The 121,896-nt window shown below is 43.1% G+C and overlaps 6 protein-coding genes across 11 annotated transcripts in view; 2 read left to right on the forward strand and 4 right to left on the reverse strand.

The window, feature by feature from the left end:
• fscn2a (fascin actin-bundling protein 2a, retinal) overlaps window positions 1-2,066 on the forward strand; it is a gene marked incomplete at both ends in the record, with an annotated part of 4,653 nt that extends 2,587 nt beyond the window's left edge. Inside the window, 4 exons of the mRNA XM_079282605.1 lie at window positions 1,073-1,229; window positions 1,317-1,438; window positions 1,545-1,712; window positions 1,861-2,066. Of these exons, the coding sequence (XP_079138731.1) occupies window positions 1,073-1,229; window positions 1,317-1,438; window positions 1,545-1,712; window positions 1,861-2,066 (653 nt within the window). The remainder of the gene's footprint in view (window positions 1-1,072; window positions 1,230-1,316; window positions 1,439-1,544; window positions 1,713-1,860) is intronic.
• An 8,804-nt stretch (window positions 2,067-10,870) lies between these two features.
• On the forward strand, window positions 10,871-16,487 carry LOC306786582 (transmembrane protein 235; the record flags this gene model as incomplete). The annotated part of the gene is made up of 4 exons (XM_079281395.1): window positions 10,871-11,042; window positions 11,994-12,071; window positions 13,117-13,254; window positions 16,243-16,487. The coding sequence occupies 4 exons, from the start codon at window positions 10,871-10,873 to the stop codon at window positions 16,485-16,487; spliced, it is 633 nt and encodes a 210-aa protein (XP_079137521.1).
• A 29,771-nt stretch (window positions 16,488-46,258) lies between these two features.
• On the reverse strand, window positions 46,259-48,900 carry socs3a (suppressor of cytokine signaling 3a). Its single transcript, XM_079281516.1, has 2 exons — window positions 48,731-48,900; window positions 46,259-48,190 (listed from the first exon to the last, which is right to left on the reverse strand). Exon 2 carries the CDS (start codon window positions 48,060-48,062, stop codon window positions 47,445-47,447), a length of 618 nt encoding a protein of 205 aa, XP_079137642.1. The 5' UTR covers window positions 48,063-48,190; window positions 48,731-48,900; the 3' UTR covers window positions 46,259-47,444.
• Window positions 48,901-60,445: 11,545 nt separating this feature from the next.
• Window positions 60,446-95,429, reverse strand: cyth1a (cytohesin 1a). 4 transcript variants are annotated; one of them, XM_079282642.1, is made up of 13 exons: window positions 95,322-95,429; window positions 72,694-72,776; window positions 70,788-70,852; window positions 69,773-69,839; window positions 69,554-69,672; window positions 68,152-68,232; window positions 67,842-67,954; window positions 66,975-67,123; window positions 66,757-66,869; window positions 63,337-63,415; window positions 63,180-63,248; window positions 62,773-62,927; window positions 60,446-62,390 (listed from the first exon to the last, which is right to left on the reverse strand). In XM_079282642.1, the coding sequence occupies exons 1-13, from the start codon at window positions 95,338-95,340 to the stop codon at window positions 62,312-62,314; spliced, it is 1,191 nt and encodes a 396-aa protein (XP_079138768.1). In that variant the 5' UTR covers window positions 95,341-95,429; the 3' UTR covers window positions 60,446-62,311. The 4 variants fall into 4 exon arrangements, with proteins under 4 accessions (XP_079138768.1, XP_079138766.1, XP_079138767.1 ...); XM_079282640.1 differs by lacking the exon at window positions 95,322-95,429 and adding an exon at window positions 90,536-90,795 and having other exon boundaries at window positions 63,337-63,413; window positions 66,758-66,869; XM_079282641.1 differs by lacking the exon at window positions 95,322-95,429 and adding an exon at window positions 84,021-84,264 and having other exon boundaries at window positions 63,337-63,413; window positions 66,758-66,869.
• Window positions 95,430-97,329: 1,900 nt separating this feature from the next.
• On the reverse strand, window positions 97,330-110,723 carry usp36 (ubiquitin specific peptidase 36). Of its 3 annotated transcripts, none has more exons than XM_079281171.1 (20): window positions 110,638-110,723; window positions 107,348-107,613; window positions 106,956-107,177; window positions 106,491-106,601; window positions 104,989-105,091; window positions 104,743-104,810; window positions 103,993-104,063; window positions 103,819-103,901; window positions 103,620-103,731; window positions 103,384-103,524; window positions 103,009-103,109; window positions 102,779-102,917; window positions 102,329-102,691; window positions 101,920-102,144; window positions 101,346-101,470; window positions 100,586-101,254; window positions 100,161-100,384; window positions 99,788-99,976; window positions 99,574-99,689; window positions 97,330-99,487 (listed from the first exon to the last, which is right to left on the reverse strand). In XM_079281171.1, the coding sequence occupies exons 2-20, from the start codon at window positions 107,598-107,600 to the stop codon at window positions 99,356-99,358; spliced, it is 3,447 nt and encodes a 1,148-aa protein (XP_079137297.1). In that variant the 5' UTR covers window positions 107,601-107,613; window positions 110,638-110,723; the 3' UTR covers window positions 97,330-99,355. The 3 variants fall into 3 exon arrangements, with proteins under 3 accessions (XP_079137297.1, XP_079137296.1, XP_079137295.1); XM_079281170.1 differs by having other exon boundaries at window positions 107,321-107,613; XM_079281169.1 differs by having other exon boundaries at window positions 102,329-102,917.
• A 992-nt stretch (window positions 110,724-111,715) lies between these two features.
• timp2b (TIMP metallopeptidase inhibitor 2b) lies at window positions 111,716-119,253 on the reverse strand. Its single transcript, XM_079281503.1, has 5 exons — window positions 118,907-119,253; window positions 113,574-113,674; window positions 113,383-113,488; window positions 113,159-113,283; window positions 111,716-113,069 (listed from the first exon to the last, which is right to left on the reverse strand). Exons 1-5 carry the CDS (start codon window positions 119,034-119,036, stop codon window positions 112,872-112,874), a joined length of 660 nt encoding a protein of 219 aa, XP_079137629.1. The 5' UTR covers window positions 119,037-119,253; the 3' UTR covers window positions 111,716-112,871.
• Between the last annotated feature and the right edge of the window lie 2,643 nt (window positions 119,254-121,896).

A 121,896-nucleotide genomic window follows, 5' to 3' on the forward strand; every position in this document is an offset into this window, starting at 1 on the left:
AAGAGTGGAGGGGTGGCTGTGGGGGATTAGAGTTGTAACAGGCTTAAGAGAAAGGTTGAAGGACATTTCTGTGGCATCTCATTTGAATTTACAGCAGACAGTTCAGTTATAGGCTACACGTCCGAGTATTCTCCACCGCCTGACACACCCCACCAGTCAGAGTTAATACATGTGGATTAAGTGTATAACACTAGATTGGCTGGTTGTGATTGAAGTTAGGCACTTGACTGAATAGTGCACCGACGCACCCAAGTGAAAAGATGGGCACACTTTTATGCAAATGTTGTGTTAGGTGAAGCTTAGACACTTGCTTTTGTATGCAATGAGTTGATCACATGAAATTTGTTGATGAGCAAAAGTTCATAAAGTGAGGCATGGGAACATCCAACGCTCACAGATGGCCAGAAAGCAGTTTAACGTGATCCTCTGCACAAACTCTATGAAACACTCCCACAATCTTGAGAGGTGAACATATTCTGATATGCACATTATTTCAGACTTTTTTGAAATCATCACCTTTAAAGTGTCGAAGGAGTCAATGTTTTACAGGCTACTTAAGAGACGGATTTTCAGAAGACAATTTTTCATAAAATGATTAATGTCGAAAGATTAGAAGGTTAGCAGACATTGCAATCTCCAAATGTGTTTGAAACTCCACTACTTTTCACAGAGCATGATGTAATGAGTCTGATTAAACGCCATAAATGCATGAAGGTGACTGAGAATTTGGTCAATGTGTCATCCAATATGTTGACATTTGCTATTGCACTTGGACACGCCCTTAAATTATGAGAGGCTAATCTGTGCAGGAGCAGCCTTGAAGCAACACCTTGCCGAAGCATCATGCATTTGTGTACGGCACCTTCAGGGAGGTGAAATATGTCACTGGACACCAAAATTGCTATCAACCAAGAAATGCATGGATGACATTAAATGTTGTATTAATATTGTATCATGCACACACGTCTCTTTGGCAATGCCCGAGAGAGGAAATTACATTTGAAAGGATGCAACATTGTAATCGATTGAACAAAGACATAATTATTGCCGTCTTTTCTTCCCTTATCACCAGGAGTGAGTATTTCAGCCAATCAGGACGTGGAGACAGACATGGAGACCTTCCAGATGGAGATTGATAAGGAGAGCAAAAGGTCTACGTTCAGGACCAATGGTGGATCCTACTGGACTCTAGTGACTCACGGAGAGATCCAATCCACCGCCACAGAAGTGTAAGTAGCCCATAGCTTTCAAAGAGGAGCTTTTCCTCCATGTTGTAACTTACCTCTCACTAACTTCTCCGTGCTTTTTATTCCCAGCAAGGTCAACACAATGTTTGACATTGAGTGGCGAGGGCGGAGAGTGGCACTCAAAGCAAGTAATGGCAAGTACGTTTCTACGAAGAAGAACGGGCAGCTGTCAGCAGTCAGCGATACAGTGGGTAAGAGCCTTCAGGCAAGCCACCTGAGATTCAAAGTTGTGCCACAGGTAACGCTTCGCTGACCCACGCAAAAGAAAAAAAGAACAGCATTTGTCCCTCATTGCAGGCGATGACGAATTATTCCTGATGAAACTCATCAACCGCCCTATGCTGATCCTTCGTGGAGAGACTGGCTTTGTGTGTCACCACAAGAACTCCAACACTCTGAACGCAAATCGATCCGTCTATGACATTTTCTCATTGATCTTCAATGACGGCGCCTACAATATTAAAAGTCAGTGTTTTATGTGTGCACGTCACAACATACATTTCTGCAGAACACAATCAACATATATCTGTATCCTATTTTCATAGATATGAAGCGTCTACGAAATCAATGCAAACAAATAGCCAACATATAATCCACTGGTATCCTTCTGCAGGTGTGAATGGAAAGTTCTGGTATGTCTCAAGCAGTGGCCTGGTGTGCTCAGATGGAGAAAAGCCAGAGGACTTCTTCCTTGAGTTCCTGGAGCAGGGACGCGTCGCCATCAAAGGCTCTGATGGCAAGTACCTTCGTGGAGACCAGGGAGGTACGCTTATGGGTGACGGTACAACTATTGATGTATCTTCTCTGTGGGAGTATTGATCAGGGTCCTCAAAGAAGAAGAAAGCAAGTGAGGTGCAGGACCCTCTTCTAGCAGCTCAAATGAAGAGGACTGAACGGGTAACATTTTCCTCAATGTTTTTATACTAGCTGCCAGGTGCCCAATACCATGTTTTTTTGATGTTTTTTAATTGGGAAGAAGTGAACATATTTGGAAAGTATGTGTGGTGTTTACTGTAAATGTTTTGTCTCTCAAATGACAATGCCATCACCAAACAACAGATACTGTGAAAATATGTAATTTCACAAATACAGAACATTATGGCTGTCCCAATTCCATCAGACACACTTTGTTCAATAGAGGTACAGTGACAACCAAATATCTGTGAAGGCGGCCATACTGATCAGTCCATGCACAAAGAGAAATTCAACAACTGCGATGGGATCACACCAGCTGTAATGTATAATTGGGCCAGAGGCATAAATTGGGGAGGCACATCCATATTCAACTCTGCCTCCATTTTGATCTCAACTACACACATGTAAGCTTTCGTTACTGCATGTTGTACGGTTGCTGTGCTATCACGGTCACAAAATGTGTACACAGAAATATAAACACCTGCCAAAGTACTCAAAACCGTCACTCTGGTAGTTCCCGCTACAGCAGGTGTATCAATGACCACATTTTTCCATTATGACTCACACAGACTTTAAAAGGTGAAAATACTATCAGTGTCGCTAGTGCAGCTTGTAAAGAGTGACGCCGCCTAACTCGGTACATTAGACACATTTAGTAATTGTGCTCCTGTTGAATTCCTCTGGCTAAATTGAATAAATAGCTCCAAACACTGAAGAAAATGTTGACGATTTCGCTGTCTATCAAAACTGATTATATATATATATATATATATATATATATATATATATATATATATATATATATATATATATATATATATATATATATATATATATATATATATATATACAATTAAAAAGATAAGGATCGATCAGTGTGGCGGCATTCTTATGTTTACTTATAGAAAACAAACAGCTGCACTTATTTCTAGACAGAAAATAAACTCACCGTAACTTGGTTAAGGTGACTAGACCATAATCGACCATGTTTATCAGGATACTTCTATAACCTCTATCCTACTACCGAGCCTACTGGGTTTGTTTACAGATTTCCAATGATTTCAATACTTTGACATGTTCCATTCGTGGGATCATTGACGTCACTCGAAGCAAAGGTAATGCACCACTGTCTTTGAGGACAGCGGATGGCTGGTGCCAATGATGTTTTCCCACTTTTAGACCATTTACAGCTTACATAAAAGCACCATATGAAGTAAATGAAGTGGACTGGAGCAAATAGACTGCACTGTCTCAGGCACCTCTGCAATTCGGAGCAATATCCAAAGAGGATATTAGAGGATACTTAACTCAGCATCACTGCAAAAACTGAAATATGTTGTTGTGTAACACATAGAATTACAGAGACAGAGTTCAGAGACACAGGATATCAGTAGAAATGTCATGTATCCACATCAGGGCACATTTGATGGACTATACATCCTTTTAATGTACCAGGTATGAACTCAGAAAGTGCTTCTGTGGTGTTCTGCCTAGGGGCCTTAAACAATAATGCACTCTATATCCCTTTATAGACTGTTCAGAGTTGGGTGGTGAGATTAGAAAATATCTAAAAATATATTTTCATCCATTTGCCCAAAGTCAGATGAGAAATTGTAGAGAATTTCGATTGTGAAGCGAGTGCTCTGTACACTTTGTGGTGTTCGTCAAAGCCATATCCAATGTAGCAGCAAAATGCTACTTCAGACAGATTTGGAAAACATGTTATGTTTCACTGTTTACAAAGCTGGGATATCCGTCTTCCCTCTGCACCCATTCTTTGTGCATGGCTAGGCCAAGAACATCCCACTGAAACAGATATGAATCTTCTCATCTAACTCTGGAGAAGACCGCAAACAAATGTATTTCACAAAATGCTGGAGTGTTCCTGTCAGCAATCTACCAAACACTGCTTTTGTAAAATGAGATCAGTAGCCTCTAGTTGACCCTTAGCCAGCACAGCCCTTTTAAGGAAGACGTTTTTTGTATTTTGGTCTCACAGGACTCACTGAATTAATTACATTCTCCTGACACCCATCAATGGCACAAGCTGCCCAGACTTTATTGGCACAGATGTTGGTGTGCAGCAAATAGGACAACCTGAACCTTCATACAATTTATCCTGTAGATTTTTGTCAGTTATTAACCAGGATGAGATCAAATCTGCAATAGTTCACGTGTAATGTCTAAACCAGTGGTTTTGTGATGTGTGCAATTGATGGAGAGACATTTTAGAGAGCAGGGTGTAAAATGCTTGGTCACCTGTGCATCCTGTAACAGCCCCCAGCCAGATTTTAGAATCTATTTGATAGAGATGTTTTTTTGTTTTATCATATGAATTTTGAAAATGTTGATGACAATAAAAACGTGACAATATCTTTGTTGACTTTGGGACTACAATTGTATGCCAAGCTAAGAAAATACGAGTGGACTTTGTGACTCAGCAGTTCAGATGGTAGAGGAGGTTGAGCAATGGTTGGAACCCCGGGTCCAGCTGTGTAAAGCGTCCCCAGAATCGGCAGTTTAAACAAAAGTGTCTGACAATTTATTGTAAGGTAATGTCCAGAACATTTGATTTCTGTGACTAAGAATGTAAAGCATGATGAATTCGGTTTATCATCATCAATTACCTTTTTTATAGCAGACATTTTGACTTTTCATCGCAGGGACGGCAAACGGTAAATGGACAACACCTTTTTATCTGAACAGTCAAAGCACTTAACATTATGCAAATCATTCACTCATTCATTCATTCATTCATTCATTCATTCCACACAGACTCACGCCAGCGGTGACAGAGCTGCCATGCAAGGCTGACCTGCCCATTGAAAGCAACGTCAGGTTCAATGTCTTGCTCAAGGACACTTTGTCATGAGGACAAAAAAAAAAATACCGTTGAGCAAATTACTCATGTCGTACTGTACATGGCGCATGCAATTTGTCACTCAAGCTGAAGAAATTAATCAAAATCAAAAGTATTATCACTTTTGTTTTTCTTGCGGTGTTGGAAAAAGGCCTTTTACAGTTCATAATTTGACAGTAAATGTCATCAAAATATAACGGCCACCGGCCTCATCCGGCACGGCGATGAGTCTGCATACAGCCGGGAGGTTGAACGGCTGGCCCTCTGGTGTGGTCAGAACGCTCTTAAAACTGTGGAGATGACAGTTGACTTCAGTTGTCACCATTCTGAACAACAGTCTGTTGTGGAAACCTTCCGGTTTCTAGGATCCATCTTCTGCCAGTACCTTGAGTAGAATTACAAAATGGACATCTTTAGGAAAAAGGCCCAGCAGAGACTGAACTTTCTGCCCCAGCTCAGGAAGTTCAACCTGCCTCCAAACTGGACAGGAACACACTACAACAGACAGACAAAAAATAAAATCATTGGTGCCAGCCTGTCCTCCATCCAGGACTTACTGTCAGGAGTCAGGAAACGGGCAGGAAGCATCACTGTAGACTCCTCGTACCCTGGACATAACCTGTTTTAGCTTCCCCCCTCTGGGAGGCGCCACAGAGCACTGGACACCAAAACAATCAGACACAAGAACATTATCTTCCCGCAGGCCGTCACTCTGATGAACACTTAACATCAGTCATACACTGTCAATAACCCTCAACACCAAAACAACCACTGTTGCCATTACAGATTATCATTTTGCAGTTTTTAATGCAACTTTTTATACATGTAAAAATCATCCGTCACTGTCATGATGAATCATACAAGTTGTATATACAGTATAGTGACAATTTAACATGTATATACTGTACATAGTCATCCAGTCTATCTCAATCCAGTATTTATTTCTTTGCACTACTTGTATAATTTACAACTTCCAGAACACTCGACTTGAATATGAACGTTTATTTTATTTCACGGTTAGTTATCGAGTGCGATGCAAAATAGTCTCATTCAAATTCCCTGTAAAACGTGTGTACATGTACTTATGCAATAAAGCCAATTCTGATTCAAGACTTTCCCAACAGGGCAAATTTTGGCTGAGTAGGAAAGGCATGGTAATTAATAACGGATGACTAAATCCTGACTGTTATTCAATCTAGATGTGCCGGCTCCAGGCTCCTGATATTGTGCATGCCGGCTCTTTGGGGGACATTTAAATGGAACAGAGATACCATTCATTGCTTTTATTGCGACAATACGATGAGTCATAATACCCAGTAACTGGTTCTGTATGTGGCCTTTACTTCGTCAACAAAAATAATTAAAAAATGATGGTAACAATTAAACCAAATTGCTGAAATATAGTCTTGGCAGCTATTTCCCCAACCACAACACAATCCAAACAAGTGCTGTGAAAGTAACATTTCCTGCTGCAATCACAACAAGCACAACACCTGTTAGCAATCCCCCACACTGAAACCGACCTGACATCTGTTGGCACACTTTCGGCAACTCTGCGTTTTTAACTGGAACTGGCATCAGCTTTCACTTGCAGTACACAACACCTATATGAGTTAAGGAGAACAAGACATGATTTTTGCATAATTTACAGGAACTCTTTCAGGTTCCTGATCATCACCGTCTCCATAACAAATATAGCATTTCTTTCCCGGAATTTCAGTTGACTCTCTTAAAAAAAAAAGAAAAACAATTATTTTAACAATTATTCTCAGTTTTCCAATTTAACTGGATGGATTATAAATAATAAATCAATAAATGTTCTCTCATTTCAAGTAAAATAATGGCGCCATCTAAAAATAAAAGGGTGAGGGTCAACCCTCACCCTTTTACACATCATTTCTGTAGTTAAACTGTTAAAATATACGGCTGTGAAAATACATAACTATAAAGATAGCTACCTAAATACAGTAAATCATCTGAATCTTGGTATAATACTGGCTGCGTTTATTGGAGGTTGTTTTAAATGTCTGTTAGATCAAATGTATTAAGGCATAGTATGTGTAAATAGCATTTGGACAAGTTATTCTGCATCCTTAAAACAACCAACTGCAAAAAACCTCAACATAATGCCATCAGCCAAAGTCAGACTGCCAAATTATCGAACAACAAACCACACCTTCACCCTTCAGACGTCCCTGGTCTCCATCTGTTAGGAAAACTCAAATAATGACTTCTGTTTGCAGAGGACCGAATAATGCAGCCAAACAACAGCTGCCTTTTGACAGATATTCTGCCAGAACTGGGCCTTGGCCGTGAATCTGGAAAGGAGCAAGAAATTGATTTTCAAGAAAAAGCCCAAATGTCAGTGTAATCCCAACAGGGTTTTACATAAAACATTAAAAAAAAAAATCTAAAGGGAGGGAGGTCATTTCTTTTTTTGAACGAAGACAAAAGAAGGAGGACATTCTATGCCACAAAACAATCTGGCCACCTACCTATCCAAGACCAACCTGAACCTGGCTATAAATATTAAACTATATCATCATTTTGCTATAGAAGTAGGGATGTGTGGGAACACCCTAACAAAACAAAGAGTCCACAGAAACACAACACACAATCGAAGCCAAGCTGAAATAGACCATGTGCCACTTTTTAATTAGGATACAAAAAAAATAAAGAGCAACAAAAAACAGCTTAAAGCCAATGAACCCATCGGCTCCAACATGACAGGAATGCTGCTTATGAGGCTCAGCTCATCTACAGTGCACAGACCTCACACACACTAGACCAGCCAACTTATAGCCAAAGAGATCAAACACTGGAGATTTAATATAAACCTTGAAGTAAACGTAAATGTTACTGAGTACATCTAATACATAGGAAGAGTATCTGGTCACTGTGAGCAACAGAAAAAGACATGAATGATCACAATCTGGCCATTGAAACTGGTGGACACACAGACCTGTCAACCCAGAGTTAGTTTTCCTACCTTCTGATGCTGTGTTGGTTCATCACGCTGCTCTTGCATCTTCATACTGCCTCTCACAGTTTAATGTCATGCGGCTGAGTCTCTTCCTCTTGCATTCTTGTAATGAATCTGCAAAAACAGAGCAGATTTAGTGAGTTGGTGTCATATTCATTGCATTAGGTTAACTGTGCAAACTGTTGCAGCACAACATGCAAACAGAAAAGCAGAATGCCAACACGACAAACCTCAAACAAACATGTCCACCGGCTCAACCGTACTGTAAGTGCACATGTAATAGGTGTATAACATATACGGGGATTGTGGAAAAATTGGGCGAAAACTTAAATGTCAGAAAGTTGGCTGTTGTGACAGAGCAGAGGTGAACCGTGAACTGAGTTGCATGTTATTTCACACGAGGCAAAAGCCAAAGCAATCCCTCTGAAGAGATTATTAGCAATAAATTGTGGTTCAAATTTAAAGAGACGTGGCAATTCATCTTGCCAACAATATAAGCCAGCTGTTATGCTGCTTACATCAAGCATGAATCATTGTGGCTGTAATATTATATGATTAAAAATGGAATGCAAAAAGTGTGGCTGAGGTTTTAGGCGAATTTCACAGATGTTCTGGGTGAAAATACTCACGAGCAAATCAAAAGATTACATAATTGATGAAAGATGAAAGAATATGCAAATGTGCACGTGTTTACAAGTGCAGTGAAGATACAAGTCTACTGTACATATGTTGAATGGTTGTGTTTGTTGGGCAATTAAATGGCTTCAGACAGACATAAAATAATTCTCACAAAGAGAGAATGTGCATGAAGACATATGATGACAGAATTAAATTGATTATACTTTAATGCACGTTTTAATTATTGCAGTGTACCCTTCTGATTTACCTACATGTCACCGCAGATTCATCTGTGGAAACTGAAATGCAATTCAACTGCAAATAGGCTGCCGGGTTTTGATGCATCACAAGATCACAGTGATCCAGAGGAGCCCATCCATTTCCCATCCAACACCTGACAAATCTTCCTGTCTCCTTATTGTCTGATGCAAATGTATAAAATAAGACTTTTTATTAAAACGGACACAACTGGGTACAGAATCCACCATGCCAGAACGAACTTGAACTTTGTCTCCCCTGTTTCTGAGTACAAACAGCAACCTGTTTGAAAGAAAGCTTGCTTATGACCTGCTTTGTTTTGACTGAGAACAGTCATTTGTGAGCCGTCGTTTAGGAAAAGGCAAATCATACTTTATTTGTGATGCAGAGTACACAAAAGTAAGAATTTACGAGGACTATGCAGCACATTGTTTCAAATAACAGTGTGTAGATGTACTTTTTTTTTTTTTTAAACCAATGTGTGCTAGAACCTTTATACTGGCACCACATCCTCTTCCAATAACATCACACTGCTGTACTCAAACATAGCAAGCACTGTATGTCACTGTTTGTCAGAGATGTTATCCTGCTGTGTCCAGTTGCATCGTTGACTCTCAAATTGTATGATGATTGCAGGGATGCCTTCTATACAGCATCAAAACAATCAGCCAACTCAACGCATCCACTTAAATTAGGAACTGACAAAAGTGAATGCCATTTACAAGACAACCTGCAACCGGTTCCTATCACACTGCAGTTGTAAGTAGAAAGACTTTAGAGGGGTACATGATGCTATGTTAATAATGTACATGATGCTATGTTAATAATTTGATAGTTTTGCTTAATTTATACCAATTTCTTTACATTTTAGAAATAAAACAGTTCTTTCGTGGGTCAGGGAAAAAAATAAAGCTTACGGGCACCTACAAGCGTTCAAGCGTAAAACAGCTTCCCTCAGAGAGTGACGCGAAAGTTCGTTCAACAGGTCAACCAGTGGATCTCTCCGCAGTTTCCGCTGTTGTTCCTCATACAACCGCAACGAGCCCACTCTTCTTTTCAACTTAGCAAACGTCCCTGTCGGTTTGCAAAGCTACCAGCACAATAGATGGTATTTTGTCTTTCATTGATTTGGGCTCAGGTGTGCTGATAAACGGACTGTTCATCTCAGCTGCCCCACCCACAGCACCTTTAGGCGTCTCTAAATGCCTGGTCAACAGCTGAGTCATTTTCAATGATTGTGTGTTGTAACCACGATGCAATGCCACCCAACTTCTTAAATGTGATGATCTTATAAGCCAGGTGCTTTTGTATTTTCTTATTTTGAGTAGGTAGGTACACGCAATTAACCTTAAATGTTGTTTTAATTTGTTATGTCAGTTTTGTTTCATGTTGTTTTTGTAATTGACGAGTGTATCTTTAGTGACAAAAGGGTGGGCTCGGTACAAATTACGCGTATCTAGTTAGAGCAGCAACCACTCTGAAAACAGTCTCCAATTAAGTTACGGTAAGAGTCAAGTAAATATCAGATAACTGAACTGTGACCGGATGGAGACTAGTTTGTGTCCAAAAATAAATGTCAAGCACCTCCACCAATGATGTTTCGCGATCGGGGTTTTATTTTGGAATTCCTTACCGCACGTGTGGTGTTTTATTTCCTTAACTGGACATTATGGATCAACCCAGCGCGCTGTACCTTTATGCTCGTCAGTGTGTTCTAAACTGGTGGCGAGCTCGATATGTACCGGTCTTCTTTTATTTTTTCTTCCTTTTTTTCCTCTTAAAGTAAACAATTACGGGATTACGCTTTGCTCAGTTTCCATCCTAAATTGCGTTTTTAGGGTCGTGAATGCAATAGAGAACAGCACTACGGGGAGGGGAGAGCTTTTACGCATCGCACATCTTTGAGCGTCGATACAGGATACAGTAAAACATAATATAGAAACTGCACCGACTTTTAGAGTAACTGCGCTGTGCGTTGTGGACTGTATAATGAGGTACGGATTGGTAATTGTCACTGCTGGGTTTACAGGTTTGCTCAGCTTCAGCCTCCTCGCAGTGGCTATTGGAACTGATTACTGGTACATTATCGATGTGAATAAACCCAACTGCACAGGTTCAGACGACCTGAGTTCACATTCTGGACTATGGAGAATTAATGAAGGTATATCATCATCTCAAGCCAACATATGTCAGTATGTAGTTTGCATGAGCGTTTAGTCAGAGGGTGTCATTTACTCCAGGATGGTGCGTGTGCTGTAATTAGATCGGATGCAGACCTTATTTTTCCAGCATAACTTTTGCGCTGTTTCTTACGTGGGGTCATTTTGAGAAGCCATTGTCATGTGGCAGTAACCCTGTTGTGAGTAAAAGGCTTATTCTCTCATGCAATATCCATTATTTGCCGTCTCTTATGTTGACAGTGAAAGAAAAAAGAAAATCGATCTGCTGTGGAGTGAATGTGATCCCGTTGAGATGTATTATTGTTCATTCATTGGTCATTGACCAAGGGTTTCTCTCTCATTCTGCTACCATGTTCAGTTACAGCTGCTACAGTTATATTCACTGCAATTCATTCATCACTGATTGCAGTAAATCATATAGTTGTGTGACTCTAAAGCACAGGATCAGTGAAATGCCAGTGATTTTATCTTGGATAAATAAATGACACAGACTGTGCTGAATTATTAACTCCTCATACGTTTCAGTTTGAGGTCCCAGATCCACTGTGTTGCTGGTGCCGCCCACAGTTCACAGTAAATGCCATATAATGAGACAACATAATGTATAAAGCTCTTCAGGCAGTGCACCTGTGACCTAAAGGTGGAACATGCACCAACACAATTGTTGCTATGTCCTCTACTACTGCACTGGCTGAGCTCACAGAAGCAGCAACTTGAGCTTTATTCTGCGCAGAGGTGCACACCTCTCGCACATGCAGAGCTGAGAATATCTGTCGAGAGGTCTTTCATTGGTTTGATTAGTTGAATTTCTAAATATATTGAATATTTGTACGAATGTGTTTAAAAAGTGACACTGTTAGTCGTCATTTTCCAGTCTTACAGCTCTGTCCACGCATCTCGTCGTGTGTAACCTTTTCTCTTGACATTTTCAGGAGCAAACATGAGCTCAGTCATCCCTTCGTTCACAGCAAATATGTCCAGCCTGTCAGAAGTGGAAAGGCACCTCCTTGGTGAGTGGTTTTGTTTATCAGTCAGTGATTTCTGACTCAAAGAATGTATCGGTGTAGTTGGCTGCTGAAGAAATGACATTCACATGTAACAGTTTGCCGTCAGAAAACCCCATCCACAATACATCAAACAAACATGAACATTTTTGCTATGGATGGTGTTTTCTGAAACATTCCCTGTTTGTAATGAAGTACAGTAATACACTGCTTGTGATAGAAGCTCTCTTAAGCAAGTCTCAACACGATTTTCATACCCAATTGACAATAAAACTGGAAAATAGTGCCTCCTTGGATGGTAGAAATCAATCTAAATGTCTTAACTGCTTTTGCAAATGGTTGCAAACTCAGCGGTATATCCAGCTGACTTGTCGTTACAGGGATAGCTCGGGCGTTTTGAAGTAGGTTTGTGTGAGGTATTTATCCATAGTCGCTGCATTATTTTGACACATTTCCCCTTGGGGATGAATAAAGTACTTTTCTATTCTATTCACACCCCCTGTTTGGAGAAAATGAGTACCAGCATGGGAGAAAAGCAATGCTGTGGACTGGGGCAGCAGAGAACATAATTTGAGACACCTAAAAAAAAAAAAAGCAGACAGCGCTAGAAATGAAGGGATGGTGTCCGCACAGCTCTTTGGCTGTGCTTGGCCTGACAGAATTATTTAGGTATGCTAAAATGGAGGGCGGATGATGTAGAACAGAAGATTTCCAAATGTAAAGTATCGTTGTTAAAGATCTTTTCAATAATTGCAGAATTGTAATTGTCACCCATAAAGTAGGTGACTAATACAGTAGGTAGCTATGACACCAACCCTGTAGATGCTTCAGTCAAATTAGCGATTCAATCATCCTCGTCTTCTATGATTGTGCCCCAATGCTGTGACATATTCTCTTTTAACCCGCCTTGTTTCCAATGAGGAGACTGTGTTTCTTGGCAAGGACCGCCCTGTTTAGCTGGTTGAGGCAGAGACGATTGGTTAGGGTCGGGATAGCGCATTGGTGAGGGCATAGGACCTGAAACACTGTGTGTTTGTGAATGTGTTTGCAGGCTTGCACAAGGTGGTGGTCATCATGTTGCCTCTCAGCCTGGTGCTGCTGGTGTTCGGCTGGATCTTTGGACTCGTCAGCTCGCTGGCCTACAGTCCCAACTTGCTGGCTGGAACAGCATCCTATGTTCTCTTCTGCAGTGAGTCCACACAGATTGTTTTGTTTTCTGTGCTTGTGGCAATTCCGCATGTTTTGCGTCTGGGCTGTTCTGTAGCAAACCCTTTGCTTTGTCATGTCAGTGATGTATGGTTAGGGCTGGGCAGTATGGCCAACATCAAAAACGGCATGAGAAAAGCCTGTGTGGGCTGCACATTTTATACATGCAGGTGCCTTAACTACACATAGAAAACCATGAAAAGATAATGTCAAGTGCTGTCTTTTACTTCTGACCTTAAGGCAACTGCTAAAATCTCATTTGTACTTTCTTACACTGAGGGCCAATAACAAACCTGCAATTAGAATGAATATTATATCTTGCAGTTGACTGGAGCAGACGGTTATCCACAGAATCCGCAGCTACATAATACATATCTGACATTCAAAATCCCATTTGACTTGAGTCGCGTTAGGTAATGATCTTTTTGATTACACTGTTAATAGAAGTGCGGAAATTGGGATTTTATAAGGAAATAATAGACACTTTTAAACTGGTTAGAGCTTACTGTGCCAGACTTCTGTCTTTCCATTTAATCAGTTTTTCACATTTTGTGAATAGACAAAGCATGAGTGATTCAAGATTCTCAGATGCAATTATAGTAGCACAATCATCTGTGACAGATTGGACCCCCATATGCTAAATCACAGTTTTGACACCAATTACCAAACACTTCAATGCTGTAGAACAGTGTGAATTACAACAGCTGGTTGTATGATCTACTGACAATATTTCCATGGTAAGCAAACATTTAGTCTGTTTTAACAGAACTCTTGTGCGGTTCAACTCTTGGTGCAGTTAGTTCGGACAGTTGAGACGTAGTAATTGACTTTGGTGTGGACCAAAACAACCGATACGAGTCCGCTGGTAAGAGGTGGTGCCGGACCGCTTCTAAGGGAACCAAACCGACATCACATCGCCAAATATTCACCCGTTGGAAAAGGATACAAATAACGGCATTGATCGCAACATGTGGAGTTGATTGCTCATTATGATAAAGTGGCACAAGATAGCAGAAGAGCTTGTTCTTGATTGAAAGATTCAGAGACACTTTCCCCTGCGATCGTCATTGCATGCTCTCTGAAGTCGTTCTTTTTCAAATGGCATCCCTGTAAAATATCAACAAAATGTAATGTACTTTGTTTCATTGAATACATTGTGTCTTATCCCGGCAATCATGGGCAGTCACATCATGAACTACATCTTCCTTGCATGTAATTATATGATAATATGAGACATAGCCCTTACATTTGATGTACTACAGAGGTTGTGTGTTGGTGAGATCGGTCCAATACTTTGCTCCAGGATGCAATGTTTCAACTATTGTTCCCATGACATTTTTGTAAACGCATTTAGGTTCCCCTCGGGATGAATTGTAATAACTTTGGTGAGCATGCTAATTTTAGCATTTATCTCAAAGCACTGCCTCACAGACAATTGCTGTAGACTGAAAATTATAATTGCTAATCTGCATATTTGCCAAAATGATGGTCTCAAAAATAACATGAACTTTTCCTACACTGTGAAGGGTTCAGAAGTAGAGGGTCTTATTACCGTTTCTATTTTACCATCTCTGCTGACAGGCCCAGCCTCCCAGACAGCTAATGTCATGCTTTGCACCAAATGGCCTGTCCACGTCTCTACACCGAAGACCTGCAAGCATCCGCTCCTCCACTTTCAAAAGCACCTCTTATACTCGGTGGATTAGGCACCGGCACTGGCCCAGTGTTGAGATGCATCCACACTAGTGAGAGTTCACGCTTAGTGTGAGTTCAGTATCGGGTTGCATACACCGTATTACAATTCACAGTTATAAACGTGCACATTTGCTTATCTGTGGTATTGAAATAAACTGAAAAGTGAGTTTGTGTGAGAGTTTCTGAGTCTGGCTGCACTGTCGCGCACCTAAAGTACATGTTAATTGATTAATTAATTGATACTTCAATTCAAATTGCCACTTCATCGAAAGAGTGCACCTTGACCTTTTAGCCTCTTGGCTCATAAATCTGCTGCGCAGAGGATTGTAGGTCGGAATAGCTAGAAAAGCATGCTGCTTTGCATACTGCAAAAATTGACAGGATGTAACAACAGCAAAACTATATCATCTGTTACTAAACTCTCACGAGTTGTACGTCAATGTGAAAAGGACTTTCTACATCCCTCTATGAAACAGAAGTCTGCATAACCCGCTGTGCCGCCTCGCACTGTTCATGACATTCGTACTTGCTAACCTTTTTTTCTCACTATACTGTACTTACGTACCAACTCGGCAAATTACGTGGTAGACGATGATTAGTAGTTAACTGGGTCGACCTGCAAACATTTGCACAGTTTGTTGGTTCTGCCTTCCATGGCAATTCAGACCTTCCACACTAAAGGTCGGTCTGAATTGCGCAGTGGGGATTACTGGGTATTTAAAGTGTTTTAGGGTTGACATTTAGTGTATTTTATTCTTGTCAGCACACCTCTGCAGTCATTTTTATGACTCTCTAGTTGTCGGTTTAGGAAATCAAAAACTAAAAATACAAAGCACAAACTCACAGGTTCCTCCTGTAAATGATTGGAATAGATTTGGAAGCACCTTGCTGGAATACTTGGTATTTGAATGAGAAATGTTTTTTGTTCTCGAAACGGCTTTAAATCGTTAATGCTTTAAGATAACACTAATTGTTTCTCGTTAATGTATTAAGTCTGTATTATCTAATGTCATCCATTGAGTTAAGTGATGACGATTCCATTGGAAAATGATTATTTGCCTCTGAATACATTATCACCTGAATGACCTCATTGTAAGAACTGGTTAACACATCATGGTGATTACGGTGTTTGATTAGGCAGCACAAGGATCTCATTCAAAGAGAATTTATTCAAATTCCTCAGGATGGATCATCCATGTTTCAGGTACAAAGGCAATCTGTACGTAAGGTTTTGTTTTTCTAATGGTGCCATGTGTTGCTTTCTGTGCACTAACAGGTCTTTTTACCCTCTCGGGGGTCAGCATCTACATCAAATACTCAAACCTAGCCATGGAGGAGTTCCAGCGGATCGTGCCCCCAGAGAACCTCGCCCACGTGGACGTGTCCTTCGGCTGGTCCTTAGCCGCAGCCTGGCTCTCCTACAGCCTGGAGGTGGTCAGTGGCCTGCTGCTCCTGCTGGCTGCCAGAATAAGTCAGATGAAGGGACGCTATGACTCTGGTGTAGCCATCACCATGTTATAGATTGATGTTATATGATGCCCAAGTGCATCCAAAGGCTCCCACAGGCCAGTATTGTGTTGCTGTTAGTATTTATTTAACATGACAAGGTCCAAAGCAACAACATGCAGATGAGAGCTGGATTTACGAAACTGTAACCATAGATACATAGATGCTGAATGAGTAAATCAATGTTGAAGGGCCTTGAACACCAGCTGCCTTTCATCCTCTCTGTATAGTTTTCTTTCCATCGTCGTAGCCCATAAATATGACCACACAAACAGAAGAACCATTCATAGTGCAATTTGTGTAATTTAGTTAGTAGTTGTTCAGTCCTTTGATGCCATATTCCGTCCATATGTGCAGAGTGTATAGCTGAGAACATTGACCGCATTTGATTCAGCCGTAGCTGTGTCTTTAAGAATGCTTGTGCAAATTCACTGCGATGTGAACGCAAGCAAAACAAGACGTGAAGCTGTATGGGATCATTTCCTTTTGACACGTGCCATGTTAAATATTTTAAGGGGGACTTCTGCACCTCCTCTTTGTATTGCATTTTAATATTTTCCAAATCAGGGGACCAGAGTATTTCATTCAAGTGAAAACATTGCTGATTCTGCAGCAGATAGCCACCGGGCAATGGAGCCACCTAGAGTCCAGCACACAGTCAGGACTGGTATAGAATCTCGTATTTCATGATCGAATATCTGCTGCGTTGTTGATCCATGTGTTTGAGAAAATGTGCATTTCAGAGCTATTGAAAAGCAACATTGGCAGGTGTAGAAGTTGAGGCAATGTTGGCTGGTGACCTTAAGACAAAATGTTGGTTCAAACTTGCTATACCCACCTTATTGGGAAAAGCATTTATCAATGAAACAAGGATGAAGATAAATGCGCTCTTGGGGATCCTGCAAGTTGTTTTCAGTAAAACAGAATATGTGCACATGTTGCTGCATGCTTTGCTGTAGTTAGAGGTTGGATATTGTAATATTTGTATGTGCTGTCTACTTCTAGGAATGAAGCTTCTCCGCTCTGTATACTGGAATTAAAAAAGGCCAAATACAACATTTTGCACATTTCATAACTGCTAAAATGTATTGTGTTGTTGTTCGTAACAAACCTTACTAATGCTTTCATAACTGAACTGCTTTACTTTATATTGTTAACTGTGGCAGAAATGCAATCACACATACAGTGAGTAGGCAACAGAAAAAATGTCTGTTTAATATTTAAATGTCTGTGACAAACTGGAATAAAAATGTATTGAAAATGTATCGAAGATGTTTGTGTTGTGAGACAATAAGATCATCTGAAACATCCCGTTTCTGTTCTCACTCATGCTTTGTTGTTGACGTGTTCTGTACATGAGACGAGTGTCGTCCACCTACCCACAGTGCCTTTAGGTCAAATTGGGACTGCCTGCCTCTGAATGTAAATGAAGCTCATTAAGAGTCAGACCAGAGGGAAGAGCACCTGTGTTAAGAATTACAAAAGACTGCCCGTCAATTCAGAAACGTCTGACCAATATGTAGCAGCATGTGGTCCTATGTCGCGGAGTGCTGTAAAACCCCTTATTGAAACGCATATTCCAAATGCGCTTTATATATGTCCAAAGAATGCTCATAAAGCCCAAATAATCGACATATCCCACATGTCTAAATAAGAACATTTGGATATAAGGCGCAATTCAGAATATCCAAAGGGAATATGATGTTTAGATGTGCCATGTCAAATTTGGAATATTGTCATATTCCGAATAACAGTGGAATATGAGTGTTCATAAGCCATGAAGCTATAGAACAGTGGGTTCATAACATTTAGGGCGTTACTACCTTTTATTACCACCTGGGTGATATTCTGTAAAAAGTGTGAATGTGCCGACACATAAGAGGTGACAAAAGAGAAGCGAGGCAATGTAAATAATTCAGGTTACAAAGATTCCAAAATAGGTTTTGGAAATGTTTTATTTGTTGGAAATAAAAGATGTGTTTAAAAGGGGACTGTGCTTGAAATAGTTAGAAATATGGAATGTACAAAGAAGCAGAATCTGCCAAACTGCTCTGCACTGATGGCGAAAAGTAGTTCAAAGTATTTGCCAAGGATGAGCATGGCAAAGATAGACGCTGCACCTTTAGTAGGGGTGCTTATTGGTGCGCTTTTTTATGCCCGAATGTGATTTGCAACGTGATTTAACGTGACGCAGCCAGAGAATCAAAATCCAAACCGTGAGACATTGTGTCCACTCAGCTGTTTGTTGGCAGCGTCCTTCCCGGTAATCCTGTCTCGGATGGAACAGAGAGCAGAGCATAAATGAGGGACCAAAGCACAGCGGCTCAAGCAGCCCTCCTTTTATATATTAAGCCAGCTGAAATCCCATTCAACTTTTATGGAACACAATAACTCAATCCACTCTGGCAGAAGAACACCAAACTTGGTCCTGAGCCATAACTCTTCGGTTCGTGCCCTCGGCCTTGACAAAGTGCAGTCATTTTGACTTGGACAACCTCTAGACTCCTGGTTTTAAGAATTTATCGAAGAAACACAACCCGTTTTCATCGGAACTATACTTCCCTCGCTCAAAATCTCTCCTTGGGCAATTTCCAACTCATGTTTAAATCAATCCTCTTTGTTTTGTGAGATGGCTTTTCAGTTGCGTTTGTTAAATTTATCTTTTTCAAAACAGGGTTTCAAACTGTCTGTGTAACTGAGATAAATTGGGCTTCATGCTTCCCTGTGTGATTGCTCCAACACGTGGATTCATCGTACCTTATCCTCGCCTCAACAACCGTCTATGGGCGTTAAACTCAAGCTTTTTCTCCATTTGTTGCCATCAGGGGGGGTTGACATCATATGTTACGCATCCTTACACGCATTGTGAGAGCTCATCGAGTAAATTGGACCCCAATGTGTTCATATGTCTATTATAAGTCCATATACAACATTCACAGTACATCATATATTATGTTATTATGTCAAAGTTATTATGTAAGTCGTAGAGCACAAGCCAAACAGCCTCAGCTGTTGAGTTTGTTGCATGAAACAAGTGTGTTGTACAACTGCAGTAAATACCAGCGGATTTTTCTTTCAAAACCACTCACTCAGATGTTACAGAAAGAACAATCTCTCCTTCTGAATGTAAGACTGATGGAGGAGGAGTTTGCCCTTGTGGTATAGAGAGCCATGTATTGATGGAGTTTCCTTCATTGAAAGCACATTCAAGAACGACACAATGAAAACGATTCATTTCATTCAGTGAAGGAGGATTTTAGATGAATTGGTTCATTTTAAGTTTGAAGGTTTTTTTAAATCAGAAAATATCACTTCATGTTTGATGAGCAAATAAGGGATGTGAACTTACATCAACATTAACTGTGTTTAGTACATTTTGATTTCACATGAAATGCTACAAAATATATTCAGCTGCTACAATCGATGCTATTCAGGAGTTCACTGAGATTGCAATACGACCATGTTTCATGTGCAACTCTGAACCAAGACTATTCTATATATAAACTGCAATTATTACATGAAAGGCTCTAAACGGTGGAGTACACTTTCGTGGAAATCATTGTACAATAACTGACACCTGAGTAGAGAACTAAAGGAAAGCTACTGAGCATTTATGACTCACGGATTAACCTCAAATATATGCTGTATGTTGCATATTCAGCTGGAAATTAAGAATGAGTGTGTAACCTGGCAGATCCTTCTAATTCCTTTTTCATACCATATCATTCCAAGCAGGGTTTCAAGAGTCCAACCCTCTAACACTTTCATCTCCATGTTCTGATTCAAACAATCGTTCTTCTGTGGCACTTCAGCACATCCCATTCATTCGGTTGAGGGGCGTTTGGGGTTGATGTCTCAGGATGGAGTGGACTCATAAACCGACGAGGGACTCAATCCCGAGAGGACCGTGAATAAGACGTGTTTTATCATACCTGGGAAGCACTTGAAAAGTTAATTAAGACGTGTCCCTTGCTCAGTGAGCACCTGTATGGGATCATTCTCACGTTCATTTGTAACCTGCGACACACGGACGCACACATACAACAAAGAGTGGAAATCCTGAGAAGAGAGGACTGAACTAAGATTTGGACTCTTGACTTGATTTAAAGCACGAGGCGAATATGAGGACTGGAAAGAAAGGCTTGATCTGTTTTTCCCAGTAGAATACTGAAGCAATAACAGTTACGTAATGTCAGGCAGGCCTTAATAAAACAACCGGTGTCACATAGAGTTCATGCTTTTATATTCAGGAATTAAATGAGCTCAATATATATTTTTAATTCCCTTTATTTCCAGTGATGTTATTACTTGCCTCACAGCAGCCACACAACTTATGATAGTACAGCAGTTCATGCAGATCGTAATTGAATTTGTTGTATTGTTGCGATTGGTTTGTTTCAAATTACTACGAATTATTAATGAGCCTTTTACAACCATTTCTTTGTGCAAAAAATGAATAAAAATAGCGTTTTTCTCTGTCCAACTATACTTCCAAACATGAGTTCGCCAGGTTTATATGCCTGTTTGCCCAACTTCTTCCTGTAGAGTAAGAGCAAAGGTTTCAAGAAAGGTTTTGAGTATCTGCATGTAGGTATTTGTACAGAACATAAACTATATAACGTTCCTTTTAAATGCATTGAAGAGACTTGGGTTCAGCTAAAGGATGCTCTTACAGCTTTGAAAGGTTAAGGGTTAAATGTCCATGGTTGTAATTATTGTCATTCGGAGACCTGGATTGGAAAGCTTTAAAAACAGCTGACTAAAGATGTACAGCAAAACATTTCAATTATTTCAGCTGAGAGGGAAAATAACTGGAAAGCCTAGCAATAGAGGTGGAGAGAAATGCTAAGAATAGAAGGACGGATCACATATTCTCCTGTCTGAATAGAAAAGTGCCACATCCTGTTCATGAAAGCTGTACAATCAGCCACGACCCCAGACAAAGGAAAATGGAGACGACTGAAGGGCTTTATTTTTTCCTCCACCTTTGTCACCCTCTCTCTTCCACATTCCCTGTTTTACTGGGTTTATTTCAGTGGACAATGACAAATTGCTCCTGTGGAAGCTAAACTTATTCTTATCTCCACAGCGCAGGTTTCTTCATAAGCGTTACCAAATTGCCATGCAACGACAGTCCATGTGAACCTAATAAGGTGCAATGAAGCCAACAAATGATACAAAGAGGGACTGAAGTGAAACAGGCTTTATGTCTTCCTGCTGCCTGGTAATATCATGCAGGGCGCTTGCATCAGCTGTAACGGCGTGATGCCTTCCAGAGACATAACCCAATAAACATGACACACATGGCCGCTAATTAGATTCAAGACACCACCTGAATCCTTATGAAATTCCCTGCCTAAGCTTGTACAAACCCACAAAGCCAAACATAGCTTTTTTCTCAATGTCTGGATTTAGAAGGTCTTGATAGTGAACCTCAAATTGCTCCAAAAGGCCATAGTGTGTATGAATGGGTATTTAGATTAGATCCGAATGGGCAGGTGGGCACCTTGCATGGTATAGCCTCTGCCATCAGTGTGTACAAAATAAAGAAGTTAATCTATCGGTGAATAAATATTCGAAACAATACAGAATGATTCAGACTTTCTCCTTCAATAACGCTGATACGGCTGGCTCAGGTTTGCCTCGGACCCATGATACATCGGATACATGTTCTAATTTCATTATATTGTTTATTCTATACACATGACTATCTACTGCACTCCTGGTCATCCTGGGAGAGGGATCCCTTCTCAGTTGCTGTCCCTGAGGTTTCTTCCCAGGTTTCCTTCCCTGTTTAAGGGTTTTGTTTAGAGAATTAACCCAGAGGTAAATGTACCACAAATGGTTTCTTTGTGATAGACAGACACTAATCACAAACTCATGATGCATGCAGCGAGCCTGTAGGCACGTCATTTGTCATCCAGATGTCAAATATGTCACATTGATCCAACCCTCCTCCTTCTGAGCTCACTGTCCCGGGTGATATCCCATAATCCACTAGGTGTCAGGATTCGCCTGTTCTCTGTAAGTCACACTGCACCGGCCAGCCAAAAAATGACGTCTTTGTTCATCCAAATACACACTTTTATCATGCGGTCACACACTTGGGGTGCAACGTGGGGACTATAGTGTTCAGGATGTTTCCACTATTTCATTATAGTAGAACTACTGTCGCACAGTTTAAATAGCAGTACTTATTTTCACATATCCTGAAATATAAACATGCAAAAAATGTTACCATGCTGAATGAAAGGAGCCACATGGTTATGCTTTACTGGTTATGTATTACTGAGTACTTCACAGGAAAAGTGTCCACGTGAGGTTCAGTTGGTTCCTGATCAAAGCACACCCTGTACATTGTTGTTGAGGCATCTATTACAAACTGCTTTTGTCTGCCTGCCAATCACTAAACTCCTTCTGGCTGGCATGAGGTGACACACATGTCATGTTAGGAAATCCAGAGGTCATTATGCTTCCAGTAAGGCCCGACAGGGTGTATGTGTGTTGGCACTGTTTCTTCCTATTATCTTCAATTCTGGTAAGGTCCTGTGCCCTATCCTGTGTTGGCTGCAGTAAAAATCTATGCAAACACGTCATATATTTGAATAAGTATACTTTGCGTGAATCAAGACAACTTCCTTAAGTTTTGCATTTGCATTTAGAACAAAGTCACTGCAGCCATCCGGCCTGCGAATGGGGGCTTTTGAATTGGCTACCATCTGATCTGAACCCTCTCTGTACACTTGCAAACTTCCTCACGTTCCTCCTGTTTGGCTCAAACTCAAATGACCCTGCAGTCATTTTTCACTTCCTGCTTTTTTAGAGAATTACCATCAAATATGTCACTGTCGAACAGGAATACTGTCTTAAAGGTTCAAGCAGTGGCGGCTGGTCAATAGAGGGCGCTAGGGCGCCGCCCCACCTTGAGCCACAACAAATAAAATAAATAATAATAATAAACTAAACAAATTGTCAATATTTGTGTTTTTGAAATATGGGATCACCCAGTAATATGTGTAAAATATGATACGCGGTAAATATATGCTTTTCCTGCATGTCCTCTCAGCTGGCTGGGGCGCTGAAACTGCCAAGAAGAGGCGGGTCTATGAAGCAGTTTAGCCAATTGCTGATTAAAGATATCAATGAGTGACACACAATTTAGCCAATCAGCATCCTCTAGATTCAGCTTGGGGCAGGATTGATTCTGCCCCAAGCTGCGCGTTCCCGTCTGGACGAGTCTCTACAGGCGAGCGCCAGCGAGAGCGCTGCTCCTCCAAGACCCGTTTGTTCATGTTGGAATAAAGGTTAAATATTTACCTGCAAAGTAGTAATGCGTGTCTCATACCTTCACCTCTTTTTGCATTAAATCATACTGGGATGTTTGCTGAAATTGATTGGGTGTGGCACAGCCCTACCTAGAACATGTTCCACCAGCCCCCACGGGGTTCAGGTTTGTTCCAATCAAAGTTGAAGTTGACTGGGGTTTTCATGTGGAAGCTGTAAACGCCCAAAATTTCTTTGTTTAGTGTTTGGAATGCCTTTTTGACCCATCTCTTTATGTGGCTGCAGAACAAAGGCCCACATTATAGTCTTTATGCTGCTGTGTGTGAGTGGGCGAACAACATCGCCCGCTCTAAGCTGCTCTGACTCATATGGTAAACAAACAATCATGCACTGTTTCCATCTACAGAACCTGTTTCCATTTACACAGCTAACATCTTTTGACCTCCAAGTCTCCTGAAAACCGATGCTTTGAGCTTTGGCAAGAGTTTGATTGGCGGATGGTTCATCCGATAACCTTCCATGTATTTTTTTGAAAGTGCCCGCCCTTTTCCAAACAGTTTCCAAAGAAATCTTCTCGGATGGTTCTGTGTAACGAGAGACCATCTGGCGGGTCAGGTTGACGGTCACAGGCGTTATGCAAATGCACTCCATGGTGCAGCCAGATGTTAAAGTAAAGAAATATGAATGCCAAAACATTTCAAGTTTGTGTTTCCACACAACTTTCCAATTTTTCTCTCTGCTCTTATTTCTCTTTTCCCCCTTTTTTCGAAACAGAGGAAGCCTGACCTTCATTTTCTTTGTCTACGGAGAAGCATTTCTTTTCACAACAAAGACAAAAGAATGAAGTATTTTCAAACGAGGTGTAGCCGGTCTACTAAACTGATGAACGTACCAGATTAATGGCTTAAGGTTAACGCAGGCTGACCAACCCTTCACTGACTCACACTGCTATTCAGTCAATGAACTCTGTTACAAATCCACGCTCTGACAGATGTTAGAAGTCAATGATTAACCTTCTGACCAAATTCCTTCTGATAGGGTGGGAACTTGGCATCTGCTGATATAGCAGGTCAAGTATCAAACCTGTAATACACCTCTGGCCTGGTTACTAGGAAAGAGGAAACAGTTGAACGAATCATTCGTGTTGGGTCACTGACAAAATTCCAAGCTACAGTTTCTTATCAAGCAGGTAGCCATGATTCACAGGAAATTGCAAAAGAGGTTTTGTAAACTGTTGCCACAAGTATAGTTTGTTCTTAAATGAAACAGAAGTGTGTTTGATGAAATCTTCCCACAATATAGATCTTTTTTCTTCTGAAGAGGTATTTAAAACAAGGACATGGTGTATTTTAGGGAGCCCATCCATTAAGCACATTAAATGTACATGTTAATAATAATATCAGTGAAAAGAATGCCAGGCTATGAATCAATGCAATGTAACCAAACACTGTGCTTAAGTACAATTTTGAGTTACTTTACCCGAGTGTCTGTCTCCACTTTGTTCTTGTATTTCATACTTATACTCCACTTCTTTTCAGGTACTATAATATATAACTATAAGTCTTTTTAGACAAAAAAAAAGCATATGCTCTGTAATTTTACTAAAGTACTTCAAATTGGCCTCGGGATTTTTCCGTTGTTTCCATATTGTTGCTAAAATGACCAGAGCTCTTTTCCCTTGCTGCTTTAAATACACAATCCCTATAAATTCCATTTGAAGTCCCCCCAGAGGTTTGTGAACCGCTGCGCGTACTCAAACTCAACTTACCCTTGATTTGACGAGCTTGGGAGAATTTTGGAAACGACTGTACATAGAAGGAAATGGGCCAAAAAAAAGAGAGATTCTAAACATTGTTAGAGTAAAACTTCCCTCTTAAATTCCTTCCACACGATGTGGAAAGTGTTTGCCCTTTGATCTCCATTCAAAGTGATGCATCCAGACTTTACTGTGCTGTACCTCTACAGGCATATTTCAACAGCATGCCTGAATAGTATTTGCGTGCATCACATAAAGTACTTGAGGTGCGTGTGTCCTGCAAGAATCACATCACCTATTCTCGGAAGTGCACGCGACAGTCTGTCTGTGCCTTGAGGAGGTTTTACAAAACAGGTTACCAGAACAACACATTGTTCTGGGGTTCCACCTAGGCATGAGGGAACAAATGTACCTGTTATATGTTGACTGGTTTTGGCAGTCGTTTTCTGTGAAGAGGGCGCTATTTCTGCATCTCTCGTTCTCGTACATCTGTTCTACATGAACTGTCACCCTTCAGTTCTTCAGTTTGTCATTGGTGAACTTTGCTCAGCAGACCACTCTGTGCTGCAGAGCAAAAGTCCTCTTGAAACATTTGATGGCTGACAAAAGTGAGACAGATTCTTCCTCAGGATTGAACTGGCATCCTGACAAAATAACCCAGGATGTTGTTTGATGTCCCGTCAAAGTTATTTTCAGTGCTAGGAGATGTAAAAATAATATTTGAACAAATAAAAGAACTGTGTCAACATGAAAATGAGCGACAGAAAGTGACGGCGTGTGCGTGAGGTGATTAAAAATGGAAGCGCCTCTCCCTGGTCTCCCTGCCTGCCCTGCCGTCATCTGATCCACTCATGCAGCTGTCTGCACACACTATAGCATTACCTCAGAGCAGAGGAGCTTGGGTTTCACACAGTGGACACCGGGCAGGATAAATGGGGTCTGGTCCATTCATTTGTGCAACAGCAGCTCTTTCTTCACAATCACAGCAATGATTCAAAAAATGTGCTCCAAGAGTTTCCAGCTCAATACATTTTTCTCAACACATTTCTAGTTTACGAGGCTCTGAATAACACAGTACTGTTCTTTCCTTTTCAGAATAAAAGTCACTGAGATGATTTAAGTTATTTTGACGACATCTACTTTTCTGAAAATCAACTTACAAACTCAAAACATGCTCGACAAAGGCATTCCCGACACAGTGACCATTCTAATTCTCATATTGCGTAACGCAGTAGAACGTACAGGTTCATTTAAAAAACACTTCCAGTTTGGTGTGTTCAGGGGAAGTTTGACATGCAAAACTTTAGAGTTTGGCGTCATACCCTAAGATTTCACAATAAATAAGCACATAAAAAAGGAAACGAATGTTCCCCGTGACAGATTATCTGTCTCAAGCAAGCATGTATTCTTATTCTGTGTCGGAAACATATTTGAATAATTCCACATATGCGGTATGCTTTGGAAAATAGCAGTACAACTCAAGCAACAGATACCACATACTGATATAACATTCCTGAAAAAGAAGAATCAATTATCTTCCCGAACTGCACGTTTGAGCCCACAAAATGAAACCCGACTGATATAATTGGACAATTGATTCAACTGTCTACTGAATGTCTGACTGCGTGGTTTCTCTCTGCAGGCTAACTGCAGCACACATCTTCATTTCTTCACTGGGGGAAAGCGGAGAGTGTTTTACTGAAGCAGGAGGTTTTCGCTCCACTGTGCCAAACTTCTACTCCTGCCTGCCAGTTGTGTGTGTGTGTGTGTGTGTGTGTGTGTGTGTATGTGTGTGTGTGTGTGTGTGTGTGTGTGTGTGAGTGTGTGTGTGTGTGATTTTATCTGTGCCTATTTGACTGAAAATGACGCAATAGAGGTGAACGCGGGGCTTTGGCTGGCGTCACTGCCAATCTGCTCTGGTCAGGGTCAGGCACTGTGGTCTCCGTATACCCAGTCAGGCCGCCCGACCGCCCCGTCCTTATTTGCTCAGCGAGTGAGGGCGCCGCATACTGTGCCACCTGGTTGCCATAGTAACAGTGTGGTCAGGCTTTCCTGTAAAGAGGGGGGAAAAACAGATCCATACCGTGCGTCGCAAAGAGCCCCGGTGGGTTTGGCTGAGAGGAACTGCTTCCTTTTCATGTGCTTGTGTTTAGCCAGTTTTTCTTCTTCGTCCGTTTTCTCTTACGAACACGCAGCTCGTGTGCATCTCACTCTCTCTTTTCACTTCATATGTTCTCCTTTTGTCTTTATTTCTCTTCAGCAAGTTGACTCACATGCACATCCCTCCTCTTGCTGTCCTGACAGTTTGCCGGTTATTGTCCCGGTAGGTGTCCATGCGTTTTGCTGATTCAGGGCTTCACTCCGAGAAATGTTCAACACCTCAACTGACCTACTGTGACTCCCGTGAAGTGGGGAAAAAAAAAAAAAAGAGTCCACAATCCACAAGTTTCCTCATTTGAAACTCTGTTACAAAAATTGTTTAAACTTTGACAAAACTTCCAATGAGAGAAATTACATTTAAAGCAGAGGCGGGGGAAGCTGTTCCACTTCCTTATCATGAAATTCTTGCTTATCCTATTGTGTTATCATTCACAAGTACCGGCATGTAGTCCTGCTTTGTGACCTCACGCATATGAACCTCATAGAATTGATAGAACAGTGACTTCTTAGGAATCGTCTTCTTGATAAGAAAGATAGTTCACACAGTAAAGTGCTGACCACTTTACTGGTTCCACAGAAGAGGCGGCGGAGGTTTGCATGCTCACACTTTCATCTCACTTACATGGGCTTACACTGTAACTTCTCAGGTGCCAGATGTCTTTTATTTATCCAAAATTATTCATCTGAAGCCATATACAAGCAACAAATTAGCAGCACGCCACTTATTACAAGAGAAATTCCCTATGATATAATCATAATGTGCTGCAGCTGCTTTAGTATATTCTGTCCTGCCTGTGTCGGACCTCATACTTCGTGGCTAATGGAACATGTTGTGATTTAGTTCAGACCCTTTCCCACATGTTCCTTAAACAAATGTTCAGTTATCGGCGTGTGCATGATGTGGAAACAGCAGCAGGAGCTACTTTTGATCGTAAGACACCTTTTCAGTTTGGTCGTCATATGTGTCTGTTTTTATGTGTATGAGAGTGGAAACCACTATTTTACTGATGCTCTTGTGGGAAGGGGGCTTTGTGGAAAAGGGGATTATCGAAGATAAATATTAACCTACCCTGACCTTTAAATGTCAAGAAGGTTGGATAGTATTGCAGTATTTCTCAACATCCAGGAAGAAAAGCAACACCTGCACTGTACAATGAATTCAAGTCAAAAGACGCACGTTTATAGATGTATAATGGTTCGGCGATTATGCAAAGACAAAATGAGAGCTGGCTGACCCTCAAGTCCCATTTGTAAAATATTTCTCCCCTTTAACAATCTCCATTTAAGAGCAGCTGCTCCATCTGTCCTCGAGCCACGGATATTTAATGGGTTTTTTTCTTCTTTCAATCTATGTTCTGACATGCATATTGTATTATGGGTGCCTATGACAATAAGTATGAATTCCAGATAATGTGCCATTCTTGTGCATACACTTGATTAAAAAGAGGAAGAGAGGTATGCCATACAACTGATGAATGGAAGGGAATTCTGTATGCTGGAGCATATGCAAAGTGCAGTGGAGTGTATTCAGGCATTTCCCTGTGTTATATCTGAATTACTGTAACACATGGACATTTGAATGGTGCCTGTGTTATATGGCTTCCAAATAAGGTTACCCATTTGATTTCCAGGAAGGCCAGATCAGGGGAAGCATGTATCCTAAAAAAAAATCTAAGACTTTTATCAGACTGTCTGCAGTAAAGCAGCTTGTTTTGTTGTTTCGTGTGAGCCAAGTGGCTTTGTGGTGTTGCAAGCCCATAGTTTATGGGAAGCTTCTGGTCGTCATGATGTGTTGAGAAAAAAAAACTCTTTAGTTTTGCAACACTTTTCCAGGAAGCAGGGAGAGGGCTTCTCTGACGCAGCTCACCTGAGTCACATTAGCATAAAGATATGAGGTTTACAGCTTTACATCTTTGTGTTTCACTCTCACTTCACACAAGTTGCCGTGTGAGTTTATCTCGCTGTATCTCCTTCGTGTATTTTTTTTTTTGCTGTTCTCTGCCTCCCCACACACACACACACACACACACTGGTGTTTTCATGACATTTGGGGACATTACATTGACTTATATTTATTTCCTGGAGACTTACCCTAACCATAACTGCTACCAGCCTAAATTAACCCTGACCTAATATTAACCGTAAACCAAGTCTTCACCCTAAAATGTAATGATGTGATAGGGACGTGCATTTTCTCACTTCCCACAATGGGACTGTGTAAACATATTAATGTCCCCACAAGATGGGTAGAAAATGCCCCCCACACACACACACGTACCCAGAATGAAGAAGTAGCATACTTGAGAAAAAACTATGCCAGACGTGAAGTGAGTGCATCAGCTGTCTCTCTTAACCAAAACAAAACCCCATTCAAGCTTGGGATTACATGCTCTTACCATGTGAAGTATGTGAAAAGAAAATCTGAAATTATCTGTAAAAAAAAAAAAAAGATGATAAAACGGTGAAGATACTTTAAGAAAAAGCCAAATAAAGATGTTTTCCATGAGGGTGACGAATGTATTCTCATTATATGTCACTGTGTGTTGCTCTTAGTAATTGTGTCAGTCATGGAAAGAATCTGTGTTTAAGTAAAAAAAAAAAAAAAAATGAGTCAAACTCTATTCGAGGGGCTATAGTGTCAACTACCTGACGGTGAGTTCATGTGTACGTCAGACTGTCAAACACCACCACAGTGAGATTTTGTAAATCTTACAGGAACTGTGAGGACTCATTGCCACGTTTCCCTCCCAACAACAAAGAGATGGAACCATTTCATCTGACTGGATGCTACTTTTTACCTTCATCTGACTAAACATGACACTCGTACCAATGTGGTAAAGACACGGAGTTTAGCGGAAATCATCTGGCAGTAGTGGGCCACCGGTTGTTATCACCACCGCGGTTGAAACACAGGGGTCCTGGCAGTGTCACTTCCTATCACTGCTGTGGAAAATGGGGGGGGGGGGGTTCTGCTCCCTTGCACACTATGAAAGAAACCAGAGGGAGGTTTCTCTGTCTTGTTTTATCAGAAATAGCCACGTTCATTTTCAATAAAGGACATGTGTCCAGTTGACTTGGTAAACTCCTGTTATTACACTGGGCTTACACACACATCTAAATTCCAGATGAGTGATTCAGAGTTACATGTTCTTTCCAAACACATTACAGTTAAGCAATTCATCCATTAAATTGCTTTTGGAAGTCTCACCGTTACGGTTGTAACGGTTGTAATTCCTGTAAATGTCCCCACTGCGGGACTAATATGTATTATCTTATCTTGAATAATGCAGTATGCATGATGCACAACAGTAACTCAGGCTGACCTCAGCGTGTTGTGTCTCTGTTATGGGACGTGGGGATGAGGTTTTTGAACAAATGTAACTGGTCCAACTTCCAATCACACCTGCGTGTGTTTTAGAGTAAAGTCAAACTGCAGCGGGGAGATACGCAGCAGAGCGTGAGGGGGTCAAAAAGCGAGGCGTGCCATGCCCACGCATATAGTATGTGTTTTGAGAATGAATTTTAAAAAGAGAACAAGAGAGCGCGAGAGAGAGTTTCGCAAGAAGCTTTGCATAAAATGTGGTCACATTTGCTTAAGGCACGCCAGTTGTGAACAACATCTGAAGGGTTTCCTGACAAACCGCAGGATGAGTCACACTTCTCAGAGGACACAATCAATTCCTTGAATTGTTACTAAGAGAGCAACTCCCCTCCCCCTCCCTATTCTCCTCCCTCTTCTCCTCCCATTCTTCTTTCTATGGTAGTCATTTGCTCATTCAAGCGAAGTGTGTCAGACCAGCTATGCTATAGCGGTGAACCCTTCATGTTACCAAGAAAGGTGTCACTGCTTTTCTGGCCCAGTTGTCATATCTGTAACCAGTGAACACGTGTACATTTGAGTGGCTTGTATCGTGTCCCTTTTCCCTTTGGTTTAATGAGAACTCAGTTTTACTACATTTCCCCAGCAAGCTGATAACATTGAGTATGGGGTCTAACTTACAGACCAGCAGTGGTGGTAAGTAAGTCAGTACATTGTCTCCAATACTGTACTTATATACCGTTTTGAAGTACTTGTATAAGTTATTCCATATGTAAGCTAAGCATATATTGTACTTTTTCCTCCATTACATTTATATTTTAATTTAAGTTTGTAGATTTAGATTATTAATACAAAATATAAATAACAAATATATTATGTTTGAATACAACCATGCCAATACCAACACATCATCAGGTCGAGAAAAACTTGTTTTGTCACTGTTAGCTAGCTAAAGTTCCCCCGGCTGCATGGAAATCAATCAGTTTTAGAAAAGAAAAAGTGATAGTAAAGTGAGTAAAGTGAGTAAAAGCTCCAAAGCTTAGAGTGAGGAACAGTGGCATAAGACATTTATACAGCTTGGTTTCTTTTTTTGGCCGAGTCGGCAGCTCGCAGCTAATGGTGCTAACAGTGCTAACGGTTCTAACAGTGCCACCTACTGTAAACGTGTTGCCAGAGATAACGGCGTTTACCTGAGGGAAGCCTGAGAATCGCCAGCTACACTTCCGCGACGACGCCAATCCTGTTTGTGATTTTCATGGACAAGATTTCAAGGTGCAACCGGAGGAGAGTGTCCGGTTCGGGGACCTCAGAACCGGACCGTTGTGGTGACGATTTAACAGTCCAATACAGTTGTATTGCTACTTTCACAAATAAGTAAAATATCTGAGTACTTCTACAACTACAACAAACATTATTCCCTCATAAATCACACTGTGATGAGACTATCACATGAAAACGCCCCGTGCCTTGCAAAACCATTACTTAGATATTATCGAATAAGTTTTCCTGAAAGGTCACGCAATCTATTTTGCCAAAATCCCCCCATTTCCTCAGAATGGAAGTGAGGCAGGTTCATAATAACACAATTATCAATTTCAAGTTCATTACAGCCCCAACAACACTGAGTGACCATTACGGAATATTTTAAATACTTTTCATCACATTGACCGTAAAAAACGATCCACACACATGGAGTCAAATAGTAAAAATAAACCTCAAATACACATTATGCAACATGTGTGCATCATTGATAATGATTCTCCCAGCAAACTAACAGTAAGAGTTAAGATCTGCCGCTGTTTCTCAGTGATCCGTTCACTGATGGATAGCAAGATATAAATGGCATCAAGGTCTTTTAACGTTTCGCACCTGTGCAATCAGTCACACTCACGACGTCCTACTGATACACAGAGCTATTTCAGCACTTCCTAAATGCTATGTAAATTGAGCAAGTGTAATTTCTAGTTAGAGGCACTCTGCAAGACTACATTAATAGCATCTTTGTGCCGGAATATATACGGAAAATGCTGTATGTTGCAATATTATTTCCTGTTTTGGGCAATTGTTGCATTTGTTACAGCAGTTCCAGTTTTTCTGCTGTTGCACTTCGCATGTGGATGGATATTCATGACGACTGTCGGCAAATGTGCGCGGATGAGATGTAATAGACAGTGACCGACTCAGAACATGGTTACAGAGAACTCATTTGGGTGTAAAGACACATTGAGATAAGCATCCAGGCAGGATGTGTGTGTGTATGTGTGTGTGTGTGTGTGTGTGTGTGTGTGTGTGTGTGTGTGTGTGTGTGTGTGTGTGTGTGTGTGTAGATGATGGGAAGAGTGACCCATCCCTGTTAACAGTCACGATGTGTTCTTAGTGAGTCGACCTGCAGGAGCCTAAAAAATCAACTTTATTCATGTGATGGTTTTATGGGATATCTCGCCGCATTGCTTGAGACGTTCCCTCAGACTGCGATTAATAATTACCAATTATAGTAACGGACCCATTAGGCGCCTTGATAATGGTATTAATTAACTGTACCTTGCACCCAATCCATGCTGGATGTTATTGTGGTAAACAGTGAAACATGGTTGTTTGTCTCAGAAACAGTAAGACTCTGTGTTCTTATGACATACTGGTATACCTACTGGAGCAACCACCGACACCACAAGGCAAACAAGCAGACAAACCAGAAACACTATTACGCCATCATGATAATAGCATATAATGAATGCATAAAGTGATCCTTGCACTGAGGAAGATTATTTTAAAAAAAAATATATATATATAAAGAGGGAGAGACGGTGTGTTGAATCCAAGTTTCCAAGTCCTCCAAATCTCCATATGTTACACATATGAGCCAGCCCAGTGTAAATGAATCTGCCTGCATGTATCCTGTCCTCTTCTGACCTGTGAGCGCATGTTTCTCAACTGCGTGTTTACTTACCATCACCGCCATGGAAATAGCTTTCAGCAAAGTTCAGATATTCAACACGCATTGCTTAAGTTCCATCCGTGCTTTTTATTTTCTCTTAGTTTGTTATTGAACAATATTTCCTCATGTAGGACCTTGCTGTTTCCAAGAGTCATTATTGTTTTCCAAGAGAAGTTCAGATCTGAACTTTTCCTTTCCTTCATTAATTACACCACTTTGACTGTATTTACATACACTCAACCGCTCACAATGACACACGGCTATAGTTCAGCGTTACTATGAGGCCCACTTTCCCCTTCAGAACAGACCAAATTCCTAAAAGCTTACACTCAACAAGGCCATAACAATTATTTCGCAGAAATCTCAGTCTAGTTCAAGTGAATCTTTCAGCAGCAAGCTGCAAATATCTCATTCCCCCTCAGCTGTAAGGTCTGTGGTGGAGAGAAAAACAAAGCCGGTGATGTTTTGAAAAAGAAGTGTTCATCACATGATGAGACCTGCACCTGGCCAGCTGTAATGTTTCACGAAGCTATCGCATTCAAATGAAGCTCAGTTCCTACCAATTGGTGTCGTAAAACACTCCCTGAACCGTCACACCTTCACATTGCAGTTTGAAGGGTAATCATGCCAAAGCTTCTTGTTGTTAGACGTACAAAGGGAAAAGTAAAGATGCCCCTTTTTCAATCAAACAATGAACCAAGTTAACTTCGATCATCTTGAGCACATTGCTGTCTTTCCCATGCTTGAGAACTTTCCTGTCCTTTCATCATATTTTATAGAAGTGTCACAAACAGTGCCACAGACCGGGTGTTTGTGGTGGGTATAGCACCAGTCTTAATAAACCTTTGCTTGCTTCACAGTAGTGTACGTAAAGCCCACTTTACTTGACCCAGCACATCAGGCATCAATGTTTAGAGCAGCTTCAATCAAGCATCTCCTTGTAAAGCTTAATTGGAAACTGAACCTCTTCACCCTGACAGCATACTTCACACTGACTTAAATCAGCTAACATGCCCTGTACCTTGTACTGTTTTAGTTTATATTATTCAAATTTCTATTACTGAACACAGCAATGGAAAGCACCAGGATCGGAGCCCATTTATAGTAGGGTTTTCCCACCAAGAAAACAAGCAGAAAGACTCAAATGTTTCCTCTCCAGGCGAGCGGGCCCATGACGGTAGCTTTTATTGTCATGGCAGTGACATTTGAGGTTTGTTGTGTTGTGAGAGTCGGCGTGCGGCGAGACGTGCTTTGGAGTCGGTGTGTGGGCTGTGCGCAGGCCTGCAGGGACACGGCGCACAGTATCAGATTGTTCCCTGCTCGCCATGCTGCGTTTCCATGGAAGTGTGCAGGAGCCGTCTCTGTAGCATGCTCTGTGCCGTGCGGTTTCCTGTGACGCGAGAGATCCGGGTGTCTTCAGTGGACATCTCCATGGCAGCCGCTTGGTTTTTCCTTGGGACACCTTTCATGTCCTGACAGGAATTTTCGACAGAGTACAGGGGAGGGGGTCTGCCGACACTTTTCTTATTCTTGTGTTGGATTTTCCGAAAAGGATTAGAAATACAACTTTTTTTCTTTCTTCTTGTTTCTTTGGATATGAAGCCGAGGGGGAATTTATCTGCAGATTCCTCTATTGTGACTTTTTTGCGTGGGTCATTTGCAATCATTTGAGGGAAAATAATCATGACTAATTTTCATAATCGTTCCCAGATATTTTCTGCAGAAAGGTTGTGGTTTCCTAAGGCTCATTGGGTAAAACTCCTGAGTTGCATGAAGACCTGCCGTAACAAAGTGAAAAGACAGAAAAGTCTGAGAAAAATCCAAAAATCATATCTTGCCATCGGCACAGCGGTCTTTGTATATTAATATGTACCTATGATTGTATTCTGGATGACACATGCACACAGAGCAATCACAACGTCAATACATCCATTCGTCCATTGCATTTATGTCCCTATTCTCTAACAATATAATCAATTATATGCAGCTTTTTTATATGATACAAATCCACTGAAATTCTCAACATGACGGCTGTTTGTTTGCAGTTCTAACTCACTGTGTATCCAAAATAGAGAGCTAGACATCTATGAGATATCTAATTCATAATGTCTAATTTTGACAGTTGATTGTTTGTGATGTATTTATTAATTTGTTTTGAAAAGTGTTATTTTCTGTGCGTTGCCATTTCTCTTTTTTTTCATCTTGTCTGGATTTTGTAACGTCTTGTGTGTGTGCAAGAAAAAAAAAATACTTCCACTTGAATGCAGTATTTCTACTATGTGGTATTGCTATTTTCACTTCAATCTGAGTTCTTACCACCACTGCCGTTTGTCTGTCATATATCAAATTGATAATACTTTTACAACATTGATGAGTCTAGACTGCTGTGACTCTTTCCTGTGTTTTTGTTCTTCTTTTTCTGCCAGACATCCAGTAATCAGCTGCATGCTTTGCTGACGCACCAACACAGAACTCCTCGATGGTCATTTCTGGTCACCAGATGAATTATATTACAGGAAAGACCTGTTCAATCCACCTGACTGACCCCTGGCTTCGGCCTTCTGTTGTCTTATATTGACGTTCTTGGCTAATGTGTACACACACGCACATGTAGAGGTCTCACACACACACACAAGTCCTCTCTTTATCTCTCTCTCTTTCACACGCACACACACAGTTGTCATTGTCTACTAAGTATGTGGTTTGATGTATTGAATGGCTCAACTGTGTGTCAAATGATGAGACGGTTTCCAGTAAAGCTCCTGCTGCTGACTTGTGATCCACACATGATCCGAGAATGTGGCTTTGGATGATTTTGTTGCCGTTTTTTTTTTATTTCAAATGACTGAGTGTTTAGTCACATCATGCATCCTCACATTATTTCCACTTTGGACAATCAGAAACTTTGTTTGGAGTCGAGCTGATTCGTGGAACAGAAGTAAAATAAACATGCAAACAATAAACAGATGTTTGTGAGAAAAGATGACAGGAAAGAAAATCTAATTTGAAGAGTGCTGACATACATCCCTGGTTTACAAGTCTGGTTCCTTCTCTGTCTATAGCTACGCCATTCTTGCTTTTTGTGTGTCACTTAACGCCATGTATTCTGTACTGACTGCAATGTAAACTCATACATGTGAATATGCTACGCTCAGAGCAAGTGACAAGTGTAAAAAAAGAGAAAGACTACTTATGGTAGGATGAAGGGGGGGGGGGGGGTCAAACAAACAAGACTTTCAACGAGGAGGCCGTTGTTCGTGTACAAAATTGTTGGTGTGAAGTTACATTAGGGATATTTGTGACGTGTTTTCCGGACTTGTATCACATTGTTTATGATTTATTTAGTTCACAAACTTATTTCAAGCCCAACTATAATGATTTTCCTAAACCCATAACTTTGGCAGTTTCATGGTAACGACGTAGCGTTACCATAAAGACCTGAAATGCATTAACGCGCAATGTCCTTAAAATGTTGCACTATTAATACGTCTTTCCAAGGGATCCGGATGATACACCGAACTGACTTGTTGTCATTTTAAATGCACAAACCTGCAAACTCCATTTAAAAATCTGCCATTTCCTCAAGTTCACACGTAAATGTTGATACAACATCCAGCTTCTTTGGCCGAAATATAGAAAGTGTGATCAGGTTTCTCTTGAACCCCTACAGAAGGTTTACATTTTGCACGACATTGAAATCAGACAAAAGCAGCTGGATAATGCGATTCCTCCCATGCATTAAAACACAATGAATGAGCCGGACACTGTGTCAATATTACTGAACTTGACTTTGCTCACTTCTGCTTCACATCCGACTGGTTGAGTCCATTAATCTAATGATTACTCACTTTTATCATGAAGAACGAGGTAAAGATCATTTTAACAGGATATTAGACAATCATTCACAGATTCATTACTGTCGCTTACTGAGAAGCATTACATAATGCATCGTTTACATGATAAGAACCTGATTATGCGGGAAGTGACAAAATGTAATTTAATGTCTGTTCAATGTAATACTTTATAACCACACCTGACTTACATTCGTTGCTTTGATGGTGGTATGACCTGCCATATACAGAGATAGTGCCATGGAATGCCCGGAGTATACAAGTGTTGACCCAAACACCAGATATAGCCTTCGGACTGAAAGCCTGCAGGCATCTGCCACATGGTTTCTAAACCTTGATGTACAAGGATGTGCAACATATCCCTTATTCTTTGGAGAACACGTATTTATTTTTGGCTGATGAAGGCCAGCACAGCTACCGCTATAGCTAATGAAAATCAGACGGGTGAGAAGAATTAAGAAGAAACAAAAGACATGAGATCAGACAAACGTTGCATGCTAAAGGATAAGGCTGGCATTATTTTTAAATTGTTGTTACCGCTGCAGAGAAGGAACACTGCAGAGAAGGAACACTGTGTGGCTGATGAGTCATGTGTTTTTAGTAGTTCTTGGACAACATTCAAGCTCCCAGTGCGTTTGGCTGCACAGATAATACTTGTTAGTCGGTTGGATTCATTGTTGGTTTTTGTTCTTTTTATGGGATTTGGTCATTTTACTTTCTGGAAATGCCGAAAAGAAAAGAAAACTATCAGCGATTTACCTGAACTTTCAGAACTTCAGTCACTTCATGGCTTAAGATAAGATAATCCGGTTACATGGCTGGGATATTTACGCCAAGCCCATCCTCAAAAGGAACACCGTGTACCATGAATCAAATTACCAAGGAAATCTAAATATGTAAACGTGGCCTGTTGGTACTTGTGTGGCTGGGTTCACTTTTATGACTCAAAGAAAGAAATTAGGTGTCACGCACACTTCGGAACACTGATAACACTAACTTTGACAGTGAATAAAATACAGAAGATCATAGTAAACTTGGTCATAATCCGCTGTATCATATCATGTTGATATGCATGTCATACATATTTAATTTGGTATATTTTGTGTGGATTGTGCAATGTGTTTGAACGACCCAGTTTCTTGAAAGTATAAGTCGTGTCTGCATTTCACCGTGACTTTGACGTCTTTACAAATGTAGCATAGCTCAACACAATAATCAGCACAACACGTTTACACAGACAGAAGGCGACAGAGATTACAGTGTGAATGAATATTTTTGATCTATTATGTGTCACAGCGGCATGCGTGAAAAATTAAATTCAGAGGAAACTTCTGGGGAAATGCTAGTGATGATTGTGTCTGCCAGCTGTTCCTTTCTGTTTAATGGGGTTTGCCATATCAAGACTGGTACATCCAGGAGTGCTGTACAGAGAGGCCGCCCTTATTTTTAGACAGCACAAGACCTAACAGTGTTTTTCTGACTGATTGATAGCCAATAAAAGTCAGAGAAACTCCCTGGAATATCAATGGAAGTACTTGAATACTTCTGAGGAAAAACATGCTTGGCCACTCTTGCAAAATATGGCTGAACAAGAAGAAGGAAGTTCCACTATTATTTTTTTTCCTCGACGCAAAACTGCTACATTTTCACTTCTCTTTAAACATTAGTGAAGTACTCTTATGATAATAAAATTCCATGTGTTGTTTAAGCTTGTAGCCCTGAACTTTTACTACATAGGTGGATAGCATACACGTCACATAGACTACTGCATGTTTTAGTTCCCATGGGGAGGACGACGTAAATTACGTCACAATTCAACCCGGACCAATGACGCGACAGAGCCACACCCTGTTTCAATAAAATACTCCATTACACACACACACACACACACACAGTGGTGTGATATTACAACAAAAGAAAAAAACCTCATGCGTAGATTATGTTTCGGACAAAACTGCTCAACGTATTTTGTCAACAAACACTGTTGTCAGCCAAAACATTGACTAAAATAGAAATGTCCATGACTCGTGAGGGAAGTCATGTTTTTATAATTCCAACAGCTCTCCTCACATACGGTACAACTGATCCCTGCAGCGTACTCTATTGCTGCTTATCAGTTTGAATGTACGATAACCAAAGACAAGTCAACAAAGGTTGATTGTTTGAAGTGTTTTCCACTCAGATAAGATGAACAGGAAGTGAACCAGTGTATCACCACAGCGGTGCACAGCAACACGCTTTGTATTGTAAGAAGCTTACGGTATCTGTTCCGTGTTATTTGATGGCCTTTTTTTGTTTGTTTAGCTTGTGAATGCACCACGGTGTAGAGGTGCCTGGTGTTTTCCTATGTTGCATCTTTGCTCAGTGTTTTGAAGTATTTTGTGAAGTAACCATACACCAGAAATACATCATGTCCCTGCCTGCTGCTACGTGGTACGTCAGGCTTCCTGCAGCAGTGACTCACCGGGTGTTTCCCGGCAGTGCAGAAGGACTGTTAGGGATTTCTCTTCAGCTGACATTGTTTACATTTAGCAACCGCTTGACAATTACAAGCACTCCAACTGTAATTATAGTTTCTGGAAATGCTGACAAGAAAGGAAAACTACCAGCGATTTACCTGAACTTGCAGGACTTCAGTAGCTTCATGGCGTTTATTATTAAATGAAAGCAAAACAAAGAGCCTCATCTTTTCACACAATGCTTTTTTTTTCCCGGTTCACTTTTGCACCTTCGCACTAGCTTAATGAATGGTTTGGACCCAGTGTTACATGACTACATAGCTCACTATGTAGGTGTGTGGAACCACGCTGTGACGCATCCTTGTGTGACACAGAGTAGGATATTTACGTCAGGCCCATCCTCAAACAATGTAACAGGGATTAAACTACCAAGGAAATCAAAATATGTCGAAGTGGCCTGTTGGTACTTGTGTGGCTGGTTTCACTTTTATGACTCAAAGCATTTCTACAAGACTGAGTCCTCATCTTATGGAAAATCACTAAATTACCACTTGTAAGAAGAAAAATATAGATACACGTACACTCAGTGTCCACTTTATTAGCTATCTAATACAACAGCGCTGCCATGAATTAGTTTTGATTGACAGTGACAGAGAGGTTTTAATTGAATCAAATGTTTATGATTGAAGTTGTAGTTTTCAGTGGTGTTGAGCTGGACTGCGTTATATTGAGAGGTTTCTCCATTTACATTATGAGAGGGGAAGAATATTAGAAACATTTATATCCATAATTTACATTTAATTAAATCAACATTTATATCCACATCCATAACCGCTAAGTACGACCTCAGTAATAAATATATATATGAATTAAAGGAGAGAAGTATAAGCCATTTAAAGGAAGGTGACCAAATAAAAAGGGACCAGGCAGGTTATATTACACTCATTAATGACTATACCAGTTGGCAGTGTGGAGTAACTGCAGCCATTACTGAATTATGATGTAGCTTAATCCAAAGATGATTAATTGAGTCCGACGGACCCAGTACCAGGTCCATCTCTAGTTACAAAAAGGTGCGATGGAAGATGGTCCATGTATGGAAGATATGCATGGTGTGCTGTTTTGAAAACATTGAGTCTTCAGCTTTCCGAAGTTATGAACAAACTAGGGTTGTCCTCGACCAAAGGAACCTTTTTTTTTACGGCTAACACTCATATGATATTGTTGACTAATGGATGAGTTGATTTATTCAACAGATCTGTAAAACTGAGTTTCTGCATAAAGAGTCACACAAAAGCATCACTTTAAATATTGTTTGTACCAGAGAAGTGCTCATAGTTTTTGGGGGAAATCAGTCATTCACCATGAAAAAAACAACATGTTTTGTCTGGCTGACAAATAGAAATTCCGAGTTTTCCAAGCGCCTAAACGCACCATGACTCAAAACAAACATCCACAATTAGAACGGACACGAAGCATTCAGACCTCTCACTTCACAGTCACACTGCTGCAAATCTATGTTCCCGCCAAAATAAAAACGTGAGAGTTACTGACCGTTCTACGGCAGCAGACAGGAAGTCGTGGTGAGCCTCTGGCGGCCTCGGGGAGGACACAAACACCATCCAGTCCTCTTCTACTGGCCACCTTTTCAGACCACGTTTGGAGAGCGAGCTGAATAAATTGCATTCATCAATTGAATCATTTGCATTCTTGATCGCCGACAGATTAAACCTCCATTGCACAGTATTCGACTAATAGCCTACAATAGCGTTAAATATTACATTTACAGAGAACAGCGGGAGGGTTTTACAAAACGTGTCAAAACCATAAGAACCAATCAGCTCCTTGATTAGGTGACAGCCAGGTGTTTTTTCGATCATGCCCCTGGTCTTGCATTTTACAACTTTTAGGACCTCGTGATTTATTAAAGGGCTGTAAGTGTTCGTACTGGGAGGTTGATTTACCTCAAACACATTATCCCCTTACTTACAGATTTTTTGGATGCAATATTCTTTTATTGCATCTCCTTTTACTCTGGAGTGGCAATATAAATTGGTTTACTTACAATGGTTCAAACTTTGCTTCTTACTTTTCAAAGGTGACCAGAAATAGGCATACACGCCATGGTTGAGGAGCTATTCCTGATTCATTTTGGCTCGGCCTATGTTAGTTTAGGCCATTTTTTCCAATAGGGCTAGAGCTTAAGATATGAATGTAAAATAACACATGACGTGAGTCTAGTATAATTCAACTTGCACTATCCTAATATGTTTGTGTACTTTGTGCATTGTTTTCCTGAAACCTGAGATCTAGTGAAATATCTCGTAAGACTAAAATAGCCATGGTCATTTTGAGAAACTGCCAGAAAAGGTCATGCACAACACCGTCAATGGTTTCTAATTTTGTAGCATTGTCTCATATTTATTTCAGCTTCATCTGTTGTTTCTCTTCTCTGTGTGAAATTGGAATTGCAGATTTTTAGTGTTACAGCCAGGCAGAGGAGTGGAGCACAGGGAAGTGGAGGAGGAACAGGAGGAGCGTGCCCGGAGAAGAGGCTCGGTGGGTGGGACTAGCGGGCCATGGTGACTCACTGCTACTCGCTGGTTGGCTCTCGTACCTGGCATCTGGAGCTCATTGACAATGGCTCTCTATGGCAACCAGAAGTTGTGGAATTGTAAACAGACTGAGTGACTTGGAATGACGGGCAAGAACCAGGCTTTCGCAGTTTCCCCACCACACGCTCAAGAGCCCCAACAGGACTGCCAGCCTACGCACATCGTTAGGTCAAAGGGAGCAAATGAAGCAAATTACTCATACACACAAAGTCACATAGAGACAAAGGCCTTTCCCCTTGCACATTCTGTGTATAATTATGCAACTTTCTGCAGCATTCAGGATTCATCAAGGCATTACTTTCAGATATGAAAGATTTAGAGTTATTTTGCCACTGTGGAAATTAGATAAAGCAGAGTAATAAATGATTCAAATACTTATTTTATTGCAAATTGCGCACTTGGTCAGGTTCCTGTGAGAATATTGTTTGAGACTATTTGAGAAGTAAAAAAATAAAAAAAACAACGATGTCCCGTGTATTGCAGAAAACTGCACAATTTTTTTCTGAATTTAACTGGATTTGTGTGGCCTGCAGTAAGTTGAAAAGCGTCTGTAACCTTCCTCAGTTTGTGCAAAATAAACACGATAATATAACAAGAAAGGTGGAAGAATCGCTAGACACTGTGTAGCAGCAGTTCCCTGGGGAACTATCATTTCTCAGTAATTGCTCCCAGAACTACAAGTAACTTCATATAAAACTACATTAGACAGCATCAGTGATGCATTGAGTCAGAAACTGTTGGGCTGGAATTCAAAAAGCCTCTTACTTACAAGATCATTTCAGTTTCTGATGCTAAGACAGCATTAGCTACATGCTAATGCTAGAAGTGATGCCAGTGAGCCAGAATAACAGACTGTGTGTGCAGAGCCTTTTAAATACTGTGCCGTCAGAAGCAGAAGTTTCCCCTAATTTCCCTCTCACCTTCAGTTCCGGTGAGTCTTTGACAAATAGTCAAAACCTCGTGGGAGCAGATGCGAAAGATGCTAGGTCAGCCGTGCAAAAACCTACGTCTATGTAAATCTTCCAATGTGCAGAATCAAAATGTATCTGGAATCGTTTTGAATATGAATGGTTATCGGACTATGTTAAATTATCTGACCGTTTACCGTCACTCCCGTCTTTGTTTGGGTTACTTTGAACTGGGCTTCCTGATGAATACAAGTAGAGTTGATTAATGTTTGTGCATTACTCATCTTTCTGTCGTGTTTGCCATCTGCGGCAGTGTACACAATCATTTGTGACGTCGAACTGGAGAAACTGGAGTCCACAAAATCCCAACTTCCCACTTGTAATACGACCAAGAGGCTGACGTGAATGGATTTTCCCAGTCGTTGTATTTCATCATGAAAATCCACGGTGACATTAGGCACGTCAATGTGCTAAACTAAGTCCGGCTGATTCAGGGGCAGTGTGCTTGAGGGGCCTATTTTCTTGGAAAATTGTCTAATCTATATGCTGTCAAGGTCTCCATTTGCACAGCCACTATACTTTCAAAAAAACTAAAATCCCAAAGTAATCTTGATATTCTGTATGTGGCAGATTAAAGAGATTCTGGCTGACAGGCAGTATAATTAGATGCCTGTACTTTCTTAGCTACACCTGATGTGGGAGCTTGGTTTGAGAAACGACTGTGCAGCTATGATGACAAATACATATTGCTTGTGTGAGCAGCGCTCTGACTCTGCAGCGCTTGTTCTCGAGAATCACATGACTAAGTACTACCAGAGAATTTCTCCTGAGCACCGCTGCAAGTCGGCATTCTTAAAATAGGCCAGACTGGTTGCAGCTGGCTTTTAAAGTGTTACTGTCTGTCATGCATGAATGCCTTTAAAAAGGTTTATGGCATCAAAAACCTGACAAATTACAACAGACTGACAGATGCTACAAAGCACCCGTCTAATAATAAACTGGCAGCATGTGATTTAAAGAGTGATATGATGATTTTTAATGCTCAATAGTTTTGCAGCAGACTGCACTCATTTTGGTGTTATTACACACGAAGGGGTTTTATTCTCTATTCTCTACTTCCGGCTTAATCCTGCACTCATCTCAACCAGAAATATGAATAATTATGTTTCCAAAATCCTCTGATTGTTTAGTTCTGTGTAATTTAAGGGTGGGTGTTTCATGTTTTACGAGGAAAGCAAAGAATTTCCAAAATAGCCATTCTCTGGAAGATTAATTACATTTTTAAAAGACCCTCTGTATTTAAGTCAAACAATGTTGGGTGATATCGAGACAGTGAGAAAAAAAAAAAGAAAATTCCTGGACCACTCACCTCAAATCACCTCAGAGACCCCTTATCTCTCTGAAACCTCTTCGCTGAGCCCCTTTGGCTGAGAGGAAACAATAAAGTGCTGTGGAAGCAGGTAGACCAGGAGCGGATTCCCGTAATTATGTTGGATATGGAGGTTATTCCCGTTCACCCATCGTTTTAGCGGTTTGCCGTAAATGTGCATGTGTTCCTGTCTGTAGTTGCTCCTAATGAAGACTTGAGGGATCTGTGCTTTCACAGGATTGTAATAAAGAAGTCACATCTGGGGTGGTAGTTTATTAAGTTAATTAAGTCTTTGTAGGACCCCTAATCATGAGATTCATTTTTTGTTTAGATTGATTTGTGACAGTGTTTTGTTTGACATTTGCTTTTTAATAAAGGATGAGGGGCATGGAGCACAAGATGTGTTGGTAAAAGAAATCCAAACAATAATTGTCAGTGGTTGGAGGCACCCTGAGCCAGACTACAATCTCAAGAGGATGCAAAATGACAAGAAAGAGATGCAAAACAACCAAAAACAGATGCGAAACGACCAAAAATATATTTCTTTGAATCTGTGGGTCTTTTCTGTGAGCCAAGACAGATGGGGGCCCTTCCCATATCTGTGCTCAGGGGCCCATTGCCTCATAATCCATCCATGTGTGCAACAGTAAATACAACTTATCTTTGAATTCCTACGTGCTGCAGTAAACATGTTGACACATTTCTACTATCTGTCTACAGGGCGGGGGGGGGGGGGGGGACATTTCTGAGAAGTTCGAAGCTTGTAAGAGGCGTACATGTTACAAGCAGGCTTCATTATGTATGTGCACGTGAGAGCATGTTAGGTCACACTTTCACCTAGAATCCAGTAAGTCACGGCAGAATACAGTATTCAGCTCATAATTCTCTGGATTGCTATTTCATATTTCTGGTGTGCTGAATTTTGTCAACTGCTCAACAAGTTATCAGCTCATGAAATAAGAATGAGATACTATTTCGGCTTTAGCTTGAACGATCAAGCTTGTAGTGTCGTCTTAGCTAAAGGATCCATGCACACAATGAGTCGTGTGATTCACTATTCGTCCGTTTTTCTCTGCCTGTGGAAATAAAAGTTTCAATCGTCATCAAATAAATCAAGCAGTGAGATCTCATTTCATAGAAAAATAGTGCCCTTTTATTATAAATTAATGAAATGTTCATACAAATATAAATAAGTGCAAAGTCGTATCAGTCTGCTTGCTTCGTCAAACACATTTCTTCAAGCATCCGCAGCCAGAAGTTTGGCTGGTAAAAAGTACATCTTTATGAAAGACAGCACAAAAACATCTTCACTCGTGTAAATAAGACACATTGTGACTCTTCTCCTTGTTGGGAAAATACAGATACCATGTTTAATACATTCATTTAGCAAGTGATGGCAATTCTTTCTGTGCCACAAATACTACCACATCTTTTGGCATATATATATATATATATATATATATATATATATTTCCTCACCACTGAAGGCATATGAAGCAGTGGTACTGTTCTCTCAAGTAAGATCCTCTAGTTTCAGTCACGTTTCAACAAGCTGCTCTCTAGTTCAGGCAAGTTTGGCGAGAACCCTTCCTCTAAACAAAATAGCAGAAACACGTCTTCTTTATTTTCTGGTCTTAAAACATCAGTTTTTTCCCATCGTGGCCGGTACAAATATGCACCCAGGAGGCCATCAGTGTCCACTGGTTTGCACTCTAACTTTCCATTGTCTGTCAATTTCCCGGGATGCTGGAAGGACGTGTGCAATACGTCAAAGATAATCATCGGAGGTCAGCAAAAAAGCCGGCCTGACCGGCTTTAATGGATGGATGATTTTTCTGAGGCTGATGTGTGTGTGTGTGAGCCCGACAGACTCGCAGCTCATTTGGTTAGCAGCAGCGGAGGGAACCTGTGTGTCATCGGACTTCAGACAGCTGACTGTGAATCTCACTTCAGTTTTCAGTAAGTTGCATGTCATCAGTGAGGCAGGGGAGGGCTGCGCTGGTTCTCTCTCTTTCACACTACCACATCACAGCAGTGCCGTCTTTCTCTTGGCCTCTCTTTGTGGATTAGTCCCTGATCCAGAGTCTCTTCCCGAAACATGGACCTTAAAGAGACCGATGCCCACTTGTCTGAGAGACCATACACACGTCTTGTCAGCACAATAAACTGCTCCTTTTCACAAGCTCGATCTTGCTCTCGAAGCTGCTTGGATTGATACTCCTCGGACACAGCGTGTGTCTTTGACCGTTAGTCGTGCTGAAAGCCATCCGCTTTCTTTTAAGTCTTTGCCCCTTCAAGAGCATCAGTCCGACGCCTCTAGATAGGAGCATCATACTCTTGGAGGAACTCCTTAAGAGGATGAGGGAGTTGGTCTCTTTTAGTCGAAATGTCCAAATGTCCATTGACTGTTTTCCTGCACAAGTGCTGCAAAGTGGAAAAGCTACATGAGAGAGGTTTGACGAGCTCCAGAGGGATCTTCTCCCCTCCAGAGTAAATGTAGTACATATTCCCACTGCGAGTGTTGGTTTTGCTCTGAGGCATGTAGAAATGGACCAGCTTGAGGACGCAGTCAAAGTGGGGAACAGAGTGAATGTTCTTAGGGTCTGTCTGCAGGTAAAAAGAGGAAGTGTCACATTGGATGCGCAGGTTCTTGGTGCCCGACGCCGTCTTGATGCTGAGGGCAAACAGGTGTCGGTTGTCGGAGCTGTCCCTGACGAGGAACGTGCCGTTGGTCTGGGCCGCCAGCATGGCGTTGGCCTCCTTACCAGTGATGGTGGCCCAGTAGAAGCCGCTCTCCTTGAGCTTGTGGAGCGTGGCGAGGACCATCTGGTACTGCGTCTTGGAGGTGAAAGTCTTGTAACGTTGAGGCAGCCGCATACTGGAGTCCAAGAGGCTGCTGCTCATTGCGGTGTCAAACTTGCTGTAAGTTACCATGGCGCTATGCCCGTTCTCTAGGCGGCTTGGGGAGCACTGGGCACCACATAGACAGGAGAAGGAAAAGGTGGAGTCAAAGAGCGGTTCGGAGAGTTGCGATGAGGTCAGTCTGTCTGGAAGTGAAACACCTGAAGAGACAAAGGAGGGGACGTTAGTTTGAGCTCAGTGTGGGAACAGATGATAAACATTCAAATACATTTTAAAAGTTTAACAGTGACATAGCCAAGATTTGTTTTATTCAAGTTGAGGTCTAACAGCCCTCAGCTCCAGCAGCTCCAGCAGCTCGACCGGGAACTAACTATTTTTCCAGATGTGGAAGCTCTTTACATCGTGCGCTTAAACATCAGCTTTGTGTTTGTCAGCTAGAAACAAAAATACATCGACTGCTCTCTCCCCTATTTGAGAGGAAATGTGGCTTTAACAGCGTGTTTAGATCAAATGCCTCGATGTAAATTACATCCATTTCGGGGAAACTTTCGGGACTCGGTCAGTTCCAGTAACGACACCGTAATCCTCATTACGCAATTTAAAACGCCAAGGCCGGTTTCACTTCACCAACTACCTCACTCAGATAAACACGCAAAACATTATTTATCCACGTTTGTATTGTATGCATAGATGAGAAGTATTGGAATATGAAAAAAAACAAAAAAAAAACAGATCCTCACCTTCAATGTTTCTCCAAATTCGCTCTTTTAAAAATAAATCCAAGTGCGCGCGGTGGCTGTCTGTTCACAGTCAGGACGATACAGACGTTTTAAAGTTCTTTGGCATCAAACGTCGGACTTGTAAAGTAGTTGTCTCTCTGTGTGTATCAGCCCGAGTGCTGCCCTGTGGAACTGTGAGTGAATAGTGAAGAGGAGAGGAGAGAAGTCATTATAAATGTGAGGAAACTCCTCCCTTCCTCGCTCTTGGCAGATTGACAAGCGTATTTTTTTTTTTCCTGCTGAGAAGCGTCCTCCCCCTGCTGTTTTTCCAAAATGAAGTTAAGGAGGAGTTCCAAGCAACACTTATTCACCGTTGGTAACCTAGAGTCAGTCTCTTTAGGGTCTTATAAACACTTTAAATCATACTTGTTTGTCATTATTTAAAGCACCAGCTATTTAATTAGACATTGTATGATGTGCTCCGTTCCTCTCTTTTGTTTGGTCGAAGTTCCGCTTTAGCGTCATGTATGAGGTAATGATTCAGTCGTAGCTGTGTATTCGGTTTCCCAGAAACTCACAGCAATAATAGCTCACATGCTGAGCACCAGTCCTCCGGAGAGGGCGCCAGATTCTGTGTATAACTTCATTCAGCACATCTTTATTTCCCAATCGCGAATAGTTGGCATCCAGGGGCAGCAGGTTATTCTTTACTAATTGTTGTGAAGTAGTGGGTCTGTTTCTTTCTTCCAGTCTGAGAACATATTTCATGATTGCTTTTACACTATCCTGAGATCCATGGCGAAATCAAGTGAGGGCTCTTGCCAAATGCACTTTGTTAACATGTCAATGAATATCTCAATATGTGCTCTTGATATTGTTCTTAGTTGGTTAGTTTACTGTTTGTACACAGTACGTGGAGGCTGGAAATGAATGGCAATGTTGTAAAACACAATTGTAATGATATAAAGTATTATTCCCGTTATAGGATAAATTGCAAATGTTGATAAATACTATAAATGAATGAACACTTAAAATATCCTCATAGGTGCTTAAATCTACATTATAGCGTGTTTTAAACCATCTGTTGGTTGTTTATAGTCAGTATGATCGCTAAATGATGTGTTTTATAATAATCCAACAAGAAAAAAGTAGTAGTGCTGTAGTATAGTAGCATGCATTTTTTTCTTTTTTTCTTTTTTGGGGGGGGGGGGGGGGGGGGGGGATAGTCCATTGCTGATCCTCAACTATCAGATGAAACAACGTGTATTTCCTGGAGCCCTCCTCCCACTGCGGTGACCCTAACTAACCCTTCTCTTGACCCCACCCATACTGTGAGACTTTCTTCATCATCACCTTATAATAAATACCATATCAGCATTAGACTGTCTAAAGGAAGCTGACTTCAGATCCCCGCATTAAAGACTAGTCCTATTTTTCTAAAGAAAGTCGTGTCTTTGGCAACATGCCTCTGACTGATAGCGTGCTCATGTCCACATCAGATCCCTCCCTGCTGACTCATCTGTGACCGCCAGAAGCCTCAGGTGGTTATTGTACGGCACATTAACTGGTATCATGTCGGGCTTTGCCGTCCTTTATCCAACTCACTCATTGTAATCATCATCTGACGCTTCTCTGCACAGACCAAACCTGGGCTGGGAGCTGAAAAGGCAACGGACTGGCGCCACAGAGCCTGAGTGGGTTTTTGGTAAAAGCCAGCTGTGTCGACAGAGGTGAGTCAGGTGTTGTCTGATTCAGACCACCAGCAGGATAGGAGGGTAAGGGAAATTACTAGGATAGCCTCGTAACAGTCCGCTTCTTTCCAGAAAGTCTATTGTGTCATCAGCATGAGGCATGTACTTAGCATCCAAAGGCTCCTCCGGGACCATAATGCGTGTCAATGAAAGGAAGAAGGTAAGGAGAACCCCCCCACACCCCCCACACACACACTTTAGCTCATCACATCTCCAAGGAAACCACTATGCACATTATTACAGTATGCTGACTTGGCTTTTAGCATGTATACTGTTATTTCCCAAGTCAATTACACTTTTGATACAAAGACGCTCCAGTAAGGAGGGCCGCGCTGGAGAAAAAAAAGACCTGTAAGTGCCCCCATGACGTCAAGATGGTGTGTGCTTAACCAGAGGCAAACCCTCAAAACGGTTGGTCAGTCGGCTGGAGAACCAAGTGACCTGGAGCCGAGAAAGCGTTCTACGCTGGAGCTGGAACACGCCGCGAGACCTCGACCAAACATCTGAAGCAATGACAGATTTGGCTCTGTAGGCGATGCGTGTGTGTGTGTGTGTGTGTGTGTGTGTGTGTGTGTGTGTGTGTCCCTTTCTGTGTATCCTAATACTCTAGGATACACAAGAAGTGGAAGAGTTTCAATTCACATTCAAAGTCAATGAAATGGACTTTGAATTAGCGGAGGAGACAAGGCCTCACATGACAGCTTGTTGCTCGAAACAACAGTTTGGTACAAAAGGCAGCTGTTTAGGTTTCCCCACACTGACTCTAGCTCATGGTTTCCAGTAAACCCACTGGGTACGAGGGGGGGGGGGAGCGGAGCTCTCGACTGGATAGAGGGGTGAAAAGCAGAAAAATGTTATTCAACAAAATATTTTGGAGCCGCTCGGTCTCGCAGTTTTTCACTGAACAGGGAGATCTTTTAAAAAAAATCCGCGTGTTTTGCCAATTCCACGAAATTGTCTGCGGTGTTGGCAGTTACAAAGGAATCCCTTATTGTTTGTACAGCTGAATACAGTGAGCCCTGAGTTCAGGTTGAGTCAACAACATCAGCAAATGTTATTTATTGAACAGAATCTGCCATTATTTGGGGGTTTCTACAACAATACAGTCTGTTTCACTCAAACCTTTGAACGATACTGAGTAAACGAAAGGGCTGAAAGAGAAAATGATACGATGAGATGTGAAATTATACTGTATGATTCAAATCAGGTAGTGTGGAACTGTTACTGCCGTTTAGAGATAGGCAGGTAGGTTCCTGGCATATCACTCAATCTAATTCCTGTTAACCCTGTGTCATTATGTACAGTAGCTTCACTTCCTGCCTACCTAAATGTCACAATTTGGTCACTATTGAGCATTTCCTCTTACAGATATATTACTTTAAAACTTCCTTGTTGGTTGAGCAAGACGATGACCGTGAGATTACCAATCAGCCACTAATAATTTCCTGGTAACCCTCTCTCTCTCTCTCTCTCTCTCTCTCTCTCTCTCTCTCTGCTCTCTCTCTCTCTCACTCACACTGTCTCTCTCTCTCTCTCTCTCTCTCTCTCTCACACTGTCTCTCTCTCTCTCTCTCTCTCTCTCTCTCTCTCTCTCTCTCTCTGTCTCTCTCTCTCTCTCTCTCACACTGTCTCTCTCTCTCTCTCACACACTGTCTCTCTCTCTCTCTCACACACTGTCTCTCTCTCTCTCTCTCTCACACTGTCTCTCTCTCTCTCTCTCTCTCTCACTCACACTGTCTCTCTCTCTCTCTCTCTCTCTCACACTGTCTCTCTCTCTCTCTCTCTCACACTGTCTCTCTCTCTCTCTCTCTCTCTCTCTCTCGCTCTCTCTCTCTCTCTCTCTCTCTCTCTCTCTCTCTCTCTGTCTCTCTCTCTCTCTCTCTCTCTATGTTATGTGTTTGAATTATGGGAACCACCACAGAGATGAGAAGCCACAAAATCCAAAATGTCAAAATTGTGTGTTCACAATTCATTCTTCAAAAACATATTCACACTGAAAACATGTCCTTTTTGTATCAGCTTTCACATTCTTTGTGTTGACTGGAAACCCTTTGAAGTAAAGTCTTTCTCTGGTATGCGGAGTGACATGAATTGTCCTGAGAATGTTTTGTACTTCACGGTCTGCAGAGCTGATAAAATCTGTCTCCGCCTGACACAGGTGTTCTTCCCTAAATCCACAAACAGGTACATATAAGTGAAGGATTTCATGGTCGGAAAAGGTGTGGGAAAGCTGGCGATGAAGTTGAACGTGAAGTCAGGCATAACATGCTTGAGATACTTGGCACATGTCGAATCTATTCATGGCACGTCTGTCTTCTGGGAAGAGCTAAAAGCAGAACAGAGAGCCACTAAGCGTACAATTAAATGTACGTTTCACGCCCACAATACTTTCAAGAACGGGTTATAGACTATTCTAGCATGAGGCCTTTTTTTCAACCTAAATTAATACAATGTTTTCAATATTTATTCGTATTTTACAACTAATATTTACATCTAATCTCAAATCATTTAGGTAAGTAAAAGTAGCAGCACTATAAGTATAAGACAAAATGTACTTAAACTATCACAAGTACTCATTTTGAAGAATGATCTCTATCAGTTTGTATATTTTTAATAATAATATCACTGTATTATTTGTATTGATGCATGAATATGTAAGCAAAACTTTAATGTTGTATCTGGTCAAGGTGGAGCTAATGGTACCTCCTTCATAACATAATGTTTAATATGTTATGACCAGATAATAATGTGCTGTGTGTACTATCTTACCCTGAAAAGTAACCAGCTGTCATGTAAAAGTAAAAAGTTCAATGCTTCTCTCTGAAAAGTAGAACGATAAAGCCTCACACTGGAAATATTCAAGTAAATTAGTACTTCAAATGTGTACTTAAGAACAGTATTCGAGTACTTTCCACCACTGCCATTGTGACAATCTTTCTCACAACAGCTGTGGAACTGTTTGAAAGGAGCCTATTACATTGCCAAGAATGCTCTTTGAATAAATGATTTGACTTCTGATTTTATGACGTACTTTCTGGCATTGTTTGTCGACGGCCCTGCCAGCAAATGACCAGCAGACTTTTCAACTCCGGGCATCGCTCCAATATTTACATATCACCACACTGTGGCCCATTGACGGGGCCGGAGCAAGCTCTGCTCCTATCAAGGTTAACAAGAGGAGGAGGAGGAGGAGGAGGAGGAGGAGGAGGAGGAGGAGGAGGAGGAAAGCATTTGATGTGATCAATTCACGGCATGTTGTCTTTCCTTGGCTTTTATTTTCCTGACATAAGCTACCGACAATAAAAGGAACGTCTTGTGCTTTTGTGATATGTTGCAACTGGAAGAGCCCGTGGGGTGAGTTACCAACATTTCAGCCATGTGACAGTGAACTGGCAACTTCCAGCTGGGGCTATTATTGAGACCGACATCACAGGACTCACTCCTCAGAGACCTGCGCTGGAATCTCAAAGCCCTTTCTTTCCAAATCACATATAGCTGGCACAATTGGGGGCAATGACTATACCATTTCGTGCTGACTTGTGAAAATCGATACAGGAATTGCACACAATGGAACCGTGTGATTCAGTTCAGGTTAACTGCACTGTCATGGTGTTGAGGAAGAAGATAAAGAAAGAAGTGAATGCCACAAATGTCATTGGCTTCTGGCTTCCAGTGTGTCATTAATTTCCACCATGAGCTGGAGTTGCACTAGATGTGGTTGCTAAGCACATGGGACATCAACATTTCCTGGAAAGTTCAGAATATAGTGCAAATCAGCTGATCCACAGTGCAACACATCTCATTCTATCGCTGTGGAAAATGATAGATGATTATTACATGAAGTATGAAACAGTCTTCTGAGTTGTTTGAGATTCTCCTGGGTGCAAAGCCGTATTTACTTTAAGAGGAATTGTTTGACATCTGGGGAAATGTGCTTAAACGCTATTTTGCCGAGAGTTAGACGACAGCATATATGCCACTCTCATGTGTGTACATAAAATATGTAGCTGGTTTAGCTTAGCTTAGCTTAGACTGGAAACAGGGGGAACGGTTAACCTGGCTCTGTCCAGAGGTAACAAAACCCAACTACCAGCAAATCCACATACTGGTAGGTGGATTTTGTTACCTTTTGACAGAGCTAGGCTAGCAGTTTCCCCTGTTTCCAGTCTTTGTGCTAAGCTAAGCTAACTGGCTCCTGGCTGTAGCTTCTTATTTACCACACAGACATGACAGCGGGATAGATCTTCTCATCAAACTCTTGGAAAGAAAGTAAATAAGCCTCTTTCCCCTCAATGTCAAACTACTCTTTTCATATATTTTCCAACTTGTGAGACATATGCAAACAAGAGAGGGGAACTAATTAACACCTCGAAAGGAAACCATCATGTGCAAGATTACAATCTGCAACTCTTTCATCCCTGCACTTGCCGGACGGAAATAGGCACGTGAAGTCATACCACCATGGTGGTTACACGCCGCGTCTGGTAAATGCACATCTGTCCACGTTCCCCGAAACTGCCAGCATCCAGATAGTGATCGACTGCCTCCTCAACCATTCGGATTGCATCATGCCAGATAATATGATTGATCAACGCTGCCTGCCTATCTTGGCCGGGCCGGCCACTGCCGCCTCCATCCGTTTATCAGTATCAAATGCTCGGAGACAAACGGAGCCAGTGACATAATCGGGATCTTCAAAATGGACTTTGATTCCCACAAACCCCAGAAATAGCAGGCTGATGTCATTGGGCAGATGGTAATAAATCTGTCTACACTATTATAGCAGGTTGCCAGAAGAGATGCTGTTACACACACACACACTCACACACACCTTGTTTAAATGCACTCAAGCAAGAGTGCACACTGCCAAATAATAGGGCTACTTGAAAATGTATCGAATGCACAGAGCACACGCACTCATGTGCATGCATACAGTATTCATGTGCATGTTGAATAATACGCTGGTTATCCATATGCATCTACGCTCATGGGCACATGGAAGCTCAGAGACACACACACTTCCTCTATAACACGGTAGTAGTAACTTGATCCTGAGCTGTGCCAGTAAGTCTGACATTTCCGGATAGATTTAGTGTGTATGTGCAACGTTCACACACCGGTTTTGTGGTTACTGTCCAGATAAGAGTGCTGACAGCGGCCTGTGATGTGTGCCAGGCAGCGGACGAGGACATTTCGGAGGATCAGAGGGGATTTACCTGGAAGATGTCCTGTAAACCTCGGGGAGCCTGATCTCGGGTGAAACGTAAATCCCTCCATGATAAGTAACTTTGTTTCCTTCATACTCCACATTGTCTGAAGGGCCTGACTCAGTCGCAGATGTTTTGAGGATACTACCCAGGATGCATCAGTCAGAGGGACGCTTTGATCCTAGCTCTTCCCTCAATCGGTAAATGCTTCCACATGCCTGAATGACGAGCCCTTCAATGACTTGGCACGAACTGTCTTCGCGGCAGACACAATGAAGTCATGTGAGGGAACTATGACTGAAAGCCATTGTTAGCCCCTTGTTACTGGTGCAGGTGTGTTTCTGCACGGAGTGAGTTACAGCAGCGCTCTTTCATCTCAGTCATCTGTGTTTTGCGATTGCTTCGAATAAAATGGCAGCTGCGTTATTGGTCAGTATATATGTGTGTGCATTTATTCTTCTTTTACAGCTCAGACCTCTTTGTTTCAGCTGCAATGAATCCCATTTTGCATTGTAGGTGTACAACTCCTACACATTGAGGTTCGTGACCTCCGCAAACAGCAACTCAGCGTGCCCAAGAGGCCTAACAGAGGGAGCCCCTGTCTTCACAGCTTCGCCTACACTTTCAGATTTGTATTCTGACTACAAGCAGCACACAGAGAAGCTCAATGGCACTTTTTACTTAGACTCTGACCCTCAAATGCTGCGGTAAACTGGCCCTGGAACAGAGTTTAGAAAAGAGCAGCGAAGGCCTCTCCCACTCCCTCTCTTATCAAGGCATTTCCTTTTGTCCCTTTCTAGTCGGGCACTCCCTGTAGACAGGAAATTCTTCTGGAGGCGCTCCAAACCCCGGCCTCCTGTTTCCATCTTTTACTAGAAATCTTGGAAGGAGAGTACAGTCTGTCCCAAGCTCCGACCTGCATGTAAACAAACAATCTGCAGGTTCCAGAAATCCCTCCAGTTTATCATACGTCAGCTCTCTTCTGAGAATTCTGCAATGCCTGTAATCCCTCAGCTGCAGAACAACATGCAATCAACACGAGTTAATATACAGGAAGCTCCTTAAGACATGAGATAAATAGTAAAAGTCCCACAGGAAGAAATGTGACTCTTTTTCGCACCACATTGAAAAAGTTTCCCAGAATAAGAGCCACCCACAGTTCAATGAATATGCAGAAAAGAAAAATCCCACAATAGCATTTCCCCACTGGGACAAACAACCTTGTGTCTTGTTCAGCCAGTTATTCTGCCGCCCTGAATCAGCAAGTTCACTCCCAATAATATTGCACACAAGAAAAAAAGTTGATTCTTCTTTTCCAGTAAATCTAATTGATGTGATCTCGAGATTTAAACTTAAGGTGGCTGCATTGCCTCTTATTTGTTATCCGAGAATGCCAGTAACTGCAGTGTCGAACTGCTAAATCATTTCCAGTACTTTCTATTACACGACAGTTGACTGAGTCATGGATCCGAGCACGCTTCTGTTTCAACCAGAAGAGCTGTAACAGGATAGAGCCTGTTTGTTTTCATACGTCTTTGATAACGTTCTCATATCTGTGTCACCTAAAGGTCCTCAGGGAGAATGATATGATATAAGCATTTCATATGAACAGAGATCAGGGATAACCACAGGTCTAAAGTTATCCATTCACCAAACAGCAGCTGCCCCCTTTTTCACCACTTTAATGTCCTGAGGTCGTAGCAGTAGGTTTCTCTCAAACTGTTCGCAGTGATATTTGTTTATTAAATTGATAGGGTGGAATTATTATTCTTCTCCCGTCTGGAGCCCAACGTGTATTTTGAATAGTTGTGAGAGAAACCTAGAGGTACGATTCAGTCACATAATATAAAATAAAGACTAAAGTGAGGCCATAGATCTTCTTTTCTGCTCCAGCTAGTTTTAATTCGATGTTTTGCAACGTTTTGTATGCGGGCGATTTGTCAAACTTACACAACAGCATGTTAGTGGGAAAAGTCTTTGTAAATGATATCTTCCACATCCCAGCAGTATTTTACTCGCTGCACCGAACGCAAGCCCAAGTTTTACTGCTTTTCACTATCAGTGCTTCAACCTCACTCTCAGCTGCCTAAGCTGCCATAACACACTGTACATATGGTGTTTGCGTGGTTATATGAGTGTGTGTGAAGCAGAGAGCGAGATAGAGATAGTTGAAGGGGGGAGGGGAGGGGCGAGACTTTGTTGTGGTCGTCTTTTTAACTCCCTTTCTCAGAAATCCTTCCCAGAGGATGAATACGGTGTTCCTCAGCAGTGCAGGAGATTCCTAAAGCAGGATTTATTCTTCCAGTAAAGCAACAATGCATCTGTCAGCACAGCAACTGTGTACATGCTCCTAAAACACGCTGATATGCAGCACCTCAAAAGAGTCTGAGCTGCACTTGGCTCCAGTCTGTCTGATGAGTGTTTTTCGTATCTGTATAAACATGACAGTCGTGTTAGTGGAGATCTGATGGGATGCTGTTTTGTGAATCGGCCCGACAGCTTGATAAGAACAAGCATGACTCACACGATATGCAGCTTCTGTCTTTAAAGTGCCGACTTCAAAGCACCACCCGTCTTAAATAAACTTGTATGCAAAACCGGAAACCAAGAAACTTGTTGAAGCAAACGTTACGCGGCTGTGAACTGGTTTTGAAAACGTCCACCGTGGCTGTGTTGCATTACCTTTGTGTACGCCAGCCTGTGTGCAACATTCTTTTGCCTGCATGAGGCCCCATACGAGAAAGGGCCCTCCTCACGCCGGCTGAGGTCAGGTCCGGACACCGTGGGGTGCACCCTTCTCCCGCCGCGGTGGGCTGGGAGGCAGGGGGAGGCCTCCAGTGCTTCTGGGAAACAGTCTGGGCCTAATTGGAGCCTCACATGTCTCCACTTACTGGAGGAGACGGAGGATCCCACTGCCTGCGCCTATGAGAGCCGCAGCAGACCCGTGCCCATTTCCCCCTTCATCAGCATAACCACACAGCAGTGAATTCACCAAGAAGGCCTGACATGACAGCATGACTGAGCGGTGTGGTCTGGGCTGTCTCAGTGCAGTGAGGTCAGGCTACACTGAGCGTCCTATTATCTTTATTTAAAACAATATTTGACCTCGATGCAACCGAACGTACAGCGTGTTCCAAGAATCTCCTCTCTGTGCAGAACATGTACCTTCCTCCTCCTGTTCCCTCTTCACTCATTCTCAGTCAGGCCTGATGAACCCCCCCCCACACACACTGTAGAGTGTATCACGTTCTCCTTAGCACGTATTAAACTCACAACAAAAGACGTAGAAGTACACTGTCTTTACATGTGCCTGTGTATTCCCGCTGCAGTGAGTGCCGCTGCTGCTGCCGCCTCACCACCACCACCACCACCACACATTCTCGAGCTTCTTTTCACTGTTTTTTTCCCTCTGTTGCCGTGGCAAAGTGCCTCTCGTTTCCCATCAGTCACGGTCGCCTCCATGGCCCTGCTCTGTAATTCTCAAAAACGTCGTTGTCATCCTGTTTTACAGCAGCAGTGAAAAATATTGTTTTACTGCAGTTGCACAAATAAAGAGTGCGGTCTACTTCAAAATCCGCCAAAAACTCAATTTGTTTAATATCTGAATGCGCAGATGCACAGAATGAATCTTTGTTTTACAAACGCCTTTTTATCATAGCATTTCAATGCACATCTGGAACAAACTGCTTCAGAATTTGTTGCCATATCTCCTCCCCCCCAAACACTGCAGACTATGGCCCAGAAGAAAATAAACACCTACTCATTTACTCTAGAATTTCGGGAATAATTTGGTTTTGCTGGGAAAAAGGATTTTCGAATCTTTCACAGATCAAAGGGCTTTTGAAAGCAATTCTCCGCTCAGATAAACACGCCTCAACTTGAATAAAGTCAAGTATTCACAAGACTTTACCACTGCACTTGCTACCAGTTCAGCATTACCCAGGGGCCTCTGCAACTACAATGCATGCATCTGTGCAATTAAGCATTAACTGTGAATATGCAATGGTGACTGAAGCCGATTTGTGCTACAAAGTGCTTTTAGCCCAAACTGCTTTCAATGTCAGTCTGTAAATGTGTGCAGACTGCAGGAATGAAAACATCAAGGGAAAATATTTTTCATAAAGTAATTCAATATAACCCGCAATATCCGAGAGAGGCTCAGTAGACAAAGATGCACGTGCGCGTGTATTTTCAACTGCATTTCAGTCGGTTTCTTCCATTGAGAAGAAGTCATTTCTATTGATTGCTTTTCCAGGCATCATTTAATATGATACACATTCACTTGTAAATATCGACCTCTCCCTGCTGCCTCGACAGTTGTGCCATAAATACTTTAAAAGAAAGCTTGTGAAACGATACGAAATGTTATGAAGCTGTAAATAAAGGCTGGATTGAAACAGAAACAGATTTTTTTTTTTTTTTTTTTCAAAGACGGTAAATGTGGTTGAAATAATTCAAACTCTGGAAAGTTGTGCACTGTCAAAACAGAGCGGGAATGATTCAATTTCAAGTGAAAGTAGTATTCAGTATTCATGGGCATACAGCATGCTGGCCTCACCCAACCCATAATCTAATTTGTGATTGATTGGACATGACTAATTCTGCTGTAATTAATAGGCAGAAAAAAACATACATGTTAAACTGCCTTGTTTGCTGTAGTCATTAACATTAAGCAGGATCCCTCACAGTGCTTATCACATACCGCCACCTGCTGGAGTTACTGTACGACTGTAACATGAGCGGACGTTGACGTGCAGTTTAAAAGACTCACAGCCAGCGTTGGGATAAAGTTGTCTTTATTTTAGCTTGATTAAATGGCAATGATACAAACCTCAAATCAAACATTGAACAGAATACCAAAAGAAAATGGCACAACTAATAAGAAACAAAATGAGGACAAAATACCTACTATACATTTAAGTATGTACAACTCTGATAAATAAACCAATACTGTCGAGAATTATGATTGTTTTGCATTCTTCCGTGTTTCTGTAGGATCAGTGCGCTGAGAGGAGCAGAGTGAGGATAGAGACCAGCAGCCACAGATGAGAGACTGTAGACCAGAGTAGAAACGATGAACAACTCAGGGCTGCGTTTGCAAAAATTGTACCTCAACGCAGTTTCGGTTTTTTTTGTTGCCATCTGACAAAATGACGCGTCACTGCTTCGGTGTGACCAACCATCCATCCTGACCTCCATCGTTTGGTTGACCACAGTGCATTCCTCAGACGACTAGTAGTTCTGTGTTGTTTCACGTCACACTTTGGATCCTGAGACGGGGACAGCCCATTCTTCTCTACAACAATATGTCATATATTATGTCTTATAATATAAACAACCTGAAGCACACAGTACAACTATCAATGAGGTCGGGCCGACGGCTGGAAATGACATTGTTTTACCTTTAAATAGGTAACCCTCTACAAAGAAAACTAATTAAAAAGGCAGGAAACCAAATATTAAATGTTTGACCGGGAGAAGAAAACTGTGAATTACCATCGCTAACCAGCAGCTTTTCTCATCACATTTCATCTCGAGTGCCAGGCACCGTGCAGCAGTGACGTAACCTTCCCTAACAACGAAATGGAGTAACAGGAAGTGGTTTTGTCTTTATAAACAAAATAAGAGAAAATGTATGGGAGGAGAAAATAAAAAGGGGGCCACTAGTTCTAATTTCCAGACAACCTCAGACCTCAAAAAGAAGCCCAGGGTGATGAACACTCCTCCCTTTAAAAGGACTCTAATCCCCAGGATGCATCTCCAGGACCTTCAGGAAATGAACGGTGGAGATCAAACACGGAGACCCCGTCCAGACCAGCAGACACCTCCGTCTGCAGCCGCGTCACATTTACAAAAGCAGTTCAGTTTGGGACACGGGCGAGGCTTTCGTGCCTCACATGGCCGTCGTGTTGTGAACAGAATCCTCGTCAACGGCGACACGGAAAGTTTCAGAACATCGTAACAATCTCCTGAGTGGCAACTTTTATTTTCAAGTTTTTCTTTTCTTTTTTCTATAAAATAACAAACGTTGGCGAATCAAACCCTCCCTCCCACGCGAGACCTTTCATTTTCTACAAAAGCAAACAAACAAGACTTTAAGAGGAATTGACATTTAAAGCTGTAAAAATAGACACGTATTACCGTAACGCATTAAAGCACATCAGAAAAGGTCTTCTCTTTTTGAAAAGCGAGGAACATTTTGGTTGAAGTGCCACACTTGGTCAGACCTGCTGAGTTTAAAACGACGTCTGCTACTGGGGAGCGGCATGAGTGTTTGCATGGTGTGTACGTGTATGTGTGTGCACAATGTGTATGGGAATTGTGTTAGTTTTTTTTAAAGCATCTTCAAAGAGGATTTTGCAGAGATACACAGCGAGCTTTCCTTTACGACCTCATAGACAGAGAGCACACGAAGCTGACGGAGAAAGAGAGACGGGTTAAGAAGACGCTTCGGCCACGACTCTCATCTAGAAACCCCGGCATGCTTCCCGTTGTTCTGGCCTGTAGGAGCCCAAAGCCAGTCCTAGTATGTATCCCAGAGAAATCCCCCGGAGAGGTCTGAGGCAGACCTCAGCCTCGGCGTCTGCGGACGCCGGGACCCCCTTCTGCTCTGTCAAGTGCAACATCTGGAGTGCTGAGCACCTCTAGTGCCTCTTCATGGACGACACCTTCTTCTTCCTGGCTGCCAGCATTTCGTAAAAGGGGTCCCTGCTGATGGCGGCTCTGTGGGAACAGATGCAAAGGACAACGTCAGTGAGCGAAGCGGTGCAAGTGTGCAAATTGCTGCACTTGTTATGCGATGTTACACGTGGTGCATTTGCATGAAAGTAGGGATCCCTTTTTCAGTTTTTATTGTAATTTATGCGTGAACGTGTGTGATTTAAGTCCAATCAGGTTGTAGAAATAACGTCTGCAATACCAGACAGTTTTTTTTTGACGTACTCAGAAGGAAGTGCTCTGGATAATCTACAACCATGGAGGAGAGATGAAGAGGAGGCATGCTGGGAGAGCCGTGAGGCAAAGATACTTATGTCTCGAGTTAATTACTGCAATTTGAATGTGGAGTTTCCAACCCTTGTGCTGAGTGAAGGAGAAAAACATTTACTTGATGCTGTTCATCCATTCCTCTTTCTCCTCAGCAGTGGGGGCCGAGATGCGGTAGAAGGTGTGGTTGCCCTCCACCACGCGTCCGTCAGCCTCGGTCTTGCACGCTTTTATCACCTGGTCCTTGTTGTCGGGAATGAAAAGCTCGAAGCAGTTCTGCAGCAGTGAAGAGGATGCAGGTTAGAAGTGATGCCAAGACAAGAATAACTGTATTCATCAAAAAGGCAATAAAATATTAGCTCACGAAATCCCTCTTTATGGCACAGTGTTCATATACTGCTTCATATAATGTGGTGAGTAAGTTACTGGCAGCTAATATGGTTGTGTGTGTAAATGCAACTGCCTATCAAGCAGTCAATTACTGCGAGTGTAATCCCAGGAGGAACCCGTAGAGGGAGCTGTACTCACAGGCTTCTTATCCTCCACCTCCTTGATGCTCAGGTTCTCCAGTGGGATGATTCCTCTGGGCTCTTTGTCCTGGACAAATATTGAAATATGTGAGAGACGGTGTGCAGAGGGCGCAGATGATTCTCTGGGCGGCCTGAGAAAAGTGAGCTGTACTCACTGTGGTGTATTCAAAGTAGTACAGACAGTTGTCTGTGAGGATGAACCACCTCCTCTTCCAGGTTTTAACTCGTCCCCCTGTGGAGCAAACAGCCGGCGTCAGAGAGGCTCGGCAAGAGGAAAGAAAAAGAGAGAGAGAAACGAGCACCGAAGCACCGGGTCGAGCAGCGGACAGGCAGACAGATGTATGGGCAGACAGACAGATGACGGCTCCACAGGACTCCTTTTACCCAGAACATCCCGCTATCACCCTGATCCACCGTCGCACCATGCGCTCGCCTTCACCACAGCCGCATAGCCTTTAGAACTACTTATTCAATTCGCCTTGTATGTGTTGAATGCTTTCAGCTACTTTTCTTACCAACATTTTAATGACCGGTCCAGGCCAAGTTCATTGACGCCATATTAAACTCTTGTCTGACTCAGGTGGATCGATAGACGGTGTACACATCTATGGAGGTTTATATACATAGACACATGTGTACCTCTCTTCTAGTTACTCTCTTTGGTTTAGTTTAAGCCCTCCGATGACTATACGAGGGGTAAACAGGATTAAAGTTCTCTTTCAGGCCCAGTGGGGGGGGGGGCTCTCTAGTTAACTTTGTACCCCGCTGGTCTGTAGCTGACCTCTGACCCCCCTTTGTCACCCATACTTCCTGTGAGGGGAAACCCCATCACAGTAGCAGATGGCCCCTCTCACGCTGGGAAGATGGGATGCCAACCAAATGAAGAGCGGCAAGAAGCCCAGCGCCTGGAGCTATGCTGGGATTCTCTACAGCCATCTCAGACTTGAATTTCCTGTTTTGGCTTTGTTAAGTAACTTCTCGTTCATATAGGAGCAGTGTCCAGTGAGACCATGACACACAGACCTAAGCCTTGTCTAGACTATCCCACCACCAGTGATAGAAAGAAGCTACGTGAACCCCACCTACCGGGATAGAGGAGGCTGTGAGGAGGTTTATATACAGACATGTAGAACACACGTGTATTGTCATATAACAGCGGTAGCACTGTATTATATGATATGCCATCGTATCACAAGATGCCATGACAGGTCAAACACTTCAGCCTACGCTTGTTATACTCTACAGACGCCATCGACACACGCTTCACTCGACGGGCAGAGGTGGAGAAGCCCCTCTCGCCATCTCCACCCGTCAGTGTGTTGCAACAGAGAAGCAGACAAACAGAAAACACGAGACGCGATGGCAGAATCACACAGCTGACTGGCTCGAGAGTCGATTGGGTTGTTTTGGAGGTTGTGCGAGCGGTTTCGTGGTCAACGTGTGTTCCCGTCACTCCCAAGAAAAAAAAAAAAAAAAAAAGAGAGAGAGCGGGGACCTCCTCCCCGTGCAAGAATGTCTGGGACGAGGCGGGACGTCCCAGCGGATTGTTGCAGAGATGTGTGGGACGGTGCTGGGCCGGAGTGGAGCTGAGCCGGGGGGGGGGGGGGGGTCGCCCATGCAAGACGGGACTGTGTGGGAGGCTGGGCAAGTAGACGTTCAGAGGGAAGAAGTCATATCTAGTTGTTGATAGTTTTCTGAGTCCTTTTTGTAAATGATTTACCTCAACAGGATGACTTATGAACAGATTCTCTTTTTGTTTGTTAAACCAGCCCCTGAACCCCTTTGGGCACACTCCTCTGCCCACGCTTCTCTCCCACAGTCCGGTCCAGCACCACACCGTTACCCTTCAGATCCATTTACAGCATCAGATAAGGAGAGCAGAGCCACGCTGTGGAAAAGGTGCAGTATTCCCTTTCCATGCGACCAGAGAGCAAACAACAAGTAGCCAATAGGTAAATGGGTTCATGATCAATTTGGAGAGTCAAGCAAACAATCCCTTTGTTGTGTTCTCTGTATGGAAAAAAAGGTATAATGCAGCTTCCAAAAAAAAAAGGAACAAGAGATCAAAGAGAATGACCACCGCAGCATAGAGAGGAAAAAAAAAGGTCAAACTGCTCAGTGGAGCGGTCACAAAGCGCCGGCTCCCCCGAGCCCACAGAGATAAAAGAGAGTGGACCAACCACCAGCTCAATGACAGACAAACATCTGGAGTTCAAATGATTCAATGGAGAGACGAAAAAAAAAAACAGACAAAACAACCTGCGTGAACGTATAAAAAAAAATGAGGAAGACAACAAAAGCATGGCGGACCACCAAAAGCACCCGAGAGCTGAGAGATGGACTAGCGTTTGGGAAGAGCAGGTGTACATACCTCCTGAGGAAAGACAACAGCCAAAATCATGGGAACAAACAAACGAAGAGGAAAAGAAAACAAAAAAAAATTAAAATTAAATGATAAGGAATTATTGCACCACAGTCCTGTTAATCTGGTTCCAGGGAGGCTTTGATGCACTGCTTTACAGCTTTCATTTTCTGGATTTTTGCAATGAGGGTGAACAGGCTTTCCACCTGCTGTTATTACACCAGCCCACATGGGGGAGTTCTACTCATTGTCACTGTAAAGCACTACATGAAATATCGCCTCCACTTCGGTCCATTTCTGTTGCATCCAGCAATTTACCTTCCACCCTGATTGAGTTACTCAAATCTGCCAACTTGGAGTCATTGGAGAGAGAGAGTCATTCTTCCCTTTCTTGGTGAAGTTTGTTGTAAAGATTCACAGCGATTGGAAGACTCAATTATACTTCTAACATTCAGGCTTTTTTGTTTTTATTAAATTCATTGTGAATCTGTACAACAGAGAGAGATCTCAGAGGAAACAAGAGGATGAAGAGTTCAAGGGACCAGGGTTGTGCTTTTCTGCTTGTAGAGCGATTGCGTGACCAGTGAGAGTAACAGCTGACGTCCTGTGAAACACTTGTAACGATACAGGTACGTGTGTGTGTCGGAACATGTGTTCAAGTCAGAATTTAGCAAGAGGTCAGGACAAAAAGGCCCTTAAAATGTCAAGAAACACGGCTAAAAATCGAATTTTTAACACTAACTTTGCTACAAAATTCCAAGGCCTGCTGGGAGTTTCACATCTCCATTAAAATCAGGATCAAACTGACGTGTATGTGCATTATGTGTGTGCATACACTTTATTTACAAAACCTACTAAATTTTTACTAAGTATTTGTGCGCGTGCTTGCATGTCAGCGTATGAATATGCTCCGTCATAAATATTGCAAAGGCCTCCACATGTCTCATGGCCACATTCATGATACATGAAAGCCGGCAGAGATGTCTTCAGATGTCTCGAGTGGAGTGTGTACAAACCTAGCCACACACACACACACACACACAGGTTATTGACCTCACTTTGTGCCGCCTTGAGATCATTTACCAATATGAGCTGCTGTGAAAACACAACACGAGGTAAACTATCAGCACTGATGAGAGCACCATTATTTTTGGGAAGATCATCATGAGCCCAAATAACTGTGTTCATGTATCTCTCCCCCCCCATCCACTCACCCAGTTTTAGCAGCCAGCCCTCTCTGTCTGGGTTGAAGAAGGTGTGTGTGAGGTCGTTGCCGTCGTCCTCGGGGATTTTGAAAGGCTCATTCTTGATGCTGTCGTACAGATTCTACAACAAAAAAATAAATAAAATAGTTGACTGTGAATCCAGAGCAGGTTTGAGGAGAAATCCCTCACGAGGAGAGAAATAACTGAGTTTTAAAGCCGTACTGACCCTGAGCAGGTCCTCGGGTAAGTCTCCTCCATCGTTGATTCCTCTGTTCATGGAGATGAATCGTTCCACAGAAGGCTTGTCCTTCACATTCGGGTTGTGGAGGCTGGTGTTCAGCATGATGATGGCAAACGAGAGGATGTAACAGGTGTCTGTAACACACACACACACACAAACAAACAAGATCACACACACACACACACACACGAGAGGGATGAGACATAGGTTGCTGTTTACCATAAAACTTCTGCCAGTGTTTAATTCAGTGTTTAAATATGAATGTAAATGAGCCGAGCTGAAAGGACTGCACTTAGGGGACCACAGTCAAACAGAGAGGAGAGTGGGTGGGTGGGTGGGAGTGAATGGCTGCGAGTGGGCAGCTAAGTACGCGTGTGTGTTTCTGGATAAGCACTTTGATCTGTGTGTGCGTGTGTGTTTTCTAAAAGACGGCGTGGCCAGCACGCGGCTGACGCAGCAGCACTTTATCCGGCCCGTTAGGCTGTTGAGAAGACATCATGCATTATTCACATCCATCTGCATCCATGTTAGAGGCAGGCGGCTGTCTGCTGTGGGCATTGTTTCCCAAATGCCAGACACCCTTCCAGAGCACGGTTCACATCAGCAGACTTTCCGTCTGCTAAACAAAGCAGTTGAGATGCCATTTCCTTCGGCGCGCCATTAGATCTCAGTGCGAGATGGAAAACTAAGTGCTCCAGGGAGTCCAACAGAGAGTTACAACTAGTTATTAGCTACTTCAGACTTTTTATCAACCAACTATTGAGGCAGAAGACAAACGGAAGTCATTTTGTCCTTTGTTTCACTGCGCACACATTCACAGCTTTTGGGCTTTTTATGGCGTGACGGCGCTACCTGTGGACTGGAAAACGCCAGGGTTGCACCGGCAGTAGCGCTGAGCGAAGGACTCCATCATTCGGTCGATCTTCTGAGCTTCTCCCGGTAGCCGAAAACTCCACAGGAACTGTCTGTCAGGGGACACAACGGTCATTAGTCAGCAACAGACTCACGTCCACGATGAAAAGCATCTTCAGGAGACCCTTAAAAAATTTACTGTATCACACATGATTTACATTTAAAAAAGGGGCGGGGCAAAGCTCAGAGGGTCCAGTCAAGGACTTGGTGAGACCTGAAGATGCTCGCTCCTGGGGAGATGCTGTCTTACCTTAGGGCCTGAACCAGGTTGAGGTCTGTGAACTCATGAAGCTCCACAAAGGCGTGAAGGACTTCGAGATTGAAGTCATCTCTACAGGAGACAAAACATGGCAACATGGCTTCTTGGTAAGCATTTCAAACAATTGTTTGTTCTATAAAACGTCAGAAAATGGTCAATAATGTCCATCACAAGCCCAAAATGACCAAAATTAATTTCTAGTTTGGTCCGACCCCAGTTCAAAACCAAAAGAATCTCAACTGCCTCATCATACAAGACAAAGAAAAGCAGCAGAATGCTCACAATGAGAAGACAGGATCACCAATTTAGCACTGCACTCTGATAACGTAGACTCACGAGGGACAGTTAAAAAATACAAAATACATGTAGTTATACTCCCCAACACCTGTAAACACACTAAAACGCGTGAAATCGGTAGAGTTCCCCTTTAAAAATCATTATTCAATCCATTAAAAAGTGTTAATAATAAATACATTTTTGTTGATGGATTAGTCGTCCAAGTGTTGAAGCTCAAAAAAGATCATAACCTCCAATGAAATCTATAAAAGTGGATTTTAAGGATTTATTTGGCGGATGCTCATTTAGAAGCTCTTCCTAAAAGTTTGATCACTGCCTCATTTGAAAAGTAGTCCCCATCAGGAGCGTGTCTGAGGACCGAGGTCTGTGACACGCTGCGTACTCCCATCAAACACCCACCACCTCCCTTTAATTCATCCTCTGATCTCCATCATGACATCATTCCCGGCCTTCAGAGTAAATGATCTGCCCTGTGGGACCATGTGGAGGCTCTGAGGGGCTCTCGCTGACAAGAGTCGTATCCAGTCACCAGCGTTCCCAGTGGACGAGTGACCAATCGCGTCTCAAGGCTCTCGCGCTGCTGCTGCTCCGGCCCCTCCTTACGGAATCAAGAACACTCGGAGAGCTAGATAACAATGAAACGAGGAGCATCCATCAACGGCCAGAACTCCATTTCCTGGTTTGACCTCAAAGACCACACTCTGACTGTAGTCCCTGAGCGGTGCGTAATGTACATCAGGCCTAACACCATTTCCTGTGTTATGCGCTGGCCGTGCCGAGGGCGCTCTCAGCTCTCGAGTGAAATCTGTAACTGCCCTCAAACGCGTGCATTCCCGAGCAGTGAGTCTCTTGATCTTATGAATGAGAATGAGTAAGACAATCAAAGACAGATGGAGGCTGTTGAGTAACGGACATCGTCACGAGAGAACGCTCTAAACGTGGGACCAACAATCCGAGAAGGATGGGCGTGGGCCTAACCGAGAGGAAACGGCAATACGGAAAACATGCACTCGCTACTCCGTGCTTTTATCAAGCACGTGGATGTGTGCTGGTGAGTCGTGACGGTTCGATAAGAGGGGAAAGTCTTCATCCTGACCTCTCTCCGAGGTAATCCCCGATGGCCGTTTTGTTGAGGCCCTCGCCCTTGTAGAGGAATTGAGCGATGTCGTCGCTGGTGTTCTTCAGCAAGTCGTTCTCGATCAGGAACTGGATCCCCTGAAGAGAGAGAGACGGGGCCCCGGGTTACTTCCTGCTTCAGAGAACATGTGGGACAAATGACCGTTTCTGAAGAATCACAACGGTGTCTTCCACCTACCTTTTTGGGGTCCATGTTAAATTTCTTGCGCCCCATGGCCACCTGTTTATTTCTCTGCATGTTTTTCCTGAAACACAAGGGAGTAGATTATTGTTGGAGTCGTGAACAAAAGAGCTGTTTCTTTATTGATTAATCAGTCTTTTTTTCAAGCATTTGGTCGATAAAATGTTATAAATACAATAAATACCAATCACAATTTCCCTGAACTCAAGTCAATGTCTTCAAATTGCTTCTTTCGTCTGAAAAACTGAATGTTTTGATTTGATTATATTGATTTTCATTCATTTCCATCAACATTTTTCATTTGTTGGGCAGAGGCCAGCTTCTCCCCCCCCCCCCCCTCCCCCCTCTACATTGACGACAAAGCGTTGATTAAGCGTTTTAACATCACGCATATGGGAACGTCTCATTTCTCAGGACTCAAGTTATTCAGGGGGTCAAAGTTCACTCAAAAGAGTCCGCCGTCACCACATGGTGAGAGGTCACCGCTTCTTCCCACTGATTCACTGGCAGCAAACATTCCTCTCGGAATCAACACTCGACAGCAGCACGAGCTGCGTGTCCTTTATTCAAGAAATGGATGGAAGCGAGCTCTGATCACAAGAAGGTGCTGCGACCTCGTAATGGGCTTTTTAGATCCAAGAAAGATTATTCGGCAGCTGATGGGATCCCTTATCCACTTGAGTAGACCAAACATCAGCCCTCCCTCCTCCCCGCCCGGGGACCGTGCATTGTCCGCCTCTGCCTGTACACCCACTGCATTATTCAATGAGGCCTCCCATCATCGGGGGTGCGCCTGATGAAACATTTAAAACTGCCTTAAAAGCAGAGCCAATTTGGGAAGCGTTTTTTCGGTGGGATGGGAGAGGCGGACCTGCCCATCAAACATGAATAATTGACAGTTTAATTTGCTAAGTTAATAGACGGCAGACTTAGGAAGCCAATTTAGGCAAAACAGAGAGGGACATGTGTGTCTTTAGGGAGGGGGGGCGGCATCAGATCCCTTTTTCCTTACCTCTCCTCAGTGGATCCCAAGTTCTCGATCTCACTCGTCACTTCTGCGATCTCATCCTTCAGCCGCTGCAGAAAAGACACAAACGTTGGTGTTAAAATGTCAAGAGAATGAATTCATCATCGGCCTGCTAATTTCCCTGACACCAGGAGGCGTGCGTGACCCGACACAAAACAACATGCAAAGCATTTTGCGTTGCTCTATTAAAGCGTGCCGAGGGAGAGGCCGTCATCTCTGAATCACCTTTATTTGTCTATAAGCCAGGTGGCCTTTTATCACGTCCAGGAAACACTCGCAACGGAACCGTCGGCTCAACACGGAGAGCAGAGTCACTTCCGATGGGCTCAAACTTCACACACACACACACACACACACACAACTACAAACAGACAGCAGCTGTCTTTATCTACATCAACGTGTTTCCGTATGCGTGTTCTCTTGAAACAACCCTCTCATCCTGAATTCGATTAGGCAGAGAACATTCATGGAAACCTCAATACAAATGGACTAAGAAGAAAGCGTTAAAGTGGATTGTATTTTTGTGAAGCGTTTCAGTGATTAATGGCCTGAGACACAGATTTAGCTGATCGAGCCAGGACTACCGGTGCCAGACTGGCGCAGTCGGAGCATTACGGCGGCTTGAGGATCGAGAGGCCGACGTCAGCGTGATGACAGTGAGGACTAACGGCATGAAAGAAGTCCTGTGTACAGACGGCGCTTATTATTGGTCATGTGAGGCGGCAGCTCTTCAAGTAAAAAGGCTACAATCATCGCGTGTCTCCATTCATATCCAGCTGCAGTGTTAGTTTATAATTCCTCACGCATAATACCAACTCACTTTGGGCCAAACCACAAAGGGAACATCTGTGTTTTCAAGAAGGCCCTGCGCAATCACAACACATTCCTCAGATGCTTGCCTCCGCAAACAAAAGGCCGTGTTCATGCAGGGGAGTGGGTGGTGGAGGTGGGGGGGGGGACCATAGACCGGGGGCAGCGGTGGTGGCCGAAGAGGTGGGGGAGGGGGAGGGGCAGCGATGGTGGGTCAGGCTCATAAAAGAGTCGGTGATCATGCCTCTGATGTTTGTCTGTCAGTCTACTGGGACATCTGGGAGCCAACTCTCTTCTGGGGCAGGACAGTTGTGTGTCGTTTGCTTACCGAGCTGGTTATTGAGTGACAGAACTGAACCTGAGCAGCTCGCTTCAATAATCAGCTCTGCTCTCGGGTCAAGGCAACAGCCCAAAAAAAGTGACAACGAGCCACGGACAGGAATCAAACAAACCACTTCAGGGAAAGTCGGCCAAGCTGATTTGAATCCTGGCTTTCTTTGGAAATCGGAGAGGACACGAAGGATATTCAGCTGGCTGCGTGAGCACGTTCCTCATAAAGAGCGTAATCCTATTTTATCTGTATGCTTATCGTATTCATTTTAGACTCGAGTCATATTCAAACACCACATTTCAATGAAAACACCCGTAAGAGGCACAGAACATCTACAAAAACACAAATGGCTCAACAGTTACCAGCAATGGTTTGCTAAAGCGAGCTTTTTGGCAGGAAATACCTCACATTCCACTCGGGGTGAAATATTTGAAGTGCTTCTTGTAATGGAGACATTTGTACAGATGGATAAGAGGTATTTATATATTTAACAGGTTGTAGTTTTAGCTGAAAGTACTGGAAGTGAGCCAAATAATAATAATAATAAAAATGAAGATCCTTTTGCACCTTGAGCCTATAAAGTATCAATGAGCAGTTTCCAAAAAATATACAAGCTTTTTACAGCCAGTCAAAGTAACTGAAATGCGTTGCAGTAAGAAAGCTTCAGAAGTCAACACATGGAGGTCTGTTTTTCTTCTGTGTCTAAGCTATGTACATACAAACAGCCCCCGCATCCTGTTCCATGATTACCTGAATGTCCTCCATCAGCTCCTGCTTGCGCCGGCGGATATTCTCCAGCTCCTGCTTCTCCTCTGGGGTGAGGTCGTCCGGCACTGGGGGGAGAGATGAGAGAGAGAGAGAGGATGAAGGGTTAGTCGCCCAAAACACATCATGCACCTTAATCCTTCTCTATGCATATCTATCCCCTGAGGCGTGTCCCTCCGGCCATCGCAGTGCACAGAAATAACATCATAATTCCCCCTTGATATCAGAAAGGGATTGAACTCCCTCCCGTCACTCACACTGAATCAATCTCTATTTTAAAACAGTTATTCTTGCGTCAGAATTACTTGTAATTACCCTTTAAATAAGGCAATAATTGCTTGCTTCAGTCAAAAATCTTTGAGAGGATACAGCTAAAATACAACTTTCTATGCTAGACAAGGTATTATATTACTCATTTCACAACTCTATGATACCAACAATGACCCATAAATAAACCTCTCCCTCAGACTTTTTCTTTACTCTCCTAAATAAAAACATGAATTAAATATTGGTCCGACATAATCCTAACAAAACAGCAAAAAATTCCAGACTAAATGTGGCGCAGTGTGCCTGCAGTAAGAGGTCAGTGGAATGAAGGTTACAAAAGCTGAACTAAATCTAACACAGCAATCAATAAAGCAAAGGGAAGGCCAGCCATCCGGAGAGCAAGAGCTTCATGGTGCCTTCAAACACACACGAACATTCATAATTTCACAATTAGCGAAACGCAAGATCAGCTTATTTCATTTGACCGTAAAGATTTCATCCAAGCGTAAAATCCTAAATAAATGACATCCTTGAAAAAGAAAACATGTGCTGCATAATGGAGAGCGCTTATTCTTATAAAAGAAGGTATGCCAACCTCAACATCGTGAGGCAAATAAATACCCACGACAGTCACTGCAATGTCGGCTAATATTTACCACGGGGATAACGGACAATAGAAGAGCGACACAAGAGCCTTACAGCGGCCGTTAGGGAGCTGCAATACAAAGCCATGTTGTTTTCCAGACTACATACAGAATGAGATGCACACACACACACACACACACAGGTTTGAGAATATGTGTTCTGCTAGCATTTAATGAGCCCGCCTCCCGATCGACTGGGCGAGTTAATGTCACGCTGAGTGAACCCAGAGCGGGCTGCGAGTTCAATGGCACAAACCAGAGCAACGGGGAGGATGAGCTAAACGCAGGAAGTTCACTCCTCTTTCTGGAAATGTGATGTCAGGTCGGGCGGCTAACGGACGCTGAAAGGAGCCAGAAGAAGACAGCCGGAGACCCAACACAACTCACAGCGTTTCAGTCTTAGAAGAGGACCACAAAGTGAAGGACTGACAGCAGAGAAGAGCTGCAGAACAGGACTGTAATTATATAGAAACTTATCATTTGAGCATGTAAATCATATGTTCCCTATGCGTCCTTCAAGAGCACAAACAAGGAGCTTAGGAAACCAGTATCTTGCAGATGCATGATGACACTACCGGCCCCGGGATTAAAGGGCCAGATTTTCTACCCGGCCACCGCACACGTCATCTGTTGTTACCCACACGATCAGTTCTACTCGAGCAGCCGGTCAGGTGCACACACACACACACACACACACCACTGCCTTCCCGATTCCACCCGAAATAATCAAGACCACATCAGGGAAGGGAGAGGCCCCGCCAACGCACGTGCCAGAGGTGGGCACCAAGTGGGTGTCATTTCCCAGAATACAGCAGATGAGGGGAGAACCCATCCGCTTAAATAAATGCTGAGCGCTGCTCGTTTCCCTTCCGTCTGGCAGAGCTGCTTGGCCGTCATTCGGCAAACTTCTGCACCGGTAAGGCCGACGAAAAGAGGCCGTCATCAGAAAACAGGCAGTTAATGACAAAGACACGAGACGGACGGGCTAAATAAGGTCGAGAAAGAGAGATGGAGAGAATCTGTTTCTGTGGGGAAAGCTAATTATCCTAATTAAAGACTTGTCAGATGTACTGACACCGTAATAATATAATCCAGCCAAATAACAACACCCATCTCTTGCTGATGCGGTGATACGAGTTTGAAGAGGAAATTATATGAGAGGAAGTGTTGTTTTTCCCTCCATGTTCATAACATGTACCACTCCTCTTCTGCCCTGTCGATATCTGACTTTAGGGGCCTCTCAGAAGCAGAGGGGCCCTACAGCGATGAATGTAGTGATTTCCACAGGCTGACAGAGAAACACCGGGCGCCCACATCTTCACTCCTTCAGGGACTCGCTGTGCCCGGAAAGCAGACGGAGGCGTGCAGTCGTGCACATAGACCTCCACGCGACGTGCACGCAAGTACGCACATATGCTTAACACCCCCCCTCACACACACACACACTGATGCGGGGGCCGACACAGTGTGTCTCCCGTCGTGCCTGGCGCTGTGTCGGCGCTCAGCAACTTGCTTTTTGATTCAGCTTTCAAACGCTAACACTGTCTGACTGGAACTGTCCAGATTGTGATATTCAGACTGAATCCATTCTTGCAAAAATGTTTGAAATATAGAGCGAGGATCAACCGAAGTAAGTATCGGGGAGCAAGGCAGGACAAGTGCCAAATCTGGGACAGTGTAACCTGATCTCTGGCCTGGACCTCATTACTGCCAAGTGCTGTTTTACCTAAATTTATGACTCGAAACACTCGATAATTTCCCTTTGAGTATAGCCAGTACATCCCTTTCCCTTCTTACAAAGCATTTGTGCATTTAACATTTTACACTCACCGTGATGCTACATTTGAGCCTTTTATCCAACAATTGTTTTACATTTTGACACCATGTGTCCTTATCTTTTGCTTCTCGGAGAGTCTGCAGAGTTCCTAGATGAAGTAGTTTCTACTGAGGGCTGGGTCAGCGGAGAGCACAGGGGAGGAGACATCGAGGGAGATACCAATTATAGCTCCCTCTCCCACAGCGGCACAGCCCACTAATATACATCCTGATTGCCGTCCTGGCAGAAGGGACAGACGTCTCATTTCCACCCAGATCACTGAGGAACTCTCCTTGGAAAATAAGGAAATTAGAATTCTTGAGTGCTTAGGATCTCTCAGCCCCCCCTCCCTCCAGATGTGACCCAATTTAGGGAGCTCCTCCAAAAAAACATTAACTAAATAAGCTCCTCACCTATAGGCTGCCGCTGACACAATTGCTGGACAGGGTCCGAAGATACACATTTAGGTGGACTTAAAGACACAGGTCAGAATGGGGAAAAGACACTGTTTAATCTGACGCTGGGTCTATTATCTCTACATCTACTGGACCAGATGGAGACATCAATGCATTTATTATGCCACAACGCTGCCTATGTAGGGCTGGGCGATAAATCGATTTAATCGATTAATTCGAATGTGTGCTTTAAGGCGATGTGTTTTATTGAAAATCGAGAAAATCGCCCCCACCCCTCCCCCCCGTTGAGTTCCCGTAGTAGAGTGCGCGCGCATTGTTTACAAACGAAAACAATGGCGGCCAGCAGTGAAGCTCTCGTTCTTAAGAGAGGGAAGAATGTGTCTTCGGTGGTCTGGAAATGGTTCGGGTTCGTGTCATCTGACACAGAACAAACAGCACCACGATGTAAGGTCTGTCTAAAAGCTATTGCTACAAAATCAAGCAGCACAACAACCGCGGGAGCACAAGCGACGCCGCCGCCGCCGCCACCTCACAACAACAACCCAGCATTTTGGAGACATTCACCAACTGTACTCCGCATGAGAAGAAGAGTGCCCGGTGGAAAGCCATCACGGATGCAGTCGCGATGTATATCGCAAAAGATATGGTGCCCATATACACCGTGGAAAAGCCGGGGTTTATTCACCTTCTCAAAGCTTTGGACCCCAGGTACGTGCTACCAAGCCGTAAACATTTTTCTGACGTTGCCTTGCCTCGGCTGTACAATAGTACACGCCAAAGGATCTCTGCGGAGCTGGAGGGGATGTCATTCTACTCCGCAACAACTGACCTGTGGTCCAGCAGGTTGACCCAGACACCGATCCACTTGACTGGTGGAAGCGTCACCAACTTAACTTTCCAAGGCTAAGTACTTTAGCAAAGAAATACCTCTCTGTGCCAGCTACAAGTGCCCCCTCTGAGAGGCTTTTCAGTGTGTGGGGGGGCATTGTTACATGCCAGTAGTAGACAGGCTTGTCTTCCTGGCAAAAAATATTTAGAAAAAACATGCACTACTGTTTAATACTGTTGGTTATGTTGTGAATGCACTTGATTTTGTTTACATGCACTTATTTACTGTGCAAAATATGTTATGTTGATGTTAGATCAGATGTTGCACTTTTGAAAATGTGAATGTTAAAGGGTCACATACATTTTATTTCATGCTGTGTTTGTATCAGTGTATTCAGTTAGAAAAGCTTACTGTAAAAAGTTACATTTGCACAGTTGTTTACAATGGAAGGCTACTATTTAATGCCATTTAATGTTATGTTTAATTTAATTTTATATTTAAATGATTCAGGGAAACAAAAGAGTGACCAAATACTTTTTGTATACCACAGGCACCTTTCTACAATGTTCAGGTTTTGTTTGCACTTTATTTTTATCAACCTACTTGGGAAAATCATCACAAAATAAAATAAAAAATTGTTTTCAACAGCTTCTGTCATCTGCAAAAATTGTTGGGGGAAAAAATCGATTTAAATCGTGAATCGGATTTTTTGTAAAAAAATCGGAGATTTTTTTTTTAGGCCATATCGCCCAGCCCTATGCCTATGATCTGCTGACTGAGGGAATATGCAAAAAGATGCACATCCATTTCTGCAGCCACGTGTCTGTACATAAGTATATTTTGATTACCCTTACTCTTCATCTTCTATCATCCCTCCCCGATCTTCTCCTTTATACTCGCCTCTCTTCCAGTTTCTAGCCAATCTTAGCAGCTTCGTCCAGCCCCCCTCGCCTCCTCCTGTTCCTTAAGGCTGTTGTTGCTGCTGTGCCGCTTTTGTCGGTACGGTTTCATGGATAGTTCCCTTTTTTAAACTGCAGAATGCACCCTGAAGGGCTCTGTAGGCTCCGATCAATCGACCCCGAGCCTAAACCAATGAGAGCGCTAGCTGTAACAAGACGCAGTCTACTTCATGATGAATTTTAATGCATTCAGTACAATACACACACAATCGATTATGTGAGCTGGTATGGGCAAACACACACACACACTAAGGTCTATTAAAATGGCCCTAAGCTTTCTGATCTTTCCTGCTGCTTGAACAACAAAGGGTGATTTAAAACGTGAACGTCTCATCCGCTGATCTCTGATCTGAGACTGAATCTCATTACTACAGTAAACCCCATGGGGACTCTCCCTCATATATATATTTGAAAGCACACACACACACACACACACACACACACACACACACACACACACACACACACACACACACACACACACACACACACACACACACACACACACACACACACACACACACACACACACACACACACACCTTCTGAACAAGACAGCTTGTAACAAAGTGGGACACGGGGTTGTGAAGGAATGCCTTCTTTAATAAGGGCACCGGCCTAAGAACTTCTTCACCTCTGACCTTCAGATCCACTGCTGCCAAACACAAAAGCAGAAACCCAAAACATGCATCAAAGAGCCACAAAGCGTCCAACCTGACCTGGCCTGAGGGTAGGAGGAGAGATAACGGGAGAAGGAGCCTTGTGTTTGGCCGGAGAGGCGTGGGACGGCGAGTGGCAGGAGAACACAGAGACAGTGGGACGATCACAGCTTTGCCTTTGTGTCTGCATTTGGCCTCTCAGGACATTCCTCAACAGGGCCCAGGCAGGGGGACTGATGGCTGAAGCATCCTTGTCTTGTACTTGTTACATTACTCGTTGGTCATCCCAGCTGGCTTTTGTGCCACCGAGTAAAATTGCAGTCCGACTTCTGCAGCCCCGCTCGTGAAGCGTTTACCTCCGTTTGCACTTTTACATACGATCCTGAATATGCCTTCATACGGACACACCTCACCCCCACTGACAGCACAACACTGCCCAGTCGTCAGCACTCAATCATCTTAACCACAACGCAACAAACCAGGCTGCCGAATGACAGGACGGCCCAGCAGACGTTAAGTCAGACCACTAGCACTTCAAATGATTCTCATCCTATTTGCATTTTATCCTCGCTGATTTAATCTTCAATACTGTCAAAGTGTGGCTGGGACACAGAGTCCCGTATGACAGCAAAGTACCAGAGATGAATACAAACAGACCTGTGGAAAACAACGCCAGATCAATTCAACAAATAAAAACACACGAGCGTCAGCAAATCTAAGCGCTAACCTGTGAGAGAAATCCTCCAAAGTGTCAATTGTGTGTCCTTCCAGGGAGCTCCTCTTCTCTCTCACTCTTCCTTGTTATTTATATATGTAAAATAAAAGACCCAGCAGTCTGTTTTTCTGTCAGCTCCTCTGGCTCAACGCAGGCGAGCCGGACGTCCACATGACCAGCGGCAGAGAGAAGGAGCCGGCTCCTCCGGTCAGGGAGACAGATACAGCTCAGCTATCAGCTCCCAGCATGCTCCCAGCACACTGACAGCCCGTCTGGGGAAGGAGACTTACTCACTACCTCCCTCCCTCCCTCCTCTTCCTCCCTCCCTCTACTCACTCTTTCAATGTTGCTGTCACTGCCATTAACATGGAGGCTCCACCCAGTGGTCATTCCTTTCTCTGCCTCCACACACACACACACACACAATATAAAAGGTCTATACTACAACTACCACAACTTTCTTTCAAAACCGATGTATATGATTACATATGTTGAGTTGTGGTTGATCAAAACATATCGCTGTTTTACACACAACCCTAATAGAGCAGCTGCAGGGATGACGACGTTTTGTACGCCGACCCCGGAAGTTGGCATCGCACTTGTTCCTTCGACAACAAGCCAACAGGATTTTTCCATTGGATTCTGGGTTATCACAGAAACACAACTTTATGACACACGTTTTGTTCAGCAAGACAATCTTCTAAAGCCAACGTTAGACTAGAACTACACCACGGTCTCATGAGTGTAAACACAAAGAGGCTGTGAAAGCGGACTGATGACGTTTTGTAGTCTCATTTAGCCACTTGCTTGAACCACAGGCCATATTTCAGGCATTTAACCAATTTATCCATTCAAAAAACACAAATCAACTTTGAGACGTGGGAACCGGAGGTGCAAAAACGCTGACTCAGTCCCGGGTTTTAGGACTCATTCCTGCAGGATTACAAGATTAACAACCTGCTCAAAAGAAACGTACACAAACAGTGTTTTCAGAGGCTAATACAGTATATCATAAGACCCAGAGGCCCAACAGAGAAAACGTTGTTAAAAACAGGTAACGCGTATCATTCATTCATTCTTCTTCATCTGGTCACCACAGTGACGAGGTCATGAGCTGTCGGTATGAGTCAGCACTTTGAGCCAGGTCTCCTCTCTCCCGACCAGTCCTGCGACCAGTCATCATCATCATCACCTCCGAAATCCAGCTTAACAATGCCGTCTGTCCTGAAGACAATCGTGTATTTGCATGAGCATCATCCCGATGCTAATGATGCGTGCCAAACCATCGCAGTATATCAAACTCATCGTGGCCCGAGTGGCTTGTTGAGTGTGTGTGTGTACACACACACACACACACACACTTTTGCCCCGGGTGTGTCTGCGTCTGCATCACAGAGCAGATGTGAGCGCTTGCCTCATGTCTGTCTGTCTGTATGAGTCAACCTGGAGCCCTCTGCTGTGCTGGCTGCACTCTGCACCTCTGAGTCAATACGGTGAGGATTTATATCCTGCATTAGACTTCTAAAAAGGGCCATAATGCAATGAAACAGGAAAACGTGTTCACTTGGTCATGATATCACCATTATCATCAATATTTATCTCATGAAATACATTAAAACCCCTGCAGATCCAAATCAAGCACGTTGTCTCTGGTTTTAATGGGAAATGTTTGAAATGACAGAGTGAAGTACAAGTAGAAAATGTAAATAAACATGGATGGAGCCCATATTCACTTCACCAGTGGCTCCCAAAATCTTTGGCTGATAAAATGAAGCGATGTGTTCTCATTACCCCTCTATATAGGTTTCAGCATCAGTGTGAACATGAGTTGTGAGCAGTACAACCAAAGGGGGATTTCTCTTTCTCACGCTGGTTAATTAAACTAATTTAGAGTTAAGAGCTAAACAGTATTAGAAAAAAAACTAAAAACTAAAATAAACCTAACAGATATGTTTTCCTTCTCGTCTCTTATCTCATCTTGTGACCCTGTAGATTTATCTTTTTAACTCTCAGGTTGGGAACCGCTGCACTACACAGTTAAAAAACATCACATATTTAGTCTGTCCCACAAAAACAGCCTTGTATTGTGTTATTAACACAAGCCGGGTCAGGTGTATGCCACACTATCCAGTCATGGGACTCATGTTCCCAGTGAGCACACACACACACACACACACACACACACACACACACACACACACACACACACACACACACACACACACACACACACACACACACACACACACACACACACACACACACACACACACACACACACACACACACACACTAGAGCAGCTTTCTTAAATAATCTCTGTTCTGTTTTATTGGCGTTTATCAACGTTAATTGTTTTACTAGGCCGATGTGGAGGCTTCCCAATGTTGTTCCTCAAAAGCGGAAGTGCTATTTCTACCCACAATGCATGCCTTTGTCCTCCAACGTTGCTGGCCTTGATTCTTATCGAGGCTATCCTAATATCAACATCCTCTCTCGCCACTAAAACACACACACCAGAAAATACATGATGGGAAAAATCTTGTTTTTCTCTGTATTTCTGTCTCTGTGTTGAAGACCGAGAGAACGAGCGGTGAAGATATTTTAGCCCACACACAGGCCGTGGGCTGTCATTTCCTGTCGAGCATGTTGTCAGACTGTGGGCTTCCTGTTTGTGAGCTGTTCTCATGGTTCAGAGGAGTGAAAGCTGTGGCTAAACCCACCCATCCTGTGGGAAGTGTGATAAAATAGCAACTCTTCCTTCTTCATAACTTTAGTCATTAAGCTCGATCACAACGTGGTGACATGCATGTTCGACTGAGACGTGCACAATAAAAAAACAAATGACAATACAACTCTATTGTTCACCTCTTTGACAAACTTTCTATGGCGCCAAATATTTCTCAATGCATTCTTTGTGTTTTCAGAAAGAGAGAAAACACAAAGAGTACCTATGACAAGATATTTGTAAACTCAACACGAGATGCGATAAACACTAAAAACCTGCTTTTCCACATCAGGAGCAAAGTGTGTATGTAATGGGCCGATGTCGTCACTTTCCTGCGCCATTTTGAATTTCTGGGTCTTATCAACAGGACTGATCAGAGTTTTGTCCTGGATGAAGAAAATGACTCCAGGCGTGTCTACACCTGCTGCAAAGAAACCAGCAAGTCAAGCAAATCAGTTCACCACAGGCTAAACTGTGCAGAACAGAAAGAAGAACACAGAAGCTCCAGAGGCCAACGTGAAGTAGGGAAATAGATTTTGTCCGAGTAACACTTAAAGATATCAAACCCACAAACAGCATAAAAGTGAGAAGAACAGCAAATTATCACATTTGAGAAGCTTGAACTGGCAACTATTTGGAGTTTTTCCAGGATAAACGCCTCGAACGACTACTAAATGATCAGAAACATTTAAAATAGTATTATTATTGTTGTTGTTTTTGACATCTTGTAATGTAAGTGATTATTTCACACATTTTAAAAACAATAAATAATGAAAATACAGTCCCACATCGAGCCAAACATCACTCTGTCATCTTGTTTCTCTGCATCCTTCACTGATTGGCATCACTGCCCTAAAACATTTCAGCTATGCAGCGTACTGCGTGTTGCTGAGCTACCAAACACGAGACTCACATCAACACGTAATAAATACACAACATGTCGTCCAATGGAATTATAGCAGCTTAGTGTGCGGAGCGATCACCAGCCTGAGAGGAAAGATGGGCTGCAAACCGATGCAGAAAGAAGACGAAAATACGATTATAGGGGGAGACGATTATCAAACCACCGGGGCATCAATGCACATTGTTGTGGAGGAGCCCATTAGAGCTCTCAGCGCCCCTCATTAGGGAACCATTAGTGACAACTGCTTAAACTTCCCAGACCTAAAGTGGCAGAGACAAATGGACCGGAAGAGAATCGACTGTTCATCCCCGTGAACACAATGCAGCCGTGTGCCAGCCGGGATCCTCCGAGGCAAAGAGTGTGTGGAATTTCTCACTCAGAATAAGAAGAGCGGCAGCATATAACAGGATCAGTCAGTCAGATGTTCACTGTTCTCCAACGGGATTAATGCTGACGCAAGGTCAGGGGGCTCATTAATGGCTGGCAGGCTAAAACCGAGCCAAAGGAGAGGAAAACAACAGATTTATGTCTGACTTCAAAAAGGCTGCACACTCATTTATTTCCATATAATAACCGCATGTAAAATAAATGGCATCCTTTTATACAATTAAAACAACAGTACAGCTGCTGGGATGATCTTATATGGAGGATAATATGGTGATTTAAACTAAGACAACATATGCAGAAGGCTGGGATAATAAAAACAACTTTCACATGAGTGACAAGTGTTTTAATGCCATGCTGACACACTGGAGGAGGGACCGTCTGCTCTCACACCTGTTGCTGATTGCTCAGCAGTCAGTGAAAGATGACTCTGAGGATGATCTCTCTCTCTCTCTCTCTGGCTAAAGCATCAAGAAATAACAAGTGTTGCTAAAGTGTTTATACATGTGGTATAATACCCACAGTGATCAACTTCAAATCCACAGAGATATTACTTATAGCAGACTGACAAATACTGAACCGGGGCAACTATTTAATAAGAGGCATAGCTAACCTATAGGGTCCTTCTTTAAACTCGACATAGTGAGTTTTTTCGATGAATCTGTATATTTTCTTTATCTACTATTGCAGACTGACCCTATAATATATAATGTACTTATATTGTGGGCTACTTCCTTCGTGTTTTTATGAAGGGTATGCAAGTTATAGTATTTTTTAGATGATCAAATATGCAGAAAGTTGACTCAGTGAACGCTTAAAATGGCAGATCAATAAACACGGTAAACAAGGCCAGACGACCCAGCAGCTCTGACTCCTCACTCCTGAGATTTACCTTCAAACATAATTTCAACACAGTTCATACTTCTCATAAAGTAAAAGACATTCAACACGATATTTGTAGAAACGTGTACTTCTTTTGACGGTTTCACTCACCTACACCGTCTTCCGATTTTAACACCATGCTGTCTCCGCCTGGTAGCTCCGAGTTAAAAAAGAAAAGTTTCAAGTGTTTTCCGAGCGTCGGAACTTTGACCTGATACTAGTATCGATGAATATATTGAGTTTTATTATTAAGTTTTAACGCGGAGTTAACAAACACACTTTGGTTTCGTTCGGCAGTTGAACAGTGTCTCTGTCGACAGCTCAAGGGAGTGGTTAGAAGACACGAAGGACTTTAACCAACCAATGTTTCCTGCGCGTGATCCTCTGTCAAGACAGGCTGAGTAAAATGAACGAGCTTCCGGTTAAGCCTTTCACAATAAAACACCCTCATGTATGGATCATAAGATTGACGCTTTAAAAGGCAGATACAGGGGTTTCTCCTGATAGTGAGGAGTGGAAAAGATGGGTGCTCTCATCAAATTTGAGTCATTATTGAATATTAACATAATTTTTGTTGGCAAACAGGAAGTTGTTAATTTGCATCAAGACTTATGAAGCACAAACACTAAAATTGTACTTGCACCCCAAGAATGTATGTATGTATGTATGTATGTATGTATGTATGTATGTATATATATATACATATATATATATATATATATATATATATATATATTAAAAAGATGGTTTAAAAAAATTACATTATGCCAGCGTTACATTGAATTGTGTCACACAGGCACAGAGGATGGCACCTGCACAGTTTAATAACGGCGTTACGGTGAGTGTTATGCTCAACAACGTTACCCTGTGTGTATTATAAATAATATATATTAAAATACGGATTCAAATAAAATACTCAAATTGGCCAGAAGTCAATCCACAGTAAATTGGAGATAGAAAATGAATACAAACCCCTTTTACAACAAGTAGAGTTCATTTGATTTGTTTGCCTGTATGTGATTATAATTTTAGGCTCTTATTTATTAAGGAAGGGCTGCTCCCTATCCGGTAACAGTCTGTTAAACTATTGCTCAGAAAGAAGGTGCAGCAAATGAGCCAGATGACGCGTCCGCCGCTTGCGACTGCACCCTGTTACCTTGGGTCTCTCTCTCTCTCTCTCTCTCTCTCTCTCTCGTTGAGTGGGGGCAGGGAGAGATTGTGATTGACACACACACACTGCTGCTGATCTTGATTCACCACATCCGCTGAGAGTTTTTAGTCAGACTTTTATATCCGTCTAACAGCAACAACACCTGGCTGCAAAGCAGACATAACAAACTCTACACAGCAGCATGTGTAAATGTCTGATTTAACTCGCCAGGTCCTTTGCAGCTGCTCAGCAATAAAAGCCTCATCTTCTTTTGGATTTATTACATCCTGGCCCACCAACACTCAGTATATTCACATTGTATGCTGCCTGTGAACAAAGGTGCATCTGGTGGTTGTTCTAGGGAGACATTTCTTGACTGCATATTTTCGGGAAAACTGTAAGGGCAGACAGCAGAGCTACCCAGCTTTCCACCCCCTTGTTAAAAGTGAATAAATCAGCCTGCTGTTTGTATAACACCTGCTCGGCTGTGCTGCTGTCAGATAGGAAAGGGCCGATCCTGTCCCTGCCTGTTGATGAACACCGGAGAGCTCTGCAGCCAATGAAAGAGGCCCGGCGATAACACCGCCTCTCTGTTTTTCTTTTCACCTCTCCACTGATGCACCAGGAGAAAAAAACGTGTCTGGATGTCTGGCTGCATTATTATTGTGTTGAGAAACAACCAACGCGGGAATCAAGACTAAATACTGCAGATTCACCACTTTTCTGAAGACCAAGCATTACATTACATTACGCACAAACCCTTGAAAGGCCCCTATAGTCTGCACGGCCACTTCATCTGAGGGGCTTCAAGCTGTGGCTCATGAATGCCTCAGTTGTGCTGCCCAAACTCAACAACGCGACAATGCAGTCTGTGTGAAGTGAACCCCGTTCACACAAAGTTTCAATTCATTGTCAACAGTTAATCCATTACACCCCCCCCCCCCCCCCCGAGCACTGCTACAAATCTGTGCTAATGAAACCAGAGAGCCGTTTGACTTTTAAATGAAAAGATCATCAGTTGATACCAACACACTGTCGTCTGCAACTTCCTGGTCCACACAAAGACGCAAACGTAGTACAAAGTAGAACTGATCCTCGGATACATGAGACGTCAATGGAGAGTTCAAGTCGAAGCAGTTATCAGAGTATGACGTGTAAAGAGGGGTTTGTTCTTGCATGTTGAAAGATGCAGCTGATTATTAGACTCAATGGGATGGAGGAATTCCTCAAAAGGACAATGTTTTCTTCTTTCTTCTTCTCTGTTGTTTATGAGGGTTTAGTCCACAATCTTCAGGGCATGGATCATGGGCGCATTGTGACACAATGGGGCCCTGAGCACAGGCACGCTAAAGGCCCACCTCTCATATACAATACTTAATCATTGCTTAGACTCTTGTTGTTGTTGTTTTGTGTCTCTAGTTGTCAGGCATGTACAACAGGCAGGCAGGCATCTCTCTGTGTTTTTTATGTCTCTTTGTGGTCGTTTTGTGTCTCTTTGGAAATGTTTTGGTCTTTTTGTAGTTCTTTTTTTGTATGTGTGATTGTTTTGCCCCCCTTTTGGTCATTTTGAGTCTCTTTGTAGTTGTTTTGTGTCACTTTCTTAAAGTTGAGGGACTTGGTGGAAAAATAATGGTCAAAATGTTTGCAGCAGAGGCCGAGATGTCCTGACTTTTAGTCCTTAGTGTGAGCAAAGCTCCAAAAACACTGGATCCCACGCTTTGCAAAACGCAACTTGATGTCTGTTGTTAGATCCCCCATGTTTAATAAGCGCCCATGTCTTTCAAACTCCAGGCCCCCAGTTTATAACGCTGGCTTTCTATTGAAAACGTGTGCATCATTATAGGGTTACTTTCTAAAGCTTTAGAAGATAACATCCAAAGGCAGAGAGGACATTATAATACAGATGAGGTGATCTTGATGCGTAAAATTGGTGTAACGACCGTGTAATGGGAATCTTGCCTGGGTAAGGGTTAGGACTTGTGACGGGTTCAAGCTGTGTGTGCCTGGGGAGATGTGATCGACTCTCTAGAACTGTAACTGTGCAACAGAGTTATTCCTGAAACCATAAGGCTTTATAATTATTCATGCGGCTGTAATGATGCAGTGACAGCTCCTGTAGTTATAATCGTAAATCTATGTGTTTAAATAGCCTGAAATAGATGGAAAAAAAGTGAGAAAATAGGCTTTTAACCATCCTATGAGAATAAATGCCAAGAGCGACCCCTGCTGATCATCTGCTGTAATCACAACTAAAACTGCAGAAAAAACAAAAAAGGCATGAAGGAAACTTAATATGACGAAGTTCCAGAAATGAAATCTAGACGCACACATTGCAGAAACAATGCCGAAATGATCAATCATCCATAACGACCAGACATCATTACATAATGACCCACACAAATGCCTCATATTTACCTCACATCGTAACATATAGTCTTTGACTTACAAACCAAATGAATCCCCAGAAAAGAAGTTATTGAGAAATAGGAGGTTAGTTTCCGCCCACCTGCTTGACACACGTTACCAGCCGGCCTGAAGAATGCCTCTGTTAATACATGCTACAGAAGATGTGTACGCATGTGCTACCACGCCCGTTCATTTCATGGCATTCCATCAAGATGAAAAGCAAGAACTCAGAGAAGAACAAACCCTGCCGCGCGACCAGAAGCATCTTATTCGGTTTACAGAGGAGTGTGGATTTCATCTGCCTCTGTCTTGATTCCCACACACGCCTCTCTGAAGCTGCTCGCTGGCAGAGTCGCTTTACGTCCCGCCTCCGAAACGCGACAAACCAGTGGAATACAGTTCACACGAAATCTAATAAATCAACATTATGATCTCATGTAAATGTACACAGGAGTTTACTGATCAACTAGGCCTTAAATTAGAGGTTGTAATCCCATAATCCAGCAGCTCGCAAATTTGGGGTTGCAAAGAAGAAGAAGAAAAAGCATTTTCTGATATTTAAATTAGGTACATTTGTTTCTCTAATCTTATACTAAAGTATTGGATACATTCTTACGTCTTTGTGAGTATAATATAGACATAAATAGGTCTTTATAATAAAATAACATTTGTAATAGTAAATATAAATATCATGTCGTAATATATTTGTATTATGCAGAGGGCTGGACATCATATCCAAGGGATAATGTCAGACACAGAGGAGGTCATTTGTTAATCATGAGGTCACCATTTCGTGCAAACAGGGCGTTACTCTTTTCTGTGGAAGCTTGTGGTTTTCTGATTTGTAATCCCCGTCATTGCTGTCCAGTTCTGTAGTCACAGTTTCACAATTACATCCAGTAAAAATCTCAAAGGCAACCCGCTGTCTTCAGCCTGAAGTGTGTAAAGTCATTCACAGACAAAGAAACACACAGCATGCGACGCCACACAGTGACGCCAATTAGACCCCTGAAAGGTCAAACTCTGTGAGGCCTCTACAAATGCTATAAAACTCCAATAACACAAATTAAAATGTAATTATTTAAGATTTAAAATATTTTCCACATAAATCACAGATGCAGAGGGTATGAAAACCGATGGCATGTTTTACTGAGGTAATGAAGCAAGTTAACAGTTCAAAAGTCATGTTCACAAGGGTTTTAAGGAACCACTAATCCCGTTAGCAGTAACACTGTCACTACTGCATCCTACCCTCCTTTACAACAAGCGGATTTGGGAAATATTCTGGACACTCTCTGCTGCTGACGGGCTTGTTTGTGCTCCCAAACGACATCACTTTGTCCTCAGCGGCTCCTGGAGTCCGCATGGAGTCATTTCCATGACAGGAAATCAAGACAAAGCTCGAGCACACCTGCCTCACAGCGCAGGAGGCCCTGGTAAGTGCTGTGATATTAATCAGCTAAATTACTATCAGGTTTGCTTCGGGTCCTCTATCAGTCCCAAATGGTGCCCTGTGAAGAAGACATGCTGAGTTCCCACTCACAGTGACAATTACAGTCTGGAAGAGCACTGACATCACGCTGTACACGCGCTTAATTCATTTAGATGCAAAGGGAGAGCGCCTGAGAGGACTGAAACAATCATCTTTGCGTCCCCTGCGAAACAGAAAGACTTTGGGAAATAAAATGTACACGAGGTCAGGCAGCCGGTGAGGCAGCTAAGTGAGTTTCTCAACTTCTCACTTGTGTTTTGCACTTGGTTTTTTTTCATATGAAACAGCAGTTGTCTATATTTCAGGAGTGATCGAATGATGCTGCCGATTCAATGTGAACTAGCTGGACAAGCATTCGATGAGTCACACGTGAATCACTTTGCATGATTCACGATTACAAACAGAAACACCAACACTAACAGAACACTGCTCAGTCTCTTCCCGGCACAAGGGGTCCAAAACGCAATGGCTGCCGTCACGACACAAGCGGGTTTTTTTATTTTTTATTACAGTCCGAGCAAAAAAGAAACTGACACTTGCAGGCGGCTGACAGCTGAAATTAAGCCTTTGGGAATGTACTGCTTTCAGACTGGGGGCTGAATATCCAAAATGACAAGCGAGTGCCATGTCTAACTGGAACTCCTTCCTCAGCTCTTCCCCAACATGTCAAAGTTATTTTGGTTAGCTTGACAAATATCGGTGAAACTCTGCTGTCTCCACATTCTTGATAGCAGAACAATCCAGATTACTCCCCCCTTGAATATCCAAAAAAAAAGAAGAAAAAAAAAGTGTTCTCTTTTCACGCTGGTCCGTGGTGCTGATTCATGTGTTTTGAAATCACTGAGACAGCACCGTTTCCTCCTTGCTACGCACTCAGTCAGCTGATTCACCACGACCCCAACAAAGCCGCTTCAGTCTTGTCAACACGGTCTGCCAACAACACACAGCTTCAAACCCTCCCAGTGGGAACCATGTGCACCACTGTGTGGTGTGCTGCAGTTGCAAGACTTTAAACTACCAGCCCTAAACAAACACAGGACACACACACGTTTGCTCCATCGCAATCCAGATCCTGTCATTAGTGTGTGCGTCCAGTGTGAAGGGACGGCTCTGAGAACAGATGGTGAGTATGGAAAAAAACAAAACTGCTAAAAGGAGGCCACCGTCTTAGCCAGCTCCACTTCTCCTCCGTCTGTGATTAAACCAGGAAGGACTGAGCGCTTAAGAGGTGATCTCCAGTAAACACAACCCTGCCGTCCCCGGTTATCAGAGGACCCAGCAGCTATAGTAACGGGGACAAGAAGAGACATTTTCTTGTCTCTTAAAGAGTTGTGCTTAATGAGAGAGCCTCCTTAGCTACAAGAAGCTCCCTCTATTTCCATCCAACTGCTTTTTTTGCATCCCTGCTGAGCACACATGCACACATGCAGGTTTATATTGACAGTGTGGGAAGTCTTTTACCAACTAATTGTCATGACTTCTTCAAATGATCTATTTTAGCCAGAGGGTTCAATGTTATATACAAACGCATGCAGACAAAGCAAAGCAGAAAACTGCTACAAAAACAGCATGCTTTACCTGGAGGTGGCTGGAGCGGCTCCACGGCTGGACACAAGAACGTCTGAAGGCTGGACACGCAAAGTTCACTCACCGACCCCATATCTGCAGCGTGTGATCAATGTATCCGTGTGTGTGAAGGCTTGAGTCTCCGTTAGCGGCTGTGTGTGAATGCTCCCTCCTGGCGATTCAGGCTGACATAGAGAGGGGAAAGAGGGAAGTTGCGGAGGCCCCCGGCTTCCCCGCTGTGGCTGCTGAGAGTCACGCCGGTGCTCCCTGCTATTCAGTTCGCGCAGATACTCCAACTGTCAGGTCCCGTCACTCTGCTTCACATTATCCTCTCCCCCCCCGCCCTCCTCCACCCAAGCTGGACGAATCCTCCGCTGCCCGGCCGATCTCTCAGAATCAACGACTTTGTCTTCCCCCTCGATTAGAATGTGCAACTTGCCAGGATGCTGAAATCACTTCTGCTTTCTCCCAGTTCCCCTTTTGAGCTGGTGTCTCAGCCTCCCTCTATCATCCTCTGCTCTCTCCCTCTCCCTCCCACTCTCTTGCTACTTTCCATACTAATTGAAGCTAGATATTCTTAGGCATAACAAAATGCACACTCAAATGGAAAAGTCGGGTTCTATTCTAAAGTGTATATTACTGTAGTGTACCTTCAGGACACGACTTTTATGATGAAATGTAGGAACAAAGGGGGAAATCAATGAAAGACAATTAATGAGAACGTTTCCCTGTGCATTAGAATGAAGGACGAGTTTCAGCAGCACTCTGCTCTGTTGCTTTTTTGTTTCTAGACGCTCGTCGTTTTTTTGGCTTCAAAAGCCTTGGACATGAAATCAAGATTTCATGGTTGCTTGGCAACGGGGAAGAAGAAGAAAATGATTTGTTCCCGGGCAAAACACTGTGTGCCATTTGTTTTGATTAGATTATAATCTTCCCACCTGTTGATGTCATTCACCAAGACACAGTCACATTTTTGGAGTCATGTGATGGACCCCACCAGGATAGAAAAACGCAAACACACACACACACACACACAGATATGGTTCTGCCACATATGCGGTCATAATCAACGGCAATTGATTTCATTTGGGATTTTCACACCTCCCGTGAAGCAAAGCAGAAATGTTTACCTCCACTCTTGAACCACTGCCACTCTGAATTAGACACTCTGATCTGATCTGTCAATCACACAAGTGTCTCTTTAACACCCTCCTCTCTCACTGTGTCATTCATTCATTCATGTCCAAAGTCTGCTCTCTCTCGCTCTCTCTCTTTGCCATCAGGGTCATGCATGTCGCTGACTCAGGCAGTAGATCCGACACAAACGGAATTTCATACAGTCTGCATGGCTATGACATCACCGCTGCTCGACCAATCATCGTCCAGTTCATTGTGCCGAGTGTACCTCGGCGGTGACTCCTGCGTGAACTCTAAACTCAGTCCTGACCATTTTATTCTGCTGCAGATGCACATCACCCAGAGGAACAGCAGCCTCTAATGTCTGTCTTCTCTTTTTGTTGTATGCATATTGCTCAACCTTCCGCTTGGCTCCATGTTACCTCTATGAATAAGGGTGGGATATCGACGCCTCACTGAGCACCTGCAGAGAATAGATAAATAAACAGATGGGAAGATGGACGGACACACGAGAGAGAGAGAGAGAGAGAGAGAGAGAGAGCGAGAGAGGGAGGTTGAACTGTCAATGTGAGTCCATTTAGCAAGCTATCAGTACCCTAATGAAAGCCATAAAGGCAAACTATAAGCAATAACAGTCCATTTCAATTCACTGTGCTTAATATTGCCCCACATGGTCTTGCGGGTTAGTGCAACACACAGTTAAAAAGTTGTTGAACTCCAGTAGCACAGCGGAGCAGTTTCACAACAGGTTGCTGTATGCCGACAAATAGAGCATCGATTCGTTGCTACGTTCTGTAGCTGATCCTGCCATCTCTTCCTCCAGGATGGCGGCTATTCATTGAAAAAAAAAAAAAAATGAAGTTCCTACATAGCAAACAATGCATTTTCACATTAGAAGGCAAACATCTCCATTTAGCACAAACAGTGGCTGCTGGGAGGTGACTTCCTCTGCACAGTGGCTGCCTAGTCCCAACAAGAACCTGACTTGTGCTGTTATGCATACATGCCACCAGGCAGACAGAGCACGCAACAACACGTTTACGCTTCAGTCACACATCAAGTGAAGTTCATCATACAGCAGATTGAATTCCTCGGTGAAATGTACTCATGTTCAAACACTGTGTGCAGAAAAACCGTCAGCTGCTTCGGCAGACAGCCTACTAGGAGTTTCTGATGGAAATCACTCGCATGTTTGTCTTCAAACAGTCAGGTAGGAAGACAAGTCTTCTGTGTGATGACAGACTTCCCACACGTGGGTATAAAACCTACAGAGAGCTCGCTGATGTGTGTGTGTGTGTTGGTGGAACTCCTACATATAGCAGCAAAGTGTTAGCATCACCTCCAGTGACTAACTGGCTGGGTGGGAGCAGAACAAGCACCTATATGCTGGTTACAACTCGACTGAATACTCTCCGGCACGAAGCCCAGCAGGCTAAATATGAGGTGAATGCACAAAGTAACATCGTCCCACAGCAGCCCATTGTTCTATTCAGCTGTCTCAAAGCGTCAGCAGCCTCCCTTTGTGTGCTCGAGGATGTTTTTATCAGCTTTTTTTTCATGACAATGATTATTTTTAGTCTGATATATCTTACACGGATAAGTACAAAGACTGCAAAAAAACTGCAGCACAAGTGCAGATTTGACTTGACTTAGAGGTGACAGATTTCAACTTCTTCTTTCGGTTTTCATATCACACTTCTTTTTTTTTTTTAAACAGGAATATGATATGTCTGCATAAGTCCACTGATATTTTTTGCCGGTGCTGCTGCTGCTTTGGCAATTTCTTTTCCACAGAGTGTGCTTTGAACGAGAGAAGAGCTCAGTGCTGGAGTAAACCTGTCCGACCCCACGGATAGAGAGTGACAGTGTACGGTAGGGGGGGGGGGGGGAAACGACATATGTGATATGTGATATGTCGGAAAGGTTCTTTGTGGAACCAAAAAATGGTTCTTCTATGGCATCACTCCGAAGAACCATTTTCGGTTCCAGATGGCACCTTTATTTTTCTGTGAAGCAACTACGACGGCCACGACCAAAGCGACCACACGCACCTGCCGCTACAGTGCACCGCGCCTAGAAACCCGGCACACGGTTTCCTTTGTGTGCACAAATGTCATTATGCAAGAGGGGAACTGAGCTGCACTGACAGGTGCAGGTATAGCTGGCAAAATAGCACGAAAAGAAAAGAAAAAAAAAGATTAAACGAAAGTCAACGTGCAGCTCAAAACCTTTGAAGTGAGTCTTGAAACGGAGCCAGCACCCAATGACTCCTAAGATAGCTGCTTTAGGGCTGCAGCACCTACAACATCACAGGAAGAGAGTGCAGAAACGCTATGTATGACACTGCAAGGCCGTAAAATACACAGATTATACTCAAGCACTGCAAAGGATTAAGTCGGCATTATTAGAAAGATAAGAGGAAACAGAGCTGTGTCAAAATAAAAGAATAAAAAAGTCTGTTGGAGTCGAGTCTTGACAGCGGATGGATTATTTCTATCCTCTCTCTCTCTGCTTTGCAGACCTCGATTGTGCCGAACAGTCCCGGTGTTGAGGGACAGAAGAGATGATGTGACTTATACTTACACATTCAGACCCGTGGAGCGATTGTTCAGGCTGAATAGCAAACAGCAAAGTACTGACAAGGGAAAACAAATACCAAAAGAAATGTGCTTCCTGGGAGCAAACGTGCCGTCAGCCAGAAAGTCACTTCTGAACCCTGTGCGCCCGATATAAAAAGAAACGATCAAAAGAAAAACACGATAGATTGGTAAGGAAAAAATGAGTACAGGATACATGTTTTAATTCGATTAGAATTTAACTTTTTAAATCTCTTGTATGTAATGTGTATGGGATTACAGACCCCCTCCCTTCCTTTAGAAGAGCATCAGTTTTGCAATGAGGCCATTGCTGGAGGTTCTATTTTGAGATGCATGACGCTCACAGAAAAACAAAACTGCTAAATAATTGAGATGATGCCTCTATCATAGCCTAAACTGAGCCACCCACTAGCTCATCATGGCCTGAGATCATCAGGGGGGGTCCCTGTGCATGATGTCAGGACATTGAACTTCCTGTAGGTTGTATAGCTTCATGGTGGGGAGAGTTTTACAAGAAGGCATTTTGTGAAACCGTGTCATTGGAGGAGCCTCTGCGAAAGATGCCAGCATAGTATGAATAAACCTGTTTTGTTTCTTGATTACCATAAGAACTGGAACTATATCTTCATTCTACTGTATGTGGATTTCTAGTGTCCCTCATGCTGTCAAAGCTGCAGCGTGATGCTTAATAATTCATCATACGTATCATTTTTGCCAGCAAACAGTGGGGGCACCTGTTCTTAAGATGGCTTATAAAGACCCAACAAGGTATACTTCCTTTCCTGTGAAAGCTTTTCAAGTGAATCAACATGACATTATACATGTGCAGAGTACAGTCAGCCATGCTGCAAGTCTAACAGTCCCAGACAGTCAGACTGGCAGCGGTATGAACATCTATAGGCATCAGACTGTCTCTCATGTCTGTACACTTGGCAGGAACACTGCAGACAGCAGTGCTAAAAAAAAAAAAAAAAAAATGTTTTTAAAACACTCAATTGCAGCCCACAGTGAGGGGCACGACTCACTGGGCTCACAAGATGCCCAACAGTCCATGCAAGACGTACCGTGAGTCTCCCCCTCCATCCTGGTGGTCCTGATGCTGCTGCAGGCGTCGCAGCCCGGGGAGGTCTCTGGCTGAGCCGCCGGCAGCGATCTGCTCTTCCGTTCCGCTCTCTTCTTCGCTCAACTTCCAAGATCGCCACTTGACTGCGGGCTCTCTGGATACCCTAGCGGACTCCAGAGGTGATACTTTTCAGCTTGTTGCAGGCTCCGCTCGTCCCTCAGCTGCCTTTTTAAAAAATGTTTTCGGTGTTGGCTGGCTGCGTGATACGCATCCGGAGAAGCCGGTGCACATGTTAGGCCCGCCCACCCCGATGTGACGTCACTTTCTAACTTCTCTGAACCAACAACTTGGATGAACACTTCTCATTTATGTTTGTATACGTGCTAATATTGTTTACCTGAATATTTTTGAATAATATCCTGGGGAAAAAAACTAACTTTGTAGAACACTGGTATTATGTAATTTACTATGGAGTGGTCTCGTGTGACGTCACAGTTTAGCTGTCGGCCATGTTGGAGTACATGTTGGAGTACACACAGCCACTGGCATGCACGGCTGAGTCGCAGAACCTATCGATCATGGTGAACTTTTGTGCTGTCTTTGGTTGTGGCAGCAGAGCTGATAGAGACAAGAAATCATTCTTTGGTTTGCCAGCGGTCATTACACATCAAGGAAATTACACGAAGGAGCTATCCAAGCGACGTCGCCAGAAATGGCTGTCGCGCATCTCTCGAGATATAAAGGAATCGAATTTGGGGTACACTCGAGTATGTGCGGATCACTTTATAAGTGGTCAGTGATTTTATTTGCAAATTCGTTTGTGAACAGTATTTAATAAAGGAAATATAAATTAAACATGGACATGAGAAGGTTACCGAAGCTTCATCGGCCCGTGACAGCAGTCGGTGCCAGAGACGTGTCGAGCGTGTACAACAGGCGAAACACATAGATGCAGCCTCAGCATTGCTTGATATGAGTTTAACGTCGTATCATGTATATATATATATGTGTATATATATATATATATGTGTGGGGGGGGATGAAGTTAGGAGTTAGTTGAAAGTGAATTCCTACACACACGCACACAATGACATGCACGTACAATGTAAACAAACACACGTGTCTGTTTGCGCTGAGTAAACATTGAATATTGCTAAATATCGGACCAGATCTGTATATATTTACCCTTCCAATGACGAGATGAGAATTCTCGACGACCGTTGCTTTGACGTCTCGGACCCATCCACTGACAAACTGATTATAAGCGTCGAGCCCTTTGTAGCACTCCAGCTCGTCTTTCGTGTAAGGACTCGGGGTGTTCACGAGATACGCGTAGATGTTGGCGTAGTTTACCGATGGAAGATAAGTAGGATCGGCACTGAAACGATCTGCACTCATCGTATAAGGATCCAAGTTACCAATAACCTTCAATTTGGCAAGGTAGCGAACCTTTGATGCACTATCCAGTGATTCAAAGTATGGTATTTTCGCCGCACTTCCTTGTTTACTCGCCGCCATGGAGGATCTGTATGTACTCCAACATGGCCGACCGACCTGGTAACTAAGGAGATCGTGACGTCAGTGAGACCACTCCATAGAGAGATATTGCTCATTAGAATTACAAAAAAATAAATAAATTTTTTTTTTACAAGGTTGGAAAAAGTGTTTCAAATGTCTTAAAACGAAAATGTTAGGCTTTAAATATAAAAACATTAATTTATGCCCTCAAAGTCCTTTAAATTGAATGACATCACTGAACCCATAGACAGCAGTGCAGTGAGATTATAGCCTTTTTATGAATCAGCTTTTGTTGTTTAAATGCGACATAAGTCTGTTACAGTCTCAACAATAAATGCATGTATGATTGGCCTCCACATGTGAGTGAGTTGATCATTCTCATCGGATGTTGATAAAATATCACATTCCTTTCTACAGTTATAAAAGCTATCGTAACTACACAATACAAGAAAAACACACAGCGGTAGAGGAGAGAATAATACACACTCCGCTCACAAAAGTCACAACTTTATTGCACCTTTATAGTCAACTATAGTGGTGAGAGCCACTTTCATTATGAAAGATCTCTTCCCTGGTCAGAAAAGGTGGTGCAAAAAAATGCAGAGCCATCGATGCAAACATGTGAACCGTCCATTCACACCGACAAATGTTCCTCTACGTCGTCAGGTTTCGAGAGTCAGATTTCACAGCCTCACAAACAAGTTCTATGGAAATTAGACGGCCCCAGTCTCTCCGGTACTGTACACACTACGGTGACATAGGGAAGCTCCTGCACGGAGACCGAACACTCTTACAAACAAGTGATCGAACACATTTGCAGATTAATTCTCAAGTTAACATCCACCAACTGATCAGAGTATTAGTAGCACATCAAAGATCAGTTCTTTAAATTATATATTTATAACATTAAATCCTAGACTTTTTTTAATAGCCAATTCGAGGCAACACCTCTAGAATGAAAAGAAACGCGTGGGCACATCTTTACAGCGCTGGAGGGGGGAACGGGTAGCACAAGATGGACTGTACAGGCTTCCACGCTGGCAAAGCATTTTGTCATCACATTAGTTTCTCTACGCATCCGTGCCCGGACTGGTGCAGGATGATCCCATGGTGTCCGCACCCGAAATGCTTTTGTACAAAAAAGGTTTCTACAGGATGTACAGGATGCAAAATGTCGGCCCCGGGAGAAGGGACTACTTTCTGATATGAAACAAGGGGGGGGGGGGGGGGGGGGGGGGCCTGGGTTCCTGAGTCTTAGCCCAGTTTCTAGGTGACCAGCATGAGCATCAGAAAATTGCATAGAGATATAAGATACATGAGGAGGGGGGGGGGAAAGAAATGATTGGCATTGTGGCAGTCCCATCCCAACACAGTGCCCTGAAGTATAAAATGTAACCCCTCTGTGTCGGTACATTGGCGAGGAACCGTTTGTGAATGGTCAAATCTCCACACAGAGATTCTGAACGCTGGACCGAGGAGGCGAGCTACATTATCAAATAGCTGCACAGTAGAAAACAAGCACTCCCGTCGAGAGTTTCTCCCAACAACCCCAGCGGTGCGCGACGCACGACCAACATTAACGTCCAGGTAAACGGAGAGAAACGGCCATTGTGTTCGATGTCAACACTTGCACAGACAATACAATTCAGCAGAGCATTCTTTCGTGGTCTAAAATGTGAAATTAACTGAATTTGTTCAGGCGCAAAAAGGGTCGTAACACCAGTCTTTTTTTTTTTTACCAATTTAGACATGCATATTTAGAAAGAAAAGGCAATGGCATTTTTAAAGCTTAATTCTACCAACAATATGAAGGTAAAATTTTAAAACAAGCCACGTGGCACAGACACTGCAGCAAAATAAAAACGTAGCAGATAAAGGTATAAAATAGGAGAATCAGTAATCTAAAATAACATATGTTGTAATGATTAAATGATTTTCTTCTTTGTAATTTGGTGTAGAATCATTTCAGGAGGTTAAAAAAAAAAGTTTTGTGAAATGTCAAATTAACGGAGCCCTTACGTCTGCAGAAGTCTGCTCTGAGATTGTGTACAGTTTCAAATACAAGACAGTCGAAGTATTGCAGATATACTCTCATTATTAGCCCACCCATAAATGGTTCACTGTATGTCATTTCACAGCAGAGTGTTGGGGCAACAACCAAGGATGCCAACGTGTATTCATTTGACATGGAGGTGTGGGGCTTTCAGTTAAATATTGCATGCGTAGAGAAGCTCGAGCCGTCTCCTCTGGTGTTTGGATTAAAAGGGGAACAGTGAAGCCGGAAAGAAAACGTTTCATGTTTGTTTCAAATTGAGATAAAAGGGGCTGTCCGACTGTCAACGTGCTGCTTTTGAACTCGTATCGTATTCAGGAATTTGGGTCTCGACAAGACGGAGAAATAAAAACTAAAAAGAGAGAAGAAAAAAAATAAAATTAAAAAAAAGGTACAAACGTTTGGTATATAATATTGTTGTCTCTATTTCCAAATCAGCACAACCTCAACAGCAATCTGGATTCTCATCGCCGGACTCCGAAGCCCCTCTTTCCTCCAGGTGTTACAGACCACTTGCTCCGCCGGTCCTGGACCTTCTGGAAGATGTTGCCGCCACCTCTCCACTTCTCCTTCTTATAGTTTTTCATTTTCTTTACCTGTTCATTTGTACAAAAACAGAAGTTGAAGACGAGGGGGGCGGTGACAATGGGCCGAAAGAACAACCGATTGAAGATCACCTCACCTTTCCCCTGTCAAAGTCTTCATCCCACTCGTCGATCACAGTGTCACACTTGGCGTGGCGGACGTCTTCAGCTGCATCTCTACTGATAGCCGAGACCTCTCCATCCCAACTGAGGACTAAATAAGACAAACAAAACCCATCAAATGCATCTTTTTGGCGACAAATTGTCAAAGCATTGCTGTACAACAGATCATATTCACACTCTGTGTCTCACCGTTGGCTCCGTAGGCCTTATCGGTGGCGTTCTTGAGCAGCTCCTCCACCACCCCGCTCGTCTTTTTCCCGTCCCAGGCTACCGGAGCAGCTCGGGTCGGGGTGTCTCTTACTTCACTCCCATCAGCCGCCGAGACCTGGCTGCGTTTGTAGCCGTCCTTCACGTGCCTGTCCCAAACTATCACCGTGGCTGGATTGAGAAAACAATAATAAAAAAAACATATAAAGAGTGATGAAATCTGGCAGTATAAATGCAGTATGTCATGCTCTCTTGGTGTAGTTGTGAAGTGAATGGTCACATTAATGAGGCTGTAGTGGTGCAGCACTTATCGGCAGCATGTTCTTTTCTGTACAGTGTGCGCACGTTGACATACGTTGACTTGTTTCGCCGTTCTCCGTGGCGGTCTTTTTGGAAGGGGGCTCCGCGGCGTCGGGCTCGTCGTTCTGCCCGTCCGAGCATCGCCGGCTCTCCTCCCACAGGCCAACCTCTTCTTTTAGCCTCTTCTTCCTCTTCCTCTTCTTCACCTTTAATTTCTTTTTCAATGTTACCAAATCCCCCGTATCATTCTGAACGACCGCAACCTTCAGCTCAGAAGTGCTATTGGGAGAAAGCCCAGTTAATTTATTGCACCGTCAAGAGTTTCTAGAAGTCAACTGGCTGCTACACAAACACAGTTGTACGTCTCCTCTTCCAGATTATGAGCTCAAAATTCATTTCCGGCAGCACTTTTTGGACAAAATAAATGAATATTGGGAAACAAAAACAGACATGCATGACTACAAGAGCACTTCAACCCACCTCTCTGGTGCAGAGCATGCCGACGTCCCCCGCAGAGCCTCCACAATCTGCTTTTTCTTCTTCTTCAACTTCACAGCTTTCCTTCCCTGTTCTTTGTGATTCGACTCGCACTGCGTCGGGGTCGTGGCAGCTGGCTGAGGCTTTAGCTTCGACTGTTCTGTATCCGGGTGGGACGTGAGACTCCACATGCCGCCCTGACACCAATCCTCTTCCTGGTTCGACGTGTCCAGGTGAGACGGGACGCACTCCCTTTCCTTAACCGCCTCTCCGTCTTCGTGCTCCTTCTTTCGCTTCTTCTTCTTCTTGCGCTTCTTCTCGCCGGCTGACTCCACAGGGTCGGTCTGCGGCACTGTAGCCGGGGAGGCCACTGGCTCTGCGTCGCCCTCCACCTCAGAATGCCGCCGCTTCTTCTTCTTCTTCTTCTTCTTTTGGTTGACCTTTTGAGCTGGGGTGCCGTTGAGGTCTGGTTCTTGGGCCAAGGGGCCGAGGCCGTTGGAAGACTTGGGGCTCTTTGGGCTGTGAAGCCCGTTGGTTTTAAGAGAAAGGCTGGCGTTTGGTTTCTGCAGTGTGGAGGGAAGGGACTGTTTCTGAGGGCTCTGCTGTTTGAAGGGTCCACTTAAGTGGGCAAAAGGCAATGACTGGACTTTAGGTGAATGGAATGGACCAGCTCTGAGAAGAGAACAGAAGAAAAACATCTGGATTTGCCTTTGAGGAAGACAAACCTGGATCTCTTGTGCATTTTCCTATGTGACGCTCATACCTGTGAGTGTGAGAAGGTGAGGCGAAGGTGAAGGGGTTAAGTTGATTTTGATGCGTGGGGTCACTGGACAGCTGGCGTGGCGAAGAGGGCGGAGCATCAATGCTGCTCGGTCTCCGGCTGCGAGCCTGCAGTTATCGACATAAATAAAAACTTGGTGGTCTAAAAAAAATAGCCATGAATGTGACAAAAATAAGAGAATCAAATGAGGAAGATTAAAAAAAAAGGGGGGGGATGGCAGGAAAAGATGGAGGGAGGAAAACAAAAACGAAAGGGTATGGCAAGAGAAGAATTAGAAATGGTTAGAAAAAAAGAACAAACTGAAGGAAAAGACGACAAACTCTAAACAAGTGCTACCATGTGGTCGATTAGACAGCAACACTGGATAAACTACACGTTACATACAGCAGTCAATCTACTAGAAAAGGAGAGTTTACTTGCCTTAATAAAACTACTTATTGAAATCAAGGGTCAAATTTGGGATAGCAGTGTAGAGTGTCAACAGGAAACCAAGGTATCATGAGCTTTCACTAAGACGGGAGGTGCTGCTGCTGCTGTGGATGGGAATGAAGTTCACCTTCTTGGCTGACAGCGCCAGCTTCTTGGCAGGCGGCGGCGACATGGTGCTGCTGGCTTCCGACGCGATGTTGTTGAGAGCCGGGGTTTTGACTTTCGCCGTCCTCTGCTCCTCCGTGCTCTGAGAGCGCTCCACGCTCTTGGCTGGAGACGCCGGGCCATGCGAGCCTTTCCGCGGGGTGGAGGGAGTCTCTCCGACCGGCGCACTTCTGGTACCCACCGAGTCCTGGCCGAGAGAAAAAGGCAAAGCATGCTGTGGTTACGCTTCTGGGTCAGCTACACCTGGCCCGATCAGCCGCGATGCATCTTCTTAAACTCCAGTCAATAAATCTGCTGTAATGACACATTTAATACTATTCTATTCTTAGATGATCCTGCCTTCGAACCAAGATTGCTATTTGTAACGTTACCTTTGAGTCGGAGTTGTCGGCAGAGGAGGAGTCGGACAAAGACTTGAATGAGGTAGACGCCGACATGCCCCTGCCCTCGCCGCCTTGCTTCTTATCTCCCTCCGCCCGGCTGAGCCCGTTGTTGGAAGGGGTCGGGGTGATGCTGCGGGACTGCACTTGGCGCTGGGGAGACGGCTTCTTCAGCTTCTTGAAAGGCTCCTCGAGAACCGTGGGCCCACCCGGCTGCTTTGGGGGCCCGTTGGAGGACGACATCCAGTTGGACAGTCTGGGCTGTGGCTGAGAGCTCACACCATTCCTGGAAATGGGCAGACCCAAACCGCTGTCCATGGACTGGATCTTACGCAGCTGTGCAGGCTCCAGTTTCTGAAAAAGAGGAGTATTGTCATCAGAACATGCCCATATTCTAGTACACTTGTCCACCAGTGAGCCGGACGGCGTCTTGTGTAATACCTTGGTGATCTGCGGGGAGGACAGAGGCCCGTTCAGGTTGGCCCTCCTTATCTGCTCAGACGACACACTGTTCTTCCCAGAATGCAACATCGCCTGCTTGGTGGTCTGTCCGTCTGCGTTCTTCCTGCTCTCGGGCATCCTTTAATACACAAACACAGACTCTGCTTTATTTAATTATAAATCCAGACAACACCTGGTTTGATCTCTGGCAGCCATCCACGTTGTCTTACCTCAGGTAGAAGAGCACGTACGCCTGCTGGTTCAAGACCACTTTGATGTTGCTGGAGTGCACCATCGAGTCGTTCATCTGGTACCACTGGCCGTTGCTCGCCTGAGAACAAACGAGGAAGAGATACAACTTTAAAATGGAGCCGGCTGTGAAATGTATTCATCTACTTCATCCCTGTAATTATAATCCACCAGGTAGAATGGAAGGAAGTTTAAAGTCATTTATCGAGCCTCCTCTGTGTTATATTTGCCGATAATGTCCACGTCTTTGTTTTTATTTGACTTTCTTGTCCGTTAATCTCGTCTCAAGGTGTTTTCCCTCAGATTTCGACACGCTTAATAATAAAAAGAGCGGATGTGCATCTGCACCGTCTTACCTTGACGTAGCAGTAGTAGTGGCCAGCATGACAGCTGTAGCCAGAGTGGACCAGAACAGCGTAGAGGCCGTACATAACGGGATCGCCTGAGCTCTGAGACATGTAGGGGCGGATGTTCAGGAACTCTGGGTAACCGACATCCTGAAGACGACAAGACAGAAATATGAGCTCGCTGAAAAAAATCCCACCGCTCTTTCAAAAAAAAACAGTCGAGACTGTGAGAACTCTGTGTTCACCTTTGTTATCTTTCCTCCGCTGAAGTTGGCGAACCTCTTGAGCGAAAGAGTCAGTACGTTAGACGTTCGATGGACTGTGAAGCGTTTGGTCGCTGGCACTTTCTTTTTGCACCTAGAGAGGATAAACACATGTGTTTTAATGCGCTGTAGATTGACTTAAAAGCACAGGATGCTGTCAGAATAGATGAAAGGCACTTACTTGGCACACATGTAGGCATTCTCTCCACAAAGCACGTCTGGTTTAACAAACAGTTCCAGGGCTCGCACAATGTTTGCTGCTTGCTGACAGACAAAAACAGGCAAGTTAAAAAAAAAATATATATATATATATATATATTTATATAAAGTTATATTGAGGTCTTGAGTAACGTACTCGAATCTCCAAAGCGATGTCCAGGTAAGGGTCATACGTGTCTGACACACTTTTACAAATAGAGCACTTCACTGAAAGACACAATTAAAAACAATTGAGATTCTCTCATCCTGAAGAAATACAACGTCAATGTCACCGGGTGATCAGCGATCACAGGAACGTCTCACCCGCCTCCGCTCCACTTCCTGTAAACAGAAGACTGTCAAGAACCTCAAACCAAAGGGCTCTTGCTCTCAGATCAAACATTCAAACATTCACCTTTTCATTCAGCTCTCTGCTCAATATTTACATTTCAGACGTGCCGGTTACAAGTTACTCAACCAGATGACTATCCTTTATACCAAACCGTTTTCTGATTAAACTTAAGGTCAGTAAGCACTGTAAGGAACATTAGTAAATAGATAAAATGTCTATGGATGTCTAGTAGCTTTCCTAATACTTTTCAATTTGAATCAAAATGAGAAAAACAAGGCGTTTAACTTGTCCTATTTAAGGATTAATGAAATCTCCTTTTGCTCTCAAATAACTTCTTAGCATCAGTAACAGACTACCTTGTCTCTGGATGTGTGGACGCAGTATTGACCTACATCAAGCTGTGTTAATGTTTGTTGACACTGTCATGAGTCGAGTCTGATGGGTAATGGATCAACACGCAATACCAAAAGCAACCAATGTGGACATTCCACAAAAACGAGCAGTTCTGGAGGCAACATTTTTCCTGCTTTCTCTCTGTGTAAAAACAGTCAATACCTCTGGACCTGAGGTAGCCGCCGAAGATCTGGTGAACCAGCGTTGTGGCCTGGGTCTGCCTGTCGAGCCTACAGGCGGGAAGGAAAAAGAAAATCAGAAAAAAAGAGACATCGATCCATTTCGTGTGCTTATCCGGGGGCCTGAGCCGCGGTGGCAGCAAGTCCAGATGTCCAACTTCACACTGGTGGACAAAGAGAAAAAGAATCATACTATCAACACTGTTAAGAAACAGTAATAAAGCCTTACTTAGGGTAGCCATTGAGACAGGCTTTCTGCATGGCATCGATGGTGTACCGCAAAAATTCATGGGCGTCCTCTTGGCTTCCAAAGCGAAAATGTCTGGCAATTTCTGTGAGAGACAAAAGAGTCGATGTTAGCTTTGTGCTAATTTCCAACCCTGACTGCACCAACATGAACCTAAATTATGCTAGATAGGGCTTTATTCATAGTAGCAAAAATAAACACGCAAAAGCAGCATGTGTATACCTTCAGTAGCCTTTCCAACCTACTCTGCTGCTCAATAAGGAAACTAGTCTGTATTTCTAAAACCAGTCGTAGTATGATACAAACATTGTGATTGTTTACATTGTGGTTTGGATTATTCAGGATGTTGACGCCGGTCAATGAGGCGCACACACATGTTATGAAGCAATAATCAGCAAAGATAATTTAAGTAATACGTCTGTGAAGTTTAAAAGAGCGTGCTTCACTTGGCACTCGTGCCGCTCATGAGCAGCGTGCAGTCACTTGGTGACTTCATCTAAAAGCCCCGCATTAGAGATGCTGTAGCATCTAAACCCTTTCTGCCTCTGCTGTTATTTCCGAATGGGGAAGATGGGAAAGCGTGAGCTGGAAGAATAATGTGGTCATCCCCACATTCCCGGTATCGCATCCCTGCGCATTTCCAACGATGAGTCACCCGTGACTGGGAAAGAGAAATAACACGCCGTCCTCTAATGACCTGTTCGGACTGAAACTGAAACCTTCTCAGAGACATCTTGAAGGCATCAACTCGGCTGGCATAGGACCGGGTGCTTGTGGTGTTGTTTTGTTTGTGAGACCCTGGGGCGATTTCAGAGACAATTTGCCGTAAGCTCTTTTGATTTTACTGTGACGACGCTGCGCTGTATTTGGAGGATGCGTGCTGATGCTGTATTTTCATTTTACGTATTTACGTTGTTCTCGCCGTGGAGGGGCAGTTCCCACTGCTGCGGTGGCCACCGGCTCGCTGAACGTATATAGAAACCGTGAAAACACAATACAGTGCATCTCTCAGTCCTGGTTCCAAGGAAGGGAAAAGCTGAACTGTACAGTTTTTGTGCTAAAGCTGCACGTCTCAGCCCGCAGTCACAAGGAGACAGAGAGGGCATCGGGGAGGGGTGAAGGGGGGGAGGGAGAGAGAGAGAGAGAAAAAAAAGGAGGCGCAGGAGGTGGAGACATGATTGCAGCAGCACATAAGGAAGAAGCAGGAAGGTAGAAAGGAAGGGAGGGAGGGCTCCTGTGAGACTACAGCACAGCACCTCACCGTGTCACGGTGCAACTCACACTTCCTCTCTACACTCTACACGGTGTTCATTCACAGCCTCACTGCAGCGACTGGCTGTTGTCACTCGGGCCACTGTGGCCAGCGTTGCGTCATCGTGACTCTGGCAGTATTAAACTGACGTCTGTGACGTCACAACCTGCATTGAGCACAAACTGCTCGGCCGCAATCGCACTTCAGCGCTGAAGGAAGCCGGCGGTCTTACTTTTCAGGTCTCTGATGAAGGAGACAGGCTTGATGGCGTTGCCCGTGTTGGCAAAGGCTTGGATGATATGATTCTGCATGATACAGATCATACAGAAGCCCGACTGGTGACCTGGAACACAGACAAAGGCGGACATATGAGAGTCAGACAATTAAAGTGCAGGAATGTGTTATTGTGACAGTATTAAGATTCAGAAAAACATTATTGCGCATTATAAAAACATAATTTAATGTAAAACCATGACAGCAACAAGGAAAAAGCGAATTTTTTTCTATTTTTTAAACAAATAATCTGTATTTTATTTGTGTTTGAAGGTAAGAAAATGATCCAGCTGCTTTGGTTTGCAATCCACCAACAGCAGCGAGGGTCAGAGTCATTTTAAAACTGCGTGGGTGTGCGTAATGTTTGAGAGGTGAATGAGAGTGTAACTGCTCTAAATTGAGCGGCAGCATTTCAAATACTCACAGGCACGGCTGTGCTCCTTTGACAGCAAGTAGTTGGCGAGGGGCGGGGTGTAGGTGAGACACTGCACGGTGGAGTTGAGGAAGCAGGTGTTCCCGAGGTTGTGGAGACCGGCTCCCACCCTGTACACGCGCTCCCATTTAAGCGCGAGCTTGCTCCCTGGAAAGAGCAACTTCTGCGGCGCGGGGACCCCATCGCACTGGCCGCCGACTGTGTTCTCTGAAACTGGAGGAGTGCGGTCACTTTAGTGATTTATCGGGACAGTAACACAGAAAATGAGCTTTTATGGCTCGCTGCGGAGGACGAAAGGTGAATATGGGGGAGAAAAGGTCAAAAATGACATTTTCTCTTCCACTTTGAGGGCTTACCTTGCCTCTTTATCTGGGCCGGCTCACCTTGCCTCTTTATCTGGGCCGGCTCAGTGGCCCTCTGGCCCGTAGCGCCCTCGTTCCTGGGATTGAGGATCACATACTTATTCTTCAGGCTGTCCAGTTGGTAGGAGAAACCCTTGCTGGCCGGCTCAAACTCTATCTTCTGCAGGAGGACCTTCTTGGCAGAGGAAGCCAACAGCTTGTTGAGGTCCCCCTCATCACCCGTGTCCTTTCGGCCAGGTTTTAACGCCTCTTTGAGTTTATCCACAATCGGCATTGTTGGAACATCACTGCAGAGAAAGTTGGATTGAGCGTCAGTGTCGTAAATTGTTTCACGGGACCGCTTCACTGGGCCCACAGGAAGCTACACAAAACTCACGCTCATTACCCCAAAGAGACCAATCATCATCTTATAGGTACAACCTATTAGGTACACTGCCTTTTATCTATTACAGGGTGAGTGTTGTGACTTCAATCTGTCACCATGGCAGTTAATCAACAAAAAAATGTTGAATTTATCTCTCAGATAATCACATAAGTGCCCAATGAGGCCCTCTCAAGGCCACACATCCTGACGAGCGAGCGAGCGAGAGAGAGCGAGAGAGAGATAAGGACTGTGTGCATCCGAGGTGCCAACTGGGTCTTGGCAGCTGTTCCCACAGTTATGAATGACAGCAGGCGCTGGTATCACAGGGCGCCTGCGAGTGTATGAGATGAGAGGACAAGCATTAGAGCACATGAGGCGCCAACAGTTGCTGTCGAACACCAGAACTAATTCTTATCCTTTATCTTGATCGCATCGATGTTTTTATTGTTATCTTCCACCATGCGTCTCTTCAGTAAAGCGGTGCATCATCAAATGTTGTCATCTCGACTATCGGTGATATGAGAGATTTAAAAAAGAAAGAAAAAGGGTTAAACATTTGCATTGGTTGTCTGCCGTCCCTTTAAGTACAGGGCAGCCGAGTGAACCAGAAGGACCATGTCCGCGTAGATAACAACAACAACAACAAACATCTGCCAGAGTCGGCCCATTGAAGGACTTCTGACGCGCTACTTTCTACAACAAAAAAAAGGCAGCGGGCCGGCACAATGTGCTCCACGCTAAACCGAGGAGCGAGCGAATGAATCTTCCCAAGCACGACAAACCATCCTAAAAAGATGAAAGCATTACATCACGAAGATGTTACAGTAGTACGACACTAAAAAAAACACACCGAAAGGCACGGAGCGCCAGGAGAGCGGTGCTCATCAGAGTGGGCGGTGACGTCATGAGGAGGGCTGAACATGCATTGTATGAGCACAAGGGCACACTGACCTCCATGTGCTGCTGATCCTGATACAGCTAAAAAAAACGCCGGAGCCCCACGGGGACACGGGCAACTGCAGCGATGCAACCGCAAGACCAGGCAGCAACATCAATACGTTAACCACAACACAGGTGTTTCATTTGATTATTATTATTATTATGGCATTTAGCAGTTTCATTCATACGTAGCACACAGAAACTTTGTAATGGTTATGTTTGCATTTGTAATCTTGTCATGAAAATGACATGTTTGTGTTGAAAGGTGATATGAGCCATTCATCAGCAGTGAGAGCTGTGCCTGGATATTAGTTGAGGTGTGCTGCTGATGTCTGGAGGGAGCTCTGAGAGCAGATACTTCGCATAAGGAATCCCAAAAGATGTCACCTTCAGACGTGGATGGTTTGAACATTTTTTGGGGGACGTCAAATGATCATAACTTCATAAAATAGTCATTTTAAGAGTGTTGCTTTCAGGTACATCCATGCTCTCTAGTTAAACTATTTCAAGCAATAGCTGTGTGTTAAATATGTAATGACCTCTCAATATGAACACAACAATAAGTCTCTTTTATGTCCTCTAATGACTACAGGCCTGTTCTGCTTATCTCATATTTTGGAAGTGCTCCTCACACTGACGTGCTTATTTACATCAGTGGAGTTGTCAATGTTTTCTTTAATCTGATAATGCAATCACAGGCCAAACTGCCATTATTCTGGGGTTAACAGCACCGCATATTCGGGCCAATACATAGAAACAAAGTGGAGTCAACATGTCCGACTGTGACTAAACTTATAGACCAGAAAAATACTTAAAAGCACTCCTTAATTAGACGTCATCTTGTTAACGGAATGCTGTGTTGCAGCAACCACAGTGGTAGAGCAACATTAACAATTTATCATCTGTCTTATACATTTTTTAAATGCTTCAGATCTACCTTTCTAATGGAGGCAACATCTATCAATAAAAGAGCCACGTGGGCAGAAGAACAACAAAGTGAATCGGGCTGAAATGATTACCGGTAGTCAGTTCCTTGATTAGTTTATCAACTGAAAACGAAATAATTAACTATTTAGCTAACCGGTGAAAATAAAAACTGGTTCCAGCTTCACAAATGTGAGGATTTGTTGGTTCTCTCTGTTTTGGACCATTGCCATTTGTTGTTTTATGCTAGTAAACTAAATGGTTTGGGGTTTTTCAGACTGCTGCACAGAAAACGCAATTAGAAGATGTCATCTTCTAGAAAATTATTCCAAAATTTTCTTTTGGCAGATTATGTAATCAACGCAACAGATAAAGCTGCTGGACACGGTTGTGTTTAAATGGCATCATGCAACAAAATGTATTTATATGCTGTAATAACCAAGGAGCAGTGATTTGAGCTGTACCCACTCGTGGACTAAAAAACGCAAACGATGGATTTTATAGGAAGCACCTGAAGGCAGCACAGCTATTGCTGTCACTTCTAAAAAAAAAATCCTTCTATTGTTGTTGATTTATTAGACAACTATCGTTACTTTACTGTCCCGCGCCGAGGAGTTACAGTTCTCCCGGGTCGCAGTTCTCGTTATCTCCACTCCACTAGCCGGGCAGCCTCTGCACACCAGCCGAAGTCAACTCTTAGGGCCACTCATCATAGCTCAAATGCTAAGTTGCTAACATCGACCACAGCGAACGGTAATGTCAACTTGGACGGTGTCAAGTTGGGAGACAAAACATCGTCAACAACGTACACGTGTGTATCCCTCTATGTTTAATGGATATGTGTGTAGCGAAGCAATGGCGATGCTGATCGTTGTGTAGTTTGCGGTCTTTTTTCACGCTTGACAGTAGCAGCAAATTAGCCATCGAGCTAACTTAACGTGGCGAGCCTCTAGCCTTGCAATGTGGGTTAGCATCTCAGCGTCCGGGTGGCTAACAAACCACATCCCGCCTGCTTGTTAGACTACATCATCTAGGATATATATGCCAACATATATTACGTCCGAAAGGCGTTTAGTTCGCTCACCTTTCTGTTCAAACGCGTGAAAACGTTGACAGTACAGGGGTCTGCTTCCTCAGCTGTAGCTCTTGGGTCTGGTATTTTCGCCCATGCTGCATTATCAAAGGGCGGCGACAACGGTGATTGACAGCGATGAACGACCAATCGGATAACAGATCACGCCTTAGTCGAACGGCTCAGCCAATCAGCGCTCAGACTGACGCAGCGCTTGTCGGGAGAAAGACACCAAGTCACTTCAAGACACCGCTGTTTACCATCGATGCTATTGCTGGGATGTATGATAACAGTTTTTAATGTAACAACAAAGAGCGCCGATAAATCCCCAATATGCTGCAGTTATGTCGGTCTTGAAGAAGCGTAGCCATTCGCTCACATGACAATGAAATGGCTTCCCTCGTGTCAAATTCCCTTATTGCTACTGATTTTACCAACAAATAAATGATTATGTCTGCAGATGTCATTCATATCTTAGGCAGCCTATGCGGATTTAATTTGATTAGCCTACTATTCATAATCATCTTTGATAATAATGCTGTTGGAGTGAACAAACAAACTAGTAGCGCAGAATATAGTCACAGGAGCCTCAGAGAAAACATTGCGGTTGCATTTCATCCTCGAACATATTTAAATAAACGCTATATCTATCCGTGCTATATACTATATATATATATATATAATGTTGAAATCCTGAGTCATTAAAAAAATTACGTATTTGTGCGCATGGATAGGCTCGTGAAGGAATGTCTGTGAAATGTTACGTGTTGTCTCCACTAAGCGGCAGCAGATTGCTGTTTTAGTGTCACAAAGCAGTGACTGTCCCAGCCTTTATGAGTTTTTTTAAAATACCGACTTAAGAAACTGAAAATTAAACATGACTGATCTTTATTTGTTTCTCTTCGCCTGCTGTACGACCTGTGCCTCCCTTTATCAAGTGTGAAATGCGGTTCTTTCTGCACCACGTGTGTGTATTATTTTATGTACACCACGAGCAAACAAAGCCATGCTGATTCTTTAATGAAGTGGAGTCTTGTCGATCTGCACACAATGAGCATTGGTGTGACAATAACCACGCAAAGCATCTAAACAGGGTTTGACATTTAATGTAATAGTCAAAATGTACAGTGTTGTTTCAGCCGGACATGCATGCAAACAAATCATCTCAAATGTCTCGTGTGAAACCAGCACAAGACATCATATGAAGTAGTACAGCTTCAAATGAAGAACCTTTTTACACTCATAATTCATAAAGTCACATGGCATTTGCTCAACATTTTTTATGGTCATGTCAAAGGCTCCGCAATAGACGATTACAAGTTGACCTCGAAGGCACATCAAATGTGTATTTTGCGATACTGTTAAAATACTTGGTCTCCTACTTACTACCAATGATGTCACAAAAAGTATCACAATGTAGGCTTTTTTTTTTTTCTCAATGTAATATGATGAATCATATAACCTCCTTAAATAAAATAGGCTCTTATACGCTAAAGCATTACAAAGAGAAGCGCTGTAATAATAAAAAGTACAAAATAGAGGATTCAATCCTCCTCTTCAGAAATATTTCATTGGAGACAATATGACTGCTGTGGCAATTGTGTTCAAAGTGCATTCTCGTCTATTCAGGATTATTTAGAGAAAACATTAGCGTGAGCACTGATTGTGCTTAGTCGAAACAGGTTTGTCACATCTTTAAAAAATAAAAAAAGAGAAGTAATCTGAAGCAGGACAGGCAAGATGTGATCGTTCCTTGTGATAGCCCTGCTGTCACAAATCAGGGCGCCAATTGCCACTTTATGTTATTCATGAACAAACCGATTCACAGAATTGTTACACTTTAAATTATAGGTATGCACGTGTTGCATTGTAGAATTGTAGTTAGATTAAAAAAAACAAATACCTTTGGTTAAAAAAAAAGAAAAAAAAAAGAAAAAAAAAAAAAGGTAAAATAGCTCAAGAACAAAAACGCTACGAACAGTAATGATTATCCCCTTTTATTTCAGCTGACGGAGAAGTGGTTTATGAGGAAGTGCTTTGGATTTAGGGGTAGAAGTGCCTGAAAGTGCTGCATTCATAAGACTGTTGATTAAAAACATAATGAGGCCTGTAGATAAAAACAACCTCAGCACAGAGCACTTGCCCTATGGCTGTCTTAACAAAAAAAAAAAAAAAAAAAAAGTATTTATTTGAATTTTTATCTCATTATATCTTCGACATCTTTGGACTATTGGACAGCGGTGGAGTTAAGGGTCTTCGATGTCCAGGAAATCCCTTTTGGGCAGTGCTGCCCCTCTGTACCAAGCACAAGAGTCATCGCTCCTCTTGATACAAGCAAAGTGTTTGGCCTGCACGCCTTTCACCGTCTTCTCAATCACCCAGTCCGTCCACAGGCACTCCGCCGGGCTGCTGATTATGCAGGGGATGACGGAGCAGTGGGTGATCTGAGAAGAGACAAATATCAGCGGTTTCAATTTTAAAAACAAACAATGCGTCTTTCAAGATGATTCTATAGTTTGCAGTCGTTTTCTACCTTGCAATCACAGCCCATTTCATAGCGCCGAGTCAGGCTCTTCTTCTGGGTGGCACTCAGGTCCTCCCAGGGCTCGAGGAAGTCACACAGCGTGATATGCATCGTGTCATCGGTCCCCAGCTTCCCTGAAGAGGAAGAAAAGTGCATTAGGCGACGTCAAAGCTAATGTGAAGAGGTATTTTATATTTTATAACGTGTGCTTTGAAATGTGGTAAAAGTTGTACCTGTGATGAGATACTCCTTGCCATTATTTTCCAGACTCACGCCACACACTGCAGAGGAGGGAGCCGTGTAGATGGCGTCAATATCCTCGGTGGGGCCTTTGAACATCTGTCAATTCAAGCAGAGCATTTAGATTCATATTGCAAATAAGTTTATGACACAAAAAAAAAAACGTGAGCTTAATCCAACGTACCTTGATTTGTTTGATGTCATACTTGATCCGCTTGATGGGGTTTCCATAGATGTCATTGCCAACGTCAACCTCCTCCCTCCCGACCACCTTTGCCCTGATAACTGGAAAGAGACAAAAACAAACCCACATTTAAGTTCATTGTATTTGAAGACAAAGCTCCTTAGTCAAACACCAGTGTCATGTAAAAAGCACACAGGATCTGCGTCCGTCTGTATCTGATCTGGGCCCTGCCCAGGTTTGGCATGCCGCACTCGGCAACAACACATTGCTGCGGCTTGGATCTGAGGAGTTCGGCATGTGCCAGGTACTGGGAAGACAGCGGCAACATGAGTGTTTAATCAGATGCAATCAGAGGGAGGAATGTGTGCTGCCTGTTCCCAGGCAGCACACATTCCAGCAATCTTTCCAGCAATCTTTGAAAAAGCTGAACTAGAATGCTCCCCTTCACCCCCAGGCCTCTCTGCCTCTCTGTCTGGTTAGAGGTGCCGACTTGCAAATCAACCTCTCTCCCATTCGTGTTTAGCCTTTTTCCCCTTCTCTCTCTCTCTCTCTCTCTGAGGTTCCAGATTCTGAGAGGTTTGGACGGGGAAAAAATATAACAGTTCAAGTGGAAAAATATCATCAGAGCCATACCGATGAGCCTTTGAGCTCAAATACAGAGGATTCAACACGAAAACATGACTCGTGTGTTTCATAATCAGCTATTCTGTCACGTGAATCCAAGTGTTGAAGTACAGTGTAGCATTGCTCATAAGCCAGTCATAGCTAGATACCTATGGACTACTTGTATCATGCACGTTCACATGACTACTACACTTACGAAATCATGTTCGAAATCAAGCGCAGGAGACTAGCGGCAGAGTTAATGTTAACCAGATGTTCTCCCTGGCGTCCCAGTTTAAGTCCTCGCTTTCTCTAGGTGGCAGCTACCGACTGCGAAGACCACCACCAGCCCGCTTCCTTACCAAATAAGATCACGCCCATTCGCTTTTTATATGACGGAGGTATGAAGCTGCGAGCCATACGTGCCCTAATTTGATGACAATAGAGGCTTAGAGAGAACACCTCCTTTTAAGGGTCTAAAGAGTCGACGCTTAAAAAAAAGAAAGAAAGAAGAGAAACAGGAAAAAGGAGAGTGTGCGCACAGATGGAGAAAGTGATGGTTTCATTCTCCAAGCAAGGGAACAGAGGAGAGAACAGACAGGGATAGCAAAATACTGACTTGTGCATGCTGTGTGCCGATATTCTGACAAACAAGGTGTTCTAACTACAGGCATGGTTTAGAATGACTAACTTCACCGTGTGATCATCTGCACCAGGGGAGATGCTTTACAAATCTCAAAACACTACACTTGGAGCGAGTCGTGCTGAGAAACTCTCAAACTTCTCTGGCTACAAAGAGGATTAGTGGTAATCGCCTTCACCCGAGTGCAAAGGATCACACACACACACACACACAGAGAGATCACTTCTCCGTCTACTAGACTGTAAAGCAGGGCAGGGGAAAATATGCACAGTATTTAAAAATAACACACACACTTATGTGAATGATATACTGTATCATCATTTCAGCACTTGGGCTTTGAAACCGCTTTGTGCGGGTCATCTCTTTAAATTCTATTCAACATGCTAAAAATAGACACCTTCTTCCATTCGTTATTTGGAGATCATCCACATCATAAACAACAATCAATCAAATCCAAAACAAGCTCCGATGCCCTAAAATAATCACAAGTTTCAGAAAACTGGGTACGAAGAGAAGCATCTAATTTTCCAGTTACTCAAACAACAAACACATCACTTTGTATTTAGTATTGTGGTCTTTGGAGCGCTTTGAAAAACGAAAAGAGAAGAAAGCAAACGCATGTCATGTAATTGCAGGGCCCGTACATCCATGTACCTCTCTGAGAAGCCACAAAGTGTTCAGACAATATACCGGAAGTCACGTGAGAAAACTTGCTTCCTGTCAAGATCTCACACCGTTCACAGGTATAGTATACAGTCGCAGAGGATTGTGAAATAAAGTGGAAACACATAACGAGCGCAGCATATGACCGCCCGGCATTCCTCTGCCTCAGCCAAGGACCCAAGGGATGGATTTCAATTTATGAGGGGAGATTTTATTTTTGAGTTCCTGCTCTGGCTGTTTTGACAACACAAATGGAACTACTTGTTTACAACAATCGCTGATCTGGTGAATCGTTTTATTTTTAGTATAGGGAGAGAGAAATAAGTTAGGCTCCAGTAGAATACAGAAAGCTCAGGTCAACTAGGGGCAGAGGTGGAAACTGACCAGTTGAAACCGTATTTTTCATCGATCAGACTTTTTCATTATGGATTTGTACCTTTACCTCCATTCTTCACTGTATCGTGACGTTGCCTCCCACAACAAGAATACTTTAGGAAGTACAGCAGATGTTCAAAGCGGACGTTGCAAGGGGCCGAATGATGCAATGATCTCACATAAATGCATAGCTTCAGCAAACTTTGACTGTTCTTCCCCATTTTCAAAGAGACACCGCAATCAAGTCTGGAAGCTACTCATGTTCTTGAGTAATTTTCCGCAGACACGCCGACCACAAATCTGTGCAACTTCAGAAACACTTTCACTTCAGTAAACTGTCCGATAGTGAGTAAGGGTTCCTCAAGGGAATGTCTTACTGTGCAGTAACGGCATGGGAATACCATACACATTATTTCATGGCAGATGCTATTCGCACCCAGGTGTCAGAAACCAAAAATGTAATTTGCACCCGACTCGGGCACTCTATAGTACGTGTATATATATATATCCTACTGTAGTCTATCTATCCTGAACCTAACCAAGTAGGTGACCGGTGAAAATACCTGATGCACGCATCCACCACAACCTACTCCCTACACATACTGTCGCTCTACTACTACTACTACTACTACTACTACTACTACTACTACTACTACTACTACTACTACTACTACATCTTCCTGGCAGAAAGCCTTTTGGCTTGCCATCTATTGCTAAATTAAGTAGAATATTCAATTTGGCAGGTTGTAAATAGCCAAATTGTAAATATACACTCCGTTATACATGTAAGCCAAGAACTTTGATATATCGTAACACAAATCTAGTCGCCTAGAGAACAGAGAACAGTAGACCAGAAACTAAAATAAAAATGGAATTGGAAAGCCTGCAGAGTGAAGGCAGAGCGAGCTGTTTTGACCTTTATTTTGAATGTGCCGGCTCATCGAACATCTCATCATTTCATAAAGTCAGCCAACCATCAATTTGCTGTGTAGCAGCCTGTGACTTTACAAGCTAACAACGTCGCAGATTAATACGTTTTGGGTTAGTTCGGGGTTTTTTGGAGGGGGTGGGGGGGGGGGGGTAAGGTCATGTTAGAACCTGACCACAGTGATGAAATGAATCCATCTTGATGTTTAGTTTAGGTTTAAAACAATCTATATCGGCCCTGTACTCTCTACAAGTCCAAATGATGGAAAGCCTTGTTCCCTTCTGTTAAAATAAGAGTAATATTTAATGTTCGTGTAGTTATGCTTCGTCTCTGTGTCATTCAAAAAAGTAAGACCGAGGTAAAAATGCACTTTTTGTATTATAATTATCATCACTAATACTATTGCCATTATTAGTAGTAGCTTTAACACGGTAGTATTTTGTAACAACACATGGTTCAACTCAAGTGAAATGTCCTCCTTAGCGAACTTCTTTCACTCTTTCAAAGTGTCTTTCATACCCGGCTGCCTTTGAGTACTTCATTTATCTCAAGGTAAGAAAGGTAAAAGGACCTTCTGATAAATCAGCACTTTCCTTTACAGTAACCGCTCCAGCAGGAAGGATAATGTGGTTTCTTCACCCTTCCAACGCCATGGAATCCAATGGTAAAGAGAAACCTTTGAATAAGTCAGCGCCTGTACACATACCACACACGCAGCCAGCGCACAACCCAGAAAAAAAGACCCTCTGCAAACCACCAATTTAAATAGCTACACAGGCCGGTCACTGTTGAGACTCTCGTCAGCTTAAGGCCTGTGTCGAAGGCAGCAACAAGCGGGGTTTTGTAATCAGTCAAAAATAAGAGGGGAAGGATCCACATGACCTTTGAGGAAGAGCAAATCAAACTGTTTAGTAGTCATTAAGGAAGTGCACCATAAATCTCTCCACCGCTGAGTATGGGGATATATAGTGTGCATGATCCTGTTGAGCAGTACTTGATCCACAGTTCCCTCACCAGGATGAAATACAGACTTCCATGTCTGAGCTGATTCTTTGTCACACTAACTCTCCACGAATGATAGTTAGAGGAGGCAACAAAAACTCTGACCCGCCTCAATAGCAGGCAACAATGTGGAGATACAAAAAATGGAAAAACTCTTTGAAATATTTGACATGTGTTGATATTGTACTCGGTGGTGGAAGAGGTGTTCAGATCCTTTATAAAGCCCTGCATTCAAAAGATTACTGATGTAAAAAAAAAAAGTTTGTATTATCAGCACATTGTACTTTAAGTCAAGTCCATTCTTATCTATAAATAGCGCCAAACAGAAACGGTGTATGAAAAGTAGAATGTCAGTGTTGTACCTGTTATTTGTGATGTTTTTGGATTAATAATGCAGACAGATTAATGAGTATGTTGCATTTTACGGCTGTGGGTGTTTAAGGTTGTGCTAATCTGAACACTTCTATACACTGTTGGGCAGTTTAACCTGCAGCAATGCATCATATTCTAGCAGATCATCATATATGTGTAGCATCAGAACAACGTCTTACTTAAAAGTTTACTTTTCATGTGCGTAGAAAAACGGCCCTGTTTTCAGCTGTGTTGACGATGCATTTTCCAGCTGATCAAAGTCGTTTTTTTTTTTTAAGAAGTCACCTTTAGTTGACCACAAACATTCAAAATCAACACATAAGCTCTCAGACAAATGTAGATTTCCCTCTGAGATGGAGTAGAGTAGAAGTATAAAGTAGCACAAAACTAAACACTTAAAAACTGGAGTACAGTTCTTGAGTAAATGTGCTTATAGTTCCACCACTGATTCTACTGCAGATCAAAAAGTAGGCACATTAAATAAAGTAACAGTTACATTTCTGTCGCTATCATGACTCAACTATCACCAGATGATTAGAGAGAGGAGGAAAAAGCGAGGAGCGCAGTGGAAAGACAGAGTCCACCCTGTAATTGTAAACACACGAGTAGGGGGAAGTTTCCCCCTCTCAGCATTTACAGTTTCTTTGTCAGGAAAGAAACGACACGATCCTCGACACTCTGCATTCAAACGGATTAAGACCGACTGCTGCGTTGTATCGATTCGTGGTACTCAGTGCGTTAACTTACCGACGTCCGAGTTGCAAAACGCCTGCTGAGGATGCGCTTGGGAGCAGCTGCAGGCTTCTGCTATTTCTTCCACTCGCCACAGAAACAGGATGGCCAGAGTGACCAAACAACTGTTCGCCGTCCAGGTCATCTTAGAAAAGTAGAGTTCAATTTAAAGAGGCGGTGGTGGTGGAAAAAAAATAAACGAGAGGGACCAGTTGAGCAGTCAAAAAAAAGGAGATGAATCAGAAATGTCCCCGGCTTCGAGCGAAGAAGAGACGGCCCCACTTGTCAGAGTGTGAGACGCACAAGGCGTGAGAGGTTTATCACTCCTGCAGAAGACTCAAACACTGAGACTGCCTCCACCAAATCTGTTTCCCTCCACCGCGAGGAGCAGCCGCGTTTTATGAGCGCGGGCTGGCGGCAGACTCCTCCCCCTGCTGGCGGCTCAGCCAGTGAGCTGCGGCGGCCCTGCGGAGGTCAGGGGGTCCCAAAGGTGTCTCACCTTCTGTCGCAATACCGTCCCACGAAGAGGTCAGATGGTTGTGTGTGACGCAGCATCTGTTAACGCAACTTCAGCCACACACACACACACACGTGCGCAACTTCTTTCTTTCTTTCATTTTGTAACTTATCATTCAACCGTGAACTTTTCCCAATTCACTTATAATCCCCCGAAATTACATGTGAATCTATAACATGAACTTCAATTACAACCTCACATCAAAACCTATCAGCAAGGAAAAAATAACCTGATATCGGGTCGGAAAAACTGGGGTCATTATGTCATTATGTCTGAGGAATTCCCTTATCTCGCAATCTTTGGGTATGGGCTACATTTACGGAAACACATCAGCAGACAACTATTTTGTGGTTTTGCCATTCCAACAAAATGGAAATCTCCATGTTATACTGGAGATGAGTCATCTGAGGAGAAAGGGTGCTCAGAAAAGTTCTAATTAATTTCAATCGAATTTCAGTTATACAGCCCAACGTCATTACTCACACATTTGCCTCGGGGGGCTTTGCGGTCTGTACAACATCCTCTGTTGTCAGGACGCTTGGTTCGGATAAGGAAAGACTCCAAAGTATACGAGGTTAACCGGCTGCTTTTCCTTAGCACACAGAGAGTCGCCTACCAATCTCCTCAATTCCCTCTCAGTATTCGTCGAATGGAAGCAGATATCTGGACCGACCTCCGTCTGATCTTCAACCTTAAGCCCCACTGCCTGTGGTAACAGTGGCCTTACACTATCTTACAACACTTGTGGTGACACCATACAAATTGGAAAATTTGTAAGCAGTTTGGTTGGTTGTTCTTCCCTGTTTTGTATTACCTCACTTGCTGTGCAATGCCTTAAACATGGTTGTTTTGACCACTTGGCAACAGCAGAAACAAGCTAACGCAACACTGACATCTCCAAGTTGATGAACTTGGTAAACTCGTTGGCAAACAGCAGTTTAAGGCATTTACATTCAGCAGTTATGGAGCAACATAATCATTCACCTGGAGTCGTGTGTCTTGCCACCGGTGAATTTAAATTCAATACTTGGTCAATTTGGTCTCGACTGTTTACGGAAGTATCTGGCTCATTAGCTGTTATATGTTCACTGTATTGTCACTATGTCCGTCTCCTGTTTGGTGCTGAGCAGGTATAGTGAGCTTTGGGAATTTAGAGCTTATTCATTGAAAACAGCTGCCGAAAATCTCTCTTATGAGAGCGGTGCCAGTGAACAAAGCAGTAAAGTTGTGTAGCCAAGCAGCTAAACAAATGAGCCGAAAACTTTATAAAGCTCCGTGAAGCAGAGTGGAGCTGCAGATTCAGGTGATAATTCTCTGTAAATGTATTACGAAAGACCCCTTTCACATTCTCACAATGTTCATTTATAACGAATTGAAGCGGCTTTAAACATATTGACATTTATTTTAACAGGTATAAAAGAGAAAATACTGACGTGAGTCCTGCAGAGCAGTCTAATCGTCAGCCCACGCAGCACAGTTACGCTGTTTCGATTCAGTGAGAGTGTTTATGCATGCACAGTCACTTTCAGAAACTATTAAACACTGTTTGCAACCGATGATGGGAGGAGGAGTGGAGGAGTGAGAAGTGACATCATCCCCCTAAATTTAATAGATTCAATCTGGCGGCGATTCCCCTCAGCGTACGCTGCCCAAGCCCCTCCGCTCTTATGTGAAAGAAACATTATGTTGTAGTCAAATTCTTTAGTTGTTTCTCATCCCTTACTCATGCTCGAAAATAGATGGCTCCTTAGTTGGAAAGTTCACCGCATGCAAAAGCACCTCAGGAAACGGAGGATCTCAAGAGTCTGGGGGTTTTGTGGCCTCCGGTGTTGATTCTGGCTTAGAAAGGAGAGATCACAGCGAGGGCATGGCGTGTTTGATGATTAGAGCTGATGATGAATAATAAAGAGGACTGAAGAGGGAATGAGAGAGGACTGTATCTTCCGTGGCTTCCTCGACTCCCTGACATCATATTTGGCCATCCAAAGTCGGTCTTCTGGCCGCTCTGGCAAACATTTCCACTCTTTTCCATAGATGAGCATTTTTGCCCGGTTGCTTTTCCACAGGACTCTGTGAGCCCACGTGATGTCTGTGTAAAAACAGGCAGGGAGAGGAGAGAGTGAGAGCAGAGAGGGAAATGAAACAACCAATTAAGAGTCATCTTTGTATTGACCAACGTCCCGTGCGCCTTCTAGGCATTCATTCACTTTTGGAGTAAGAATGGCCTCAGTCAGATCAGGAAAATTACCAAAGTTTTGCAACCCAGTATGACTCGTTCGCAGAGTGGAAGTTACCAGACGCGAAAGACGCACCAATGACAGTAACACAGATGTTGGGCGTTGGACAGGAATAAGGACACATGAAAGGAAGTGACACATCCAAGACCAAATGAGTAGAACTATGCCCCTGTCTCTTTCCACAGTTTCACCAAAAGCATCAGAGGAACAGCAGACGCCTTCTTCTTGGCCAAGCCTGCCGCCCCCTGTCC

This window comes from Melanostigma gelatinosum (genome assembly GCF_949748355.1).
Source record: "Melanostigma gelatinosum genome assembly, chromosome: 13".
NCBI lineage: Eukaryota > Metazoa > Chordata > Actinopteri > Perciformes > Zoarcidae > Melanostigma > Melanostigma gelatinosum.

What these genes read in the sequence shown, in the direction of transcription:
- socs3a (XM_079281516.1), bottom strand. Translation starts at nt 48,062, where the DNA reads ATGGTAACTTACAGCAAGTTTGACACCGCAATGAGCAGCAGCCTCTTG.
- cyth1a (XM_079282640.1), bottom strand. Translation starts at nt 90,617, where the DNA reads ATGGGGTCGGTGAGTGAACTTTGCGTGTCCAGCCTTCAGACGTTCTTG. An exon ending in AGCTGATGGAGGACATTCAG is followed by an intron (nt 70,853 to 72,693) that starts GTAATCATGGAA and finishes TCTTTTCTGCAG; the next exon opens with CGGCTGAAGGATGAGATCGC. An exon ending in ACTACTTTGAATACACCACA is followed by an intron (nt 63,249 to 63,336) that starts GTGAGTACAGCT and finishes ATATTTGTCCAG; the next exon opens with GACAAAGAGCCCAGAGGAAT.
- usp36 (XM_079281169.1), bottom strand. Translation starts at nt 107,600, where the DNA reads ATGCCGATTGTGGATAAACTCAAAGAGGCGTTAAAACCTGGCCGAAAG. An exon ending in AATGCCTACATGTGTGCCAA is followed by an intron (nt 103,732 to 103,818) that starts GTAAGTGCCTTT and finishes TATCCTCTCTAG; the next exon opens with GTGCAAAAAGAAAGTGCCAG. An exon ending in TGGCGCTGTCAGCCAAGAAG is followed by an intron (nt 101,471 to 101,919) that starts GTGAACTTCATT and finishes CGATAACTGCAG; the next exon opens with GCTCGCAGCCGGAGACCGAG.
- timp2b (XM_079281503.1), bottom strand. Translation starts at nt 119,036, where the DNA reads ATGACCTGGACGGCGAACAGTTGTTTGGTCACTCTGGCCATCCTGTTT. An exon ending in ATGACATCAAACAAATCAAG is followed by an intron (nt 113,489 to 113,573) that starts GTACGTTGGATT and finishes TTGAATTGACAG; the next exon opens with ATGTTCAAAGGCCCCACCGA. An exon ending in AAATGGGCTGTGATTGCAAG is followed by an intron (nt 113,070 to 113,158) that starts GTAGAAAACGAC and finishes GTCTCTTCTCAG; the next exon opens with ATCACCCACTGCTCCGTCAT.